General features: G+C 40.1%; 1 protein-coding gene and 2 pseudogenes across 2 annotated transcripts; all 3 read right to left on the reverse strand.

Moving 5' to 3' along the window:
- Window positions 1-27774: 27774 nt before the first annotated feature.
- Window positions 27775-46291, reverse strand: Mzf1-ps1 (myeloid zinc finger 1, pseudogene 1; annotated as a pseudogene).
- A 7446-nt stretch (window positions 46292-53737) lies between these two features.
- Window positions 53738-91818, reverse strand: Zfp534l2 (zinc finger protein 534 like 2). Of its 2 annotated transcripts, none has more exons than XM_063288300.1 (4): window positions 90348-90708; window positions 84308-84407; window positions 57736-57862; window positions 53738-56819 (listed from the first exon to the last, which is right to left on the reverse strand). In XM_063288300.1, exons 2-4 carry the CDS (start codon window positions 84335-84337, stop codon window positions 55195-55197), a joined length of 1782 nt encoding a protein of 593 aa, XP_063144370.1. In that variant the 5' UTR covers window positions 84338-84407; window positions 90348-90708; the 3' UTR covers window positions 53738-55194. The 2 variants fall into 2 exon arrangements, with proteins under 2 accessions (XP_063144370.1, NP_001389457.1); NM_001402528.1 differs by lacking the exon at window positions 90348-90708 and adding an exon at window positions 91660-91818 and having other exon boundaries at window positions 53776-56819.
- Window positions 66212-68666, reverse strand: LOC134487035 (malate dehydrogenase, mitochondrial-like; annotated as a pseudogene).
- Window positions 91819-144179: the final 52361 nt, after the last annotated feature.

Below are 144179 nucleotides of genomic sequence, written 5' to 3' on the forward strand. Positions count from 1 at the left end.
GGCGAGTTAAAATGGATTCAACCTAAGCATGGCAGAGAGAGCTCAGAAACACAACCACAGACTCAGGTGTCTGTCCTTAAATTACAGGGTTCTGAGCCCATGGACACATGTGAAAGGGCAGAGGTACATGTTTTCCATTGTGGTGAGTTTGATTCTTTCCCACATAAGGCTGGTACACAAAAAAATAACTTCCACAGCTAACTGATTCTGCATATGTGAATACATTAAACATAATAGTCATTAATAATTCATCTGAGATTAGTTAAGGAAAGAAATAAAAGCATTTCCTCAGATGCATTTATTTTTTATTTATTATTTTATTTACATTTCAAATATTATCCCCCTTCCCAGTTTTCCCTCCTGAAGCCCGATATACCTTACTCCCTTCTCCCATCCACATGACTTGCTCCCCCTCTCGTCCACTCACTCCTCCCTCAGTGGCCTAGCATTCTTCTATCATGTGTCATCAAACCACCAAAGGACAAAAGGGCTTCTTAGCATGTGATACCAAATAAGGCAATCCTCTGTTACATATCCAGCTGGAGCCATGGGTACCCCCTCTGTACACTTTAGTTGGTGGTTTAAGTCCTGAAAGATGTGGGGGCTCTGTGTGGTTGATATTCTTGTTCTTCCTTTGAGGTTGCAAAACCCATCAGCTCCTACAGTCCTTGTCCTAACTTCCACATTGGGGTCCCAATTCTTGTTCCAATATTTGGCTGTGTATATCCCCATCTGTATTTTTCCGGGACTGACAGAGCCTCTTAGAGCACAGCTATACTGGGCTCCTATCATTAAGCACAGGAAAATACATTCAAACAGATAGCCACATTAAAAGATGACACAAATAAATATAAAGATGCAAAGAAAAACAAAAACAGGAGAAGGCTATGATGAAACGGTCCAAGGCCTCAAAGGGAAATGGAAGCAACAAGAGAAACAAGACTAGAAAGAAATTAGGGAAACGACACCCTTCATAATAGACCCAAATAATATAAAGTACCTCGGTGTGACTTTAACCAAGCAAGTAAAAGATCTGTACAATAAGAACTTCAAGACACTGAGGAAAGAAAATCAGGAAGACCTCAGAAGATGGAAAGATCTCCCATGCTCATGGATTGGCAGGATTAATATAGTAAAAATGGCCATTTTACCAAAAGCAATCTACAGATTCAATGCAACCCCCATCAAAATTCCAATCCAATTCTTCAAAGAGTTAGACAGAACAATTTGCAAACTCATCTGGAATAACAAAAAACCCAGGATAGCTAAAGCTATCCTCAACAATAAAAGGACTTCAGGGGGAATCACTATCCCTGAACTCAAGCAGTATTACAGAGCAATAGTGATAAAAACTGCATGGTATTGGTACAGAGACAGACAGATAGACCAATGGAATAGAATTGAAGACCCAGAAATGAACTCACACACCTATGGTCACTTGATTTTTGACAAAGGAGCCAAAACCATCCAATGGAAAAAAGATAGCATTTTCAGCAAATGGTGCTGGTTCAACTGGAGGGCAACATGTAGAAGAATGCAGATCGATCAATCCTTATCACCCTGTACAAAGCTTAAGTCCAAGTGGATCAAGGACCTCCACATCAAACCAGACACACTCAAACTAATAGAAGAAAAACTAGGGAAGCATCTGGAACACATGGGCACTGGAAAAAATTTCCTGAACAAAACACCAATGGCTTATGCTCTAAGATCAAGAATCGACAAATGGGATCTCATAAAACTGCAAAGCTTCTGTAAGGCAAAGGACACTGTGGTTAGGACAAAACGGCAACCAACAGATTGGGAAAAGATCTTTACCAATCCTACAACAGATAGAGGCCTTATATCCAAATATACAAAGAACTGAAGAAGTTAGACCGCAGGGAGTCAAATAACCCTAATAAAAATGGGGTTCAGAGCTAAACAAAGAATTCACAGCTGAGGAATGCCAAATGGCTGAGAAACACCTAAAGAAATGTTCAACATCTTTAGTCATAAGGCAAATGCAAATCAAAACAACCCTGAGATTTCACCTCACACCAGTGAGAATGGCTAAGATCAAAAACTCAGGTGACAGCAGATGCTGGCAAGGATGTGGAGAAAGAGGAACACTCCTCCATTGTTGGTGGGATTGCAGACTGGTACAACCATTCTGGAAATCAGTCTGGAGGTTCCTCAGAAAATTGGACATTGAACTGCCTGAGGATCCAGCTATACCTCTCTTCGGCATATACCCAAAAGATTCCTCAACATACAAAAGAGACACGTGCTCCACTATGTTCATCGCAGCCTTATTTATAATAGCCAGAAACTGGAAAGAACCCAGATGCCCTTCAACAGAGGAATGGATACAGAAAATGTGGTACATCTACACAATGGAATATTACTCAGCTATCAAAAGAACGAGATTATGAAATTCGTAGGCAAATGGTTGGAACTGGAAAATATTATCCTGAGTGAGCTAACCCATTCACAGAAAGACATACATGGTATGCACTCATCGATAAGTGGCTATTAGCACAAATGCTTGAATTACCCTAGATCCCTAGAACAAACGAAATCCCTGATCAAAATGTGAATGCTTCACTCCTTCTTTAAATGAGGAAAAAGAATACCCTTGGCAGGGAAGGGAGAGGCAAAGATTAAAACAGAGACTGAAGGAACACCCATTCAGAGCCTGCCCCACATATGACCCATACATATACAGCCACCCAATTAGAGAAGATGGACGAAGCAAAGAAGTGCAGGCCTACAGGAACCGGATGTAGATCGCTCCTGAGAGACACAGCCAGAATACAGCAAATACAGAGGCGAATGCCAGCAGCAAACCACAGAACTGAGAATAGGTCCCCCGTTGAAGGAATCAGAGAAAGAACTGGAAGAGCTTGAAGGGGCTCGAGACCCCAAAAGTACAACAATGTCAAGCAACCAGAGCTTCCAGGGATTAAGCCACTACCTAAAGACTATACATGGACTGACCCTGGACTCTGACCCCATAGGTAGCAATGAATATCCTAGTAAGAGCACCAGTGGAAGGGGAAGCCCTGGGTCCTGCTAAGACTGAACCCCCAGTGAACTAGACTATAGGGGGAGGGCGGCAATGGGGGGAGGGTTGGGAGGGGAACACCCATAAGGAAAGGGAGTGGAGAGGGGGATGTTTGCCCGGAAACCGGGAAAGGGAATAACACTTGAAATGTATATAAGAAATACTCAAGTTAATAAAAAAAAAGAATAATAAAAAAAAAGAAATCTAACTGCAGCAATGCTAGAAATGCAAAACCTAGGAGAGAAAACAAGAGCTACCGTTGTAAGCATCACAAAGAGAATTCAGGAGATGGAAGAGAGAACCTCAGGTGATGACTGATTGGGTCAGGAAAGAAATAAAGATAGACATTGAAGACTTTCTAGAATTCAGTGAAAATGTGGGCATAGCACACCCAGACTTTTGAGGCACTAAGAAATCAGAGATAAAAGGAAAGTTCATAGCACTAAATGCCATCGTATAGAACTTGGGAGTTTTCACACTAACAAACTCAAAGTCTATCTGAAGTTTCTGTTAAAAAAGAGAAGCATTCCCATAACTGGCTGAAAGAAAACAGGAAAACAGGTCTAGAACACTCCTCTCACACAGGTTTATAGGACAGTCTAGCCACTATCAGAAATAGCAGAACAAAGTAACACCAGAGATAATCTGATGGCAAGGGGCAAGCGCAGGAACCCAAGCAACAGAAACCGAGACTACATGACATCATCGGAGCTCAATTCTCCCACCAAAGCAAACACTGAATATCCAAACACACCAGAAAAGCAAGATCTAGATTTAAAATCATATTTGAACATGATGCTGGAGGACTTCAAGAAAGACATGAAGAACTCCCTTAGAGAAACGCAGGAAAATATAAATAAACAAGTAGAAGCCTATAGACAGGAATCACAAAAATCCCTGATAGAATTCCAGGAAAACACAATCAAACAATTGAAGGAATTACAAATGGAAATAGAAGCAATCGAGAAAGAACACAGGGAAACAACTCTGGATATAGAAAACCAAAGGAAGAGACAAGGAAACGTAGATACAAGCATCACCAACAGAATACAAGAGATAGAAGAGAGAATCTCAGGAGCAGAAGAGTCCATAGAAATCATCAACACAACTGTCAAAGATAATGTAAAACAGAAAAAGCTACTGGTTCAAAACATACAGGAAATCCAAGACTCAATGAAAAGATCAAACCTAAGGATAATAGGTATAGAACATAGTGAAGACCCCCAGCTCAAAGGACCAGTAAATATCTTCAATAAAATCATAGAAAAAAACTTCACTAACCTAAAGAAAGAGATGCCCATAAGCATACAAGAAGCCTACAGAACTCCAAATAGATTGGACCAGAAAAGAAACTCCTCCCATAACATAATAGTCAAAACACCAAATGCACAAAAATAAAGAAAGAATATTAAAAGCAATAAGGGAAAAAGGTCAAGTAACATATAAAGGCTGACCTTACAGAATCACACCATACTTCTCACCAGAGACGATGAAAGCCAGAAGATCCTGGACAGATGTCATACAGACCCTAAAAGAACACAAATGCCAGCCCAGGTTACTGTATCCTGCAAAACTCTCAATGAACATAGATAGAGAAACCAAGATATTCCATGACAAAACCAAATCTACACAATATCTTTCTACAAATCCAGGGCTACAAAGGATAATAAATGGTAAAGCCCAACATAAGAAAGCAAGCTACACCCTAGAAGAAGCAAGAAACTAATCGTCTTGGCAACAAAACAAAGAGAACAAAAGCACACAAACATAGCCTCAAATCCAAATATGAATGTAACAGGAAGCAATAAACACTATTCCTTAATATCTCTCAACATCAATGGTCTCAACTCCCCAATAAAAAGACATAGATTAACAAACTGGATATGCAACGAGGACCCTGCATTCTGCTGCCTACAGGAAACACACCTCAGAGACAAAGACAGACACTACCTCAGAGTGAAAGGCTGGAAAACAACTTTCCAAGCAAATGGTCAGAAGAAGCAAGCTGGAGTAGCCATTCTAATATCAAATAAAATCAATTGTCAACGAAAAGTCATCAAAAAAGATAAGGAAGGACACTTCATATTCATCAAAGGAAAAATCCACCAAGATGAACTCTCAATCCTAAATATCTATGCTCCAAATACAAGGGCACCTACATACGTAAAAGAAACCTTACTAAAGCTCAAAGCACATATTGCTCCTCACACAATAATAGTAGGAGATTCCCACACCCCACTCTCATCAATGGACAGGTCATGCAAACAGAAATTAAACAGAGACGTAGACAGACTAAGAGAAGTCATGAACCAAATGGACTTAACAGATATTTATAGAACATTCTATCCTAAAGCAAAAGGATATACATTCTTCTCAGCTCCTCATGGTACTTTCTCCAAAATTGACCATATAATTGGTCAAAAAATGGGCCTCAACAGATATAGAAAGATAGAAATAATCCCATGCGTACTATCACACCACTACGGCCTAAAGCTGGTCTTCAATAACAATAAGGGAAGAACGCCCACATATATGTGGAAGTTGAACAATGCTCTACTCAATGATAACCTGGTCAAGGAAGAAATAAAGAAAGAAATTAAAGACTTCTTAGAATTTAATGAAAATGAAGGTACAACATATCCAAACTTATAGGACACAATGAAAGCTGTGCTAAGAGGAAAACTCATAGCTCTGATTGCCTGCAGAAAGAAACAGGAGAGAGCATATGTCACCAGCTTGACAGCACTCCTAAAAGCTCTAGAACAAAAAGAAGCCAATACACCCAGGAGGAGTAGAAGGCAGGAAATAATCAAACTCAGAGCTGAAATCAACCAAGTAGAAACAAAAAGGACCATAGAAAGAATCAACAGAACAAAAAGATGGTTCTTTGAGAAAATCAACAAGATAGATAAACCCTTAGCCAGACTACGAGAGGACACAGAGAGTGTGTCCAAATTAACAAAATCAGAAATGAAAAGGGAGACATAACTACAGAAACAGAGGAAATTAAAAAAATCATCAGATCCTACTACAAAAACCTATATTCAACAAAACTGGAAAATCTGGAGGAAATGGACAATTTCCTAGACAGATACCAGGTACCGAACCTAAATCAGGAACAGATAAACCATTTAAACAACTTCATAACTCCTAAAGAAATAGAAGCAGTCATTAAAGGTCTCCCAACCTAAAAGAGCCCAGGTCCAGACGGGCTTAGTGCAGAATTCTATCAGAACTTCATAGAAGACCTCATGACAATACTATCCAAACTAATCCACAAAATTGAAACAGATGGAGCACTACCGAATTCCTTCTATGAAGCCACAATTACTCTTATGCCTAAACCACACAAAGACCCACCAAAGAAAGAGAACTTCAGACCAATTTCCCTTATGAATATCGACACAAAAATAGTCAATAAAATTCTGGAAAACCGAATCCAAGAACACATCAAAACAATCATCCACCATGATCAAGTAGGCTTCATCCCAAGCATGCAGGGTTGGTTTAATATAAGGAAAACCATCAACGTAATCTATTATATAAACAAACTGAAAGAACAAAACCACATGATCACTTCATTAGATGCTGAGAAAGCATTTGACAAAATTCAACACCCCTTCATGATAAAAGTCCTGGAAAGAATAGGAATTCAAGGCCCATACATAAACATAGTAAAATCCATATACAGCAAACCACTCGCTAACATTAAACTAAATGGAGAAAAACTTGAAGCAATCCCACTAAAATCAGGGACTAGACAAGGCTGCCCACTCTCTCCCTACTTATTCAATATAGTTCTTGAAGTTCTAGCCAGAGCAATCAGACAACAAAAGGAGGTCAAGGGGATACAGATCAGAAAAGAAGAAGTCAAAATATCACTATTTGCAGATGATATAATAGTATATTTAAGTGATCCCAAAAGTTCCACCAGAGAACTACTAAAGCTGATAAACAACTTCAGCAAAGTGGCTGGGTATAAAATTAACTCAAATAAATCAGTTGCCTTCCTCTATACAAAAGAGAAACAAGCCGAGAAAGAAATTAGGGAAACGACACCCTTCATAATAGACCCAAATAATATAAAGTACCTCGGTGTGACTTTAACAAAGCAAGTAAAAGATCTGTACAATAAGAACTTCAAGACACTGAAGAAGGAAATTGAAGAAGACCTCAGAAGATGGAAAGATCTCCCATGCTCATGGATTGGCAGGATTAATATAGTAAAAATGGACATTTTACCAAAAGCAATCTACAGATTCAATGCAATCCCCATCAAAATACCAATCCAATTCTTCAAAGAGTTAGACAGAACAATTTGCAATTCATCTGGATTAACAAAAAACCCAGGATAGCTAAAACTATCCTGAACAATAAAAGGATTTCTGGGGGAAATCACTATCCCTGAACTCAAGCAGTATTACAGAGCAATAGTGATAAAAAACTGCATGGTATTGGTACAGAGACAGACAGATAGACCAATGGAATAGAATTGAAGACCCAGAAATGAACCCACACACCTATGGGCACTTGATTTTTGACAAAGGATCCAAATCATCCAATGGAAAAATGGTGCTGGTTCAACTGGAGGTCAACATGTAGAAGAATGCAGATTGATCCATGCTTATCACGCTGTACAAAGCTTAAGTCCAAGCGGATTAAGGACCTCCACATCAAACCTGATACACTCAAACTAATAGAAGATAAACTAGGGAAGCATCTGGAACACATGGGCACTGGAAAAAATTTCCTGAACAAAACACCAATGGCTTATGCTCTAAGATCAAGAATCGACACATGGGATCTCATAAAACTACAAAGCTTCTGTAAGGCAAAGGACACTGTGGTTAGGACAAATCAGCAACCAACAGATTGGGAAAAGATCTTTACCAATCCTACAACAGATAGAGGCCTTTTATCCAAAATATTCAAAGAACTCAAGAAGTTAGACCGCAGGGAGACAAATAACCCTATTAAAAAATGGGTTTCAGAGCTAAACAAACAATTCACAGCTGAGGAATGCCGAATGGCTGAGAAACACCTAAAGAAATGTTCAACATCTTTAGTCATAAGGCAAATGCAAATCAAAACAACCCTGAGATTTCACCTCACACCAGTAAGAATGGCTAAGATCAAAAACTCAGGTGAGAGCAGATGCTGTTGAGGATGTGGAGAAAGAGGAACACTCCTCCATTGTTGGTGGGATTGCAAACTGGTACAACCATTCTGGAAATCAGTCTGTGTAGAGTGCCGCAATAACATTCGCCACCACTAGATGGCGCTGGCTTCCACTGCGCCCCACGTGGAAGGCCAGGATAGACTCCATCATTGCAAGATGGCGCCAGCCTTCGCCGCGCCAGCCGGCCCCCTTTCAGGAAGTTAACTGTGCGCATGTGCAAGAGTGCCTTCGTGTCAGGTGTTTGCCCACTCCGGGGCGTGCCTTATGAGATCATGGGTAACAACCAATCAGGTGTGGGTGCGCCGCAGTAGGGTTTTATAAGCGCACCATGTTGGCCCGGCGTGGATTTTCCTCTTCTAAGATTAATAAAGTGGTCACAGTAAGGATTTCTAAATGTCCGCGTGCTTCTTGTCGGCGAGAGGTCACGCGCAGGACAATTGGTGCCGAGAACCCGGGACACAAAAAAGCTACATCATCGCTGGTGCCAAGAGGAAGCCTCCGTTTCACGGAAGAAATCCAGAAACTGTGGAATGCAGGTAAAAAACTCTGAGAGACCATGTTTAGCCTTGATCTGCTCCAGCTCAGTCCCCTGCCGGACGCTGCAGGTGCCGTTATGGTTGCTCTGGCAACCCTCGGGTTGTTTCTATTGACCTTTGAGTTTCTAGTTACCGCCAAACGGCGTCAGAGGTCGCATGGGAACTGCCCAGCTATAACAGCAAAGCAGAGAGTGTTGGGGGAAGGGCGAGGCGACAGAGGGTCAGAAACAGAGGGTAGTGAAAAGTTGCAATGAACTGATCGATCTCAAGCACCAGACCCTTCCAATTTGGAAGTGAAAGATTGGGGAAAGAACGCCCCGGGTGAAAAGGGAGGAGGTAAAAGGAACACAGTATTTTGGGAGAAAAATTTTGTCTTTGTGCCTGTTAGAAGCGTGCTTAAGGTCCGGTGCCGGCTCTGGGGACGCTGCGGCGTCCAGGCGCTGACGCGACAGCTTTACAGAGTCATACTGCTCAGATTTGATAGAGGCAGACCGCCTGAAAATTTATTCAGGAGTATCAAACAAAAGGACATTTCAGTGCCCGTGCACAGCCTGATGGAGTTAATGTAATTGGGTTGTGAGTAAATATACTCAGGGCTGTGTTTCACTTCCATACCATTGGCGAATGTCGGTCGTACTGCTCAGATAATATCTCTCAGTATCTTACAGGAATTGGGTTTCAACACGTTGGTGGACTAGTCCAGGAATTGAGACAATCCATCGCCCATATCAACTCCACCCGAGTGGATAGTCACCGTGAACACCATCTGGATTTTTCCCTCTTTGTCTATTGTTTGTCTCTGGTGCACCAGGATGTCCCCATGTCTGTCAGTGTATGTCTGTGGTTTTTGTTTCTCGTTGTCTAAATGTTTCATGTTTCATGTTCAAAAGAAAAAATGGTAAAAACTTTACCTGCTGGTCGTGCACACCTTGACTGGGTTTTAACTCGTTTCAAAAAGGAACAAATGAATAAAAAACAGTTTCAATCAGGTTTTTAGAGCCCTGTGCCTGGAGCCAGGTGTCTAGATTAGCTGGAGAAGCTGCCCAGAGGCTAAGCGTCTACAGGAGCTGATCTTAAAAGCACCAACAGCTTCTTCATACAAGGGTTGATAGCTGTTTCTCTTAGAAAAATCCCTGACTTATTATTTGACTCAACAGGTGACAAGGTGCTTCTCTTAAAATCATAGCTAAAAAGGTAAAAATGGTGTTTGGTCTAAATATTAAAGATAGGTGTAGCCACTTCAATTTTGTTTCTCATTGGTTTTAAATGTATAAATATGCTCTACTTGCCTTGGTTATGGACTATTGGCTTTCAAGTTATTGGATATGGTTAAAAAGGTATAATATTGGTAACAGAAAGTTGACATAAAGCTGGTAATCTGGATGGAGTCATTCTAGATAACATGTGACATGAGCCAACCTAGGGAAACAGGTCTAAATTGAGGTAATATTTTTATGGAACTCTTATCCTAGAAACCAGGCTTCTAAAAGAATTTAGGACATTGTCCCTTGTTGAGGTATTGGAGACCGCACAATGCGTCCAAATGTAAGAATTGACAGTCAAACTTTGTAACATAATAGATAGACCTGGGGTGCCTTGGAGACTAGATTGTTTGTTGGAGGTTGAGTTTTACTTTCCAAAGTTGTGGCTTGCCCTGAAGTTATCTGTATTTTAATGCTAATTTCCACTGCCCGGAGAACAGCTGCCTAGTCACATACTCAGAACTCAGGTGACCTCGTGGCTGTGTTCTGGTGTTACAAAGAGAACTTAAAGATTGTGATTTAGGATTGTCAGTGTTACATTGACTAACTCAAACTTATTTTTAATTACGGAAAAATCAAACAGGTAGAGATCGTTACAGGATTTATAAAGGATTGATGAGGTTTTAGAACTTGTGAGAGCATTACAGCCAGTTTCCTTACTCCAACTGCCATTTCAAGACAGATTTAGAGGATTGATTTTATACAATTTGTTTTCGTCATAGCAATTGTGAGTTTTCATTTCGTGAGCTTGCTTATAGTTTTAGAGAGCCCATAAAGTGATATCATTAAGAATGGCTAACAGCCTTATATTATATAATTTTGTTGCTTCTTCAGTGTAAGAAGTTAGAACTTAAATCTTTCAATGTATATAGAAATTTTTACTACAAACCTTTGCTCTTAAAATGAGCTTTAATATTTGGGGAGTAGCTGTTGAACTACTCCAGATAAGAATATTTGAAACTAATTTTAAGCTACTAAAGATATGTTAATTGGCTAAGTACCTCACCTTACCAGAGGACTTAGGTCTTTGTTATGCACATTGGAGATAAAGCTTCAGCTGTGTTAGTACAGAGTTGTGGACTGGAGTCATGGAAGTATTTTGAATAGAAACCTGGTAAAACATATCTTATTCCAAACAACAGTTAATTGGTTACTACTAAATACTGATATTTGGCCTATTACATATACAAATTTTTCAGGCAAAATTGATAATTTTACTCTTTACATGCTTTTGTACTTCCTGTATATTTGTGCATACTACCCATAGGAAATGCGCTTACTGTATTTATAGGTGGTTCATCTAATGAAAAGGCTACATGTATGATTGGATCACTTGTTTATTCTCTTGAGTTTCTGCTGCTTCAGCACAGATTATTACATTCCGGGCTTTAGCCACTGTTTTTAAATGTTAAAAAATCAAGCTTTCTATTCATATACTGATAGCCAACGTGTGGCTTGTGGTTTACAATTGATTTCAATTACTTAATTCTTTATTAGAGACAGGTTTTCTACTTAAAATCAGTGAATGATTTCAGTGTAAATGTCTGACAACTCACTGTCCCTTCAGTGCTCTGGCTCAGACAACTAAACAAAACCATAGACCCAGCTCTTTAAAAATGGTAATAGAGTTGATAACACACCCTCACGAAAAGAGGAAGACTCCATTTGCTTACTTTCAACTCCCAGCTTCACCTTGCCAGCTCAGGGACTGAATCTGGACAATATTTACAAGATTTGACATTTCTAATTAATGCTTATGTTTAGGTAATTAAAGTTTGTGAGGTGCTAGAGAAATGGCTTAGTGGTTAAGAGCACTAAATACTGTTCCTTTATAGGACATTTAAGAACTCAAACTGGATTGCCTGGGCTCTTTAGCAAGGGAGGACAAGATACCAGACAGATTATAGTCCTTACATAAGAACAATTAGTGAAAAAATCTCATTCTTTATATATCCAATACAATTATGCTGGAGACAATAATTTGGTACACAAGTCAATTTATAAATACAAGTGCTCAGTGTCCTCAACTTAATCCTTGAGGACTTACATTAATAAATAATATCTTTACTATATCTTAATATATTAAAGGGGGAGTTATCCCTGTATGCTAAAATATGCTCCTTTTATTTCAATTTTAAAATTTTGGATGCCAAAGTTTATGGCACCCTACAACTAGACATACTTCTGCCTAGGTGAAATAGAGAGATCCACTTATTGACATGTTCCTGTCCAGATATTTTATATGGGGAAGAGGGAATGTTTGTGTTTTTTCTACAGGATGCTACAAGAGTATGCCAGCTGCCAGAGGTGGTTGCTGAGACTTGCTGATCCTGGTTACATGAAGATTCAGCTCTCGTGATTCTGGTCCCTGGAGTCATTCCTCTGCCCTGAGAGGAAGATAGAAGATTCCCCTCCATCCTTTGTCATCATAGAGATTTTGCCATTGCTGCAGTCAGTGTTACCGATGCGTGTGTCCTGTCCCACTATGGCCTGCTCTCTGACCCTCTGCACACTGCTGCTTGCTGGGGAAGACTGGACTCCAGCCATTGCTGTCCCTTCATTTCCCTGGTGACTCTTGCTGCCTTAACTGGTAACTGGTGTTGTCATTTTACAGACCTTAGCTTCACAGAAAACTACCTGTGTAAAGCTACAGTGACTGGAGAACTCTGTCCTGGTTATACAGATCTCAGAAATGGTTCCATTATCTGCTGGTTGTCCCAGAGAAGAATGACTGATCCTGAACTGTCCTAGAAAAGACCTTGACACTTTCGCTGCTATTGTAGCAGCCATTACTGCTGCACACATTGTGTCTGCAGTATCTGGAGTTCCTCCCCCAATCTATTGTTAGACAAGTACAGTGGGTGAACTTTCTGGAGTAGTTACTAACAATTGGGAATTCAAAATTTTATTATAAGAGCAGCTTGACTATGGTCCTTGGTGGTAACAGCTGAGGAGGACAAAATGAGGTGCCCACTACTTACTCAGGAGTGGCTCTGTTGATGCAGCCCTATGCTGTGATCAGTGTTCATACTTGGTTGGTTTGCAAACTCAGATCTCAACAGTAACGTGACAAGGTCGTTATCACTCAAGCACTTGTGGCCATTGTACTAGGGGCCTCCCCTGGAATTTGGTTATCTTGCTCAGGACTCTCTCTGTATCTGAGTTCCCTGCTCCTGCACCCCATGGATCTGTGGGTCCATTGCACTGGGAGGAGAGGGACTCTCTCTGTATCTGACTTCTCTGCTCCTGCACCCCATGGATCTGTGGATCCATTGCACTGGGATTGAGAGAGACTCAGTGATCCTTTGATCAGCTCTTGCACATCGCTGAGGTTTCATCATTGCACGCGATAGGGTGATCATGACTGCTATAAATTATATAAATTATAAGGGTGAGATGTAGAGGGCCGCAATAACATTCACCACCACTAGATGGTGCTGGCTTCCACTGCGCCCCACCTGGAAGGCCAGGATAGACTCCGCCATTGCAAGATGGCGCCAGCCTTCGCTGCGCCAGCCGGCCCCCTTTCAGGAAGTTAACTGTGCGCATGTGCAAGAGTGCCTTCATGCCAGGTCTTTGCCCACTCCGGGGCGTGCCTTATGAGATCATGGGTAACAACCAATCAGGTGTGGGTGCGCCGAACTAGGGTTTTATAAGCGTGCCATGTTGGCGCAGCGTGGCTTTTCCTCTTCTAAGATTAATAAAGTGGTCACATTAAGGATTTCTAAATGTCCGCGTGCTTCTTGTCGGCGAGAGGTCGCGCGCGGGACAAGTCTGGAGGTTCCTCAGAAAATTGGATATTGAACTGCCTGAGGATCCAGCTATACCTCTCTTGGGCATATACCCAAAAGATGCCCCAACATATAAAAAAGGCACGTGCTCCACTATTTATAATAGCCAGAAGCTGGAAAGAACCCAGATGCCCTTCAACAGAGGAATGGATACAGAAAATGTGGTACATCTACACAATGGAATATTACTCAGCTATCAAAAACAACGGCTTTATGAAATTCGTAGGCAAATGGTTGGAACTGGAAAATATCATCCTGAGTGAGCTAACCCAATCACAGAAAGACATACATGGTATGCACTCACTGATAAGTGGCTTTTAGCCCAAATGCTTGAATTACCCTAGATGCCTAGAACAAATGAAACTCAAGACGGATGATCAAAATGTGAATGCTTCACTCCTTCTCTAAAAGGGGAACAAGAATACCCTTGGCAGGGAAGAGAGAGGCAAAGATTAAAACAGAGACTGAAGGAACACGCATTCAGAGCCTGCACCACATGTGGCCCATACATATACAGCCACCCAATTAGACAAAATGGATGAAGCAAAGAAGTGCAGACTGACAGGAGCCGGATGTAGATCGCTCCTGAGAGACACAGCCAGAATACAGCAAATACAGAGGCGAATGCCAGCAGCAAACCACTGAACTGAGAATAGGACCCCCGTTGAAGGAATCAGAGAAAGAACTGGAAGAGCTTGAAGGGGCTCGAGACCCCATATGTACAACAATGCCAAGCAACCAGAGCTTCCAGGGACTAAGCCACTACCTAAAGACTATACATGGACTGACCCTGGACTCTGACCTCATAGGTAGCAATGAATATCCTAGTAAGAGCACCAGTGGAAGGGGAAGCCCTGGGTCCTGCTAAGACTGAACCCCCAGTGAACTAGACTGTTGGGGGGAGGGCGGCAATAGGGGGAGGGTTGGGAGGGGAACACCCATAAGGAAGGGGAGGGGGGAGGGAGATGTTTGCCCGGAAACAAAAGAATTATTATTAAGTATTAAATGAATTTAAAAAAAAAAAAGAACCTTAAGTCAGATGGGAAACAGACTGGTGGACCCTGGAGAGGGGGCATTGAAGGGATGTGGTAGCTGGGTGAAAAAGATAAAAATACATTGTATGCATGTTTAAATTTTACAAAAAAAAAAAAGAAACTGTTTTGTTTCATGGAAGCTGTAAATAAGATTAGTCCTGAGTACCAAATGAAAAAAAAATCATGTAAACCACTAGGAAATTGCCACAGAAATCGATGGGAAATATATAAGTGTATGTTATGAGAAAGCAAATATTAAAAAGAAAAAGCATATGATTAAAAAAAAACAATAAAAGGACTTCAGGGGGAATCACTATCCCTGAACTCAAGCAGTATTACAGAGCAATAGTGATAAAAACTGCATGGTATTGGTACAGAGACAGACAGATAGACCAGTGGAATAGAATTGAAGACCCAGAAATGAACCCACATACCTATGGGCACTTGATTTTTGACAAAGGAGCCAAAACCATCCAATGGAAAAAAGATAGCATTTTCAGCAAATGGTGCTGGTTCAACTGGAGGGCAACATGTAGAAGAATGCAGATCGATCCATGCTTATCACCCTGTACAAAGCTTAAGTCCAAGTGGATCAAGGACCTCCACATCAAACCAGATACACCAAAACTAGTAGAAGAAAAACTGGGGAAGACTCTCAAACATATGGGCACTGGAGAAAATTTCCTGAACAAAACACCAATGGCTTATGCTCTAAGATCAAGAATCGACAAATGGGATCTCATAAAACTGCAAAGCTTCTGTAAGGCAAAGGACACTGTGGTTAGGACAAAACAGCAGCCAACAGATTGGGAAAAGATCTTTACCAATCCTACAACAGATAGAGGCCTTATATCCAAAATATACAAAAAACTCAAGAAGTTAGAACGCAGGGAGTCAAATAACCCTATTAAAAAATGGTGTTCAGAGCTAAACAAAGAATTCGCAGCTGAGGAATGTCGAATGGATGAGAAACACCTAAAGAAATGCTCAACATCTTTAGTCATAAGGGAAATGCAAATCAAAACAACCCTGAGATTTCACCTCACACCAGTGAGAATGGCTAAGTTCAAAAACTCAGTTGACAGCAAATGCTGGCGAGGATGTGGAGAAAGAGGAACACTCCTCCATTGTTGGTGGGATTGCAGACTGGTACAACCATTCTGGAAATCAGTCTGGAGGTTCCTCAGAAAATTGGACATTGAACTACCTGAGGATCCAGCTATACGTCTCTTTGGCATATACCCAAAAGATGCTCCAACATATAAAAAAGACACGTGCTCCACTATGTTCATCGCAGCCTTATGTATAATAGCCAGAAGCTGGAAAGAACCCAGATGCCCTTCAACAGAGGAATGGATACAGAAAATGTGGTACATCTACACAATGGAATATTACTCAGCTATCAAAAACAATGACTTTATGAAATTCATGGCAAATGGATGGATCTGGAAAATATCATCCTGAGTGAGGTAACCCAATCACAGAAAAACACACATGGTATGCACTCATTGATAAGTGGCTATTAGCCCAAATGCTTGAATTGCCCTATATGCACAGAACACATGAAACTCAAGACGGATGATCAAAATGCGAATGCTTCACTCCTTCTTTAGAAGGGGAACAAGAATACCCTTGGCAGGGAATAGGGAGGCAAAGATTAAAACAGAGGCAGAAGGAACACCCATTCAGGACCTGTCCCACATGTGGCCCATACATATACAGCCACCCAATTAGACAAGATGGATTGAGCAAAGAAGTGCAGGCCAACAGGAACCAGATGTAGATCTCTCCTGAGTGACACAGCAAGAATACAGCAAATACAGAGGCGAATGCCAGCAGCAAACCACTGAACTGAGAACGGGGCCCCCGTTGAAGGAATCAGAGAAAGGACTGAAAGAGCTTGAAGGGGTTCAAGACCCCATATGAACAACAATGCCAACCAACCAGAGCTTCTAGGGACTAAGCCACTACCCAAAGACTATACATGGACTGACCCTGGGCTCCAACCTCATAGGTAGCAATGAATGGCCTAGTAAGAGCACCTGTGGAAGGGGAAGCCCTTGGTCCTGCCAAGACTGAACCCCGAGTGAAAGTAATTGTTGGGGGAAGGACGGTAATGGGGGGAGGATGGGGAGGGGAACACCCATATAAAGGGGGAGGGGGAGGGGTTGGGGGGATGTTTGCCCGGAAACCAGGAAAGGGAATAACATTCGAAATGTAAATAAGAAATACTCAAGTTAATTTAAAAAAAAAACAGAAGCAAAAACAACTGGGAGGGATAAACAGCAGGAGATAAACAAACTCATGCTCAATAGTCCGAAGATGAAACCTGAAGAGACCATGCATGACAGAAAGAAAGGGACTCGATGTGGAGAGAATGTCAACGACCCAGCTTCAAGGAACTGTAGGGAATGGAAGCCCAAAACAAAGTCCAATGCTGTCAACTAACCCAGAATCCTGGGACTTCCCAGAGTCTACTCTGCCATCTAAAGATCTTACAAAGGTTGGATACAGGCCCACTGAACATGTGTAGCAGAGGACCTACGTTTTTGGTCTTAGTGAAAGAGGATGTGCATAATCATAGAGGAACTTGATGGAAAGAGAATGGGGACACCTGGAGGGTTGAGGGAAGAAGGAGGGAACCCTCTCTCAAGTCGCAGTGGGGGAGTAAGGAAATGAAGAAATCTGGGAAAGAGGACCAGGAGACAGGGCAACATTTTAAAGGGAATGATTAAAAATTAATTTGAAACTATTACTCAAATAAATATTAAAATATTGCTGAAAGGATAACCAAGGGTGTTAAAGTTTTCCTTTTTTATGTGGAATCGTCAGTTTTGTTGAGTTTCTGTGCGGCTTTCTCCTTGTGACAATAAGAGCAGTTTAACACTTCCAACTACTAGTGGTTAAGCATACAGATAGGATGGCAAACTATTCTGATAGCTTGTAGAACTGCAGCAAATTTAGGTAATTTCTTTGAGACCTTGTAGCTAATCGTGAGGCACAGTATGTGGTGGCAGAAGTCCATGGTGATATGTGGTCCTTGAAGCATGAATTGATCACCTTGTACATGTTGAATATTTCTTTAAATGTTCCTTGACTAATCAAGATTGCACTTTTAAGAAATCTATTTAACTCTGGATCCCATTTTTAAATTGTATTACATGGTTTTTTGGGTTTAACTTCTTGAATTCTTATTATATTTTGCTCTATTTTTTTATATTAGTGCCATATTGGATGTAGGCTTAGGAATGTCCTTTTCCCATTTCTATGGTTGCAAATTTCTCTTACTGAGAGATTATTTTGCCTTATAGAACATTTTCTGTTTCATTTGGTTTCATTTGCCCATTGTGGATCTTAGACCCTAACAAATTGGTGATGTGTTCAAGAAATGTTTTGCCCTGTGCCAATATATTAGAGGAACTTTCACACTTTTTTTCCTGTTAGATTCAGTGTGTCTTGTTATACATTAAGACCCTTGAACTATTTGAATATGAGCATTGCACTTGGTGATAAATATGGATCAATTTGGATTGTTAAACATGCAGATCACCAGTTAAACTGCCATGATTTGTTGAAGATGTTTTCTTTTTTTCCACTGTATCATTTTGGCTTCTTTTTTCAAATATCAAGTGTCCATAGTTTTATGGGGTTTTTTCTGGTTCTTTGATTCTATTCCACTGACCTAAGTGTCTGTCTCTGTACCAATACCATGAATTTTTAACCACTATTATTACTCTGTAGTAAGGTTGAGGTCAGATGGTGATTTACCCAGAAGTTCTTTTATTGCTGAAAATTTGTTTTTGCTATCCTAGGTTTTTTTGTTATTCCATATGAAGTTGAGAACTGCTCTTTCCATGTCTGTGAGGAAGTGAGTTGAGATTCTGATGGGGATTTCATTTAATCTGCAGATTGATTTTGGTAACATGGCTGCTTTTAATATGTGGAGTCTAATGATCTATGAGCATGGGAGATCTATCTCGAGGATTTCTTCCATTTCTTTCTTCGGGTACTTAATGCTCTTGTCATACATATCATTGACTTCCTAGGGTAGAGTTATACCAAGATATTTTACATTATTTGTGACTATTGTTAATGGTGTTGTTTTCCTAATTTCTATCATGGTCCATTTACCCCTTGATAATGTAAGGCTAATGAGTTGTTTGAGTTAATTTTATATCCAGTCACTCTGAAGAATTTATTTATTACTGAAAGAATAAAAAAATGCAGCTAAGAAGTCAGAAGTTTTAAAAAAGCCCTAAATACCTCAAATTCCAGACCCTGCCCTCTACCTGTACTAGCTGACCATAAAATTAGATTAAAATCTTAGAGAATAATCTTGAGAAGCAGGAAGCTTCTCCCAGGAACTGATGGGCCATAAAGTAAACAATCTTGAGAAACAGTAAGCTCCTCCTTGTGATTCACTGGTATTCTCGACATTTTCCAACGATGCCCTCCCTACCCGCTGGGCTTGAGGTATCTTCCTTTAAATTTCCCCTTGTCTTAGGTACTGGGGGTCCAACTCCACTGCCCCTGCGTGGGATATGAGTCTCAACCCCAGTGCACTGGTGCCTATCAATAAGCCTCATGTTTATTACAGCAAGGACGGTCTCACGTGAGTTCTTGGGGGGTCACATCATCCCGAGACTTGAGTGAGGGTCTCCCCGCTCCAGGGATCTTTCATTTGGGGGCTCGTCCGGGATCAGCAACCATCCTCGTCTCCGAAGACCCACTTGGAGGTGAGATAGCATCTGTGTCTTTGTCTGTGTCCTTGTGTTTTGTGCCGACTAAACTCTGGATCTGTAATTGCTACTCTGGGTCTGTATTTGCTACTCTGGGTCTGTATTTGCTTAAGAGTTCTGGAGTTCTGGTTTTGCAGTCGCTCCCATCTCGGGCTGAGAAGGGAGGCTCGTGTCTCAGGAGAGACGTGAGTGTGAGCGGTAGATGTGCCAGGGGCTCACCGATTGTGCTGCCCTGGGAGACATCCCAGGAGGTCTGGGGGCACCCCAGGGACACCTGGGAGATTCCCGTCTGGGTGCTGGTGAGGATTCGGTGATTCTCCTGGACTGGAGAAGAGACCTGTCCTCCCAGCTGTCTGTATTTCTAGAGTGGTCTTTGTCTGTGTGTTTTAGGTCTTTGTTTTGTGTTACTTGTGACTTTGCTGATGGGACTCCTCTGAGTTTTCTAGAGTGGTCTTTGTGCATTTTAGGTCTTTGTTTTGTGTTACTTGTGACTTTGACGATGGGACTACTCAGTTTGACTTTAGACCACTGGACTGCTAGAGCACACAATTTGCACCGTGGCAGACTTTTTGCTCCTTGGAGTGGCCTGCGTTTGATATTGGCTGGCCTCCAGAAAACACCTTTGACTTAACCATTACTTTTGATCTGCTGTCCTTCATCTGTCTTTGGTGTCCCCTTGGGAAGGAGGAGTGAAGTGGAATCCACTCCCCTTTCATCTGTCCTTGGTTGAGAAGGAAGAGTGATGTGGAAACTGCTCTCCTTCATCTGTCGTTGGTGAGCTCATGGAAGCTCCCTTCTAAATCAGTTCAGTTTTGTGGTGATCTTGCGGTGGCCGCTTGTTTTTTGTTTTTGTGCGCACTTCTATTTTTTGTCTGTTAATCTTTTGATTGTCTTTCTGTGTGACTGAATGCTATTTGTCCTGTTCGGCAGACCTCTATTTTCTGGACTCTTGTTTTCTTGCCATCCCACTTGAGATGCTTGTTAGTAGCTGTTACAGGAGATACAGAATCCTACTAGAGGCCAGAAAAAATGTTCCAGACACGGATGGAAGGCCCTCACTTCTGCCTGTTGACTTCAATATGCCTGAAGGTAGGGAGCGCCAGGTCTACCATCAGACTCCAATGGTGGGTCTCTGAGGGGCTGAAAAAACGCCCCAACAATTTGGCTAAAGTAAGGAAAAGATATGAAGAAAAAGTTGCAGAAACTTGAAGGGTTAAGCTAAGTCACTGAGAGAGTTATTGTAAGTTGCAGAGAAAATAAGGTTGATGTGTGGTTCAGGGTCTGTGCACAAAAGTGGACAGCACCTAATAGTTGTAGAAGAAGATGCAGACAGAGAGACTGAAAAAAGAAAGAAAGAGGACTAAAAGAGCAGAAAGCTAGGAAAGAAAAGAGACAAAAAAGAAGAGGAAGCTGGAGAGCTAAAGAGAGATAAAAGACAAGAGAGGAACATATACTGGCCACAGTAGTTAGGGAACCTAGGAAGACAGCACCTGGCAACAGAAGAGAATTCCTGGCTAAAGATCAGTGTGCCTAATGCAAAGAAAAAGGACACTGGGTCAGGGACTGCCCCAGAAAGAACAAGAGGGGCCACTGGAGAGCCTCTCGGTCCTAGAGTGTTGGCTATGCACAGAGATAGAAGGGAAGCCCGCCCAGTTGTTTTGTGGATACAGGGACCCAACACTCTGTGCTCCTATGCCCCAGTGGGCCAGTATCCAAAGACCTTGGGTACAAGGGGTACTGGCAACAAACAATACTTATGGACTGCCTGAAGAACAGTGGACCTTGGCATGGGCCGGGTAACCCACTAGTTCATGGTCATCCCTGACTGCCCCTATCCCTTGCTCATGAGAAATTTGCTCTCCAAAATGGCTTACATGGGCTGAAATGGCTGGGTGAGGCCATGTGTATGCATATCTGCAGACTGTGTATGTGGAGCTTAAGACCTGTCTCAGTGCACCAGTACCTGATGCTGGGAGATGTATGGCTTAGTGCCATTCTGCCTGGAACACACCGTTCCTGCCAGCCGGGCACTAACAATTATCACCCAATCCAGGACTTAAACTGTGATAGAGTGGCTGATGTTTTGCCTTTGAATAGAACGTCCCAAAAGATGGGACCACTGGTCAGCTGCCATGGACTAGATTCTCCACCGGTTGGGGGCAATCTGGTCACCTTGCTGCCCAATCCTGACCTGGAGCCACCATAGCATGAGTGTCAAGTACTGGCAGAAGCCAATGGGGGGAGGAAAGACCTCTATGACTGGCTGATTGACCCCTGCTGAAAGCCGAGGCTACCTTGTCTACAGACGGGAACAGTTCTCTTCATGAAGGTCAGAGATAAGTGGGTGCTGCCGTGGTGGACAACACAAATGTCATCTGGAATGGCTGAACCCCAACCCCCTAGAACATCAGCACCACAGATGCCTTTACCATCTCTTGGATGCCCTGGTGAAGCCAACATCTGTGAGTACTATTCATTGCTCAGGATATCAGGAGAGAAGAGATTCAGTGGCATGGGGCAGTAACAAAGCAGATAAATTGGCTCGGGAAATGACTATGCAGGAGCCTATCCTGGTTACAGGCCTGCAAGAGATAGCCACTGGGAACTGGGATTGGACTAAGGGATGGCCTCACTTAGAATGTACAATAGAAGAAAAGGCCCAAATTACTTAAACGAAAAAAAGACAATGGCACACTTGAGGGAAAACTATATTCCTCAGAGAACAAACAAAAGACTCACTTTGCCAAATACAGAAATGGACTCACTTAGATGAGAAGCTTGTCCAAGTAGTTAAGATTTATGTAATAGACTTTAAGATTTTAGCCAGAGGGGTTGGGGATTTAGCTCAGTGGTAGAGCGCTTGCCTAGCAAGCGCAAGGCCCTGGGTTCGGTCCCCAGCTCCAAAAAAAAGAAAAGAAAAAAAAAGATTTTAGCCAGAAAGGCAGTAAAAAAGTATAAGGTATGTCAGTAAGTGGCTTAGCAAACAAACAGGGCAAAGAGATCTAGAGAGTTTAGTGAAAAGTCGAAGTGTACTTCACTGAGATAAAACCAGGAAAATATGATCACAAGTATCTCCTAGTGCTTGTAGATACATTTCCAGGAATAGATAGAAGCTTTCCTCACCAAGCAAGAGACGGCCTCGGTAGTCATCAAGAAGATACTGGAAGAAATCTTCCCTAGGTCTGGAGTGCCCAAGGTAATCTGGTCAGACAATGGCCCTACTTTCGTTGCCAAGGTAAGCCAGGGTGTGGCCAAGTATTTAGAGGCCGATTGGAAATTACGTTGTATTTACAGACTTTTAGCCAGGCTAAAAGACCTACAGGTGATACAGAAAGAAATCTGCTCACAGCTGGCAGCAGCCTATGCCCCGGGGACCCCCGAGACATCGCATCAGTTCCAGGTCAGAGATGCAGCTACATACAATGACATGGAGCCCAGACACTTGAGCCTCGCTGGAAAGGACCATACCTGGTCCTGCTGACCACCCTGAGAGCCATCAAGTCTCAGCCCTCACCAGCCGCGTACTAGCTGTTGGGGCTGAGAGCTGGGACCTAGAGGGACACTCAGATCTTCAAAAAGCTCCATAGACTTGCACATCAGATAAGTAGATACATCAGAGACATGACTGGGAGGTTGCTATAATGCTCACTTGAGGAGTGTGCTTTAGAAACAAGAATTTCATGTTTGCCCTGGGTTCCATCGGGATAGGTGTGGGGATAGGCTTGATTTCTATTGCAAATGATGTACCATCCCCTTACTATGAAGGCATTATGTGTGTTAGTACTTCTAACACTTCTTGGGACTGTGCCTCAGGGATCATAAGTTTAGAAGTTCTAAGCTAGTCATGACCTTGGTGTGTAGGTTTAGATAGTGTCCAGATTGGAATCCTGATGCTAAAGACTTAGTTTAAAAAAAAGGAGTTGAGAATTACTTAAGGCTATCTAGATGCTGCAAGGGCAGCACAAGGACATCTGCTGTTGCCCTGCAATGCAATGCTTATAGAGAATTCAGTACTGCCAATGACTCAGATATAAAAAGAGTAAAAAAGACTTTTTAGCTGACCTCCAAGAATACCTAACCTCCCTCTCAGAGGTAGTCCTTCAGAATAGGAGAAGATTAGACCTGATGTTCCTTGAAGAAGGAGGTCTGTGTGCTACACTAAAAGAAAGAATGTTGCTTCTATGTAGACCATTCAGGAGTAATTAAAGACTCCATGAATAAACTTAGAGAAAGGTTAGAGAAAGACAGAGAGACAGAGAAGCGCATCAGGGATGGTTCGAGAGCTAGTTTAGTAGATCTCCTTGGATGACTACTCTGATATCTTCCCTTATGGGACCCTTCTTAGTTTTGCTTCTGCTTCTGATTATAGGTCCATGTGTGTTAAAGAAACTAGTTACCTTCATTACAGAAAGAGTGAGTACTGCTCAGATTTTGATGTTATGCCAACAGTATCATGCTTTAGGAGGACAAGAAAGCCAATATTATAAAGATACTAAAATTTAGTTCTATGATTAGAACTAGCCACTAGAAGAAGTAGGGAATGAAAGAATAAAAAATGCAGCTAAGAAGTCAGAAGTTTTTAAAAAGGCCTAAATACCTCAAATTCCAGACCCTGCCCTCGACCTGTACTAGCTGACCAAAAAGTTAGATTAAAATCTTAGAGAATAATCTTGAGAAGCAGGAAGCTTCTCCCAGGAACTGATGGGCCATAAAGTAAACAATCTTGAGAAACAGAAAACTCTTCCTAGTGATTCACTGGTATTCTCGACATTTTCCAATGATGCCCTCCCTACCCGCTGGGGTTGAGGTTTCTTCCTTTAAATTTCCCTTGTCTTAGGTACTGGGGGTCAAACTCCACTGTCCCTGCGTGGGATATGAGTCTCGACCCCAGTGCACTGGTTCCTATCAATAAACCTCATGTTTATTACAGCAAGGGCGATCTCACGTGAGTTCTTGGGGGGTCACATCATCCCAAGACTTGAGTGAGGGTCTCCCCGCTCCGGGAGTCTTTCATTACCTGTGGGGATTCTCTGGTAGAATTTTGGTGGTTGCTCCTATATACAAGGATAGCGACCACAGATAATGATACATTGACTGCTGCCTTACAAAATTGTATCCCATTAAACTCTTTTTGTTGTCTAAATGCTCTAGCTGGTGAGGCTATGGAAAAAGAGGAACATTCCTTCATTGCTGGTAGGATTGCAAACTGGCACAAACACTCTGGAAATTAATCTGGCAGTTCCTCAGAAAATTTGAAATAGTTGTACCTATAGACCTACCTATACCATTCCTCGGCGTATACATAAAAGATTCTCAAGATACCACAATGGCACATGTCAAATGTGTTCATAGCTGCCTTATTTGTAATAGTCAGATGATGGAAACATCCCAGAGGTCCCTTAGCAAAGGAATGGTTGCAGAAAATAGTATTTTTCAACACAATAGAGAACTATTCAGCTATTAAAAATTGGGACATCATGAAATTTGCATGCCAATAGATAAGACTAGAGAATATCTCAAGTGAGGAACCCAGGGACAAAAGAATGTATATCATATGCACTCACTGACAAGCAGATATTAGACAAAAACTTCACAATACACATAATATAACTCATAGATCATATGATATATAAGAAGAAAGGATCAACTATGGATATTTCAATCCCAGTTAAAAGGAGGAAAATAATCACAGGAGGCAAAAGAAAAGAGGGATAAAGCTGAAAGAGGGAGAAAGGAGAGAAATGGAGCAAAAATCAGGTATGGGGGAGAGAGGAGAGAAGCCCAGAGGGCCGTGCACTAAATAGATGTATGCAAAGGTGTTGGAGTGTGGGACAGGGCAAAACTCTAGAAAGTTCCAGATTGTAGGAGGATCCTAGGAACCAGTGGTGATGACCTTAGCCAAAATGTACAACAGCAGGAAGATGGGATATAAATAGAACACATTCAGTAGAAAGAGTTGGCCCCTTTGTGGAATGGGGGTACCTGATTATCTTCAAAAATCTTGACCAGAATTGTTCAAGTCAAAGGAAATGCAGTGTTAAAGGGGATCCGACACTGAAGAAAAGGCTATCCACTGACTGGCCCAACTTGGGACAAATTCCATGGGCTGGCATCAAACCATGACACTGTAATTGATGCCATGTTGCTTTTAGAAAGGAGCTTGGCATGACTGTCATCCAAGAGTCTTTACCAGCAGCAGATGGAGATAGATGCAGATATAGTCGTTCATTGAGCTGAAGTCAGGGTCCCACCTGGAATAGTTAGAAGAAGAACTGAAGGAGATGAATGGGATTGTAACACCATAGGAAGAAAAGCAGTATCAACTAACCCAGACCCTCAGAACTTCCAGAAATTAAGCCACAAACTAAAGAGAATATTTGGGCTGGTCCATTTTCCTCAATAAATATGTAAACTATGACTGCCTTTTTTGGCCTCTGTGGGAAGCAATTATCTTAATTCTGTAGAAACTTGATGCCCCAGCTATGTTGGATGCTAGCAGGGTGAGGGAGGAGTGGATGGGTGGATGAGCACTCTCATATGCAAAGGGAAGTGTATTATGCAGTGAAGAATTCATGGAAGGTAGACCAAGGAGCAAGACAACATTTAGAAAGTAAATAAATAAAATGATTAATATAAAATTAATAAAATGAATAAAAGCAAGAGAAGGAACACAACAGAAAGAATCAAAGAAACCATGAGCTTGTTTTTGAGAAAATCTACAAAGATAGACAAATGACCCAACTAGCAGGACAGTTGACCTGGGTCTGGGGTTCCCCTAGGAGAGAATGAGGGACAAGAGACTCAAAGAACAGACAGCAAGTCAAGTCTGATCAAGCTGACAATTTTCAATTTTTCTCAGGCAGAAGATATAATAGTAGAAGCAAAATGAAGGGAGGGGTTAAGTAACCACCAAAGAATGGGCCTGGCTCAATGACCAAGTTATTGTCTGGGTAAATCGGCCAATCAGGGATATAGTAAGGTAGGCTGCTTAGTGGCCTGACCACCAGTGCCTGACCATCAGTACTCAGTGACCTCACAACTAGATTTATTCTATCTATTAAATTCAAGCAGAACTCTAGGTGCAGGCGTAGATATGCCTGCTTTGATCTAACCTAAGGCTATTGCTTTTTTCTAACATAAGGCTAGAATACAATTGCTTTTTAACCTGAAGGCAGCTTCCACCATTTTGAGACTGCTTCCAACAGACAAACCATTAGCCAAATTAACTAAAAGACAGAGAGACAGAAACCAAATTATGAAAATTGTAAGTAGGAAAAGAGATGTGAACATGGATGCTCATGTAATTCAGAAAGCATTGTCTTTCATCAAAAACCTATATTCTACAAATTTGGAAAATATAAAGTAAATGGATGATTTTTCTAGACATAACTCTTACCAAAAATAAATCAAGAGCAGGTAAACTATCTGAGCAGTCTTATAACCCTGAAAGAAATAGAAGGAGTCATTAATAATCTCCCAACAACATCAACAATAAAAGTCCTTGGCCAGATGGTTTTAGTGCACAATTATAACTAGCTTTCAAAGAAGAGCTAATGGAAATATTTCCATGGATGCAGTGGTGGTTCACTATACAAAAATCCACCAACTAACCTAACAATGGAAAGCAGTTAATAGGAAAGCCAAGAATCTAAGTCAATCCTAGGAAACTAGTCGTCTCATCTGCTTTTCTGTATATACTGGATTCCTCAAGAAGTAGTTTCCAACAGGTGTATGGCAAGTAAGTGCAAGCAGGTGAAGAAAAGTGAGACTTCCTTCTATCATCATTATGCAGGCATACATCAGAAGGTATGCCCCACTTTAATGATGTGCACAACCATGCCTTGTTTTGAAATTTACTCTGTGCCAAACTGGCCTAGATCTCAGAATTCTGCTTACCTCAGATTCCTGTGATTTAATGTGTTTAGTACCTTGTCTAGGACTAAACATCACATGGCCACTATGCCTCATGATCTGGATTCAAAGTGTGTGTCATCCCATGTCAAAATGTGGATCAGAAGCCTGTTTCCTCCATACACAGGTCTACATAACAGGTATTCCCTCCATTATTGGATTGCAGTTTATTTCGAATGTAAATAAGTTGCCAACAAGGTATAGCCATCACAATAATGTACAATATAAAAAAACTGAAAGAAAAACCCCATATAAATATCTCACTAGACACCAAAATTGTGTTTGATGAAATCCAACGTGTCTTTATGATAAGTTTGGAGAGATAAGAGATACAAGGCACATATCTAAATAAAATACAGGCAATATACAGCAATTAATACCAAAAATCAAATTAGATGGAGAGAAACTTCAAGCATTTCCACTAAAATCATGGACAAGACAAGGCTGTCCACTCTCCACATATCTCGTCAATACAGTAACTGGAAGTTCTAGAAATAGCAATCAGGCAACTAAAGGAAATCAAGGGGATACAATGTCAAAAGGAAGAACTCAAAATATCACTTATTCAGATAATATGAGACCAAACGTGTGGAAAACTACAGTTGAAAATTATTTTGCCAAGTGACTGGATGCACAGTTGACTTGAAAATAGAAGTAGACACCCTCTACTCAAGGCAATAAACAGGATAAAAAGTAAGTTATGCAATAGCCACAAACCAAATAAAGTAAATTCATTTACATCTAATCAAGCAAGTGAAAGCATGTATGACAAGAACTTAGTTTCTGAAGAAGAAAAATTGAGGAAGATGCCAGAAGGTGGAAATATATTCATCTACGTATCCCAAGTGAAAATTGAAAACAACCAAGTCACACTTGTTGAATCATTCCTCTTAATTTACAGAACAATGGGGAAGGAGTTGTTGACCAGAGCACAAGGGACCCAGAATCAGGTGTTATTCCGGAACATGAAACCAGCATTTGATAATTATTGTTTCTGGATACTCAAAGCACGATTCATATCTGTCGGAATATATATAGGATAAATAACATGAAGACTTCTTGGCCTAGATTGTCAAATATACTTTGAAGTATAATTTGCCTAAATTTGTCCATTAGAATTGAATATACAGAATGCTGACAGTTTCATTGGAAATTTTGAGGGGTATAGTACACATCTTAATTAGTTTCCGTTTGCAATGGATTATTTCTGTCTCCCTGAAAGGATTACACATTATTACATTCTTCTGGCTTTCCCCACTTGTCTTCATCTTGTAATATTTGAGCATGAACCAATGAAAGATTAATGAAAACTTTCCTACATTGTCACATTTTCAGAGTTTCTCCCAGCACAAATAGTTGACACTATCTAAGATTTGAACACTGCATGGTTTTAACAAGTTTTTCATGATCAAACAAATTCTGTAGTGTAGAATCTCAGGTGTTGCATGTATACACCCTGAATAAAGCACATGCCACATTTTTCACAAAAGAAATACTTTTCACGGAAAAAAACTGTTCAGATGTTTCCGCTGACATGATATGAAGACAAAGATTAATGCATATATTATATTTGTTCAGATTCTTGCCTGTATATATTCTTGGTTAAATTCTAAGAAATAGGTCAAAACTAAAGTATTCACCTCTTCGATACATTCAAAAGCTTTTTCTCCTATATTTTCTAAATTAATTTACGATGATATTTCTTCATAAAGGATTGTCTCATTCACTTCACTTATAAAGATTCTCTAATGTATAACATCTCTGATGATATCGCAGACTGAGGTTGTGGTAATACATTTGTCACATACACAATATTTGTGAGTGTTGTCTCATGTATGAATTGTTTGATAACTTATGAGATGGTGCTTCCTAGTAAAGCATTTGTCACATTCACTGCTTTCGTAAGGATTCTCTGCTGTATGAATTCTCTCATGAGTACTAAGATTGGATTTATGGGAAAGAATTTGTCACATTCACTGCATTTGTAAGGTTTATCTCCTGTATGAATTCGCTGATGAAGGCTTAGATGGAATCATTTGGTAAAGCCTTTGTCACATTCACTACATTTGTAAAGTTTCTCTCTTATATGAATTGTCTTGTGATTATTAAGATTAAATTTTTAAGTAAGACATTTGTCACATTCACTGCATCTAAAGAGCTTCTCTCCTGTATTAATTCTCTGATGAATTTTAAGATAGGATTTTTGGGTGAAGCCTTTGTGACATTGACTACATGTATAAGGCTTCTTTTCTTGAGGAATTATCTGCAGACTTTGGAGATTGCATTTCTGAGTAAAGCATTTGTCGAATTCACTACATTTATAAGGGCTCCCTTCACTATTGTTTCTTTGAGCATGAGTTTTTGTATAGAGACAAAAACTGTATCAAATTCTGTATTTCTATTTTGTTCTTTCTGCCCTATATGGATTGCTTGATTGATATTAGTGATAGAACACACATTTTAAGAGTTTACACAGTCTTTATATCTACAACCTTTTTTAGTTTTCCCAGTTTTATATCCTTTTAGGTTTGAGGGTTGAAGAGAGGCATATCTCTGGTTAGTTTTACAAAATGTACTTTGGGTGGATTCATAAATGATATTACTAAACTTGTCACATAGAGAAGAGTTCTCTTGGATATTCACATGCTCTTGGACAATGTGCTCTTTGTCTTGATTAAAGACCTTCTCATACTTTCCACAAATAAATTGATTTTCTGAAAAAATGTAATTAGGAATAACAGGGATTACTTAAATGAGGACTAAGTGATTCAATAATCAAGTGTTTGCTGCAGTTTCAGGTAAACTATATATTCTCATGGATATGTGCTCTCAAGAGAAGTTTTTGAAGTTTTTTTTAGTGATTATATGGATCCTCAAAAGAACCTCAAATCTCATCTATATGAAATGGTATGAAATGATAATAACCTTTTAAATCTTATTTTCAAATTATACCATTTACCCTTCTCAAAAACATTAACCAAGATTAGCGGATGTCTAAACAAAATAGAGGGACTAATATTCTAATGGGGAATGAAGAAAATGCACTCTAGAGACTGCCCCAAATGGGGATCCATTTTATATATAGATACCAGCCAAGACAGTATTGTTGACACCATAAAGTATTTGCTGACAGGAGCCAGATATAGCTGTATTCTCAGAGGCTATTCTTGAGCCTCGCAAATACAGATGTGGAGGCATGCAGCCAATAATCAGACTAAGCACAGGGACCCCAATGGAAATGCTAGGAGAATGGCTGAAGGAGTTGAAGGGGTTTGCAACCCCATACAAAGGACAATAATATCAACCATTCAGAAACCACAGAGCTCCTGAGGATTAAGCCACTAACCAAAAAGTACATATGATGGGGCCCATGTTTTCAGCTGCATATGAAGCAGAGGATTATATTAAATGGCATCAATGGGAGGGAAGGCCCACAGTCCTGTGAACTCTTGATGCCCCAGTGTAGGGGAATCCTTGGGCAGAGAGACAGGATTAGGTTTTTGGGTAGATGGGGGAGTACCCTCATAGAATCAGGAAAAGAAGGGATAGGATATGAAGTTTGTGTAGGGGGAATGGGCAATTGGCATAACATTTGAAAGGTAAGTAAATAAAATAACCAATAAAAAGAAAACAAAATCTAATTGTACATTGCAGAAGCTAGGACAGATAAGTACTATATCTGTAATGAAATTTCAGAAAGTAAGTATCTGGACATTTCCAAAGCAAGCAGATAAATATAAAGGGAACATAAAGAAAAAGGTCAGATTTTAACCTGAATTTCCATCATTTGGGGTCCCTAGACATTTAAAAGAGTTACATGAACACATAGTAGGAAATTTCAAAGAAAGAATTAGAAATTCAACAAGAAGTACATTCTTACCCAAAAGTAATAGATTGTTGTATTTCTCCAACATCACATCTATATACAATGCTCTCTGCTCACATTTGAGACATTCCCATTCCTCCAGTGAAAAGTACACAGCCACGTCCTTGAAGGTTAACAGACCCTGCAATGGAAAATCACCTATTTTATCCTGAAAAAAAAAAGCATACATATGTTAAACCATAAGTAATTACTGCATTTTTCAACGAATGAGGTTGTTTCAACATTCAGTGTGCCTGTAGAAGAATGCAAATTGACCCATTCTTATCTACTTGTACAAAACTCAAGTCCAAGTAGATCACGGACCTTCACATCACACCAGATAAACTGAAACTAATAAAAGAGAAAGTGGACAAGAACCTTGAACAAGTGGTACAGGGGAAATTCTGTACAGAATCCTAATGGCTTATGCTCTTAGGTCAAAAATTGACAAATGAGACCTCATAATACTGACAACCTTCTGTAAGGCAAGGCTCACTGTAATAGGAAAAAAATGGCAATCCACAGTTTGAGAAAAGATGCCTACCAACCCTACTCTATATGTGATAGAGTACTCGCATCCAAAATATACAAAGAACTTAAGAAGTTAGATGCCAGAGGACTAACTAACCCTATTTAAAAATGGTGTACAGAACTAAACAGAGAATTCTCAACTGAACAATCTTGAAAGGCTGAGAAGTCCTTGAAGAAATGTTCAACATTCTTAGTCATCAGGGAAATGCAAATTGAAGCAACCCTGAGATTCTACCATACATAAGTCAGAATAGCTAAAATGAAAACTTGGGTGGCAGCAGATGTGGAGACAAAGGAACTCTCCTCCATTGCTGATGCGATTACAATCTGGTACAACCACTCTGGAAAATAGTCTAGAAGTTACTTAGAAAATTGCAAATAGTTCTACCTGAGAATGCAGCTATACTGCTCCTGGGCATACTCCCAAATGATGCTTCAACATATAACAAGGACACATGCTCAGCTGTGTTCATAGCAGCCTTATTTATAATAGCCAGAAGCTGGAAACAAGCCAGATACCCCTCATTAGAGGAATGCATACAGAAGATGTGGTACATTTACATAATGGATTACAACTCACCCACTAAAAACAATGACTTCAAGACACCACCCAGACCTGAAGGGACCCGGTCGAAAGGTCCCTGCACCCAAATCCTGAGGGCGGGACAGCTAAACCTTCAGAGGGGCAGACACGCCTGGGAAGCCAGAAGACACTACACTCTGCCCACATTTCTGACTCCAGAAGTAAACACTTAACGCCATATGGGACCCCAGTGGATGGGGGCCACAGGAAAAGGCAGCACAGGCACTTCTGGTTGCTGCCCTCACAGAGAGCTCAAAAAAGCCCCCACCCAGGAACAACTTCAGCCACAGGACCACAGGAAAGACCAACGTTTCTGCTCCAAGCAATCTGCCTGGTGGACTTAGGATACACCTTCACAGGAACAGCTGAAGACCAGTAGACAGGAAAAACTACGTGCCTGAAAGCAAAACACTCTGTTCACATAACTGGCTGAAAAAAAAAAACAGGAAAACAGGTCTACAGCACTCCCGAAACACAGGCCTATAGGACAATCTAGCCACTGTCAGAAATAGCAGAGCAAGGTAACACCAGAGACAACCTGATGGCAAGAGGCAAGCGCACGAACCCAAGCAACAGAAACCAAGACTACATGGCATCATCAGAGCCCAATTCTCCCAATAAAGCAAACACTGAATATCCAAACACACCAGAAAAGCAAGATCTAGATTTAAAATCACATTTGATCATGATGATGGAGGACTTAAGAAAGACATAAAGAACTCCCTTAGAGAAATGCAGGAAAACATAAATAAACAAGTAGAAGCCTATAGAGAGGAATCATAAAAATCCCTGAAAGAATTACAGAAAAGCACAGTCAAACAGGTGAAGGAATTAAAAATGGAAATAGAAGCAATAAAGAAAGCACAAAGGGAGACAACCCTGGATATAGAAAACCAAAGGAAGAGACAAGGAGCTGTAGATACAAGCATCACCAACAGAATACAAGAGTTAGAAGAGAGAATCTCAGGAGCAGAAGAGGCCATAGAAATCATAAACAAAACCATCAAAGATAATGTAAAACGGACAAAGCTACTGGCCCAAAACATACAGGAAATCCAGGACTCAATGAGAAGATCAAACCTAAGAACAATAGGTATAGAAGAGAGTGAAGACTCCCAGCTCAAGGGACCAGTAAATATCTTCAACATAATCATAGATGAAAACGTCCCTAACCTAAAGAAAGAGATGCCCATAAACATACAAGAAGCCTACAGAACTCCAAATAGATTGGACAAGAAAAGAAACTCCTCCCATCACATAATAGTCAAAACATCAAATGCACAAAATAAAGAAAGAATAAAGAAATAAAAGCAGTAAGGGAAAAAGGTCAAGTAACATATAAAGGCAGACCTATCAGAATCACACCAGACTTCTCGCCAGAGACTATGAAAGTGAGAAGATCCTGGACAGATGTCATACAGACCCTAAGAGAACACAAATGCCAGACCAGGTTACTGTATCCTGCAAAACTCTCAATGAACATAGATGGAGAAACCAAGATATACCAAATTTACACAATATCTTTCTACAAATCCAGCCCTACAAAGGATAATAAATGGTAAAGCCCAACATAAGGAGGCAAGATACACCAAAGAAAAAGCAAGAAACTAATCGTCTTGACAACAAAACAAAGAAAAGCACACAAATATAATCTCACATCCAAATACGAATATAACAGGAAGCAGCAATCACTATTCCTTACTATTTCTCAACATTAGTGGACTCAACTGGCCATTAAAAAGACATAGATTAACAAACTGGATACGCAATGAGGACCCTGCATTCTGCTGTCTACAGGAAACACATCTCAGTGACAAGGACAGAAACTACCTCAGAGTGAAAGGCTGGAAAACAACTTTCCAAACAAATGGTCTGAAGAAGCAAGCTGGAGTAGCCATTATAATATCGAATACAATTTATTTTCAACCAAAAGTCATCAAAAAAGATAAGGAAGGACACTTCATATTCATCAAAAGAAAAATCAATTAAGACGAACTCTCAATCCTAAACAACTATGCTCCAAATAAAAGGGCACCTACATACATAAAAGAAACCTTACTAAAGGTCAAAGCACACATTGCACCTCACACAATAATACTAGGAGTTTTCAACACCCCACTCTCATCAAAGGACAGATCATGGAAACAGAAATTAAACAGAGACATAGACAGACTAAGTGAAGTCATGAACCAAATGGACATAACATATTTATGGAACATTCTATCCTAAAACAAAATGATGTACCTTTTTCTCACCACCTCATGGTACTTTCTCCAAAATTGACCATATAATTGGGCACAAAACAGGCCTCAACAGATACAGAAAGATAGAAATAATCCCATGCGTCCTATCAGACCACCATGGGCTAAAGCTGGACTTCAACAACAATAAAGGAAGAACACCCACATATACATGGAAAGTGAACAATGCTCTACTCAATGATAACCTGGTCAAGGAAGAAAGAAAGAAAGAAATTAAAGACTTCTTAGAATTTAATGAAAATGAAGATACAACATACCAAACTTATGGGACAGAATGAAAGCTATGAGTGCCTGCAGAAAGAAACAGGAGAGAGCATATATCAGCAGCTTGACAGCACACCTAAAAGCTCTAGAACAAAAAGAATCAAATACACTGCAGAGGAGTAGAAGGCAGGAAATAATCAAACTCAGAGCTGAAATCAACCAGGTAGAAACAAAAAGGACCATAGAAAGAATCAACAGAACCAAAAGTTGGTTCTTTGAGAAAGTCAACAAGATAGATAAACCCTTAGCCAGACTAACCAGAGGACATAGAGAGTGTGTCAAAATTAACAATATCAGAAATGAAAAGGGAGACATGACTACAGAATCAGAGGAAATTCAAAAAAAATCAGATACTACTACAAAAGCCTATATTCAAAAAAATTGAAAATCTGCACGAAATGGACAATTTCTTAGACAGATACCAGGTACCAAAGTTAAATCACGACCAGATTGAACAACCCCATAACTCCTAAAGAAATAGAAGCAGTCGTTAAAGATCTCCCAACCAAAAAGAGCCCAGGTCCAGATGGATTCAGTGCAGAAATCTATCAGACCTTCATAGAAGACCTCATACCAATACTATCCAAACTATTCCACAAGATTGAAACAGATGGAGTGCTACCGAATTCCTTCTATCCACAATGATCTAGTAGGCTTCATCCCAAGCATGCAGGGATGGTTTAAAATATGGAAAACCATCAATGTAATCCACTATGAAACCAAACTGAAAGAACAAAACCACATGATCATTTCATTAGATGCTGAGAAAGCATTTGAAATTGCAACCCCACTTCATGACAAAAGTCCTGGAAAGAATAGAGAACAAGGCCCATACCTAAACATAGTAAAAGCCGTATGCAGCAAACCAGTAGCTAACATTACTCTAAATGGAGAGAAGCAATCCCACTAAAATCAGGGACTAGACAAGGCTGCCCACTCTCTCCCTACTTATTCAAAATAGTTCTTGAAGTTCTAGCCAGAGCAATCAGACAACAAAAGGAGATCAAAGGGATACAGATTGGAAAAGAAGAAGTCAAATTGTCACTATTTGCAGATGATATGATAGTATATTTAAGTGATCCCAAAAGTTCCACCAGAGAACTACTAAACATAACAAACACCTTCAGCAAAGTGGCTGTGTTTAAAATTAACTCAAATAAATCAGTAGCTTTCCTCTACACAAAAGACAAACAAGCCCAGAAAGAAATTAGGGAAACGACACCCTTCATAATAGTCCCAAATAATATAAAATACCTCGGTGTGACATTAACCAAGCAAATAAAAGATCTGTATGATAAGAACTTCAAACCTCTTAAGAAAGAAACTGAAGAAGACCTCAGAATATGGAAAGATTTCCCATGTTCATGAATTGGCAGGATTAATATAGTAAAAATGGCCATTTTACCAAAAGCGATCTACAGATTCAATGCAATCCCCATCAAAATACCAATCCAATTCCTCAGAGAGTTAGACAGAACAATTTGCAAATTCATCTGGAATAACAAAAAACCCAGGATAGCTAAAACTATCCTCAACAATAAAAGAACTTCAGGGGGAATCACTATCCCTGAACTCAAGCAGTATTACAGAGCAATAGTGATAAAAACTGCATGGAATTGGTACAGAGACAGACAGATAGACCAGTGGAATAGAATTGAAGACCCAGAAATGAACCCACACACCTAGGGTCACTTGATTTTTCACAAAGGAGCCAAAACCATCCAATGGAAAAAAGATAGCATTTTCAGCAAATGGTGCTGGTTCAACTGGAGGGCAACATGTAGAAGAATGCAGATCGATCTATGCTTATCACCCTGTACAAAGCTTAAGTCCAAGTGGATCAAGGACCTCCACATCAAACCAGATACACCAAAACTAGTAGAAGAAAAACTGGGGAAGACTCTCAAACATATGGGCACTGGAGAAAATTTCCTGAACAAAACACCAATGGCTTATGCTCTAAGATCAAGAATCGACAAATGGGACCTCATAAAACTACAAAACTTCTATAAGGCAAAGGACACTGTTGTTAGGACAAAACGGTATCCAACAGATTGGGAAAATATCTTTACCAATCCTACAACTGATAGAGGGCTTATATCCAAAATATACAAAGAACTCAAGAAGTTAGACTGCAGGGAGACAAATAACCCTATTAAAAATGGGGTTTAACATAGTGAAAGTGTTTGTTGGGGGGAGGGTGGTAATGGGGGGAGGTTGGGGAGCATAACTTCCAAATAAAAGGGGAGTGAGAGGGGCTAGGGAGATGTTTGCCCAGAAACCACTAAGGGGAATAACAATCGAAATGTAAATAAGAAATACTCAAGTTAATAAAGATAAAAAAAAATTTTAAACCAGACACACTCAAACTAATAGAAGAAAAACTAGGGAAGCATCTGGAACACATGGGCACTGGAAAAAATTTCCTGAACAAAACACCAATGGCTTATGCTCTAAGATCAAGAATCGACAAATGGGATCTCATAAAACTGCAAAGCTTCTGTAAGGCAAAGGACACTGTGGTTAGGACAAAACGGCAACCAACAGATTGGGAAAAGATCTTTACCAATCCTACAACAGATAGAGGCCTTATATCCAAAATATACAAAGAACTCAAGAAGTTAGACCGCAGGGAAACAAATAACCCTATTAAAAAATGGGGTTCAGAGCTAAACAAAGAATTCACAGCTGAGGAATGCCGAATGGCTGAGAAACACCTAAAGAAATGTTCAACATCTTTAGTCATAAGGGAAATGCAAACCAAAACAACCCTGAGATTTCACCTCACACCAGTGAGAATGGCTAAGATCAAAAACTCAGGTGACAGCAGATGCTGGCGAGGATGTGGAGAAAGAGGAACACTCCTCCATTGTTGGTGGGATTGCAGACTGGTAAAACCATTCTGGAAATCAGTCTGGAGGTTCCTCAGAAAATTGGACATTGAACTGCCTGAGGATCCAGCTATACCTCTCTTGGGCATATACCCAAAAGATGCCTCAACATATAAAAGAGACACGTGCTCCACTATGTTCATCGCAGCCTTATTTATAATAGCCAGAAGCTGGAAAGAACCCAGATGCCCTTCAACAGAGGAATGGATACAGAAAATGTGGTACATCTACACAATGGAATATTACTCAGCTATCAAAAACAATGAGTTTATGAAATTCGTAGGCAAATGGTTGGAACTGGAAAATATCATCCTGAGTGAGCTAACCCAATCACAGAAAGACATACATGGTATGCACTCATTGATAAGTGGCTATTAGCCCAAATGCTTGAATTACCCTAGATCCGTAGAACAAACGAAACTCAAGACGGATGATCAAAATGTGAATGCTTCACTCCTTCTTTAAATGAGGAAAAAGAATACCCTTGGCAGGGAAGGGAGAGGCAAAGATTAAAACAGAGACTGAAGGAACACCCATTCAGAGCCTGCCCCACATGTGGCCCATACATATACAGCCACCCAATTAGACAAGATGGATGAAGCAAAGAAGTGCAGACCGACAGGAGCCGGATGTAGATCGCTCCTGAGAGACACAGCCAGAATACAGCAAATATAGAGGCGAATGCCAGCAGCAAACCACTGAACTGAGAATAGGTCCCCTATTGAAGGAATCAGAGAAAGAACTGGAAGAGCTTGAAGGGGCTCGAGACCCCAAAAGTACAACAATGCCAAGCAACCAGAGCTTCCAGGGACTAAGCCACTACCTAAAGACTATACATGGACTGACCCTGGACTCTGACCCCATAGGTAGCAATGAATATCCTAGTAAGAGCACCAGTGGAAGGGGAAGCCCTGGGTCCTGCTAAGACTGAACCCCCAGTGAACTAGTCTATGGGGAGAGGGCGGCAATGGGGGGAGGGTTGGGAAGGGAACACCCATAAGGAAGGGGAGGGGGGAGGGGGATGTTTGCCCGGAAACCGGGAAAGGGAATAACACTCGAAATGTATATAAGAAATACTCAAGTTAATAAAAAAAAAATTTAAAAAAAAAAATTTAAAAAAAAATGATGGGGTTCAGAGCTAAACATAGAATTCACAGGAATTCTGAATGGCTGAGAAACACCTAAAGAAATGCTCAACATCTTTAGTCATAAGGGAAATGCAAATCAAACAACCCTGAGATTTCACCTCACACCAGTGAGAATGGCTAAGATCAAAAACTCAGGCAACAGCAGATGCTGGCAAGGATGTGGAGAAAGAGGAACACTCCTCCTTTGTTGGCGGGATTGCACTAGTGCAACAATTCCGGAAATCAGTCTGGAGTTTCCTCAGAACATTGGACATTGAACTACCTGAGGACCCAGCTATACCTCTCTTGTGCATATACCCAAAAGATGCCCCAACAAATAACAAAGACACATGCTCCACTATGTTCATACCAGCCTTATTTATAATAGCCACAATCTGGAAAGAACCGAGATGCCCTTCAACAGAGGAATGGATACAGAAAATGTGGTACATCTACACAATGTAATATTACTCAGCTATCAAAAACAATGACTTTATGAAATTCATAGGCAAATGGATGGAACTGGAAAATACCATCCTGAGTGAGGTTACCCAATCACAGAAAAACACACATGGTATGCACTCATTGATAAATGGCTATTAGCCCAAATGCTCAAAACACCCTACATGTACAGAACACATGAAACTCAAGAAGGATGACCAAAATGCAGATTCTTCACTCCTTCTTTAAAAGGGGAACAAGAATACCCTTGGGAGGGAATAGGGAGGCAAAGTTTGGAACAGAGGCTGAAGGAACACCCATTCAGAGCATGCCCCACATGTGGCCCATCCACATACAGCCACCAAACTAGATAAGATGGATGAAGCAAAGAAGTACAGGCTGACAGGAACCAGATGTAGATCTCTCCTGAGAGACACCGCCAGAATACAGCAAATACATAGGCGAATGCCATCATTAAACCACTGAATTGAGAACGGGAACCCCGTTGAAGGAATCTTAAAAAGAACTGAAAGACCTTGAAGGGGCTTGAGACCCCATATGACCACCAATGCTGATCAACCAAAGCTTCCAGGGACTAAGCCACTACCCAAAGACTTTACATGGACTGACCCTGGGCTCCAACCTCATAGGTAGCAATGAACAGCACAGTAACAGCACCAGTGGAAGTGGAAGCCCTTGGTCCTGCCAAGACTGAACCCCAGTGAACTTGATTGTTTGGGGGAGGGTGGTAATGGAGGGAGGATGGGGAGAGGAACACCCATATAGAAGGGGAGGGGGAAGGTTTAGTGGAATGTTGGCCCGGAAACCGGTAAAGGGAATAAAAATCAAAATGTAAATAAGAAATAACCAAGTTAATGAAGATGAAAAAAAACAATGACTTCATTAAATTCAAATTCAAATGGATGGAACTTGAAAATATCAACCTGTGTGAGATAACCCAGTCACAAAGTAACTCACATGGTATGTACTCACTAATAAGTGGATATTAGCCAAAAAGGAGCTTAGAATACTCACAATACAACTAAAAATACATATGGAACCCAAGAAGAAAGTAGATCATGCCAAAGTATAGGCGTTACAGTGCTACTCAGAAGGGTGGAGAAAATAATCTCTAAGAAGTGGAGAGAGGGATGTGCAAGGGAAAGAGGAGAAGAAGCAAAAAGGTGGGCCAGTTCAGATATGGGAAGAGATGAGAGAGAAGTACAGAGGGTCAGAAAATTGAAATGAGGTGTGTGGCAGTCAGGAGTGGGGCAGACTGGTGGTAGCCACTCAAAAGTCCCAAGAGGTTCCCAGGAACTAACACATCTGAAGATCTCAAACCCAGACACTATTACTGATGTCAAGAAGTGCTTCCTGCTTACAGCTGTTATAGATGTCCCCTGAGAAGCTCTGCCAGAGCCTGAGCAATACAGATGCTTACGTATGCAGTCAAACCTGAAACTGAGCACAGGAATGCCAATGGAGAAATTAGGGGAAGGACTGTAGGAGCTGAAGGGACCTGCAGCCCCATAGGAAGAACAACAATATCAACCAACCAGACCCACATATGCACCCACGGACTAAACCACCAATCAAGGTGTTCACATAGAGGGACCTGTCACTCCAGGTGGATATATTGCAGAGAATGCCTTATAGGGCATTATGGGAAGGGGGGCCTCTTGTGGAGGCTTGATGACCCAGGGTAGTGGAATGCTAGGACACTGAGGCAGGAGTGGGTTGCCATGTGGAGAACACCCTCATAAAGGCAGGGGGAAGAGGAAGTGGACAGGTGTTGTGGAGGAGAAACTGGGAAGGGGAATAACATTTGAAATGTGAATAAATAAAATAACCTATAAAAAAATAAAGAAATTACAAGAGAACAAAAAAAACCAAAGAATTAATTAAGGTCAATTTTGTGTTATAAGTGAGGCAAGAAAATGTTGAATGGCAAATATTTTCTTAGGGTTTTATGAAGATGTGCCTGAGGGTATGATCTGCTGCTCTTCTATAGACAATCTATAGAATAACTTAGCATAAATGTTCACATTTAGACTCACTTTTAGAAAGTCCCTCATCTTTATGAATTTTCTGTGGTTTACCAAAACCTTGGCAGCACATGAAAGATTTGCCACCATCACTACATTTGAAATTTTTGTATGCAGTTTTATTTGTATAATATCATTTAAAGTCCTTTGTTACAATATTTGTTTCTCTGTACACACAAGGCAATACACAACGAATGGTTAAAACCAGTCCTTTAAAATCCAATGATCTCTTCTGAACATTACTGGCAGGAGGAATACATAGCACATATGCATACATTCAGGCAAATGTAACCTACATATATTGAAAAAAATGAACCCTAACTTTAATAAGAGATATGTTCTAAAATACTCATTGACATCCTTGTATTTAGATCTCTCTGAGAAAACATCACATGATCATCTCAAAATGAGCAAATGTTTACAAAGTATAACATGTACCTTTGCTTTCAAACACTCCATGAATATTTAATAAATTATTTTTCAGGAGTTTTACTTAATTGAAGATTTCACCCTTCTAATTTTGTTTCTTTTCGTCAGAATTTTACCTCATTTGAGTATTAGAATAGTAGCTTGCATACATAAGCGTGATCTATACTTCTTCCTTTTTTATAATTTTAATACACTGGTTATATACTGTTTCTATTTCAAATGAGTATCAGTAACATGAATTGGGGCATGAAGAATGACTAAGAGGAAAAGGCACCTGATGTTTCTCCATAGAAACCTAATATAATTCTTTCTAAATATATTGCATGTCTGTACTATGTGTGACTTAAATCCTCAGGGTTTGGCACTGAACGCAGGGCTCTAGGGACAAAATGTATCATTTACTGTATACAAAAACATTCAGATAAACACTTATATACTTAAAGAAAACATTATTGTAATGAAAAGATAGAAACATTCCAACAACACTCTAATTTTCCCTATGTAATTCATAGTTTGGCTGAAGAAGAATAACACTGGTTGTATGAACCTGTCTTACTTCTAAAGAAACACAACAACAAATTGATTCTTGAAACAAGTCTATCCTCTCCTGAAAATTCGCAATAGTACATTTCATGTGATGAACTACAAAGGGTCAGAACACAGGATGTGTTCTAAATATTGAAAACAAAAAATAACCATTTGTAATTTGAGAATTTGCCCTAGGGTCAGTGTCTCTCTTGAGCCAAATAGACAGATTTCATAAACACACCAGTGATTACTATGTGACATGAAATATCAAAAAGGGTTGTCAGAGTACTGAAATCGGAGTCATTTCAAAAACACTCAATCACCTACCTTACTTCCACACTAATATAAAAAGACATGACCCCATCCAACAGAGAAAATAGTCACCAGTGTATTCTTTGAGCATCATTTACAATAGATGGTCTTTGTGGCCTGCAGGTCTTGAGTCCATAAATATTATATGTATAAAATCCAGTGAAAATATACAGATGTTATATACATGAAAGACCAATACATTAAATTTTCATTATCACAGGGACAAATGAAAATGCTAAAAAATAAGCCCTTTAGCTAATAACATAACACATACAGGTAATTAAACTTTTGTATGTTTTGAATGGAAAGAGGAATTTTAAAAAGAAACGTGGACAGTGCACTGACCCTTGGACTGCTTACCAGGAACTCACTCATTCTTCTTGTTGTTGTTCTCTCAGGTTCTGTGTGAGGAACAAAGATTGAAATTCTTCTTGAAATTTCACATGAAGAATTGAACAATTCTTGATCAAATAAATCCAAGTCCATTTTTAGACAATACTAGAACACATTAAAAAAAAACATTAGAAGCAAATTGACACCAGGGATTTTGATGTTTCTACAGGCTTGAGAGCATGAAATGGTATATTTAGACTATTAACAATGTGAGTATAACTTGAGGCATATTTCTAACTTCAGCAGTCACCAGGCACAAAACACAGAGCAGAGATATACCTTATGTTGAACACTAATGCTCAGAATTATTACTGAAAACTGATCTTTCTGGAGTAGAATCAAAGAAAAATGGCTATTAGGTACCAAGACTGATTTCTAGAATTAAACTGAATATCATTGGTAATCACACTAGAGTACAATATCTGAGCCTTTGATGAGATTCCAATTCATTCTACCCAGCAGATACAGTACACCTATTTTCCGTGTGTATCCTGTTGCCCTGAAATACAGACCAAAATTCCATCTGTTAACTATGTTGGAGTTCCACATGAAAGTATGAATGTATGGCATTATACAAATCTGCATATGCTGGGGGAAAGGAGACTCCAGAATTACCAGTCTGTGTAGAGAATGTAGCTAGGAAATCAACTCTTTATGTTTCTAATGAGTTCTAGGATTCTCAGGAGACTGCTGACATTCAAAAACAGTTGTGATGATTGTGACTGGTTTCCAACTGAGAAGCACAAGCCCATGTGTGGGGGTTCTGTCCTTAAATCACAGGGTTCTGAGCCCATGGACACATTTGAGATGGCAGAGCTACTTATTCTTTCCCACATTAGACTGATGCAAATGAATATAATGTCACCAGCTAACTGATTCTGCATGTGTGAATAGGTTAATGGTAATGGTGATTAATAATTAATCTGAGATTAAGGAACAAATAAAAAAACTTTCCATGAGTTCCATTTATTTTTATTGGTTATTTTATGAATATACATTTCACATGTTATCCCCCTTCCCCGTTTTTCCTCCATAAGCCCCCTATCCCATCCTCCCTACCCCTGTCTCTATGAGGGTGCTCCCCGACCCACTACTGCCTCATCAGCACAGAACCCCCAAAGGGGTCCTTTCCCAGTAATGCCAGATAAGGCAATCCTCTGCTACATATCCAGCTGGGAGTATCCCTTATATACTTCAGTTGGTTATTTAGGCCCTGGGAGCTTTGTAGGATCTGGTTGGAAGATAATGTTACTCTTCTTATGTGCTCGGAAACCCCTTCAGCTCTTACAGTCCTTGCTAACCTCTTCATTGGGCTTCCCAAGCTTAGTCCAATGTTTGGCTGTGTATATAAGTATCTGGATTGTTCAGGCTCCAGCAGAGCATCTCAGAGGGCAGCTATATGGACTTCTGCCATTAAGTACCCCTTGACATCAGCAATAGTATCTGGGTTTGATGTCAGCACATGAGAAGGATTCCTAGGTGGGGCAGTCTCTCAATGCCCTTTCCTTCAGGTTCCATTTCATTCTTTGTCCCTGAATTTCCTTTTGACAGGAGAAATTCTGAATTAACATTTTTGAGGTGGGTAGGTAGACACATCCCTTAACTAGGGGCTGATCCTATCCACTGAATATGGTCTTTCCATGTGCTATCTCCACTTTGTTGTGTAATTTGACGAAAGTTCTCTCTGTTGGGTCCTGGGAATCCCTGGGTCTCTGGCATCTGGGCTACCCCCAGTTCCCCTCCCCCATTTCTATGTACTTACTTTCAAATTCCTGATCCTCTGCCTTTCTCCCACATCTCCTCTTTATCTGAACTGGCCACCAGTTTTTTTCTCCCCCTCTTCCCTCTCTCTCAGATCTCTATCTCCATCTACCTCCCAGAGAATATTCTCTACCCCCTAATGAGTAGTACTGTAGCATTCACACTTTGGTGTAATCTTCTTTATTCTTGGGTTTCATATGGTCTGTGAGTTAAATCTTTGGTATTCCAAGCTCCTTTTTGGCTAATATCCACTTATCAGTGAATACATATCATGTGTGTCATTTTGTGACTGGTTTACCTCATTCAGGATATTTTCAAGTTTCATCCATTTGCCTGCTAATTTCATGAAATCATTGCTTTAAATAGCTGAGTAATACTCCATAGTGTAAAGGTACTATTTGTGTTGTATCCATTCCTCAGTTGAGAATTCTCTGTTTAGCCCTATTTTAGCCAAATAGGGTTATTTGGTTCTCTAGAGTCTAACTGTTCAAGTTCTTTGCATATTTTGGATATTAGCCCTCTATTGGATGTAGGATTGGTAAAGAACTTTTCCCAATCTTTTGGTTATCATTTTGTCCTGATGGACCATGAAAAATTCAGACCCCTTAGCAAACAGAATAGAGCCAAAAATGTAGGTTAGCCAGTTCAGTGACTCTGCTCCAGGAATTAACTGTCCATAAAGTTAGATTAAAATCTGAAAGAACAATCTTGAGAAACAGGATCTTTTCCTTGTGATTTTTCACTGGTATTCTCAACATTTTTCAATGACGCTATCCCCTACCTCTTGGGATGTGGCTTCTTCCTTTAACTAATCCTTCTCTTAGCTACTTGGGGTTGAACTCCTCTACCCCTGCGTGGGATATGAGTCTTGACCCCAGTGCACTGGTTCCTATCAATAAACCTTGTATGATTACAGCAAGGATGGTCTTACATGAGTTCTTGAGGGGTTGCGTCATCCCGAGACTTGTGTGAGGGTCTCCCCACTCTGGGTGTCTTTCATTTGGTAGCTTGTCTGGGATAGGTGACTACCCTTGTCTCCGAAGACTCACTTGGAGGTGAGATAGCTTCCTTGTCTTTGTGTTGTTTCTTTGTGTATCCGTGCCAGCTGAACTCTGAGTCTGTAGTTACTCACGAGTACTGGTATTTGCAGTCGCTCATGTGTTGGATAGAGATGGAGGTTCACGTCTGGGGAGGAGATGAGAGAGTGTGAGTATTGGTAGACCTGACAGGGGCTCACTGACTGTGCTGTCCTAAGAGACAACCCAGGAGCTGAGGAGGGACCACAGGGAGGCCTGGGAGATTACCGTCTGGGTGCCGGTAAGGATTCAGTGATACTCCTGGATTGGAGAAGATTCCCACCATCCCGGCCGTCTGGGTGCTGGTGAGGATTCGTTGATTCTCCTGGACTGGAGAAGAGACCCGCCCACCTGGCCATCTGTATTTCCAGAGTGGTCTTTTTCTGTGTGTCTTAGGTCTGTGTTTTGTGTTATTTGTGACTTTGACGATGTGACTCCTCTGAGTTTGACTTTAGACCACTGGATTGAAGTAAGGGCTAGAGCGCACAACTTGTCAGTTGAGATTAAGAAGGGCCCGCGGCAGACTTTTTGCTCCTCGAAGTGGCCGACATTCGGTGTCAGCTGGCCTCCAGAGGGCACCTTTGACTTAAACATCATTTTTGTAGAATCTGCTCTCACCCATCTGTCTTTGGTGTCCTGTTGGGAAGGAGGAGTGATGTGGAATCTGCTCCCCTTCATCTGTCTTTGGTGTCCTGTTGGGAAGGAGGAGTGATGTGGAATCTGCTCCCCTTCATCTGTCTTTGGTGAGCTCACGGAAGCTCCCGTCTGAATCAGTTCAGTTTTGTGGTGATCTCAGGGCAGCCGCTTGTTTTTTGTTCTTGTGCACACTTCTGTTTTTGTCTCTTAATCTTTTGATTGTCTTTCTGTGTGATTGAATGCTATTTGTCCTCTTTGGCCGACCTCTATTTTCTGGACTCTCTTCTTGTTTTCTCACCATCCCACTTGAGATGCTTGTTACAGGTCCTCTTTACCACCAAGGAAATACAGAATCCTACGAGAGGCCAGAAACAATGTTCCAGACACAGATGGAAGGCCCTCACCTCTGCCTGTTGACTTCAGTATGCCTGAAGGTAGGGAATGCTACAAGTCTTTCACGAGGCTCCAATGGTGGGTCTCTTAGGGGGAAAAATGCCCCATCAATTTGACTTAAGTAAGGAAAAGATAATTTTTAAAAGGTTGCAGAAAGTTAAAGGGTTAAGCTAAGTCGCTAAGAGAGTTAGTGTAAGTTGCAGAGAAAGTAAGGTTAAAGTGCGGTTCAGGGTAAAAGAAAGAAGACAAAAAGAGCAGAAAGTTAGGGAAAAATGATGAAAGAAGAAGCTAAAGACAGATAAAAGACAGTATAAAAAACTTATACTGGGAAGCGGCAGGTTCCCTGTGGTCCAGACACCGCCCAGATTTGAAGGGACCCGATCAAAAGCTCTTAGCACCCAAATCCTGTGGGAGGGAGAGCTAAATCTTCAGAGGGGTAGACACGCCTCGGAAGCCAGAAGAGACTACACTCTGCCCACATTTCTGACTCCAGAGGAAAATACCTAATGCCATCTGGAACCTTGGTCCACAGGGGGTGAGGGGGGGGCAGGAAAGGCGGCTCAGGCCCTCCTGGTTGCTGCACTCCCAGAGAGCTCAAAAACAGCCCTTCAGAGGCAGGACCACGGGGTTGGGGATTTGGCTCAGTGGTAGAGCGCTTACCTAGGAAGTGCAAGGTCTTGGGTTCGGTCCCCAGCCCCGAAGGAAAAAAAAAATCTCAGAGGCAGGACCACAGATAAGATCAACTTTTGTGCTCCAAGCGACCTGCCTGGTGGACTCAGGACACACAGAGGCTAAATTCCTCTGGGACCAGACACTTCCAATTTTTAGCTGGAACCCCATCCTCACTGATCCCGGCCCACAGTTCCCTGCTCCCAAACCCCTTGGGAGAGAGAGCTCACCTCCCAGACAGGTGGGCACTCCTGAGACTGCAGAGCGGGAGAGACCACCAATATAGCCCACTCCTGCCCACATCCCTGGCCCAAGAGGAAACTGGATAGGGCCTCTGGGAACATGAATTTAGGGGCACTCAAGCAGCAGGTCCCCTGTGATCCAGACACTGCCCGGATCTGAAGGGACCCAATCAAAAGCTCCCTACACCCAAATCCCATTGTAGGGAGAGCTAAACCTTCAGAGGTGCAGACATGCCTGGGAAGCCAGAAGAGACTACACTCTGCCCACATTTCTGACTCCAGAGGAAAACACCTAACGCCATCTGGGACCCTGGTCCACAGAGCCCCAGGAAAAGGTGGCGAGGCCCTCCTGGTTGCCACCCACACGGAGAGCTCAAAAGCAGCCGCCCACGAGCAACTACAGCCTGAGACCACAAGTAAGACCAACTTTTCTGCTCCAAGAGACCTGCCTGGTGGACTCAGGAAACAGGCCCACAGGAACAGCTGAAGACCAGTAGACAGGAAAGATGGCACACCCGAAAGCAGAACACTTTGTTCCAATAACTGGCTGAAAGGAAACAGGAAAACAGGTCTACAGCACTCCCGAAAAACAGGCCTATATGACGGTCTAGCCACTGTCAGAAATAGCAGAATAAGGTAACACCAGAGACAACCTGGTGAGAGGCAAGCACAAGAACCCAAACAACAGAAACTACATGGAATCATCAGAACCCAATTCTCCCACCAAAGCAAACACTGAATATCCAAACACACCAGAAAAGCAAGATCTAGATTTAAAATCACATTTGATCATGATGATGGAGGATTTCAAGAGAGACATAAAGAACTCCCTTAGAGAAATGCAGGAAAACACAAATAAACAAGTAGAAGCCTATAGAGAGGAATCATGAAAATCCCTGAAAGAATTACAGAAAAGCACAGTCAAACAGGTGAAGGAATTAAAAATGGAAATAGAAGCAATAAAGAAAGCACAAAGGGAGACAACCCTGGATATAGAAAACCAAAGGAAAAAACAAGGAGCCGTAGTTACAAGCATCACCAACAGAATACAAGAGATAGAAGAGACAATTGCAGGAGCAGAAGATTCCATAGAAATCATCGACACAACTGTCAAAGATGATGTAAAATGGAAAAAGCAACTGCTCCAAAACATATAGGAAATCCAGGAATCAATGAGAAGATCAAACCTAAGGATAATACATATAGAAGAGAGGGAAGGCTCCCAGCTCAAAGGACCAGTAAATAGCATTAACAAAATCATAGAAGAAAACTTCCCTAACCTAAAGAAAGAGATGCCCATAAGCATACAAGAAGCCTACAGAACTCCAAGTAGATTGGACCAGAAAAGAAGCTCCTCCCATCACATAACAGTCAAAACACCAAAGGCACAAAACAAAGAAAGAAAATTAAAAGTACTAAGGGAAAAAGGTCAAGTAACATATAAAGGCAGACCTATCAGAATCACACCAGACTTCTCGCCAGAGACTATGAAAGTGAGAAGATCCTGGACAGATGTCATACAGACCCTAAGAGAATACAAATGTCAGCCCAGGTTACTGTATCCAGCAAAACTCTCAATGAACATAGATGGAGAAACCAAGATATTCCATGACAAAACCAAATTTACACAATATCTTTCTTCAAATCCAGCCTTACAAAGGATAATAAATGGTAAAGCCCAACATAAGGAGGCAAGCTACACCCTAGAAAAAGCAAGAAACTAATCATCTTGGCCACAAAACAAAGAGAAGAAAAGCACACGAACATAAGCTCACATCCAAATACAAATAGAACAGGAAGCAACAATCACTATTCCTTAATATCTCTCAAAATCAATGGACTCAACTCCCCAATAAAAAGACATAGATTAACAAACTGGATATACAATGAGGACCCTGTATTCTGCTGCCTACAAGAAACACACCTGAGAGACAAAGACAGACACTACCTCAGAGTGAAAGACTGGAAAAAATTTTTCCAAGCAAATGGTCTGAAGAAGCAAGTTGGAGTAGCCATTCTAATATCGAATAAAATCAATTTTCAACTAAAAGTCATCAAGAAAGATAAGGAAGGACACTTCATATTCATCAAAGGAAAAATCAACCAAGATGAACTCTCAATCCTATATATCAATGCTCCAAATACAAGTGTAGCTACATACATACATAAAAGAAACCACACTAAAGCTCAAAGCAAACATTGCACCTCATACAATAATAGTAGGAGATTTCAACACCCCACTCTCATCAATGGACAGATCATGGAAACAGAAATTAAACAGAGACATAGACACACTAACAGAAGTCATGCACCAAATGGACTTAACAGATATTGATAGAACATTCTATCCTAAAACAAAAGGATATACATTCTTCTCACCACCTTATGGTACTTTCTCCAAAATTGACCATATAATCGGTCACAAAACAGGCCTCAACAGATACAGAAAGATAGAAATAATCCCATGCGTCCTATCAGAACACCACAGGCTAAAGCTGGTCTTCAATAACAATAAGGAAAGAACACCCACATATACATGGAAGATGAACAATGCTGTACTCAATGATAACCTGGTCAAGGAAAAAATAAAGAAAGAAAATAAAGACTTCTTAGAATATAATGAAAATGAAGGTACAACATACCCAAATTTAAGGGACATAATGAAAGCTGTGCTAAGAGGAAAACTCATAGCTCTGAGTGCCTGCAGAAAGAAACAGGAGACAGCATATATGAGCAGCTTCACAAAACCCTGAAAAGCTCTAGAACAAAAAGAAGCAAACACACCCAGGAGGAGTAAAAGGCAGGAAATAATCAAAGTCAAGGCTGAAATCAACCAAGTAGAAACAATAAAGACCATACAAAGAATCAACAGAACAAAAGGTTGGTTCTTTGAGAAAATCAACTAGATAAACCCTTAGCCAGAATAACAAGAGGACAGAGATTATGTTCAAATTAACCAACGCAAAAATGGCCGGTTGTGGTGGCGCACACCGGGAGGATTTGCTGAAGGAGGCAGAGGCAGGAGGATCACAAAAGCAAAAATGAAAAGGGAGACAGAACTAAAGAATCAGAGGAAATTCAAAAGATCATCAGATCCTGCTACAAAGCCTGTATTCAACAAAACTGGAAAATCTGGAGGAAATGGACAATTTCCTAGTCAGATGTCAGTTACCGAAGTTAAATCAGGAACACATAAACGATTTAAACCCCAAAACTCCTAAAGAAATAGAAGCAGTTATTAAAGGTCTCCCAACCAAAAAGAGTCCAGATGGGTTCAGTGCAGAATTCTATCAGACCTTCATAGAAGACCTCATACCAATACTATCCAAACTATTCCACAAAATTGAAACAGACAGAGCACTACCGAATTCCTTCTATGAAGCCACAATTACACTTCTACCTAAACCACACAAGGACCCAACAAAGAAAGAGAACTTCAGACCAATTTCCCTTATGACTATCAACGCAAAAATACTCAATAAAATTCTGGCAAAGCAAATCCAAGAGCACATCAAAACAATCATCCACCATGATCAAGTAGGCTTCATCCCAGGCATACAGGGATGGTTAAATATACAGAAAACTGTCAGTGTAATCCATTATATAAACAAACTGAAAGAACAAAACCACATGGTCATTTCGTTAGATGCTGAGAAAACATTTGACAAAATTCAACACCCCTTCATTATAAAAGTCATGGAAAGAATAGGAATTCAAGGCCCATACCTAAACATAGTAAAAGCCATATACAGCAAACCAGTTGCTAACATTAAAATAAATGGAGAGAAACTTGAAGTAATCCCACTAAAATCAGGGACTAGGAAAGGCTGCCCACTCTCTCCCTACTTATTCAATACAGTTCTTGAAGATCTAGCCAGATAAATCAGAAAACAAAAGGAGATCAAAGGGATACAGATTGGAAAAGAAGAAGTCAAAATATCACTGTTTGAAGATGATATGATAGTATATTTAAGTGATCCTAAAAGTTCCACCAGAGAATTACTAAACCTGATAATCACCTTCAGCGAAGTGGCTGGGTATAAAATTAACTCAAATAAATCAGTAGCTTTCCTCTACACAAAAGACAAACAAGCTGAGAAAGAAATTAGGGAAATGACATCTTTCATAATAGTCCCAAATAATATAAAATACCTCGGTGTGATTTTAACCAAGCAAATAAAAGATCTGTATGATAAGAACTTCAAGCCTCTTAAGAAAGAAATTGAAGAAGACCTCAGAAGATGGAAAGATCTGCCATGCTCATGGATTGGCAGGATTAATATAGTAAAAACGGCCATTTTACCAAAAGCGATCTACGTGGTACTGGTACAGAGACAGACAGATAGACCAGTGGAATAGAAATGAACCCACACACCTAGGGTCACTTGATTTTTCACAAAGGAGCCAAAACCATCCAATGGAAAAAAGATAGCATTTTCAGCAAATGGTGCTGGTTCAACTGGAGGTCAACATGTAGAAGAATGCAAATCGATCCATGCTTATCACCCTGTACAAAGCTTAAGTCCGAGTGGATCAAGGACCTCCACATCAAACCAGATACACCAAAACTAGTAGAAGAAAAACTGGGGAAGACTCTCAAACATATGGGCACTGGAGAAAATTTCCTGAACAAAACACCAATGGCTTATGCTCTAAGATCAAGAATCGACAAATGGGACCTCAGAAACTGCAAAGCTTCTGTAAGGCAAAGGACACTGTTGTTTTCTTTATGCATTACTGCTCCAATCTCTTACTCATTTCTATTCTCAATGTTTTCCAGTCATGAAGAATTTCATTCCTTTGCTCAACTGCTTTCATGTTTCTTTCTGTATACAGCAACATCTCTGGTATCTCAGGGAGACCTGCTCTGTAGGTAAGACTTGCTGCCTTAGTTAGGGTGTTACTGTTGTGAACAAACAAGTGAATAAGACAACTCTTATAAGGACAACAATTAAATGTTGAAGGCTAATAGGTTCAGAGATTCAGTCCATTATCGTCAAGGGGGGAGCATGGCAGCATGAAGGAAGCCTTTCACAAACAAGATTTATGGGACCTACTAGATGCTTCCCTATATCCTTCCAATACCCAGCTCCTCAGTTCCATGTTTCCATTGATTCTTCTGGCAATCTAGGCTCTCTATTCACTGACCCATAACTGATTATGCTCCCCTTTTCCCCTCTTCCTCCGATCTCCCACCTTCAGCTTCCATTGATAACTTAGTCAAGAGAAGAAATAAAAGAACTAGTTCAAATTTTAAGTTTATAATTAAATTGTTTCACTCTTTTAAATTCTCCTCACGGTTGCATTTTAAATCATGGGACAAAGGCAAATGTATCTAATTAAGAAATCAAAGGAGCCTTCTGGTTGCTGCCCTCACAGAGAGCTGAAACCCAGCCCCGAGGGGCGATGTCAAGCCAAAACAAGACCAACTTTTCTGTTCCAAGTGACCTGCCTGGTGGACTCAGGACACATGCCCACAGGAACAGCTGAAAGCCAGTAAACAGAAAAGACTACACGCCTGAAAGCAGAATACACTGTTCCTATAACTGGCTGAAAGAAAACAGGAAAACAGGTATGTTTTCTATGATCTTAAGCGACCCCTATGACAGGGCCATTCCTGCCCCCAAAGTGGTTGATACCCACCCACTGAAAATTACTACTATAATTTATGTTATAGGATTGTAGAAAATTCATGACTTCAGCATATGATACATGAGAGACACTTCCTGGGAAGATGTAACATACATTCATCTAAGGATCCCAAGTGTAAACTAAAAATAATCAAATCAAACTTGGTGAATTATTCACATTTATTTACAGGACAACGGGGAAGGAGTTGTTGACCACACAGCCCAAGGACACATAATCAGTTGTTATCCTCAAACATAAAACCAGCATTTAATAAGAATTATGAATACTGGACTGTCAAAGGAGATTTCACATCTGTAGACATATTTATAGGATCAAGAACAAGCAGTTTTGGTATCTCAGTTTGTCAAATAAAACAAAGTATAATTTGTCTGAATTTGATTCCTTGAATATACAGGATGCTGCCAGTTTTATTAGATATTTTGAGGGGTGAAGTCCATTTGAAATAGATAATTTCTGTTGCCATGAAAGTGTTACACAACACTATATTATTCTGGCTTCCCCACATGTCTTCATCTTGGAATATTTGAGGGTGGACACGTACAAGTTCAATGAAAACTTTCCTACACTGTCATATTTTCAGAGATTTTTCTCAGCATAAGTAGTTGACATTCACTAAGATTTGAACATCGAATGAAGGTTTCTGAAGTTTTCATAATTATACAAATTCGCTTGTGTGGAACCTCAATTGTTGCAAGATATACTTTCCCCACAAAAAAATTTAAAATGTTTTCTCTAACCTGAAATGAAGTCAAAGATATTTCCAAATACATTGTTATATCTTCAGATTGTAACATGTATTTTCTTAATTCTAAGAGATAGGCCAAAAGGTTCATACCTCTAATACATTTGAAAGTTTTTCTCCATTAAGTATTATCTAATCAATTTTAAGATGATATTTGTTGGTAAAGAATTGTCCCATTGGCTAAATTTATAATTTTTCTCTATGTAATCTGTCAGACATTGTAGTTAATGCATTTTTCATGTACATCACACTTGCAAGTATTATCTCATGTATGAAATCTCTGATGCCTTCACAGGCGAATATTTGGGTAAAGCATTTGTCACATTCACTGCTTTTGTAAGGTTTCTCTCCTCTATGAAGTCTCTAATGTACATGAAGACTGGATTTTTGAGTAATGCATTTGTCATATTAACCACATTTGTATGGTTTTTCCCCTGTATGAATTCTCAGATGAATTCTCAGACTCTGGGACCAAAGCATTTTTCATAATTACTGCATGTGAAAGGTTTATCTCCTGTATGAACTCTCTGATGAATACTAAGATGGGATTGTTCACCAAAGCATTTGTAAGGTTTCTCTACTATATGAATTCTCTGATAAATTCTTGGACTAACTTCTTAGTCAAATCATTTGTCACATTCACTGCATTTTTAAGGTTTATTTCCTGTATGAATTCTCATACGGTTTTTCAGAGTACCTGTTTCAGTAAAGCATTTGCAGATTCTCTGCATTTGTAAGGCTTCTCTCCAGTATAAATTCTCTGATAAATACTAATATTAAATTTGTACGTAAAGTATTTCTCACATTCACCACATTTGTAAGGTTTCTCTCCTTACAAATTCTCTAATGAATTCTCTAATGAATACTGAGATAGGATTCTCCGGCAAAGTATTTGGCACATTGATTACATTTGTAAGGTTTATCTCCTGTATGAATTCTCTGATGACGCCTACGACAGGATTCTCGGGCAAAACATTTGTCACATTGACTACATTTGTAAGGTTTCTCTCCTGTATGACTTCTCTGATGAACAGTAAGATGGGATTGTTGGACAAAGGATTTGTCACATTCACTGCATTTGTAAGGTTTCTCTCCTGTATGAAGTCTCATATGGTTTCTCAGAGTGCCTTTTTCAGTAAAGCATTTGTCACATTCACTGCATTTGTAAGGTTTCTCTCCTGTATGAATTCTCTGATGAATACTAAGATAGAATTCTTGGGAAAAGTATTTGTCACATTGACAACATTTGTAAGGTTTATCTCCCGTATGAATTCTCTGATGACGCCTAAGACAAGATTCTTGGGTAAAATGTTTGTCACATTGACTACATTTGTAAGGTTTCTCTCCAGTATGAATTCTCTGATGAATACTACGATGAGATTGTTGGCCAAAGCATTTGTCACATTCACCGCATTTGTAAGGTTTCTCTCCTGTATGAATCCTCTGATGAATTCTCAGACTACCTTTGCGGCCAAAGCATTTGTCACACTCACTACATTTGTAAGGTTTCTCTCCTGTATGAATTCTCATATGGTTTCTCAGAGTGCGTTTTTCAGTGAAGCATTTGTCACACTCGCTACATTTGTAAGGTTTCTCTCCTGTATGAATTCTCTGATGAATACTAAGATGGAATTTTTGGGAAAAGTATTTGTCACACTGACTACATTTATAAGGTTTTTCTCCTGTATGAATTCTCTGATGACGCCTAAGACAGGATTCTTGGGAAAAGTATTTGTCACATTGACTACATTTGTAACGTTTCTCTCCAGTATGAATTCTCTGATGAATACTAAGATAGTATTTTTGGGCAAAGTATTTGTCACATTGACTACATTTGTAAGGTTTCTCTCCTGAATGACTTCTCTGATGACGTCTAAGACAAGATTCTCGGGCAAAGTATTTGTCACACTGACTACATTTGTAAGGTTTCTCTCCTGTATGAATTCTCTGATGAATTATCAGACTAAGGTTGGAGACAAAGCATTTGTCACATTCACTGCATTTGTAAGGTTTCTCTCCTGTATGAATTCTCTGATAAAAATGAAGCTTCCTTGTTTTGGTAAAGCATTTCTCACATTCACCATCTTGGTGAAGGTTCTTACCATTAATGTCTTCTTTCAGCATCAGTTTATGTTTATAGACAAAATCGTTATCAAATTCTGTATTTTTGTGTTCTTTGTTCTCTATATGGATTCCAGAATTTACACCAATGATAGCACATTCATTTGAAAACTGTACACAGTCTTTATATTTGTAAACTTCTCTTGTTTTCCCAGCTTTATGTCTTTTCAGGTTTGAGGACCGAAGGGAGGGATCTCGGAGATGAGTTTTATAAGGTGTACTTTGGGTGGATTCAAGGGTCATTTTGCTAATTTCGTCCCATTTACAAAACTTCTCTTGAATATTCACAAGCTCATGGACAATGCACTCTGTGTCTTGTTCCAAGACCTCCCCATGTTTTCCATGTATCAGATGATTTTCTGAAAAATAAAAGTGCAATTAGGGACGACAGGGGTTACTGCACTGGGGAGAAAGAGATTCAATAATGGGTGTTTACTGAATTATCTGGTAAACTAGACCTTCTCAAGGATTTATGCCCTCAAAATTGGTTTTACTCTTTTCATAATCATTACTTGGATCCTCAGAAATCCCTCAATTCAGATCTATATCAACTGAAAGGAATGATAAAACACTTCAAAATATTACCTTAAAAATTGTACCTTGCAGAAGCTAAGAAAAATAAGTCATCAATCAATATTGAATATACATAAATTAGAACTCTGAATAACATACTTCTAATTTTTAATTATAATTTGATTCAAAGTGACATTGTATAGCTGTGTTCAGCTAGAAATTCATGATCATAAATGAATCTTATACATATACTTGTGTCAGCATCCAAAATACTGAAGATTAAGAACATGGTGTATGAGTACTAAACTCAGAGACCACATATAAAAATGCAAAGAAATAGGCAAAATTAAAATTCTCCAAACCAACAGCTCTATATCTACTTAAAACATTTTGCATTATTAAAAATCATACTTAAAGAGATTAATATAATAATGTAATAATAATGTAATAATAAAATGACGCCAAATATTATGTGTCCAGAAATATAATTGCTACTTCTGAAAATTATGTTTTTTTAACTCAGAAATTTCCATTTAAAGCTAGATAAGAGGTATTGGAAAGATCTTGGAGAATATAACACTGGTTACTCCTCCAAAGAAAGTGGAGAAATGTATAAAAAAAAAATACCATGGAAAAATTATCATGCAAAGAGGAACCTCCCTTATCCTAGTGCTTTCCAGATTATTTCAGAGAGTTTACATAAACACGATGTAGGAAAATTCAAAGTAAGATTCAGGAATTCTACAAAAAGTGCATCCTTACCCACAGACAATAGATTGTTGTACGTCTCCAAAATCACATCCATGTACAGTGCCCGCTGAGCATAAGTGAGACTTTCCCATTCCTCTAGTGTGAACTCTGGAACCACATCCTTGAAGGTTAAGAAACCCTGTAAAAGAAAAGTATGTATTTGTTACTTTACAAAATTCCTTTCCTACATTAAAAAGTAGCACTAATGAACTAGAGACACTTTGTAATACAGATAAGGACAGGAAAATATTGAGGGACAAACATTTTCTCAAAGGTACATGGATATGAGTCTAAAGTTATGAAATGCTGCTCTTCCACAGACAATCTATAGAATGACTTACAATAATGCTCTCATTTATGAAGGCCCTCACATTCATAAATTTATTGTGGTTTTCTGAGACCTTAGCAGCAAAAGAACGATTTTCCACCATCAACACATTTGAATTTTTTTGCGCAGTTTGGATTGTATAATATCTTTTAAAGTCCTCTATTACAAAATTGTTTGCCAGCAATCCTATGCTACTAGAAAATGGATTTTGACACTCATTTCTTTAAAATCCAATAATCTCTGCTGAAGACTTCAGGCAGGAGGAATATACAACACATATGCATAATTTCAGACAAATGTTACCAACATACATTATATAACAAAAGACATTAAATAGAAGTTGAAAATCTGTATCGTAAAATAGTCATATACTTCCTTGTATTTACATCTCTCTGAGAATGAATGTTATAATCATCTCAAAAGCTGTAATCTGTTATGAAATATAACATGTTCATTTGATTTCTGGATACAATAATGTACCTATATGCAGTAGAGTTTGATAAAAAAAAAATTTTAATGTCACATCACAGATAGTTGTTATGATGAGGAAAAATGTCCTATCAATTCTACAATGTCCACCTTACTCCATATGGACAATAGCTCAGTCCTGTGTACATCTGGCCCTCAGGTGACTGTACTATAACATATGTATTTGATGTTATAAGGTCTAGCTAAAGTGCTAGAAATGTTCAATAAGGAAGAAGTAGAATATCAAATGGAAAATTAATGGAAGAAGCAAATGTTAGAGTTTGTTCTTTCAACAGAAAAGGAGTGCAACATCAGGAAAAATATGAAACATTCCAAGTGACACATAGAATCAAATACTTAGGAAAATTATTTTATTTAAGTATATTCACAACCAAGGAAAAACACTAGTACAGGAAATTAAATTGTTAAAAATTATAAAACATCTGGCACAAAGCTCCCTGCTCCCAAACCCCATAGGAGAGAGAGCTGATCGCCCAGAAGTGTTGGCAATACTAAGATGGCAGGGCAGGGGAGACCGCCACTTCGGCCCACTTTTGCCCATATCCCTGGCTCTTGAAGAAACTATATAGGGCCTCTGGGAACAGGAAGATAGGGGCACTCAAGCTGCAGGAAACCTGTGATCGAGACACCAGCGGGATCTGAAGGAACACAGCCAAACAGCTCTCTGCACCCAAATCTTATGGGACAGAGAGGCAGACCTTTAGAGGGGCAGACACGCTTGGGAAACCAGAGAAGTCTACTGTCTGCCCACCTTTCTGACTCTAGAGGAAAAAACACCTACAGCCACCCTGTGCACAGGGACCCCAGAGAAGGAGGGGCAGACACTCCTGGTTACTGCCCTCATGAAGAGCTGGAAACCAGCCCTGAGGAGCGACGTCAGGCCCAAGAACAGAGGTAAGACCAACTTTTCTGCTCCAACTGACTGCCTGGTGGACTCAGGACAAATGCCCACAGAAACAGCTGAAAGCCAGTAGACAGGAACAACAACACGCTTGAAAGCAGAATACTCCATTCCCATAACTGGCTGGAAGAAAACAGGAAAACAGGTCACAACTCTCCTAACACACAGGCCTATAGTATGGTCTAGCCACTGTCAGAAATAGCAGAACAAGGTAACGCCAAGGACAACCTGATGACGAAAGGCAAGCTCAGGAACCCAAGCAACAGAAACCAAGACTACACGGCATCATCGGAGCCTAATTCTTCCACCAAAGCAAACACTTAATATCCAAACAAAAGCAAGACCTAGATTTAAAATCACATTTTATCCTGATAATGGAGGACCACAAGAAAGACATGAGGAAGTCCCTTGGAGAAATGCAGAAAAACACAAATAAACAAATAGAAGCCCTTAGAGAAAAAACACAAATATCACTGAAAGAATTAGAGGAAAACACAAACAGGTGAAGGAATTAAAAATGGAAATAGAAACAATAAAGAAAGCACAAAGTAGGATAACTCTGGATATAGAAAACCAAAGGAAGAGACAAGGAGCCGTAGATACAAGCATCACCAACAGAATACAAGAGATAGAAGAGAGAATCTCAAGAGGAGGAGATTCCATAGAAATCATCGACACAACTGTCTAAGGTAATGTAAAACTGAACAAGTTACTGGCCCAAAACATACAGGAAATCCAACACACAGTGAGAAGATCAACGGTAAGGATAATAGGTATTGAAGAGAGTGAAGACTCCCAACTCAAAGGACCAGTAAATATCTTCAAAAAAATCATAGAAGAAAACTTCAATAACCTAAGAAAGAGATGCCCATAAACATATAAGAAGCCTAGAGAACTCCAAATAGATTGGACAAGAAAAGTAAGTCCTCCCATCACATAATAGTCAAAACACCAAATGCACAAAACAAAGAAAGAATATTAAAAGCAGTAAGGGTAAAATGTCAAGTAACATATAAAGACAGACCTATCAGAATTACACCAGATTTCTCACCAGACACTTTGAAAGCCAGAAGATCCTGGACAGATATCATACAGACCCTAAGAGAACAAAAATGCCAGGCCAGGTTACTGTATCCAGCAAAACTCAATTAACATTGATGGAAAATCCAAGATATTCCATGACAAAACCAAATTTACACAATATCTTTCTACAAATCCAGCCCTACAAAAGATAATAAATGGTAAAGCCCAACACAAGGAGGTAAGCTATACCCTAAAAAAAGAAGAAATTGATCATTTTAAAACAAAACAAAGAAAAAACAAGCAAACAAAGATAATCTCACCTCCAAGTACAAACAGGAAGCAACAATCATTAATCCTTAATATCTCTCAACATCAATGGATTCAATTCCCCAATAAAAAGACACAGATTTACCAACTGGATACGAAATGAGGACCCAGCATTTTGCTGCCTACAGGAAACACACCTCAGAGACAAACACAAACAATACCTCAGAGTGAAAGGCTTTAAAACAACTTTCCAAACAAACGTTCTGAAGAAGCAACCTGGAGTAGCCATTCTATTATCAAATAAAATCGATTTTCAACCAAAAGTCATCAAAAAAGATAAGGAAGGACACTTCATATTCATCAAAGGAAAAATCCACCAATATGAACTCTCAATACTAAATATCTATGCTCCAAATACAGGGGCACCTACATACATAAAAGAAACCTTACTAAAGCTCAAAGCACACATTGAACCTCACACAATAATAGTAGGAGATTTCAACACCCCACTCTCATCAATGGACAGGTCATGGAAACAGGAATTAAACAAAGACATAGACAGACTAACAAAAGACATGAACCAAATGTGCTCAACAGATATTTATAAAACATTCTATCCTAAAACAAAAGGATACACTTTCTTCTCACCACCTCATGTTACTTTCTCCAAAATTGAACATATAATTGGTCATAAAACAGGCCTCAACAGATACAGAAAGATAGAAATAATCCCATGAGTCTTATCATACAACCACAGGCTAAAGCTGGTCTTCAATAACAATAAGGGAAGAACACCCACATATTCTTGGAAGTTGAAGAATGCTCTACTCAATGATAACCTAGTCAAGGAAGAAATAAAAAAAGAAATTAAAGAAATTAGAATTTAATGAAAATGAAGGAACAACATACCCAAACTTACGGGACACAATGAAAGCTGTGCTAAGAGGAAAAACTACTAGTTGTGATTGCCTGCAGAAAGAAACAGGACAGAGGATATCAGCAGCTTGACAACACACCTAAAAGCTCTAGAACAAAAAGAAGAAAATACATCCAGGAGGAGTAGAAGGCAGGAAATAATCAAACTCAGAGCTGAAATCAACCAAGTAGAAACAAAAAGGACTATACAAAGACTCAAAAGAACCGAAAGCTGGTTCTTTGAGAAAATCAACAAGTTAGATAAACCCTTAGCCAGATTAACCAGAGAGCACAGAGAGTGTGTCCAAATTAACAAAATCAGAAATGAAAAAGGAGATATAACTATAGAATCAGAGGAAATTCAAAAAAATCATCAGGTCCTGCTACATAGGCCTATATTCAACAAAACTCAAAATTCTGGAGGAAATACACAATTTCCTAGACTGATACCAGGTACCAAAGTTAAATCAGGAACAGATAAGCCATTTACACAACCCCATAACTGTTAAAGAAATAGAAATCGTCATTAAAAGTCTCTCAACCAAAGAGAGCCCAGGTCCAGATGGGTTCAGTGCAGAATTCTATCAGACCTTCATAGAAGACTTCATATTAATACTATGCAAACTATTCCACAAAATTGAAACAGACGGAGTGCTACTGAATTCTTTCTATGAAGCCACAATTACTCTTCTACCTAAACCACACAAAGACCCAAAAAAGAAAGAGATCTTCAGACCAATCTCCCTTATGAATATCAATGAAAAAATACTCAATAAAATTCTTGCAACGTGATCCAGTATATAAACAAACTTAAAGATAAAAACCACATGAACATTTCATTAGATGCTGAGAAAGCATTTGACAAAATTCAACACCCCTTCATGATAAAAGTCCTGGAAAGAATAGGAATTCAAGGCCCATACATAAACATAGTAAAAGCCATATGCAGCAAACCAGTTGTTAACATTAAACTAAATGGAGAGAAACTTGAAGCAATACAACTAAAATCAGGGACTAGGAAAGGCTGCCCACTCTCTCCCTACTTATTCAATATACTTCTTGAAGTTCTAGCCAGAGCAATCAGACAACAAAAGGAGATCAAGGGGATACAGATTGGAAAGGAAGAAGTCAAAATATCACTATTTGCAGATGATATGATAGTATATTTAAGTGATCCCAAAAGTTCCACCAGAGAAATACTAAATCTGATAAACAACTTCAGCAAAGTGGCTCGGTATAAAATTAACTAAAATAAATCACTAGCCTTCCTCTACCCAAAAGAGAAACAAGCCGAGAAAGAAATTAAGGAAAAAACACCCTTCATAATAGTCCCAAATGATATAAAGTACCTCGGTGTGACTTTAACCAAGCAAGTGAAAGATCTGATTGATAAGAACTTCAAGCCTCTGAAGAAAAAAATTGAAGAAGATTTCAGAAGATGGAAAGATCTCCCATGCTCATGGATTGGCAGGATTAATGAAGTAAAAATGGCCATTTTACCAAAAGCAACCTACAAATTCAATGCAATCACCATCAAAACTCCAATCCAATTGTGCAGAGAGTTAGACGGAACGATTTGCAAATTCATCTGAATAACAAAAAACCCAGAATAGCTGAAACTGTCCTCAACAATAAAAGGACTTCAGGGGGAATCACTATCCCAGAACTCAAGCAGTATTACAGAGCAATAGTGATAAAATCTGTATGGTATTGGTACAGAAAAAGGCAGATCAGTTCAACAGGATTGCAGATATAGAAATGAACCCACACACCTACGATCACTTGATTTTTGACAAAGGGGACAAAACCATCCAATGGAAAAAAGATATCATTTTCAGCATATGGTGCTGGTTCAACTGGCAGTCAGCATGTAGAAGAATGCAGATCGATCCATGCTTATCACCCTGTACAAAGCTTAAGTCCAAGTGAATCAAGGACCTCCACATCAAACCAGATACACTCAAACTAATAGAGGAAAACTTGGGGAAGAGTCTCGAACACATGAGCACTGGAGAAAATTTCCTGAACAAAACCCAATGGCTTATCCTCTAAGATCAAGAATCAAATGGGATCTCATAAAATTACCAAGCTTCAGTAAGGCAAAGGACACTGTTGTTAGGACAAAACGGCAACCAACAGATTGGGAAAAGATCTTTACCAATCCTACAACTGATAGAGGGCTCATATCCAAAATATACAAAGAACTCACAAAGTTAGACGACAGGGAGACAAATAACCCTATTGAAAAATGGGTTTCAGAGCTAACCAAAGAATTCACAGCTGAGGAATGCCATGTGACTGAGAAGCACCTAAAGAAATGTTCAAAATCTTTAGTCATAAGGGAAATGCAAATAAAAACAACCCTGAGATTCCACCTCACACCAGTCAGAATGGCTAAAATCAAAAACTCCAGCGACAGCAGATGCTGTTGAGGATGTGGAGAAAGAGGAACACTCCTCCATTGTTGGTGGGATTGCAGACTGGTACAACCATTCTGGAAATCAGTCTGGAGGTTCTTCAGAAAACTGAACATTGAACTACCAGAGGGGGAATCACTATCCCTGAACTCAAGCAGTATTACAGAGCAATAGTGATAAAATCTGTATGGTATTGGTAGAGAGACAGGCAGATAGATCAGTTCAACAGAATTGCAGACCCAGAAATGAACCCACACACCTATGATCACTTGATTTAGGACCCAGCTATCCCTCTCTTGGGCATATACCCAAAAGATGCCCCAACATATAACAAAGACACATGCTCCACTATGTTCATAGCTGCCTTATTTATAATAGCCAGAAGATAGAAAGAACCCAGATGCCCTTCAACAGAGGAATGAATACAGAAAATGTGGTACATCTACACAATGGAATACTACTCAGCTATCAAAAACAATGACTTTATGAAATTCATAGGCAAATGGATGGAACGGGAAAATATCATACTGAGTGAGGTTACCCAATCACAGAAAAACACACATGGTATGCACTCATTGATAAGTGGCTATTAGCCCAAATGCTTGAATTACCCTAGATGCACAGAACACATGAAACTCAAGAAGGATGACCAAAATGCAAATGCTTCACTCCTTCTTTAAAAGTGGAACAAGAATACCCTTGGCAGGGAATAGGGAGGCAAAGTTTAGAATAGAGGCTGAAGGAACGCCCATTCTGAGCCTGTCCTACATGTGGCCCATACATATACAGCCACCAAACTAGATAAGATGGATGAAGCAAAGAAGTGCAGGTCAACAGGAAACGAATGTAGATCTCTCCTGAGAGACACAGCCAGAATATGGGAAATACATAGGTGAATGCTAGCAGCAAACCACTGAACTGAGAATGGGACCCCCGTTGAAGGAATCAGAGAAAGGACTGAAAGACCTTGAAGGGGCTTGTGACCCCATATGAACAACAATGCCATCCAACCATAACTTCCAGGGACTAAGCAACTACCAAAAGACTATACATGGACTGACTGGGCTCCAACTGCATATGTAGCAGTGAATAGCCTAGTAAGAGCAGCAGTGGAAGGGGAAGCCCTTGTCCCTGCCAAGGCTTGACCCCCAGTGAACAGGTTTCTTGAGGGAGGGCAGTAACGTGGGCAGTTTTGGGAGGGGAACACCCATATAGAAGTGGAGGGGGAGGGGTTAGGGGGATGTTGGCCATGGAATCTGGGAAAGGGAATAACATGTGAAATGCAAATAAGAAGTACCCAATTTAATAAAGATGGAAGAAAGAAAGAAAGAAAGAAAGAAAGAAAGAAAGAAAGAAAGAAAGAAAGAAAGAAAGAAAGAAAGGAAAGAAAGCCAACCCACCCTATGTTGAATAGAGATCCAAGGGGCAACATCTTGTTATATATCTTATTCCTACATCCTCATGTTTTCAGATTTGAAAATCTGATTTAAAGGACAGGAATCTGCTTGTTTGTATTAAAATAGCCTAAAAAAAGAATAAAACACACACCCTGTTGGGGGTTTTTTGACCATACAATTAAAGGGTTTGGAAAATCATGGATTTCAGGTTGTGGGGTGCTGGTGACATTCATCTCAGTCCTGTACTCTAGAACCTTGATGTCACTTTATTTTAAAGTGTGAAGGTGTTTTGTGACCTTGTGGGTTTAATCCTAGTTTTTCCAAAGTACAGTTATGAACCTTATACATCTCATACAGAGCAGTCATGAGAAGACTCTCAATGGTGGCAAAGCAACTTACTAACTCGGGTATTGAACACAGATGAGTTCCTTGAGTTTTCTTTGTGCTCTATAGATCCCACATTTTGAGCGGAACATGTTAATGTACTCAGAACTGACAACGAATGGAGTCACAAAACCGAGGCAAAAATTGTCCATTGTCCCATAAAGCAGATGTGTGTAGCTTTTTGTTTTTTAAAGAAAAACCAGTGACTGTTTTACTGTCATTATCAACAGAGCAGCTAGAATTTGGAAGGGATGCTGATGCCGATACAATTCCTTCCATCAGAGCAAATTAGAGTCTGAAGTGTTTTCAATGACATGATGCTGGATAGGTTAGGATGCTCCTGCTGCTCTAGACTCAAGCCTCTCACTCACTTCATGCTCTTGACAAAGTCCTTGCCTTTCTTGACAGACGCTTTCAGTTCAGGGATGGCCTCAGCAATCATTTTCTCCTCAAAATGAGATTTTGTCAATGCCCAGGTTCATCTCCGGGCCCTTTCTTCCCAACAGCAAAGGTGTTGAGAAATCGGTGTACTCTGTCTCTTTAGACTAAACAGAAGATCACTCAGCAGCTCCTTCCTTCCTCATCATGGTGTCTACAAGAGAGAAGACAAAGCCGACTCCAGCTGAAGCCGTGGACAGAGTGCAAAACCTGCTCTAGCCTTGGCCTTCACAGCTACTGTGCCAGCCTCCTGGATCCTCCCGGATAGTGTGGCTGGTCTTTGGGAAAGTCAACCTTGGGGATACACTGAGAGATTGGGGAGATGATCGTCTTCCCAGTGTGGCCACAAATGAAAGATATGTTGACTCAAACTGGATCTAAACCCTTTACCTCTGCCACAAACATATTCACTCTGATGATATCAAAGGTTGTCATGATATTGTTGGGGTTGTACATGCCATAAACTTCTGCTGTGACAGTGATGGTGGAGTTGACTAGATTGGCAATGCTGCAAATCATGGCTTCAGGGAAATGCTGGGTCATCCTGCGTCCTCCCTGACTTCCTGGGCACTCCGGCTTGAATGACCACCACATCACAACCTTTTAGGCAATCTGGCAACAGCCCCGGTCTCAGGTAGGCTTCCGCATTTTCTCTGTTCTCAATATGACTCAGATCTGCTGCCACAGAAGGTCAGGCAGCTCATTACGGGCTGTTCTTCAGAAAAAGTGAAAGGGGTTGCTCAATGTCCCCAGAAGCTCTCGATACAGCTACTTTAGCATTGTTCTGGGCCGAAGTTCTGAAGCTGTGGAGGAGAGTCGCAGTGGTTGGATGAGTGAGAGCAGAGAGCATGGCTGGGGCCAGCAGAGCACAGACTTACAGGTACAGGAGCTAAGAGTTGTCAAGAAACTCCAAAGATTTCCATTTTGCCACATAACAGATCTTGCAACAAAAATACTCACAGGAGGAAATTCAGAGCAGAGACTGAAGGAAAGGCCATCCACAAACTGCCCGACCTGGGAATCCAGCCCATTTACAGCCACCAAACCCAGACAATATTGGTGATGCCAAGAAGTACAAGCTGACAGGAGCTTGATATAGTTATCTCCTGAGAGGCTCTGCCAGAGCATGACAAATACAGAGACAGGTGCTCACAGACAACCATTGAACTGAGAACAGGATCCCCAATAGAGGAGTTAAAGAAAGGATTAAAGGAACTGAAGGGGTCTGTAACCCCTTAAGAACAACAATACCAACCAACCAGAGCTCCCAGGGACTAAACCACCATCCAAAGAGTATACATGGACAGATCCACGACTCCGGCTGCATATATAGTAGAGGATGACCTTGTTGGGCATCAATGGGAGGAGAAGCCCTTGGTCTTACCAAGGTCCAATATCCCATTGTAGGGAAATGTCAGGGTGGAGAGGCGGGAACGGGAGGGTGGAAGAGGTAACATCCTCATAGAAGTAGGGGGAGGGGAGATGGGATAGGGATTATGAACAGGGAAACAGGGAAAGAGGATAACATTTGAAATATAAATTTAAAAAAATCCAAAAAAAGAGTCAGTTAAATACCTTTCAGGCTGAAAAGCCCAAGAAACTGTTTTGTGAAGAACCTAGAACATCTACTTGAAAGCTGATGCCCAGCTGAGATAACAACAATCATCATTTGCCTAATAGTTAAGAACTTTAATTTCCTAAGGATACTGACAAAACTATTTCCTTTGCAAAGCTGTGAGGTACTCAGTTCCTTATCACACTCGAAATTAGTAAACCCACAATGCCATATTGTCATCCTAATTATCAGGTGAATTCAGAGGGAATGTGGGAGAAAATTCAAGTCCTCTTCCAGGATAAGTCATCTGGAAAACTCGAAGCTAACGAAGATCGAGCTCTGTAAACGAGGGCAGGTTCTTTCTTTCACACTCTTTTCAGTAGACTGCTTGTGAATGGCAACACATTCTGGTTTACTGCTGATTCAATAATAAGACTGCTTCATTTATCCTCTACCCTTTGGCCACGGTTTTTAAAGTAGGCACACAATTTTTAATTATACTTCCCTAAGATAACATATAGAGTATAAGTCACATGATATCATGGAAAGTATAGTTCTGAATTAAGACTATCAAATCATAGAAATGTAAAAGAACACACCAAAAGAAATAGATATATTCCTGAAGAAGACACAATTATAAAAAAAATTCAGTGTGCATACATACCTCTACACAAATAAAGCCCGGCTTTGAAGGAATAGAAATATCTTTTAGCCTCTGACCTCTTCTCTATTGAGTAAAATAAATCTTATCATATATATATATATATATATACACACACACATATATATTAGATATATGTACACATATATACATATATATTAGATATATATACACACATATATATACATATATATATTAGATATATACACATATATATTAGATATATATATATACATATATATTAGATATATATATAATCTTAAATTATATGTATATATATATAATTATATAATGTCTACAGTAAGTTGAATATTTGGTGTTATACTCTATATGGAAATAAGGAAGGAAGGAATTTGGGGCCAGGAACTGTGAGATCTTGATTCTTGTCCACCTTGTCATATAATATCCCATGGTGGTGTCTGCTTTACCTATTCTGCACAGTGTCAGTTTCTCTATTATCTATGGGACGTGACATTGGGTAAATGAGTTATACACATCTTTATACTCTGGAATTTTCCACAGATATGTATCTATGCATGTATCAGAGACTATGCAACAATATCTCCGAAGTTGATAATATTCATAATGATTAAATTTATGATGATGTTGTAAAATAGAATATTTGTTACGAAATGCATTTTACGAGTTCTATAAAGATACTACATGAGAGCTCAAAAGCAACACCCCAACGAGCAAACTTGAGCCGCGGGACCAAGGGTAAGACCAACTTTGATGCTCCAAGCGACATGACTGGTGGTCTCAGGACACACAGAGGCAAAATTCCTCTGGGACCGGACACTTCCGGTTTTTATCTGGATTCCCAACCTCGCTGATCCCCACCCGCAGCTCACTGCTCCCAAATCCCGGGGGAGAGAGAGCTCACCGCCCGGACAGGTGGGCACTCCTGAGACTGCAGAGCAGAAGGGACCACCAATAATGCCCACCCCTGTCCACATCCCTGGCCCAAGAGGAAACTGTATACAGCCTCTGGAAACCGGAAGATAGGGGCACTGGAGCTACAGATCCCCTGCGCTCCATACACCAACAGAACCTGAAGGGACCGGATCAACAGTTCTCTGCACCCAAATCCTGTGGGAGGGAGAGCTAAACTTTCAGAGAGGCAGACACGCCTGGGAAGTCAGAAGAGACTACATTCTGCCTACATTTCTGACTCCAGAAGAAAACACCTAACACCATCTGGGACCCCGGTGCACGGGGGGGGGGCTTCCGGAAAAGGCGGTGCAGGCCCTCCTGGTTGCTGCCCTCACTGAGAGCTCAAAAGCAATACCACACGAGCAAACGAGCCTCGGGACCACAATAAGACCTACTACTGTTCTGCTCTAAGCGACCTGCCTGGTGAACTCAGGACCTGGGCCCACAGGAACACCTGAAGACCTGTAGACAGGAAAAACTACACGCCTGAAAGCAGAACACTCTGTTCCCATAACTGGCTGAAAGAAAACAGAAAAACAGGTCTAAAGCACTCCTGACACACAGGCCTACAGGACAGTCTAGCCACTGTCAGAAATTGCAGAACAAAGTAACACCAGAGATAATCTGATGGCGAGAGGCAAGCGCAGGAACCCAAGCAATAGAAACCAAGGCTACATGGCATCATCGGAGCCCAATTCTCCCACCAAAGCAAACACTGAATATCCAAACACACCAGAAAAGCAAGATCTAGATTTAAAATCATATTTGATCATGATGCTGGAAGAACTCGCTTAGAGAAACGCAAGAAAACATAAATAAACAAGTAGAAGCCTATAGAAAGGAATCACAGAAATCCCTGAAAGAATTCCAGGAAAACACAATCAAACAGTTGAAGGAATTAAGACTGGAAATAGAAGCAATCAAGAAAGAACACAGGGAAACAACTCTGGATATAGAAAACCAAAGGAAGAGACAAGGAACCGAAGATACAAGCATCACCAACAGAATACAAGAGATAGATGAGAGAATCTCAGAAGCAGAAGATTCCATAGAAATCATCAACACAACTGTCAAAGATAATGTAAAATGAAAAAGAAACTACTCCAAAACATACAGGAAATCCAGGACTCAATGAGAATATCAAACCTAAGGATAATAGGTATAGAAGAGAGTGAAGACTCCCAACTCAAAGGACTAGTAAATATAGTCAACAAAATCATAGAAGAAAACTTCCCTAACCTGAAGAAAGAGATGCACATAAACATACAAGAAGCCTACAGAACTCCAAATAGATTGGACCACAAAAGAAACTCCTCCCATCACATAATAGTCAAAATACCAAATGCACAAAATAAAGAAAGAATATTAAAAGCAGTAAGGGAAAAAGGTCAAGTAACATATAAAGGCAGACCTATCAGAATCATACCAGACTTCTCGCCAGAGACTATGAAAGCCAGAAGTTCCAGGACAGATGTCATACAGACCCTAAGAGAACACAAATGCCAGCCCAGGTTACTGTATCCTGAAAAACTCTCAATTAACATAGATGGAGAAACCAAGTTATTCCATGACAAAACCAAATTTACACAGTATCTTTCTACAAATCCAGCCCTACAAAGGATATTAAATGGTAAAGCCCAATTAAGGAAGCAATCTACACCCTAGAAAAATCAAGAAACAAATCATCTTGGCCACAAAACAAAGAGAAGAAAAGCACACAAACATAACCTCACATCTAAATGCGAATATAACAGGAAGCAATAATCACTATTCCTTAATATTTCTCAACAGCAATGGATTCAATTCCCTAATAAAAAGACATAGATTAACAAACTGGATATGCAACGAGGACCCTGCATTCTGCTGTCTACAGAAAACACACCTCAGAGACAAAGACAGACACTACCTCAGAGTGAAAGGCTGGAAAACAACATTCCAAGCAAATGGTGTGAAGAAGCAAGCTGGAGTAGCCATTCTAATATCAAATAAAATAGGTTTCCAACTAAAAGTCATCAAAAAAGATAAGGAAGGACACTTCATGTTCATCAAAGGAAAAGTCCACCAACATGAACTTTCAATCCTAAATATCTATTCTCCAAATACAAGGGCACCTACATACATAAAAGAAACCTTACTAAAGCTCAAAATACAAATTGCACCTCACACAATAATAGTAGGAGATTTCAACACCCCACTCTCATCAATGGACAGATCATGGAAACAGAAATTAAACAGAGACGTAGACAGACTAAGAGAAGTAATGAACCAAATGGACTTAACAGATATTTATAGAACATTCTATCCTAAAGCAAAAGGATATACATTCTTCTCAGCTCCTCATGGTACTTTTTTCAAATTTGACCATATAACTGATCAAAAAACAGGCCTCAACAGGTACAGAAAGATAGAAATAATCCCATGCGTGCTATCAGACCACCACGGGCTAAAGCTGGTCTTCAATAACAATAAGGGAAGAATGCCCACATATACGTGGAAGTTGAATAATGCTCTACTCAATGATAACCTGGTCAAGGAAGAAATAAAGAAATTAAAGACTTCTTAGAATTTAATGAAAATGAAGGTACAACATAACCAAACTTATGGGACACAATGAAAGCTGTGCTAAGAGGAAAACTCATAGAGCTGAGTGCCTGCAGAAAGAAACAGGAGAGAGCATATGTCAGCAGCTTGACAGCACACCTAAATGCTCTAGAACAAAAAGAAGCAAATACACCCAGGAGGAGTAGAAGGCAGGAAATAATCAAACTCAGAGCTGAAATCAACCAAGTAGAAACAAAAAGGACCATAGAAAGAATCAACAGAACCAAAAGTTGGTTCTTTGAGAAAATCAACAAGGTAGATAAACCCTTAGCCAGACTAACGAGAGGACACAGAGAGTGTGTCCAAATTAACAAAATCAGAAATGAAAAGGGAGACATAACTACAGAATCAGAGGAAATTAAAAAAAATCATCAGATCTTACTACAAAAGCCTATATTCAACAAAACTAGAAAATCTGCAGGAAATGGACAATTTCCTAGACAGATACCAGGTACTGAAGTTAAATCAGGAACAGATAACCCATTTAAACAACCCCATAACTCTTAAGGAAATAGAAGCAGTCATTAAAGGTCTCCCAAACACAAAGAGCCCAGGTCCAGACGGGTTTAGTGCAGAATTCTATCAGACCTTCATAGAAGACCTCAGGCCAACATCCCCCAACCGCTACCCCTCCCCTTCAATTAGGATGTTCCTCTCCCCATCCTCCCCCCATTACCGCCATATCCCCAACAATCACGTTCACTGGGGGTCCCGCCTTGACAGGACCAAGGGTTTCCCCTTCCAATAGTGCCCTTACTAGGCTATTCATGCTACCTATGCAGTTGGAGCCGAGGGTCAGACCATGTATAATTTTGGGGTAGTGGCTTAGTCCCTGGAAGATCTGGTTGGTTGGCATTGTTGCTCATATGGGGTCTCAAGCCCCTTCAAGGTCTTCCAGTCCTTTCTCTACTTCCTTCAACGGGGGTCCTGTTCTCAGTTCACTGGTTTGCTACTAATATTCGCATATGTATATGCCATATTCTGGCTGTGTCTCTCAGAAGAGATCTACATGGGTTGCTGTCAGCCTGCACTTTGATTAAGTCTTTTTCAATGGAGGGATAATTAAGATAATTTTTCATATAGATGGAAAACATTATTCCTCTTGGGATTGATTAATGAAAATTTCAATGTTGTACTTTTAGCTTTCTTTTCTTCTCTTAGGAATATAACCTCATTTGAGTATCTGTATGGCCATATACACAGATAAGTGTTATGTACAATTCTTTCTTGTTTTTCAAAACTATAATACTCAGGGCTTTTATCATTTCTATTAAAAATGGGCATCAGAAATATAAACCTGGTGTTGGGGATTTAGCTCAGTGGTAGAGTGCTTGCCTAGCAAGCGCAAGGCCCTGGGTTCGGGCCCCAGCTCCAAAAAAAGAAATATAAACCTGGAACAAGAAAAATGACAAACAGATGTTGTGGTTTGCCCTGAAGGTATCTGTATTTTGATGCTAAATCCACTTCTCCACGTTGGGCACCATCTGTTGTTGAAAAATAGAAAAGTAAAAAAGGTAGTGCTGTCTTTTCTGAACATAAATGATCCAAAAGGGCACATTTGTAAAAGAAATGCTACTGAAGCTGAAAGCACACATTGATCCCCACACAATAATAATAGCAGACTACAACACCCACTCTCACCAATAGACAGATCATAGAAACAGAAACTAAACAAAGAGAGTGAACCTAACAGAACTTATGAATCATAAAGATTTAATGGATATATATAGAATATTTTATTCTAAAACAAAAGAATATACCTTCTCAGCACCTCACAGCAACTTCACTAACACTTATCATATAATCAAACACAAAAGAAGCCTCAATCAAAACCAAAAGATTGAAATAATTCTATATGTCCTATCACATCACCATGGACTAAGGATGGTCTTCAATAAAAACAAGAAGAAGCTCGCATACACATGGAAGCTGAATAGTTCTCTACTCAATGATAATGTGGTCGGGGAAAAAAAGGAAATTAAAGACTTTGTAGAATTTCATGAAAATGAAAAAGCAACATACCCAAACTTATGGGACAGGATGAAAGCACTGGTAAGAGGAAAACCCTGAGCTGTGAGTGCCTCAATAAAGAAATTAGTGAGATCATACACTGGCAGCATAACAGCATATCTGAAAGTTCTAGAACAGAGAGAAGCAAATAAACCTAAGAGAAGTAGCCTGCAGGAAATAAACTCAGGGGAAAAAATTAACCAAGAAGAAATAAAGAGAACTATACCAAGAATCAACAGAACCAGGAGATGGTCTTTGAAAAAAACCAACAACATGGATACACCCATAGCCAGACTAACCAGAGGACACAGAGGCAGTATTCAAATTAAAATCACAATTGAAAACAGAGATATAACAATAGAAACGGAAGAAATTCAAAAGATTATGTCATCCTACAACACAAGCCTATACTCTAAAAAACTGGAAAATTTAGAATAAATGGGTGATTTTCTAGACAGATACCAAGTATCAAAGGTAATCAGGATCAGATAAACCACATAAACAGTTCCATAAAGCCTACAGAAATAGCATCAATCACTAAAACACTCCCCCAAAATATGACCAAGGACCACATGGTCATAGTGCAGAGTTCTATCAGACCTTCAAAGATTAGCTAATACCAATACACTTCAAACTATTCAACAAATAGAATCACAAGGAACACTATCTAATTCATTCTATGAAGGCACAGTTATATTCATAAACCACCAAAAGACCCAACAAAGAAAGCTGACTTCAGACTAATTTCCCCTATTAATATCAATGAAAAATATTCAATAAAATAATAGCAAACTGAATCCAGAAGCACATCAAAATAATCAATCACAATGATCAATTAGGCTTCATTCCAGGGATGCACAGTTGGTTCAATATACAGGAAACCATCCACATAATCCACTATATAAACAAACACAAAGAAAAAAAAAAAAACATGATCATCTCAGTGGACATTCAAGAAGCCTTTGACAAAATACAACCCTCCTTCATGCTAAAAATATTGGAAAGATGAGAATTCAATGCCCATGCCAAAATATAATAAAAGCAATAAATAGCAAACCAATAGCCAACATCAAACTAAATGGAGGGAACATGAAGCAACCCTACTAAAATCAAGGAATAGATAAGGGTGCCTACTTTCCCCTATCTATTCAACATAGTACTCAAAGTTCTATCCAGAATAATTAGACCAAAAAGGAGGTCGAAGTGATACAAATTAGAAAGGCAAAAGTCAAAAATATCACTATCTGTGATTTTTACGGTATTATACCTAAGTGACCCCAAAGTCAATCAGAGAACTTCTAAAGCTGGTAAATAACTTCAGCAAAATATCTGGATGTGAAATTAACTTCAACATACACTAGCAACATAACAGGATAGGAGTGTGGGAAAGGAATTTGAGAAATGACACCCTTCAAAATACTCACGAATAATCATAAATATCTTAGTGTGACTCTAACCCATAAGTGAAAGATATCTTTGACATATCTTTCAAATTTCAGAATGAATTCAGAACTTCAAATTTCTGAATAAAGAATTACAAGAAGTCTGTAGAAGATGGAAAGATATCCCAGGCTCAGGGATCAGCAGGATTAACAGAGGAAAAATGGCCGTATTATCAAAACCAGTCTACAGGCTCAGTGCAGTACTCATCAAAATCCCACCACAATATCTGAGATGGATAGAAAGAGCAATTCTCAAATTCATCTCAAATAACAAAAACCCCAGCATAGTGAAAATTATTCTTAACAATGGGAGGATTTCAGGGGTAATCACCATCCCTGACCACAAGCTCTACTACAGAGCAATAGTAGTAAAAAAGAAAGGTACACAGAGAAATGCATGTAGATTAATGAGATAGAACTGAAGAAGCAGAATTAAGCCCATACACTTACAGTCATCTGATCTTTAACCATCCAGTGGAAAACAAACAAGATATTCAACAAATGGCACTGGGTCAAGTGTCAGTCTCCATTTAGAATAATGCAAATTGATCCATTCTTTTTTTCCTTATACAAAGATCAAGTGCAAATGCATCTAGAACTTCCACATAAGACCAGATACATTGAACTTAATAGAAGAGGAAGTGAGAAAAATCCTCAAATACACTAGCAAATGGGAAAATTTCCTGAACAGAATACCAATGGCTCAGGCTTTGAGATCAACTATTGACAAATGGGACCTCATACAACTGAACATTTTCTGTAAGGAAAAGGATAATGTTAATAGGATGAAACAGTAACCTACAGACTGGGAAAGCTCTCTACCAAGCCTATATCTGACAGAGGGCTAATATCAAATATATACAAATAACTCAAAAAGTAAGGCCACAGACAATCAGATAACGTGATTAAACAATGGGATACAAAGCTAAAGAAAGAATTCTCAGCTGAGAGATCTGGAATAGCTGAGAAGCAACTAAAGACACATACTTAGTCATCAGGAAAACACAAATTAACGACCCTTAGATTCCACCACACAGGAGTCAGAATGGCTAGGATCAAAAACTCAGAAGAAGCATATGATTGCTAGGATGTGGACAGAGGGGAACAGTCCTCCATTGCTGGTGCAATTGAAAGCTGCTACAACCACTCTGGAAAAGTATGGTGGTTCTTCAGAAAAAAGGACATAATTATACCTGAGGACCCAGCTATACCACTCCTGGGCATATGCCTAAAAGATGGACCAACATAAAACAAAGAGAAATGCTCTACTATGTTCACAGCAGCCTTATTTATAATAGGCAGAAGCTGTAAACAATCTAGATGTCCCTCCGAGGTGGAATGCATACAGGAAATATGGTACATTTACACAATAGAATACGACTCAGCTATTAAAAAATAAGGACATAAAAAAAAAATGAGGACATCATGAGCTTAGAAGGTAAATGGATGAAATGAGAAAAATATCATACTGAGTGAGATAACCATGCACACAAGAACACACATGGTATGAACTCACTCATGATTGGATATTAGACCAAGAGTTGTGAATATCTATTTTAAAACTCACAGACCATATGAAGCTGAACAGGAAGCCCACACCATGGATGCCTCTCCCCAAACCATGGATGCTTCAGTCCTACTTGAAAGGAATAACAGAAAATCACATAAGGGAAAAAGAAGGAGGGACCTAGGAAGGAGAGAGGAGAATTAGGAAAAAAGGGAGGGTAGGATCAGGTGTGGGAGAGACAGGGAAGATGTACAGAGAGAGAGTAGGATATTTAACAAATGCTTACAGCAGTGGAGCATGTGAAACTGGAGGAAGCTAAATACAAAATCCCAGAGACCCAGGAAGCGAGAGGTTCCCAGGACAGAATAGGTATGATGTTAGGTGAAATAACCAAAATAGGAGAGAGAACCTATAGTAACAATATCCACTGGAGAGGCACAGATCGCAGGTCAAGGATGCGGTCAACTACCCATCTCAAAAATTTTAACACAGAATGATTCTTGTCTAAAAAAAAAGCAAGGACAAAGAGTGGAACAGAGACTCAAGAAAAGGTCATACCAAGACTATGCACCTAGGTATCCATTCCATCTCTAGACATCAAACCAAAACATGATTGCAGATAACAAGAAGCACTTGCTGTCAGGAACCTAGTACAGCTATCCACTGAGAGGCTCTGGCAGAGTCTGACCAATACAAATGTCAATCTGATGCTCACAGCTAACCATTGGACAGAGCAAAGAGACCCGAATGGAAGAGTGAGAAAAAGGACTGAAGTAGCTGAAGGGGATTCCAACCCCATAGGTAGGACAACACTATCAACTAAACAGACACCCCAGAGCTCTCAGGGATTAAACTAGCAACCAAATAGTACATGTGGAGGGGCCCAAGTCCCAGCAGAATATGTAGCATAAAATAAAGAAAGAATATTAAAAGCACTAAGGGAAAAAGGTCACGTAACATATAAAGGCAGACCTATCAGAATCACACCAGACTTTTCGCGAGAAACTATGAAAGCGAGAAGATCCTGGACAGATGACATACAGACCCTAAGAGAACAAAAATGCCAGCCCAGGTTACTGTATCCTGCAAAACTCTCAATTAACATAGATGGAGAAACCAAGATATTCCATGACAAAACCAAATTGACACAATATCTTCCTACAAATCCAGCACTACAAAGGATAATAAATGGTAAAGCCCAACATAAGGAGGCAAGCTATACCCTAGAAGAAGCAAGAAACTAATCGTCTTGGCAACAAAACAAAGAGAAGAAAAGCACACAAACATAACCTCATATCCAAATATGAATCTAACAGGAAGCAATAATCACTATTCCTTAATATCTCTCAACATCAATGGCCTCAACTCCCTAATAAAAGACATAGATTAACAAACTGGATACGCAACGAGGACCCTGCACTCTGCTGTCTACAGGAAACACACCTCAGAGACAAAGACAGACACTACCTCAGAGTGAAAGGCTGGAAAACAACTTTCCAAGCAAATGGTCGGAAGAAGCAAGCTGGAGTAGCCATTCTAATATCAAATAAAATGAATTGTCAACTAAAAGTCATCAAAAAAGATGAGGAAGGACACTTCATATTCATCAAAGGAAAATCACCAAGATGAACTCTCATTCCTAAATATCTATGCCCCAAATACAAGGGCACCTACATCCGTAAAAGAAACCTTACTAAAGCTCAAAACACACGTTGCACCTCACACAATAATAGTAGGAGATTTCAACACCCCACTCTCATCAATGGACAGATCATAGAAACAGAAATTAAACAGAGACATAGACAGACTAAGAGGAGTCATGAGCCAAATGGACTTAACGGATATTTATAGAACATTCTATCCTAAAGCAAAAGGATATACCATCTTCTCAGCTCCTCATGGTACTTTCTCCAAAATTGACCGTATACTTGGTCAAAAAACGGGCCTCAACAGGTACAGAAAGATAGAAATAATCCCATGCATCCTATGAGACCAATGGCCTAAAACTGGTCTGCAATAACAATAAGGGTAGAATGCCCACATATACGTGGAAATTGAACAATGCGCTACTCAATGATAACCTGGTCAAGGAAGAAATAAAGAAAGAAATTAAAGAATTCTTAGAATTTAATGAAAATGAAGGTACAACATACCCAAACTTATGGGACACAATGAAAGCTGTACTAAGAGGAAAACTCATAGTGCTGAGTGCCTGCAGAAAGAAACAGGAAAGAGCATATGTCAGCAGCTTGACAGCACACCTAAATGCTCTAGAACAAAAAGAAGCAAATACACCCAGGAGGAGTAGAAGGCAGGAAATAATCAAACTCAGAGCTGAAATCAACCAAGTAGAAACAAAAAGGACCATAGAAAGAATCAACAGAACCAAAAGTTGGTTCTTTGAGAAAATCAACAAGATAGATAAACCCTTACCCAGACTAACGAGAGGACACAGAGAGTGAGTCCAAATTAACAAAATCAGAAATGAAAAGGGAGACATAACTACAGATTCAGAGGAAATTCAAAAAATCATCAGATCTTACTATAAAAGCCTATATTCAACAAAACTTGAAAATCTGCAGGAAATGGACAATTTCCTAGACAGATACCAGGTACCGAAGTTAAATCAGGAACAGATAACCCATTTAAACAACCCCATAACTCCTAAGGAAATAGAAGCAGTCATTAAAGGTCTTCCAACCAAAAAGAGCCCAGGTTCAGACGGGTTTAGTGCAGAATTCTATCAGACCTTCATAGAAGACCTCATACCAATATTATCCAAACTATTCCACAAAATTAAAACAGATAGAGCACTACCGAATTCCTTCTATGAAGCCACAATTACTCTTATACCTAAACCACACAAAGACCCAACAAAGGAAGAGAACTTCAGACCAATTTCCCTTATGAATTATCGATGCAAAAATACTCAATAAAATTCTGGAAAACTGAATCCAAGAGCACATCAAAACAATCATCCACCATGATCAAGTAGGCTTCATCCCAGGCATGCAGGGATGGTTTAATATACGGAAAACCATCAACGTGATCCATTATGTAAATAAACTGAAAGAACAAAACCACATGATCATTTCATTAAATGCTGAGAAAGCATTTGACAAAATTCAACACCCCTTCACGATAAAAGTCCTGGAAAGAATAGGAATTCAAGGCCCATACCTAAACATAGTAAAAGCCATATACAGCAAACCAGTTGCTAACATTAAACTAAATGGAGAGGAACTTAAAGCAATCCCAATAAAATCAGGGACTAGACAAGGCTGCCCACTATCTCCCTACTTATTCAATATAGTTCTTGAAGTTCTAGCCAGAGCAACCAGACAACAAAAGGTGGTCAAGGGGACACAGAACGTAAAGAAGAAGTCAAAATATCACTATTTGCAGATGATATGATAATATATTTCAGTGATCCCAAAAGTTCCACCAGAGAACTACTAAAGCTGATAAACAACTTCAGTAAAGTGGCTGGGTATAAAATTAACTCAAATAAATCGGTAGCCTTCCTCTACACAAAAGAGAAACAAGCCGAGAAAGAAATTAGGGAAACGGCACCCTTCATAATAGAACCAAATAATATAAAGTACCTCGGTGTGACTTTAACCAAGTAAGTAAAAGATTTCTACAATAAAAACTTCAAGCCTCTGAAGAAAAACAATGAAGAAGACCTCAGAAGATGGAAAGATCTCCCATGCTCATGGATTGGCAGGATTAATATAGTAAAAATGGACATTTTACCAAAAGCGATCTACAGATTCAATGCAATCCCCATCAAAATACCAATCCAATTCTTCAAAGAGTTAAACAGAACAATTTGCAAATTCATCTGGAATAACAAAAAACCGAGGCTAGCTAAAACTATCCTCAACAATAAAAGGACTTCAGGGGGAATCACAATCCCTGAACTCAAGCAGTATTACAGAGCAATAGTGATAAAAACTGCATGGTATTGGTACAGAGACAGGCAGATAGACCAATGGAACAGAATTGAAGACCCAGAAATGAACCCACACACCTATTGGCACTTGATTTTTGACAAAGGAGCCAAAACCATCAAATGGAAAAAAGATAGCATTTTCAGCAAATGGTGCTGGTTCAACTGGAGGTCAACATGTAGAAGAATGCAGATCGATCCATGCTTATCACCCTGTACAAAGCTTAAGTCCAAGTGGATCAAGGACCTCCACATCAAACCAGATATACTCAAACTAATAGAAGAAAAACTAGGGAAGCATCTGGAACACATGGGCAGTGGAAAAAATTTCCTGAACAAAACACCAATGGCTTATGCTCTACGGTCAAGAATCGACAAATGGGATCTCATAAAACTGCAAAGCTTCTATAAGGCAAAGGACACTGTGGTTAGGACAAAATGGCAACCAAGAGATTGGAAAAAGATCTTTACCAATCCTACAACAGATAGAAGCCTTATATCCAAAATATGCAAAGAACTCAAGAAGTTAGACCGCAGGGAGACAAATAACCCTACTAAAAAATGGGGTTCAGAGCTAAACAAAGAATTCACAGCTGAGGAATGCCGAATGGCTGAGAAACACCTAAAGAAATGTTCAACATCTTTAGTCATTAGACAAGTGCAAATCAAAACAACCCTGTGATTTCACCTCACACCAGTGAGAATGGCTAAGATCAAAAACTCAGGTGACAGCAGATGCTGGAGAGGATGCGGAGAAAGAGGAACACTCCTCCATTGTTGGTGGGGTTGCAGACTGGTACAACCATTCTGGAAATCAGTCTGGAGGTTCCTCAGAAAATTGGACATTGAACTGCCTGAGGATCCAGCTATACCTCTCTTGGGCATATACCCAAAAGATGCCCCAACATATAAAAAAGACACGTGCTCCACTATGTTCATCGCAGCCTTATTTATAATAGCCAGAAGCTGGAAAGAAACCAGATGCCCTTCCAACAGAGGAACGGATACAGAAAATGTGGTACATCTACACAATGGAATATTACTCAGCTATCAAAAACAATGACTTTATGAAATTTGTAGGCAAATGGATGGAACTGGAAAATATCATGCTGAGTGAGGTAACCCAATCACAGAAAAACACACATGGTATGCACTCATTGATAAGTGGCTATTAGCCCAAATTCTTGAATTACCCTAGATGCTTAGAATAAATGAAACTCAAGACGGATGATCAAAATGTGAATGCTTCACTCCTTCTTTAAAAGGGGAACAAGAATACCCTTGGCAGGGAATAGAGAGGCAAAGATTAAAACAGACACAGAAGGAACACCCATTCAGAGCCTGCCCCACATGTGGCTCATACATATACAGCCATCCAATTAGACAAGATAGATGAAGCAAAGAAGTGCAGGCCGACAGGAGCCGGATGTAGATCGCTCCTGAGAGACATAGCCAGAATACAGCAAATACAGAGGCGAATGCCAGCAGCAAACCACTGAACTGAAAACAGGACCCCCGTTGAAGGAATCAGAGAAAGAACTGGAAGAGCTTGAAGGGGCTCGAGGCCCCATATGTACAACAATGCCAAGCAATCAGCGCTTCCAGGACTAAGCCACTACCTAAAGACTATACATGGACTGACCCTGGACTCTGATCTCATAGGTACCAATGAATATTCTAGTAAGAGCACCAGTGGAAGGGGAAGCCCTGGGTCCTGCTAAGACTTAACCCCCAGTGAACTAGATTGTTGGGGGGAGAGGGGCAATGGGGGAAGGATGGGGAGGGGAACACCCATAAAGAAGGGGAGGGGGAGAGATTAGGGGGATGTTTGCCCGGAAACCGGGAAAGAAAATAACACTCGAAATGTATATAAGAAATACTTAAGTTGGGGTTGGGGATTTAGCTCAGTGGTAGAGCGCTTGCCTAGGAAGCGCAAGGCCCTGGGTTCAGTCCCCAGCTCCGGAAAAAAAGAACCAAAAAAAAAAAAGAAATACTTAAGTTAATAAAAAAAAAAAAAAAAAAGAAAGAAAGTGTAGCAGAAGATTTTCCTATCTAGCATCAATAGGAGGGAAGGCTGATTAGAGGCTGGATGTCCAAGCACAGGAGGATGCTATGGCATTTAGCCAGGATTGGTTCTGAGAGTGGGGGAGCATCTTCAAAGAGGAAGGGTAGGAATCATGGGATAGGAGTTTTGATGAAAGGGAACGTGGAACAGGAAGAACATTTCGAATGTAAAAAATACAATAACCAATAAAAAAAGAAATGTAAGGGTTGGGGATTTAGCTCAGTGGTAGAGCGCTTGCCTAGCAAGCGCAAGGCCCTTGGTTCGGTCCCCAGCTCTGAAAAAAAAAAAAAAAGAAAAAAAGAAATGTAGAAAAATCATCAAAACCGTTCATTATGTCCCTATAACTCTGTGTAATGTAACACAGAGTTTGGTAGAACAGGAAACAAAGAGTAGATAAAGCATTCTTCCTTCTAAAGAAAAGAAGAAAACAAGTTAGGAAGGACGTTTATTTAAGATTGAAAATTTATAAATTATGCACAACACCAAGGCTATATGCCCCAGAAATTTTTTATTAATATATTCAATGTGAAGAAATAGAAAGGTAGAAAACACAGGACTTACACTCCTTATAAACGTGGAACAAAAGACAATGGAAAATAACAATTTCAACATTGAGAATTTACCTCACAGTAACACACTGGACAATATGTCTCTTGGAACAAAGAGAGTCAATGTCTAAACACACTCATAATTCTTATGAGACATAAAATGACAAGAGAATTTGAATACTGAATTCTGCATTTGCTCACAAAAAGAAAGACACATTCCTCCCATTACCTGTTCCTCTAAGGAGCTAATATATTTACTATTGGGATTCAAGACAGTGAATCCCTTATAATTTTATCCTTCTCCAAATTCCTCTCTTCCACATATTGCTCAGGGATATCAGACTCCAAAAATTCCATATCCACGTTCAAAAGCTTTTGTCTAGAACTGTGACCATCTCTGAAATGCAACATAGGTGACACATGGGACCTTCCTTCCACACTAATATAATAGCACACAAATCCAACAAATGTAAAAATTGGGCATCGATATAGTTTTTGAGAATCATTTACAATAGATTCTCTTTGAGATCTTCAGTCCCTGAAAATTATATGTCCTCACAGTAGAAAACTCTGTAAAAATTTAATGGTTAAATCTGAAAGACCTTAACATTAAATGTTCAATATCTCAGAAGAAAATGAAGATTATACAAAATAAGCCCTTAAGATAATATTACAACATATAGGTAATAAAACTATTAGACAGTTGGAATAAAAAGGGGATGTTTCAAAGAAACATGGACAACACACTGACCTGTAGAGTGTTTCCCAGAGCCATACTCATTCTTGTGTTGTTCTTCTCCCAGATTCAAATATTGGAAGTGTTCTTGAAATTTCACAAACGGGTTTGAAAACTACAAAGATGAAATTAATACAACTTAGTTATGGACAATGCTTACCCACACAAATGGACATCAAAAACAAAATATGAGGAATCTTGCCAACATTTCTACAGAATTGTGAGCATGGAGTCACATATTTAATGTGTAGGAAATATGAGTATAATCTGAGTCTACTTTAACATCAGCAGGCACCAAGAACAAATACAGAGCACATGAATACCTGCTGTAAAACACAATTACTCAGGGTTATTACTGAAAACTTATCTCCCTGGGTCTAGAGTCAAGGACAAATGGCTAGTGGCTACCATGATTGATGACCTAGATTGAATGGCATTTCATTAGCCATCACACTCAAGTACAATATCTGACACTTTGATGGCATTCCTGATCATTCTACCAGGCAGATACAGGATATCTATTTTCAATGTGTGTCCTGTTGTCTTGGAGTACAAAGATTCTATCTGCCAAATATGGTTTTTTGGTTTTGTTTTGTTTTTTTCCAAAATACTAAGTTGTCAATTTTTACCATCATCTAAGAAGAATTTTAAATTTTCATGAGATAAAACTAGAAGACCCGGGTCCCAAGCAAAGGCAGGACAGGCCCTTCTGGTTGCTGCACTCACGGAGAGCTGACACCCAACTCTGAGGAGCGACTCCAGGCCTGAGACCAGAGGTAAGACCAACTTTTCTGCCCCAAGTGACTGGCCTGGTGGACTCAAGAAACACAGAGGCAAAATTCCTCTGGGACCAGGCTCATCCGGTTTCTAACTGGGACCCGAGCCTCACTGATCACAGGCCACAGCTCCCTACTCCCAAACCCCTTGGGAGAGAGAGCTCAGTGCCCAGACAGGTGGGCACTCCTGAGACTGCAGGGCAGGAGAGACCGCCAGTACTGCCCACCCCTACCCACATCCCTGGCCCAAGAGGAAACTGTATACGGCCTCTGGGAACAGGAAGATAGGAGCACTCAACGCTGTGGCCCAGACACTGCACTGCGCTGTAAGAACAACTGCTCTGCTCCAAGTGACCTGCCTGGTGGACTCAGGACACATGCCCACGGGAACACCTAAAAACCAGTATACAGGAACGACTACACGGCTAAAAGCAGAACACTGTTCTCATAACTGGCTGAAAGAGAACAGGAAAACAGGTCTACTGCACTCCTGACACACAGGCCTATAGGACGGTCTAACCATTGTCAGAAATAGCAGAACAAGGCAACACCAGAGACAACCTGATGGCAAGAGGCAAGCGTGGGAACCCAAGCAATAGAAACCAAGACTACATGGCATCATCGGGGCCCAATTCTCCCACCAAAGCAAACACTGGATAACCAAACACAACAGAAAAGCATGATGTAGATTTAAAATCATATTTGATCATGATGATGGAGGAATTCAAGAAAGACATAAAAAACTCCCTTGGAGAAATGAAGGAAAAAACAATAAACAAGCAGAAGCCTATAGAAAGAAAATACAAAAATCCCTGAAAGAATTACAGGAAAACACAATCAAACAGGTGAAGCAATTAAAAATGGAAATAGAAGCAATAAAGAAAGCACAAAGGGAGACAACCCTGGATATAGAAAACCAAGGGAAGAGACAAGGGGCCGTAGATACAAGCATGGCCAATAGAATACAATACAGAGAAGAGAGAATCTCAGGAGCAGAAGATTCCATAGAAATCATCAACACAACTGTCAAAGGTAATGTAAAACGGAAAAAGACACTGCTCCAAAACATACAGGAAAAACAGGACACAATGAGAAGATCAAACCTAAGGATAATAGGTATAGAAGAGAGTGAAGACTCCCAACTCAAAGGACCAGTAAATATATTCAACAAAATCATAGAAGAAAACTTCTCGAACCTAAAGAAAGAAATGCCCATAAACATACAAGAAGCCTACAGAACTCCAAATACATTGGACCAGAAAAGAAACTCCTCCCGTCATATAATAGTCAAAACACTAAATGCACAAAACAAAGAAAGAATATTAAACAGCAGTAAGGAAAAAAGGTCAAGTAACATATGAATGCAGACCTATCAGAATCACACCAGACTTCTCACCAGAGACTATGAAAGCCAAAAGATCCTGGACAGATGTCATACAGACCCTAAGAGAACAAAAATGCCAGCCCAGGTTACTGTATCCTGCAAAACTCTCAATTAACATAGATGGAGAAACCAAGATATTCCATGACAAAACCAAATTTACACAATATCTTTCTACAAAGCCAGCACTACAAAGGATAACAAATGGTAAAGCCCAACACAATGAGGGAAGCTCCACCCTAGAAAAAGCAAGAAACTAATTGTTTTGCAACAAAACAAAGAGAAAACAAGCACACAAACATAAACTCACATCCAAACACGAATATAACAGGAAGTAACAATCACTATTCCTTAATATCTCTCAAAAGCAATGGACTCAATTCCCACATAAAAAAGACACAGATTAACAAACTGGATACGCAAGGAGGACCCAACAATTCACTCCCTACATGAAACACGCCTCAAAGACAAAGACAGACACTACCTCACAGTGCAAGGCTGGAAAACAAAGTTCACAGCAAATGATCTGAAGAAGCAAGCTGGAGTAGCCATTCTAATATCAAATAAAATTGATTTTCAACCAAAAGTCACCAAAAAAGATAAGGAAGGACACTTTTTATTCATCAAAAGAAAAACCCACCAAGATGAACTCTCAATCCTAAATATCTATGCTCCAAATACAAGGGCACCTGCATACATAAAAGAAACCTTACTAAAGCTCAAAGCACACATTGCACCTCACACAATAATATTAGGAGATTTCAACACCCCAAACTCATCAATGGACAGATCATGGAAACAGAAATTAAACAGAGACATAGACACACTAACAGAAGTCATGAACCAAATGGATTTAACAGATATTTATAGAACATTCTATCCTAAAACAAAAGGATATACCTTCTTTTCACCACCTCATGGTACTTTCTCCAAAACTGACCATATAATAGATCAAAAAACAGGCCTTAACAGATACAGAAACATAGAAATAATCCCATGGTCCAGATGGGTTCCGTGCAGAATTCTATCAGACCTTCATAGGAGATCTCATACCAATACTATCCAAACTATTCCAGGAAATTGAAACAGAGCGCTACCGAATTCCTTCTATGAAGCCACAATTACTCTTATACCTAAACCACACAAAGACCCAAAAAGAAAGAGAGCTTCAGACCAATTTCCCTTATGAATATCAACACAAAGATACTCAATAAAACTCTTGCAAATTGAATCCAAGAGCACATCAAAACAATCATCCACCATGATCAAGTAGGCTTCATCCCAGGCATGCAGGGATGGTTTAATATATGGAAAACCATCAATGTGATCCATTATATAAACAAACTGAAAGAACAAAACCACATGATCATTTCACTAGATGCTGAGAAAGCATTGGACAAAATTCAACACCCCTTCATGATAAAAGTCCTGGAAAGAACAGGAATTCAAGGTCCATACCTAAACATAGCAAAAGCCATATACAGCAAACCAGTAGCTAATATTAAACTAAAAGGAGAGAAACTTGAAGCAATCCCACTAAAATCAGGGACTAGACAAGGCTGCCCACTCTTTCCCTCCTTATTCAATATAGTTCTCGATGTCATAGCGAGAGCAATCAGACAACAAAAGGAGATCAAAGGGATACAGATTGGAAAGAAAGAAGTCAAAATATCACTATTTGCAGATGATATGATTATATACTTAAGTGATCCCAAAAGTTCCACCAGAGAACTACTAAACCTGATAAATACCTTCAGCCAAGTGGTACCTTCCTCTCCACAAAAGAGAAACAAGCCGAGAAAGAAATTAGAGAAACGACACCCTTCGTAATAGTCCCAAATAATATAAAATATCTTGGTGTGACTTTAACCAAGCAAGTGAAAGATCTGTATGATAAGAACTTCAAGCCTCTGAAGAAAGAAATTGAAGATCTCAGAAGATGGAAAGATCTCCCATGCTCATGAATTGGCAGGATTAATATAGTAAAAATGGCCATTTTACCAAAAGCAAATACAAATTCAATTCAATCCCCTTCAAAATTCCAATCCAATTCTTCACAGAGTTAGACAGAAATATTTGCAAATTCATCTGGAATAACAAAAAACCCAGGATAGCTAAAACTATCCTCAACAATAAAAGGACTTTCAGGGAAATCACTATCCCTGAACTCAAGCAGTATTACAGAGCAATAGTGATAAAAACTGCATGGTATTGGTACAGAGACAGACAGATAGACCAATGAAACAGAATTGAAGACCCAGAAATGAACCCACACACCTATGGGCACTTGATTTTTGACAAAGGAACCAAAACCATCAAATGGAAAAAAGATAGCATTTTCAGCAAATGGTGCTGGTTCAACTGGAGGTCAACATGTAGAAGAATGCAGATCGATCCATGCTTATCAGCAGAATGGCAGAAAATGTGAAATATCAAGGAAAGATCTGACAAAACAGGATATGCGCTACTGAAGAGAGTACAGGAAAAAGAGAAGAGTAAAGGAATACAGTAGAATGCATGGAGAGCAGTGCAGTACAGTTGGGAGATTAGCGCAACAGAGAGGGAGAAGGAAACAGTTTTACTTGGAGAGTTTTACAGAGTCAGACTGAAGAGAGAACATGCTAGGCACAGGTAAAGACAGATAAAGCAAGATGAGCAAGACAAGGAGAAGCCAGAAGATTTAAAGACGATCGCTACAGTTAATTGTAGGCCAAGCAGAGCAATACAGTGTCTGAGAGAAAAACCAGATTGAACAAGTCAGATGGGAGAGCAGTTTGAGCTGGGAGAACAGAGTTGAACCAGCCAGTTAAGAATTGAAAGGAAAGAAGAAAGGGGCAGCATGATCAGCAGGAAATCTCAGAAGATGAAAATACTCAAGGCCTGAATAAGATTGTATGGAGGCTAGAGGCTTCCAGGACGAGGCCAAGTAAACAGACAGAGGCAGTGAGCCTCCCAGACAACAATACAATAGGAGAATGAAAGTGTCTTTTACAGCCCTGTGGAAAATCTAACATTGCTCAGTAGAAAAGCTCTCTGGAACGTAAGAAGAGAAGAAAAATACCTCAGAATACTAAAGCAAAGAGACACAAAACTGAAGCAAACTGTACAGAAAAGGTCAACAGTAATTACTCCATTATACTAAGACCTAATTCAACACACTGCATCAGTGAGAACACAATTCTAGGACTGAATATCATTTAGACTGGACAGAATAAGTGATTCAGGAAGCAAGTGCACTGTGGAGAAAAACATTCAGATCAGACCACTCAGTCTGTCAACAATTATCTTGGATTCCTCAGTCTCCTTAGTGGTAGCATTCATAGTGTCAAAAACTGCTATGCAAACCGGGGCAGGGGGGCAGAGTTATCAAAGGCCACACCCAGATGTGTATCCTGTGTGCTACAACCTCTGCCAGGCAAGGCAAGGCCACTGGTATCGTCGTGGCAAGATTCTCTGTGGGTAAGAGAAGGGATTCTGCTTCGAGCTGAGGCTAATTCCACAGGGGAAATGATACATAAATTAAACTGAAAATCTGGCTAAAATGCAAGAAGGAAAGTCCCAGGTCCTTAGGAGGGAAACAACTACTGGCATTTGCTTCATGTGTAAATGGCCCTTGTCTCACCCATACCCTGAGGCTGCATTCAGTATGGGTAAAAGAAACTTTGTTTCCATGGGCAACAGCTATTTCAGAGCCTCGGAACTAATCCAATATTGACATCAACTGACTGTTGACTGCACACTGCAGACCATGGGAAATCCATATGATCCACTCTAGTATTATTCTCACTGAAAGTTTCCAGAATCATTAATGAAATACAGTCTGGCAAAACCAAACCCATGTCCTCTTCCTACTGACAGATGAGCCCCACCCCATCCCTTGTTCAATCCTCTAACAAACCTGGATCCTTTGTCAGAAGTCTCTTCAGCCTTTACCATCCAAGGCTCTTAGTTTTGATTTAGTTATGCAGATTTGCTGAGTATATGAAGACCTGAACATGGGGAAATACTGTTCGTGGCCATGTCTTACTCTGTCTTAATCTACAGTAAGTTTTCCACTAATAAAATATCTTGGCATGATATCATCCTCTCACACCATGCTGGGCTGCAACATGGAAGGATTCATAGAAATCAGGAAGAATGGCTAACTGTGGTGCCTATTAACATATCCACGCACACAATGTTCCCTAGGTGCTTTCTTGAATCCTGGTTCTCTCTTGGCCAACCCCCCTATCCTCCCTTCTCATCCTCAATTCCCTTCCCACCCTCCCAGTCTCATGGCCTGGTTCAGTCTGGACCCAACCACAGAACTCTGACTGCTTTCTCCCTCAATCTTGAAAAGGCAAAAATTGACCTCACCACTACCCAAGACTGAGGTATCTTCTTGCACTACTGTAGGCTGCATGTCTTGGGAAAATAATAAAGCTTCATGGGAAATTACAATGGTCTATACAACCCCCTGTATCATGTGACCAAAGTCCATCACTTGGTCAGGATGTAATATTTAATAAAACTTGCCCACACGGTGGTATGATTTTTTACTCTGGCAACACTCAGGGCTAACAGAACCTAAAATATATCTTCTCTTCAGCCACACCTTGCTGCAATCCTATCTTCCTTTCTTATACAAACATAAGGTTTAATATTAATAACTAAGTCGATGAATTCACACTTCTGAATGCTGTGTTTACATCACAGCCTGCATATACCTCAGTGTAAAATTCATGGAGAGTATAACTTAACTCAGGAAATGTTAATATTTACAGCCTTATGATGGGCTTTATAACAAATATTTTCTAATTCAATCAAATCTGCACTAGTTACTCATATGTCAAAGATCTACAAAGCTCTCTTGGAATGCGTATTTGGTCCGCTAGAGAAAGAGAAATGGAACGGCAAACGGAGGAACAGGGGAGTTAAGAAAACATGCATTAATTTGAACCCGAAGAACTTTACTAAAGCTTTTGAAAGAAAACCCTGCTGTACAAACTACAGATGCGGCCAAGGATCTACGAGGTTCTTTTAGAAAAATATTCTGGCGGCCACAAAATTAATTAAAACATCACCGTAAACCCCAGTTCACAGATCTCAAACTTCCTGACAACGCTAAGATATCCACGACAGAATTATAAGAGTGGAGGCAGAAAATGCACTCCCGCTCCACAGCGCTGCTCCGCTCCTGCCTGTATCCCGGTCGCAGCAGCTCCTCTGACCTGGCAGGGTGACAGGACGAGCTGATGAATGTTCTAGGAAGCCGCCACCGCAACTGCAGCTCCAGGAAGTTTTCAGGTACCTCTAGGTCTCCGGGACGAGTCTCCCACCAGGACTTCCTGAAAGGGAGGCAGCAAAGACACGGAGAAAGTTTGAAGGGCGGAACTTCCTGTCACTTCCGCGGGTTTCTCAGAGCAACTCCTTCTGGACCCGCCCAATATTCAGCAGCTTCCTGTTACGTAATTCTTCTAAGCCCACCTACTTCGGAACATTTTAGTTATTCCCCGTCCAAATTCTTCACACATTTTTTTTTTATCGGTTTCGATTTTTGCTTGCTTACTGCCTTGATTTTTCCTTTGTTTTTATTTTGTCTTTTTCTTAATCTCATCCGATCAGGCAGGTGTGTCCCCGCTCCCGATCGGAACCACTCCCCCAACTCTGTTGCAGGCTGCCTTCCACACAACTGCAGCTGTCAGGAGCGCAGGACCTACTCTGCACAGCTTCGCATCAAGCTTGCTGCCAGTCTAGACCAGAAGTGGATGTAGTAGGACACTGCGCCTGGGTTCTGACCTATTTACATCCAAGGTCGTCTGCCTAACTTCTCACATTGTGAGACTAGTGCTTTGGGCTAAAGATACACAAAAGATAGCAATCTCTCTGAATTCTGATGCTCAGAACAAGTACCCCCAAAAACTAAGACGAAATTAAAATGCCCTTGAGTAAAACCACAAACCTTATATGTACTTCCTAATGTGGGCGACTTACATGATATCCAAGATAGTGAATTGAATACCCAGAGTCAAAGCTTGTAAACCAGGAAAATCAACTCAAAGAGGCAGGAACAAAATGATTCATTGGCAAGAAAATAATAGCAGATGCCAAAAGGAAATGAGGACAGCAACATAGGATATGAAAATTAAGTTCAATAGGAGGTTAGAAACACCAAACATAAGACCATGAAAGGAAAATGCAGTAGAAAGAATAATAATAACGCATAGAGAAGCACTGGAGACAGATTATCAGACTTGAAGAAAAGTTTGAGGAGCTGGATGCCTCAGTCAGAGAAAATGAAGAAGTAAAATGACGGTACAATATTATTTACTGCTGGAAGGGTGAGGTGAAAAAGAGAAATTCCTTTTGAAAACTATCTAGATTTTTGTCAAAAAGGAAAGTAAGAAGAAGGAAGACAGAAATAGAACTATAAAACATATGGCATTCTTTAGCCATTTGGTCATAGATACTTTCTAGATTGGTCCCTACAATTCATTATGTACACCCATCCACATCTGCATATGCTGGGGAAAGGAGACTCCAGAATTACCCAAGTCTCTTTAGAGAATATAGCTAAGAAATCACTTTTCATGATTATAATGAGTTCTAGGATTCTCAGAAGACTCCTGTCATTCAAAAACTGTTGTGATGATATGGCAAGTTAAAATGGATTCCAGCTAAGCATAGGAGAGAGAGCTCAGAAACACAACCACAGACTCAGGTGTCTGTCCTTAAATTACAGGGTTCTGAGCCCGTGGACACATGTGAAAGGGCATAGCTACATGTTTTCCATTGTGGTGAGTTTTATTCTTTCCCACATAAGACTGGTACACAAAAAAATAACTTCCACAGCTAACTGATTCTGCATATGTGAATACACTAAACATAATTGTCATTAATAAGTCATCTGAGATTAGTTAAGGAGAGAAATAAAAGCCTTTCCTCAGATGCATTTATTTTTTATGATTTATTTTATTTACATTTCAAATATTATCCCCCTTCCCAGTTTTTCCTCCATAAGCCCCCTATACCTTACTACCTTCCCCATCCACATGACTTGCTCCCCCTCTCGTCCACTCACTCCTACCTCAGTGGCCTAGCATTCTTCTATCATGTGTCATCAAACCACCAAAGGACCAAAGGGCTCCTTAGCATGTGATACCAAATAAGGCAATCCTCTGTTACATATCCAGCTGGAGCCATGGGTACCCCCTCTGTACACTTTAGTTGGTGGTTTAAGTCCTGAAAGATTTGGGGGCTCTGTGTGGTTGATATTCTTGTTCTTCCTTTGAGGTTGCAAAACCCATCAGCTCCTACAGTCCTTGTCCTAACTTCCACATTGGAGTCCCAATTCTTGTTCCAATATTTGGCTGTGTATATCCCCATCTGTATTTTTCTGGGACTAACAGAGCCCCCCAGGGCACAGCTATACTGGGCTCCTATAATTAAGCACAGGAAAATACGTTCAAACAGATAGCCACATTAAAAGATGACACAAATAAATAGAAAGATGTAAAGAAAAACACAAACAGGAGAAGGCTATGATGAAACTATCCAAGGCCTCAAAGGGAAATGGAAGCAATAAAGAAATCTAACTGCAGCAATGCTAGAAATGGAAAACCTAGGAAAGAGAACAAGAGCTACAGTAGTAAGCATCACAAAGAGAATTCAGGAGATGGAAGAGAGAACCTCAGGTGATCACTGATTGGGTCAGGAAAGAAATAAAGATAGACATTGAAGACTTTCTAGAATTCAATGAAAATGTGGGCATATCACACCCAGACTTTTGAGGCACTAAGAAAGCAGAGCTAAGAAGAGAGTTCATAGCACTAAATGCCATCATATAGAACTTGGGAGTTTTCACACTAACAAATTCAAAGTCTATCTGAAGGCTCTATTTAAAAAAAGAAGCAAAAACAACTGGGAGGAATACACAGCAGGAGATAAACAAACTCATGCTCAACAGTCTGAAGATTAAACCTGGAGAGACCATGCATGACAGATAGAAATGGACTCGATGTGGAGAGATAGTGTCAAAGACCCAGCTTCAAGGAGCAGTAGGGAATGGAAGGCCAAAACAAAATCCAATGTTGTCAACTAATCCAGAATCCTAGGACTTCCCAGAGTCTACTCTTCCAACTAAAGATCTTACAAAGGTTGGATCCAGGCCCACTGAACATGTGTAGAAGAGGACCTACGTTTTTGGTCTTAGTGAAAGAAGATGTGCATGATCATAGAGGAACTTGATGGTAAGAGAATGGGGACACCTAGAGGGTTGAGGGAAGAAGGAGGGAGCCCTCTCTCAAAGCAAAGTGGAGGACTAAGGAAATGGAGAAATCTGGGAAAGAGGACAAGGAGGTACGAATGGAAAGATTAAAAGTAAATTTGAAATTATTACTGAAATAAATATTAAAATATTACTGAAAGGATGACTAAGGATGTTGATTGTTTCTCTTTTTTTTATGTGCAATCTTCAGTTTTATTGAGTTTCTGTGAGGTTTTCTCCTTGTGACAATAAGAGCAGTTTAATGCTTCCTACTACCAGTGGTCAAGCTTACATATAGGATGGCAAACTGTCCAGATATAGAACTGCAGCAAATTTAGAAACACTTTTTGAGACCTTGTAGCTAAATGTGAGGCATTGTATGTGGTGGCAGAAGTCCATGGTGATATGTAGTCCTTGAAGCATGAATTGCTCACCTTGTACATGTTGAATATTTCTTTAAATGCTTCCTGGCCAGTCAAGATTGCTCTTTTAAGAATTCTATTTAGCTCCCCATTTTTAAATTGTATTACATGGTTTTTTGCAGTTTAACTTTTGAATTCTTTTTAAATTTTGCAGTATTTTTGTATATTAGTCCCATATTGGATGTAGGCTTAGAGAATACCTTTTCCCAATTTTAAGATTGCAAATTTCTCTTATTGAGAGAGTATTTTGCCTTACAAAACGTTTTTAATTTCATGAGGCTTCATTTGCCCACTATACATCTTAAATCCTGACAAATTGGTGATCTGTTCTAGAAATTTTGCCCTGTGCCAAAATGTTTCATTACCACTTTTTTTTCTATTATATTCAGTGTATCTTGTTTTACATTAAGAACCTTGATCCAGTTGAATACGAGCTTTGCACATGGTGATAAATATGGATCAATTTGCATTGTTACACATGTGGAACACCAGTTAAACGGCCATGATTTGTTGAAGATGTTTTCTTTCTTTCCACTGTATCATTTTGGCTTCTTTTTTCAAATATCAAGTGTCCATAGTTACATGGGTTTATTTCTGGTTCTTTGATTCTACTCCACTGATCTAACTATCTGTCTCTGTACCAATACAGTGAATTTTTTATCACTATTACTCTGTAGCACAGGTTGAGGTCAGATGGTGATTTACCCAGCAGTTCTTTTATTGCTGAAAACTTGTTTTTGCTATCCTAGGTTATTTGGTTATTCCATATGAAGTTGAGAACTGCTCTTTCAATGTCTGTGAAGAATTGACTTGAAATTCTGATGGGGATTTCATTTAAACTGCAAATTCATTTTGGTAACATGGCTGTTTTTACTATGTGGAGTCTAATGATCCATGAGCAAGGGAGATCTTGCTTTCTCTGGAAGTCGTCCTTTTCTCTCTTCAAAAACTTAATGCTCTTGTCATACAGGTCTTTCACTTCCCATGGTAGAGTTATACCAAGATGTTTTACATTATTTGTTACTATTTTGAAAGGTGTTGTTTTCCTAATTTCTTTCATGGTCCATGTACCCCTCGTATAATGTAAGGCGATTAAAATCTTTGAGTTAATTTTATACCCAGCAACTTTGAAGAAGCTGATTAGCACCTGTAGGGATTCTCTGGTAGAATTTTAGTGATTGCTCATATATACAATCATAGCAACCACAGAGAGTGATACGTTGACTGCTGCCTTTCAAAACTGTATCCCTTTAAACACTTTTTGTTGTCTAAATACTCTAGATGGTGAGGCTGTGGAGAAAAAAGAACAGTTCTTCATTGCTGTTATGATCGGGAACTGGCACAACCACTCTAGAAATTAATCAGGCAGTTCCTCAGGAATTTTGAAATAGTTCTGCCTATAGACCTAGCTTTACCACTCCTGAGTATATACATAAAAGATGTTCACCATGCCACAATGGCACATGATCCATTGTGTACATAGCTGCCTTATTTGTAATAGTCAGATGATGGAAACAACCCAGATGTCCCTGGAATGGATGATGAAAATACTATTTTTTTAAAGTGATCATTTTATTTTTTACTGATTTTAGTTATCTTAGTATTATGCTTGGATTTTTACCTTTTAGATTATTGTTATTCCTTATTTTTTTTATTAACTTGAGTATTTCTTATATACATTTCGAGTATTATTCCCTTTCCCGGTTTCCGGGCAAACATCCCCCTAATCCCTCCCCCTCCCCTTCTTTATAGGTGTTCCCCTCCTCATCCTCCCCGCATTGCCACCCTCCCCCCAACAATCTAGTTCACTGGGGGTTCAGTCTTAGCAGGACCCAGGGCTTCCCCTTCCACTGATGCTCTTACTAGGATATTCATTGCTACCTATGAGGTCAGAGTCCAGGGTCAGTCCATGTATAGTCTTTAGGTAGTGGCTTAGTCCCTGGAAGCTCTGGTTTCTTGGCATTATTGTACATATGGGGTCTCGAGCCCCTTCAAGCTCTTCCAGTTCTTTCTCTGACTCCTTCAATGGGGGTCCTATTCTCAGTTCAGTAGTTTGCTGCTGGCATATGCCTCTGTATTTGCTGTATTCTGGCTGTGTCTCTCAGGAGAGATCTACATCCGGCTCCTGTGGGCCTGCACTTCTTTGCTTCATCCATCTTGTCTAATTGGATGGCTGTATATGTATGGGCCACATGTGGGGCAGGCTCTGAATGGGTGTTCCTTCTGTGTCTGTTTTAATCTTTGCCTCTCTATTCCCTGCCAAGGGTATTCTTGTTCCCCTTTTAAAGAAGGAGTGAAGCATTCACATTTTGATCATCCATCTTGAGGTTCATTTGTTCTAGGCATCTAGGGTAATTCAAGCATTTGGGCTAATAGCCACTTATCAATGAGTGGATACCATGTGTGTTTTTCTGTGATTGGGTTACCTCACTCAGGATGATATTTTTCAGTTCCAACCATTTGCCTACGAATTTCATAAAGTCATTGTTTTTGATAGCTGAGTAATATTCCATTGTGTAGATGTACCACATTTTCTGTATCCATTCCTCTGTTGAAGGGCATCTGGGTTCTTTCCAGCTTCAGGCTATTATAAATAAGTCTGCAATGAACATAGTGGAGCACGTGTCTCTTTTATATGTTGGGGCATCTTTTGGGTATATGTCCAAGAGAGGTATACCTGGATACTCAGGCAATTCAATGTCCAATTTTCTGAGGAACCTCCAGACTGATTTCCAGAATGGTTGTACCAGTCTGCAATCCCACCAAAAATGGAGGAGTGTTCCTCTTTCTCCGCATCCTCTCCAGCATCTGCTGTCACCTGAGTTTTTGATCTTAGCCATTCTCACTGGTGTGAGGTGAAATCTCAGGGTTGTTTTGATTTGCATTTCCCTTATGACTAAAGATATTGAGCATTTCTTTAGGTGTTTCTCAGCCATTCAGCATTCCTCAGCTGTGAATTCTTTGTTTAGCTCTGAACCCCATTTTTTAATAGGGTTATTTGTCTCCCTGCGGTCTAACTTCTTGAGTTCTTTATATATTTTGGATATAAGGCCTCTATCTATTGTATGATTGGTAAAGATCTTTTCCCAACCTGTTGGTTGCCGTTTTAGCTAACCACAGTGTCCTTTGCCTTATAGAAGCTTTGCAGTTTTATGAGATCCCATTTGTCGATTCTTGATCTTAGAGCATAAGCCATTGGTGTTTTGTTCAGGAAATTTTTTCCACTGCCCATGTGTTCCAGATGCTTCCCTAGTTTTTCTTCTATTAGTTTGAGTGTATCTGGTTTTATGTGGAGGTCCTTGATCCACTTAGACTTAAGCTTTGTACAGGGTGATAAGAATGGATCAATCTGCATTCTTCTACATGTTGACCTCCAGTTGAACCAGCACCATTTGCTGAAAATGCTATCTTTTTTCCATTGGATGGTTTTGGCTCCTTTGTCAAAAATCAAGTGCCCATAGGTGTGTGGGTTCATTTCTGGGTCTTCAATTCTGTTCCATTGGTCTATCTGTCTGTCTCTGTACCAATACCATGCAGTTTTTATCACTATTGCTCTGTAATACTGGTTGAGTTCAGGGATAGTGATTCCCCCTGAAGTCCTTTTATTGTAGAGGATAGTTTTAGCTATCCTGGGTTTTTTGTTATTCCAGATGAATTTGCAAATTGTTCTGTCTAACTCTTTGAAGAATTGGATTGGTATTTTGATGGGGATTGCATTGAATCTGTAGATCGCTTTTGGTAAAATGGCCATTTTTACTATATTAATCCTGCCAATCCATGAGCATGGGAGATCTTTCCATCTTCTGAGGTCTTCTTCAATTTCTTTCTTCAGAGTCTTGAAGTTCTTATTGTACAGATCTTTTACTTGCTTGGTTAAAGTCACACCAAGGTACTTTATATTATTTGGGTCTATTATAAAGGGTGTCGTTTCCCTAATTTCATTCTCGGCTTGTTTCTCTTTTGTGTAGAGGAAGGCTACTGATTTATTTGAGTTAATTTTATACCCAGCCACTTTGCTGAAGTTGTTTATCAGTTTTATTAGTTCTCTGGTGGAACTTTTGGGATCACTTAAATATACTATCATATCATCTGCAAATAGTGATATTTTGACTTCTTCTTTTCCGATCTGTATCCCCTTGATCTCCTTTTGTTGTCTGATTGTTCTGGCTAGAACTTCAAGAACTATATTGAATAAGTAGGGAGAGAGTGGGCAGCCTTGTCTAGTCCCTGATTTTAGTGGGATTGCTTCAAGTTTCTCTCCATTTAGTTTAATCTTAGCAACTGGTTTGCTGCATATGGCTTTTGCTATGTTTAGGTATGGGCCTTGAATTCCTATTCTTTCCAGGACTTTTATCATGAAGGGGTGTTGAATTTTGTGAAATGCTTTCTCAGCATCTAATGAAATGATCATGGGGTTTTGTTCTTTCAGTTTGTTTATATACTGGATCACGTTGATGGTTTTCCGTATATTAAACCATCCCTGCATGCCTGGGATGAAGCCTACTTGATCATGGTGGATGATTCTTTTGATGTGTTCTTGGATTCGGTTTGCCAGAATTTTACTGAGTATTTTTGTGTCGATATTCATAAGGGAACTTGGTCTGACGTTCTCTTTGTTTGTTGGGTCTTTCTGTGGTTTAGGTATAAGAGCAATTGTGGCTTCATAGAAGGAATTCGGTAGTGCTCCATCTGTTTCAATTTTGTGGAATAGTTTTGATAATATTGGTATGAGGTCTTCTATGAAGGTCTGATAGAATTCTGCACTAAACCCGTCTGGACCTGGGCTCTTTTTGGTTGGGAGACCTTTAATGACTGCTTCTATTACCTTAGGAGTTATGGGGTTGTTTAAATCCTTTATCTGTTCCTGATTTAACTTTTGTACCTGGTATCTGCCTAGGAAATTGTCCATTTCCTCTAGATTTTCAAGTTTTGTTGAATATAGGCTTTTATATTAAGATCTGATGATTTTTTGAATTTCCTCTGAATTTGTAGTTATATCTCCCTTTTCATTTCTGATTTTGTTAATTTGGACACACTCTCTGAGTCCTCTCGTTAGTCTGGGTAAGGGTTTATCTATCTTGTTGATTTTCTCAAAGAACCTACTTTTCGTTCTGTTGATTCTTTCTATGGTCCTTTTTGTTTCTACTTGGTTGATTTCAGCTCTGAGTTTATTTCCTGCCTTCTACTCCTCCTGGGTGTATTTGCTTCTTTTTGTTCTAGAGCTTTTAGGTGTGCTGTCAAGCTGCTGACATATGCTCTCTCCTGTTTCTTTCTGCAGGCACTCAGCACTATGAGTTTTCCTCTTAGCACAGCTTTCATTGTGTCCCATAAGTTTGGGTATGTTGTATCTTCATTGTCATTAAATTCTAAAAAGTCTTTAATTTCTTTCTTTATTTCTCCCTTGACCAGGTTATCATTGAGTAGAGTATTGTTCAATTTCCACGTACATGTGGGCATTCTTCCCTTTTTGTTATTGAAGACCAGTTTTAGGCAATTGGTCTGATAGCACGCATGGGATTATTTCTATCTTTCTGTGCCTGTTGAGACCCGTTTTTTGACCAATTATATGGTCAATTTTGGAGAAAGTACCATGAGGAGCTGAGAAGAAGGTATATCCTTCTGCTTTAGGATAGAATGTTCTATAAATATCTGTTAAGTCCATTTGGCTCATGACTTCTCTTAGTCTGTCTACATCTCTGTTTAATTTCTATTTCCATGATCTGTCCATTGATGAGAGTGGGGTGTTGAAATCTCCTAATATTATTGTGTGAGGTTCAATGTGTGTTTTGAGCTTTAGTAAGGTTTCTTTTACGTATGTAGCTGCCCTTGGATTTGGGGCATAGATATTTAGGATTGAGAGTTCATCTTGGTGGATTTTTCCTTTGATGAATATGAAGTGTCCTTCCTTATCTTTTTTGAGGACTTTTAGTTGAAAATTTACTTTATTTGATATTGGAATGACTACTCCAGCTTGCTTCTTCCGACCATTTGCTTGGAAAGTTGTTTTCCAGCCTTTCACTCTGAGGTAGTGTCTGTCTTTGTCTCTGAGGTGTGTTTCCTGTAGGCAGGAGAATGCAGGGTCCTCATTGCGTATCCAGTCTGTTAATCTATGTCTTTTTATTGGAGAGTTGAGGCCATTGATGTTGAGAGATATTAAGGAATAGTGATTATTGCTTCCTGTTATATTCATATTTGGATGTGAGGTTATGTTTGTGTGCTTCTATTCTCTTTGTTTTGTTGCCAAGACGATTAGTTTCTTGCTTCTTCTATGGTATAGCTTGCCTCCTTATGTTGGGCTTTACCATTTATTATCCTTTGTAGTGCTGGATTTGTAGCAAGATATTGTGTATATTTGGTTTTGTCATGGAATATCTTGGTTTCTCCATCTATGTTAATTGAGAGTTTTGCAGGATACAGTAACCTGGGCTGGCATTTGTGTTCTCTTAGGGTCTGTATGACATCTGTCCAGGATCTTCTGGCTTTCATAGTTTCTGGCGAAAAGTCTGGTGTGATTCTGATAGGTCTGCCTTTATATGTTACTTGACCATTATCCCTTACTGCTTTTAATATTCTTTCTTTATTTTGTGCGTTTGGTGTTTTGACTATTATGTGACAGGAGGTGTTTCTTTTCTGGTCCAATCTATTTGGAGAACTGTAGGCTTCTTGTATGCTTATGGGCATCTCTTTCTTTAGGTTAGGGAAGTTTTCTTCTATGATTTTTTTTTATTAACTTGAGTATTTCTTATATACATTTCGAGTGTTATTCCCTTTCCCGATTTCCGGGCAAACATCCCCCTCCCCCCTCCCCTTCCTTATGGGTGTTCCCCTCCCAACCCTCCCCCCATTGCCGCCCTCCCCCCATAGACTAGTTCACTGGGGGTTCAGTCTTAGCAGGACCCAGGGCTTCCCCTTCCACTGGTGCTCTTACTAGGATATTCATTGCTACCTATGGGGTCAGAGTCCAGGGTCAGTCCATGTATAGTCTTTAGGTAGTGGCTTAGTCCCTGGAAGCTCTGGTTGCTTGGCATTGTTGTACTTTTGGGGTCTCGAGCCCCTTCAAGCTCTTCCAGTTCTTTCTCTGATTCCTTCAACAGGGGACCTATTCTCAGTTCAGTGGTTTGCTGCTGGCATCCGCCTCTGTATTTGCTGTATTCTGGCTGTGTCTCTCAGGAGCGATCTACATCCGGCTCCTGTCGGTCTGCAGTTCTTTGCTTCATCCATCTTGTCTAATTGGGTGGCTGTATATGTATGGGCCACATGTGGGGCAGGCTCTGAATGGGTGTTCCTTCAGTCTCTGTTTTAATCTTTGCCTCTCTCTTCCCTGCCAAGGGTATTCTTGTTCCCCTTTTAAAGAAGGAGTGAAGCATTCACATTTTGATCATCCATCTTGATTTTCATTTGTTCTAGGCATCTAGGGTAATTCAAGCATTTGGGCTAATAGCCACTTATCAAGGAGTGCATACCATGTATGTCTTTCTGTGATTGGGTTAGCTCACTCAGGATGATATTTTCCAGTTCCAACCATTGGCCTACGAATTTCATAAACTCGTTGTTTTTGATAGCTGAGTAATATTCCATTGTGTAGATGTACCACATTTTCTGTATCCATTCCTCTGAGGAGGGCATCTGGGTTCTTTCCAGCTTCTGGCTATTATAAATAAGGCTGCGATGAACATAGTGGAGCACGTGTCTCTTTTATATGTTGAGGCATCTTTTGGGTATATGCCCAAGAGAGGTATAGCTGGATCCTCAGGCAGTTCAATGTCCAATTTTCTGAGGAACCTCCAGACTGATTTCCAGAATGGTTTTACCAGTCTGCAATCCCACCAACAATGGAGGAGTGTTCCTCTTTCTCCACATCCTCGCCAGCATCTACTGTCACCTGAGTTTTTGAACTTAGCCATTCTCACTGGTGTGAGGTGAAATCTCAGGGTTGTTTTGGTTTGCATTTCCCTTATGACTAAAGACGTTGAACATTTCTTTAGGTGTTTCTCAGCCATTCGGCATTCCTCAGCTGTGAATTCTTTGTTTAGCTCTGAACCCCATTTTTTAATAGGGTTATTTGTTTCCCTGCGGTCTAACTTCTTGAGTTCTTTGTATATTTTGGATATAAGGCCTCTATCTGTTGTAGGATTGGTAAAGATCTTTTCCCAATCTGTTGGTTGCCGTTTTGTCCTAACCACAGTGTCCTTTGCCTTACAGAAGCTTTGCAGTTTTATGAGATCCCATTTGTCGATTCTTGATCTTACAGCATAAGCCATTGGTGTTTTGTTCAAGAAATTTTTTCCAGTGCCTATGTGTTCCAGATGCTTCCCTAGTTTTTCTTCTATTAGTTTGAGTGTGTCTGCTTTGATGTGGAGGTCCTGGATCCTCTTGGACTTAAGCTTTGTACAGGGTGATAAGCATGGATCGATCTGCATTCTTCTACATGTTGCCCTCCAGTTGAACCAGCACCATTTGCTGAAAATGCTATCTTTTTTCCATTGGATGGTTTTGGCTCCTTTGTCAAAAATCAAGTGACCATAGGTGTGTGGGTTCATTTCTGGGTCTTCAATTCTATTCCATTGGTCTATCTGTCTGTCTCTGTACAAATACCATGCAGTTTTTATCACTATTGCTCTGTAATACTGCTTGAGTTCAGGGATAGTGATTCCCCCTGAAGTCCTTTTATTGTTGAGGATAGCTTTAGCTATCCTGGGTTTTTTGTTATTCCAGATGAATTTGAAATTGTTCTGTCTAACTCTTTGAAGAATTGGATTGGTATTTTAATGGGGATTGCATTGAATCTGTAGATCGCTTTTGGTAAAATGGCCATTTTTACTATATTAATCCTGCCAATCCATGAGCATGGGAGATCTTTCCATCTTCTGAGGTCTTCTTCAATTTCTTTCCTCAGTGTCTTGAAGTTCTTATTGTACAGATCTTTTACTTGCTTGGTTAAAGTACCGAGGTACTCTATATTATTTGGGTCTATTATGAAGGGTGTCGTTTCCCTAATTTCTTTCTCGGCTTGTTTCTCTTTTGTATAGAGGAAGGCAACTGATTTATTTGAGTTAATTTTATACCCAGCCACTTTGCTGAAGTTGTTTATCAGCTTTAGTAGTTCTCTGGTGGAACTTTTGGGATCACTTAAATATACTATCATGTCATCTGCAAATAGTGATATTTTGACCTCTTCTTTTCCGGTCTGTATCCCCTTGATCTCCTTTTGTTGTCTGATTGCTCTGGCTAGAACTTCAAGAAGTATATTGAATAAGTAGGGAGAGAGTGGGCAGCCTTGTCTAGTCCCTGATTTTAGTGGGATTGCTTCAAGTTTCTCTCCATTTAGTTTAATGTTAGCAACTGGTTTGCTGTATATGGCTTTTACTATGTTTAGGTATGGGCCTTGAATTCCTATTCTTTCCAGGACTTTTATCATGAAGGGGTGTTGAATTTTGTCAAATGCTTTCTCAGCATCTAATGAAATGATCATGTGGTTTTGTTCTTTCAGTTTGTTTATATAATGGATCACGTTGATGGTTTTCCGTATATTAAACCATCCCTGCATGCCTGGGATGAAGCCTACTTGATCATGGTGAATGATTGTTTTGATGTGCTCTTGAATTCGGTTTCCCAGAATTTTATTGAGTATTTTTACGTCGATATTCATAAGGGAAATTGGTCTGAAGTTCTCTTTCTTTGTTGTGTCTTTGTGTGGTTTAGGTATAAGAGTAATTGTGGCTTCGGAGAAGGAATTCGGTAGTGCTCCATCTGTTTCAATTTTGTGGAATAGTTTGGATAATATTGGTATGAGGTCTTCTATGAAGGTCTGATAGAATTCTGCACTAAACCCGTCTGGACCTGGGCTCTTTTTGGTTGGGAGACCTTTAATTACTGCTTCTATTTCCTTAGGAGTTATGGGGTTGTTTAACTGGTTTATCTGTTCCTGATTTAACTTCGATACCTTGTATCTGTCTAGGAAATTGTCCATTTCCTGAAGATTTTCAAATTTTGTTGAATATAGGTTTTTATAGTAAGATCTGATGATTTTTTGAATTTCCTCTGTATCTGTAGTTATGTCTCCCTTTTCATTTCTGATTTTGTTAATTTGGACGCTCTCTCTGTGTCCTCTCGTTAGTCTGGGTAAGGGTTTATCTATCTTGTTGATTTTCTCAAAGAACCAACTTTTGGTTCTGTTGATTCTTTCTATGGTCCTTTTTGTTCCTACTTGGTTTATTTCAGCTCTGAGTTTGATTATTTCCTGCCTTCTACTCCTCCTGGGTGTATTTGCTTCTTTTTGTTCTAGAGCTTTTAGGTGTGCTGTCAAGCTGGTGACATGCTCTTTCCTATTTCTTTCTGCAGGCACTCAGCGCTATGAGTTTTCCTCTTAGCACAGCTTTCATTGTGTCCCATAAGTTTGGGTATGTTGTATCTTCATTTTCATTAAATTCTAAAAAGTTTTTAATTTCTTTCTTTATTTCTTCCTTGACCAGGTTATCATTGAGTAGAGCATTGTTCAATTTCCACGTATATGTGGGCATTCATCCCTTATTGTTATTGAAGACCAGTTTTAGGCCGTGGTGGTCCGATAGCACGCATGGGATTATTTCTATCTTTCTGTACCTGTTGAGGCCCGTTTTTTGACCAATTATATGGTCAATTTTGGAGAAAGTACCATGAGGAGCTGAGAAGAAGGTATATCCTTTTGCTTTAGGATAGAATGTTCTATAAATATCCGTTAAGTCCATTTGGCTCATGACTTCTCTTAGTCTGTCGACATCACTGTTTAATTTCTGTTTCCATGATCTGTCCATTGATGAGAGTGGTGTGTTGAAATCTCCCACTATTATTGTGTGAGGTGCAATGTGTGTTTTGAGCTTTAGTAAGGTTTCTTTTACGTATGTAGGTGCCCTTGTATTTGGGGCATAGATATTTAAGATTGAGAGTTCATCTTGGTGGATTTTTCCTTTGATGAATATGAAGTGTCCTTCCTTATCTTTTTTTTTGATGACTTTTAGTTGGAAAATGATTTTATTTGATATTAGAATGGCTACTCCAGCTTGCTTCTTCTGACCATTTGCTTGGAAAGTTGTTTTCCAGCCTTTCACTCTGAGGTAGTGTCTGTCTTTGTCTCTGAGGTGTGTTTCCTGTAGGCAGCAGAATGCAGGGTCCTCGTTGCGTATCCAGTTTGTTAATCTATGTCTTTTTATTGGGGAGTTGAGGCCATTGATATTGAGAGATATTAAGGAATAGTGATTATTGCTTCCCTTTATATGCATATTTGGATGTGAGGTTATGTTTGTGTGCTTTCATTCTCTTTGTTTTGTTGCCAAGACGATTAGTTTCTTGCTTCTTCTTGGGTATAGCTTGCCTCCTTATGTTGGGCTTTACCATTTATTATCCTTTGTAGTGCTGGATTTGTAGAAAGATATTGTGTAAATTTCGTTTTGTCATGGAATATCTTGGTTTCTCCATCAATGTTAATTGAGAGTTTTGCTGGATACAGTAACCTGGGCTGGCATTTGTGTTCTCTTAGGGTCTGTATGACATCAGTCCAGGATCTTCTGGCCTTCATAGTTTCTGGCGAGAAGTCTGGTGTGATTCTGATAGGTCTCCCTTTATATGTTACTTGACCTTTTTCCCTTACTGCTTTTAATATTCTTTCTTTATTTTGTGCGTTTGGTGTTTTGACAATTATGTGACAGGAGGTGTTTCTTTTCTGGTCCAATCTATTTGGAGTTCTGTAGGCTTCTTGTATGTCTATGGGTATCTCTTTTTTTAGGTTAGGGAAGTTTTCTTCTATGATTTTGTTGAAGATATTTACTGGTCCTTTGAGCTGGGAGTCTTCACTCTCTTCTATACCTATTATCCTTAGGTTTGATCTTCTCATTGAGTCCTGGATTTCTTGTATGTTTTGGACCAGTAGCTTTTTCCGCTTTACATTATCTTTGACAGTTGAGTCAATGATTTCTATGGAATCTTCTGCTCCTGAGATTCTCTCTTCCATCTCTTGTATTCTGTTGGTGAAGCTTGTATCTACAGCTCCTTGTCTCTTCTTTTGGTTTTCTATATCCAGGGTTGTTTCCATGTGTTCTTTCTTGATTGCTTCTATTTCCATTTTTAATTCCTTCAACTGTTTGCTTGTGTTTTCCTGGAATTCTTTCAGGGATTTTTGTGTCTCCTCTCTATGGGCTTCTACTTGTTTATTTATGTTTTCCTGGAATTCTTTCACGGATTTTTGTGTCTCCTCTCTATGGGCTTCTACTTGTTTATTTATGTTTTCCTGGAATTCTTTCAGGGATTTTTGCGATTCTTTCAGGCATTTTTGCGATTCCTCTCTGTAGGCTTCTACTTGTTCTCTAAGGGAGTTCTTCATGTCTTTCTTGAAGTCCTCCAGCATCATGATCAAAAATGATTTTGAAACTAGATCTTGCTTTTCTGGTGTGTTTGGATATTCCATGTTTGTTTTGATGGGAGAATTGGGCTCCGATGGTGCCATGAGGTCTTGGTTTCTGTTGCTTGGGTTCCTGCGCTTGCCTCTCGCCATCAGATTATCTCTAGTGTTACTTTGTTCTGCTATTTCTGACAGTGGCTAGACTGTCCTATAAGCCTGTGTGTCAGGAGTGCTGTAGACCTGTTTTCCTCTCTTTCAGTCAGTTATGGGTACAGACTGTTCTGCTTTCGGGCGTGTAGTTTTTCCTCTCTACAGGTCTTCAGTTGTTCCTGTGGGCCTGTGTCTTGAGTTCACCAGGCAGCTTTCTTGCAGCAGAAAATTTGGTCTTACCTGTGGTCCTGAGGCTCAAGTTCGCTCGTGGGGTGCTGCCCAGGGGCTCTCTGCAGCGGCAGCAACCAGGAAGACCTGTGCCGCCCCTTCCGGGAGCTTCAGTGCACCAGGGTTCCAGATGGTCTTTGGCTTTTTCCTCTGGCGTCCGAGATGTGTGTGCAGGGAGCAGTCTCTTCTGGTTTCCCAGGCTTGTCTGCCTCTCTGAAGGTTTAGCTCTCCCTCCCACGGGATTTGGGTGCAGAGAACTGTTTATCCGGTCTGTTTCTTTCAGGTTCAGGTGGTGTCTCAGGCAGGGGTCCTGCCGCTCCTGGGCCCTCCCCCACGGGAGCCCAGAGGCCTTATACAGTTTCCTCTTGGGCCAGGGATGTGGGCAGGGGTGAGCAGTGTTGGTGGTCTCTTCTGCTCTGCAGCCTCAGGAGTGCCCACCTGACCAGGCGGTTGGGTCTCTCTCTCACCTGGTCTGGGAGCAGAGAGCTGCTGCGGGCCGGGATCCGCGGGTGTGGGACTTCCGGTAAACACAGAACGTGCCCGGTCCTAGAGAAATTCTGCTTCCGTGTGTCCCAAGCTCACCAGGCAGCTTTCTTGCAGCAGAAAATTTGGTCTTACCTGTGGTCCCGAGGCTCAGGTTCGCTCGTGGGGTGCTGCCCACGGGCTCTCTGCAGCGGCAGCAACCAGGAAGACCTGTGTCTTCTTCTATGATTTTGTTGAAGATATTTACTGGTCCTTTGAGCTGGGAGTCTTCACTCTCTTCTATACCTATTATCCTTAGGTTTGATCTTCTCATTGAGTCCTGGATTTCCTGTATGTTTTGGACCAGTAGCTTTTTCCACTTTACATCATCTTTGTCAGTTGTGTCGATGATTTCTGTGGAATCTTCTGCTCCTGAGATTCTCTCTTCCATCTCTTGTATTCTGTTGGTGAAGCTCGTATCTACAGCTCCTTGTCTCTTCTTTTGATTTTCTATATCCAGGGTTGTTTCCATGTGTTCTTTCTTGATTGCTTCTATTTCCATTTTTAATTCCTTCACCTGTTTGATTGTGTTTTCCTGGAATTCTTTCAGGGATTTTTGTGATTCCTCTCTGTAGGCTTCTACTTGTTTATTTATGTTTTCCTGGAATTCTTTTAGGGATTTTTGCGATTCCTCTCTGTAGGCTTCTACTTCTTCTCTAAGGGAGTTCTTCACGTCTTTCTTGAAGTCCTCCAGCATCATGATCAAATATGATTTTGAAACTAGATCTTGCTTTTCTGGTGTGTTTGCATATTCTGTGTTTGCTTTGGTGGGAGAATTGGGCTCCGATGATGCCATGTAGTCTTCGTTTCTGTTGCTTGGGTTCCTGCACTTGCCTCTCGCCATCAGATTATCTCTAGTGTTACTTTGTTCTGCTATTTCTGACAGTGGCTAGACTGTACTATAAGCCTGTGTGTCAGGAGTGCTGTAGACCTGTTTTCCTGTTTTCTTTCAGCCAGTTATGGAGACAGAGTGTTCTGCTTTCCAGCGTGTAGTTTTTCCTATCTACAGGTCTTCAGCTGCTCCTGTGGGCCTGTGTCTTGAGTTCACCAGGCAGGTCACTTGCAGCATAAAAGTTGGTTTTACCTGTGGTTCTGAGGCCTAAGTTTGCTCGTGGGGTGTTGCTTATGAGCTCTCCGCGGCAGCAGCAACCAGGAAGATCTGCGCCGCCCTTTCCAGGAGCTTCCGTGCACCAGGGTTCCAGATGGCGTTTGGTGTTTTCCTCTGGCGTCCGAGATGTGTGCAGAGTGCAGTCTCTTCTGGTTTCCCAGGCGTGTCTGCCTCTCTGAAGGTTTAGCTCTCTCTCCCACGGGATTTGGGTGAGAGAACTGTTTATCTGGTCAGTCTCTTCAGGCTCTGGTGGTGTCTCAGACTCAGCGGACCAGCTGCTCCTGGGCCCTCCTCTATGGGAACCCAGAGGCCGTATACAGTTTCCTCTTGGGCCAGGGATGTGAGCAGGGGTGGGCAGTGTTGGTGGTCTCTTCTGCTCTGCAGCCTCAGGAGTTCCCACCTGACCAGGCAGTGAGGTCTCTCTCCCACGGGGTTTGGGAGCAGAGAGCTGCTGCGGGCAGGGATCCGCCGGTTTGGGACTCCCTTCCCCCCCACCCCCCCGCTAAATACCAGAAGTGCCCGGTCCTAGAGGAATTTTGCCTCCATGTGTCCTGAGTTCACCAGGCAGGTCGCTTCAGCAGAAAAGTTGGTCTTACCTGTGGTCCCGAGGCTCAAGTTTGCTCGTGGGGTGCTGCCTACGAGCTCTCCGCGGCAGCAGCAACCAGGAAGATGAAAATAGTATTTTTAACACATGGATACTACTCAGCGACTAAAAATGGGGACATCATGAAATTTGCATGCAAATGGATTAAAAACAGAAAATATCCTGAATGAGGAACCCAGGATCAAAAGAATGCATATCATATCCACTCACTGATAAGTAGATATTAAACAAAAACTTCAAAATACACATTATATAACTCACATGTTATATGAAGTGTAAGAAAGGATCAAGTATGGATACTTAAATTCCAGTTAAAAGGGAGAAAAATAATCACAGGAGGCAGAGGAAGAGAGGGACCAAGTTGAAAGAGGAGGAAGGAAGGGGAAATCGGGTATGGGAGAAACAGAAGAGAAGCCCAGAGGGCCAAGACAGTGAATAGAAATATGTAACAGTATTGGAGTGGGGACAGGGCAAAACTCTAGAAAGTACCAGACACGATGGATGTAGGAGGATCCCAGGAACCAGAGGTGATAACGTTAGCCAAAATGTCCACAATAGTTAGAAGGGATGTAAACAGAACATGTCCAGTAGTCTGAGTGGCCCCCTTTGTGGAATGGGGGTACTTGATCATCTTCAAAAATTTTGATCAGGAATTTTCAAGTCAAAAGACATGCAGTGTCAAAGGGGATGCAATCCCTATCAAAATAAAAACCCAATTCTTCAAAGAGTTAGAAAGAACAATTTGGAAATTCATCTGGAATAACAAAAAACCCAGGATAGCTAAAACTATCCTCAACAATAAAAGGACTTCTGGGGGAATCACTATCCCTGAACTCAAGCAGTATTACAGAGCAATAGTGATAAAAACGGAATGGTATTGGTACAGAAACAGACAGATACACCAGCGGAATAGAATTGAAGCCCCAGAAATGAACCTACACACCTAGGGTCACTTGATTTTTGACAAAGGAGCCAAAACCATCCAATGGAAAAAAGATAGCATTTTCAGCAAATGGTGCTGGTTCAACTGGAAGTCAACATGTAGAAGAATGCAGATCGATCCATGCTTATCACCCTGTACAAAGATTAAGTTCAAGTGGATCAAGGACCTCCACATGAAACCAGATACACTCAAACTAATAGAAGAATAAGTGGGGAAGCATTTCTAACACATGGGCACTGGAGAAAATTACCTGAACAAAACACCAATGGCTCATGCTCTCAGATCAAGAATCGACAAATGGGATCTCATAAAACTGCAAAGCTTCTGTAAGGCAAATGACAATATGGTTAGGACAAAATGGCAACCAACAGATTGGGAAAAGATCTTTACCAATCCTACAACAGATAGAGGCCTTATATCCAAAATGTACAAAGAACTCAAAAAGTTAGACCTCAGGGAGACAAATAACCCTATTAAAACAAGGAGTTCAGCTCTGTCCCCAGACCCGGTGAGAGAGAGACCCAACCGCCTGGTCAGGTGGGCACTCCTGAGGCTGCAGAGCAGAAGAGACCACCAACACTGCTCACCCCTGCCCACATCCCTGGCCCAAGAGGAAACTGTATAAGGCCTCTGGGCTCCCGTGGGGGAGGGCCCAGGAGCGGCAGGACCCCTGCCTGAGACACCGCCTGAACCTGAAAGAAACAGACCGGATAAACAGTTCTCTGCACCCAAATCCCGTGGGAGGGAGAGCTAAACCTTCAGAGAGGCAGACAGGCCTGGGAAACCAGAAGAGACTGCTCCCTGCACACACATCTCGGACGCCAGAGGAAAAAGCCAAAGACCATCTGGAACCCTGGTGCACTGAAGCTCCCGGAAGGGGCGGCACAGGTCTTCCTGGTTGCTGCCGCTGCAGAGAGCCCCTGGGCAGCACCCCACGAGCGAACTTGAGCCTCAGGACCACAGGTAAGACCAAATTTTCTGCTGCAAGAAAGCTGCCTGGTGAACTCAAGACACGGGCCCGCAGGAACAACTGAAGACCTGTAGAGAGGAAAAACTACACGCCCGAAAGCAGAACAGTCTGTACCCATAACTGACTGAAAGAGAGGAAAACAGGTCTACAGCACTCCTGACACACAGGCTTATAGGACAGTCTAGCCACTGTCAGAAATAGCAGAACAAAGTAACACTAGAGATAATCTGATGGCGAGAGGCAAGCACAGGAACCCAAGCAACAGAAACCAAGACTACATGGCACCATCGGAGCCCAATTCTCCCATCAAAACAAACATGGAATATCCAAACACACCAGAAAAGCAAGATCTAGTTTCAAAATCATTTTTGATCATGATGCTGGAGGACTGCAAGAAAGACATGAAGAACTCCCTTGGAGAACAAGTAGAAGCCTACAGAGAGGAATCGCAAAAATGCCTGAAAGAATTCCAGGAAAACATAAATAAACAAGTAGAAGCCCATAGAGAGGAGACACAAAAATCCCTGAAAGAATTCCAGGAAAACACAAGCAAACAGTTGAAGGAATTAAAAATGGAAATAGAAGCAATCAAGAAAGAACACATGGAAACAACCCTGGATATAGAAAACCAAAAGAAGAGACAAGGAGCTGTAGATACAAGCTTCACCAACAGAATACAAGAGATGGAAGAGAGAATCTCAGGAGCAGAAGATTCCATAGAAATCATTGACTCAACTGTCAAAGATAATGTAAAGCGGAAAAAGCTACTGGTCCAAAACATACAAGAAATCCAGGACTCAATGAGAAGATCAAACCTAAGGATAATAGGTATAGAAGAGAGTGAAGACTCCCAGCTCAAAGGACCAGTAAATATCTTCAACAAAATCATAGAAGAAAACTTCCCTAACCTAAAAAAAGAGATACCCATAGACATACAAGAAGCCTACAGAACTCCAAATAGATTGGACCAGAAAAGAAACACCTCCCGTCACATAATTGTCAAAACACCAAACGCACAAAATAAAGAAAGAATATTAAAAGCAGTAAGGGAAAAAGGTCAAGTAACATATAAAGGGAGACCTATCAGAATCACACCAGACTTCTCGCCAGAAACTATGAAGGCCAGAAGATCCTGGACTGATGTCATACAGACCCTAAGAGAACACAAATGCCAGCCCAGGTTACTGTATCCAGCAAAACTCTCAATTAACATTGATGGAGAAACCAAGATATTCCATGACAAAACGAAATTTACACAATATCTTTCTACAAATCCAGCACTACAAAGGATAATAAATGGTAAAGCCCAACATAAGGAGGCAAGCTATACCCTAGAAGAAGCAAGAAACTAATCGTCTTGGCAACAAAACAAAGAGAATGAAAGCACACAAACATAACCTCACATCCAAATATGAATATAAAGGGAAACAATAATCACTATTCCTTAATATCTCTCAATATCAATGGCCTCAACTCCCCAACAAAAAGACATAGATTAACAAACTGGATACGCAACGAGGACCCTGCATTCTGCTGCCTACAGGAAACACACCTCAGAGACAAAGACAGACACTACCTCAGAGTGAAAGGCTGGAAAACAACTTTCCAAGCAAATGGTCAGAAGAAGCAAGCTGGAGTAGCCATTCTAATATCAAATAAAATCAATTTCCAACTAAAAGTCATCAAAAAAAAAGATAAGGAAGGACACTTCATATTCATCAAAGGAAAAATCCACCAAGATGAACTCTCAATCCTAAATATCTATGCCCCAAATACAAGGGCACCTACATACGTAAAAGAAACCTTACTAAAGCTCAAAACACACATTGCACCTCACACAATAATAGTGGGAGATTTCAACACACCACTCTCATCAACGGACAGATCATGGAAACAGAAATTAAACAGTGATGTCGACAGACTAAGAGAAGTCATGAGCCAAATGGACTTAACGGATATTTATAGAACATTCTATCCTAAAGCAAAAGGATATACCTTCTTCTCAGCTCCTCATGGTACTTTCTCCAAAATTGACCATATAATTGGTCAAAAAACGGGCCTCAACAGGTACAGAAAGATAGAAATAATCCCATGCGTGCTATCGGACCACCACGGCCTAAAACTGGTCTTCAATAACAATAAGGGAAGAATGCCCACATATACGTGGAAATTGAACAATGCTCTACTCAATGATAACCTGGTCAAGGAAGAAATAAAGAAAGAAATTAAAAACTTTTTAGAATTTAATGAAAATGAAGGTACAACATACCCAAACTTATGGGACACAATGAGAGCTGTGCTAAGAGGAAAACTCACAGCACTGAGTGCCTGCAGAAAGAAACAGGAAAGAGCATATGTCAGCAGCTTGACAGCACACCTAAAAGCTCTAGAACAAAAAGAAGCAAATACACCCAGGAGGAGTAGAAGGCAGGAAATAATCAAACTCAGAGCTGAAATCAACCAAGTAGAAACAAAAAGGACCATAGAAAGAATCAACAGAACCAAAAGTTGGTTCTTTGAGAAAATCAACAAGATAGATAAACCCTTAGCCAGACTAACGAGAGGACACAGAGAGTGCATCCAAATTAACAAAATCAGAAATGAAAAGGAAGACATAACTACAGACTCAGCGGAAATTCAAAAAATCATCAGATCTTACTATAAAAACCTATATTCAACAAAACTTGAAAATCTTCAGGAAATGGACAATTTCCTAGACAGATACCAGGTATCGAAGTTAAATCAGGAACAGATAAACCAGTTAAACAACCCCATAACTCCTAAGGAAACAGAAGCAGTCATTAAAGGTCTCCCAACCAAAAAGAGCCCAGGTCCAGACAAGTTTAGTGCAGAATTCTATCACACCTTCATAGAAGACCTCATACCAATATTATCCAAACTATTCCACAAAATTGAAACAGGTGGAGCCCTACCGAATTCCTTCTATGAAGCCACAATTACTCTTATACCTAAACCACACAAAGACACAACAAAGAAAGAGAACTTCAGACCAATTTCCCTTATGAATATCGACGCAAAAATACTCAATAAAATTCTGGCAAACCGAATCCAAGAGCACATCAAAACAATCATCCACCATGATCGAGTAGGCTTCATCCCAGGCATGCAGGGATGGTTTAATATACGGAAAACCATCAACGTGATCCATTATAAAAACAAACTGAAAGAACAAAACCACATGATCATTTCATTAGATGCTGAGAAAGCATTTGACAAAATTCAACACCCCTTCATGATAAAAGTCCTGGAAAGAATAGGAATTCAAGGCCCATACCTAAACATAGTAAAAGCCATATACAGCAAACCAGTTGCTAACATTAAACTAAATGGAGAGAAACTTGAAGCAATCCCACTAAAATCAGGGACTAGACAAGGCTGCCCACTCTCTCCCTACTTATTCAATATAGTTCTTGAAGTTCTAGCCAGAACAATCAGACAACAAAAGGAGATCAAGGGGATACAGATAGGAAAAGAAGAAGTCAAAATATCACTATTTGCAGATGATATGATAGTATATTTAAGTGATCCCAAAAGTTCCACCAGAGAACTACTAAAGCTGATAAACAACTTCAGCAAAGTGGCTGGGTATAAAATTAACTCAAATAAATCAGTTGCCTTCCTCTATACAAAAGAGAAACAAGCCGAGAAAGAAATTAGGGAAACGACACCCTTCATAATAGACCCAAATAATATAAAGTACCTCGGTGTGACTTTAACCAAGCAAGTAAAAGATCTGTACAATAAGAACTTCAAGACACTGAGGAAAGAAATTGAAGAAGACCTCAGAAGATGGAAAGATCTCCCATGCTCATGGATTGGCAGGATTAATATAGTAAAAATGGCCATTTTAAAAAAAAGCGATCTACAGATTCAATGCAATCCCCATCAAAATACCAATCCAATTCTTCAAAGAGTTAGACAGAACAATTTGCAAATTCATCTGGAATAACAAAAAACCCAGGATAGCTAAAGCTATCCTCAACAATAAAAGGACTTCAGGGGGAATCACTATCCCTGAACTCAAGCAGTATTACAGAGCAATAGTGATAAAAACTGCATGGTATTGGTACAGAGACAGACAGATAGACCAATGGAATAGAATTGAAGACCCAGAAATGAACCCACACACCTATGGTCACTTGATTTTTGACAAAGGAGCCAAAACCATCCAATGGAAAAAAGATAGCATTTTCAGCAAATGGTGCTGGTTCAACTGGAGGGCAACATGTAGAAGAATGCAGATCGATCCATGCTTATCACCCTGTACAAAGCTTAAGTCCAAGTGGATCAAGGACCTCCACATCAAACCAGACACACTCAAACTAATAGAAGAAAAACTAGGGAAGCATCTGGAACACATGGGCACTGGAAAAAATTTCCTGAACAAAACACCAATGGCTTATGCTCTAAGATCAAGAATCGACAAATGGGATCTCATAAAACTGCAAAGCTTCTGTAAGGCAAAGGACACTGTGGTTAGGACAAAACGGCAACCAACAGATTGGGAAAAGATCTTTACCAATCCTACAACAGATAGAGGCCTTATATCCAAAATATACAAAGAACTCAAGAAGTTAGACCGCAGGGAAACAAATAACCCTATTAAAAAATGGGGTTCAGAGCTAAACAAAGAATTCACAGCTGAGGAATGCCGAATGGCTGAGAAACACCTAAAGAAATGTTCAACATCTTTAGTCATAAGGGAAATGCAAACCAAAACAACCCTGAGATTTCACCTCACACCAGTGAGAATGGCTAAGATCAAAAACTCAGGTGACAGCAGATGCTGGCGAGGATGTGGAGAAAGAGGAACACTCCTCCGTTGTTGGTGGGATTGCAGACTGGTACAACCATTCTGGAAATCAGTCTGGAGGTTCCTCAGAAAATTGGACATTTAACTGCCTGAGGAGCCAGCTATACCTCTCTTGGGCATATACCCAAAAGATGCCTCAACATATAAAAGAGACACGTGCTCCACTATGTTCATCGCAGCCTTATTTATAATAGCCAGAAGCTGGAAAGAACCCAGATGCCCTTCAACAGAGGAATGGATACAGAAAATGTGGTACATCTACACAATGGAATATTACTCAGCTATCAAAAACAACGAGTTTATGAAATTCGTAGGCCAATGGTTGGAACTGGAAAATATCATCCTGAGTGAGCTAACCCAATCACAGAAAGACATACATGGTATGCACTCCTTGATAAGTGGCTATTAGCCCAAATGCTTGAATTACCCTAGATCCCTAGAACAAACGAAACTCAAGACGGATGATCAAAATGTGAATGCTTCACCTCTTCTTTAAATGAGGAAAAGGAATACCCCTGGCAGGGAAGGGAGAGGCAAAGATTAAAACAGAGACTGAAGGAACACCCATTCAGAGCCTGCCCCACATGTGGCCCATACATATTCAGCCACCCAATTAGACAAGATGGATGAAGCAAAGAAGTGCAGACCGACAGGAGCCGGATGTAGATCGCTCCTGAGAGACACAGCCAGAATACAGCAAATACAGAGGCGAATGCCAGCAGCAAACCACTGAACTGAGAATAGGTCCCCTACTGAAGGAATCAGAGAAAGAACTGGAAGAGCTTGAAGGGGCTCGAGACCCCAAAAGTACAACAATGCCAAGCAACCAGAGCTTCCAGGGACTAAGCCACTACCTAAAGACTATACATGGACTGACCCTGGACTCTGACCCCATAGGTAGCAATGAATATCCTAGTAAGAGCACCAGTGGAAGGGGAAGCCCTGGGTCCTGCTAAGACTGAACCCCCAGTGAACTAGTCTATGGGGGGAGGGCGACAATGGGGGGAGGGTTGGGAGGGGAACACCCATAAGGAAGGGGTGGGGGGAGGGGGATGTTTGCCCGGAAACCGGGAAAGGGAATAACACTCGAAATGTATATAAGAAATACTCAAGTTAATAAAAAAAAAAAAAAAACATGGAGTTCAGAGCTAAACAAAGAATTCACAGCTGAGGAATGCCAAATGGCTGAGAAACACCTAAAAAATGTTCAACATCTTTAGTCATAAGGGAAATGCAAATCAAAGCAACCCTGAGATTTCACCTCACACCAGTGAGAATAACTAAGATCAAAAACTCTGGTGACAGGAGATGCTGTTGAGGATGTGGAGAAAGAGGAACACTCCTCCATTGTTGGTGGGATTGCAGACTGGTACAACCATTCTGGAAATCAGTCTGGAGGTTCCTCAGAAAATTGGACATTGAACTGCCTGAGGATCCAGCTATACCTCTCTTGGGCATATACCCAAAAGATGCCCCAACATATAACAAAGACACATGCTCCACTATGTTCATAGAAGCCTTATTTATAATAGCCAGAAGCTGGAAAGAACCCAGATGTCCTTCAACAGAGGAATGGATACAGAAAATGTGGTACATCTACACAATGGAATACTACTCAGCTATCAAAACAATGACTTTATGAAATTCATAGGCAAATGGATGGAACTGGAAAATATCATCCTGAGTGAGATAACCCAATCACAGAAAAACACACATGGTATGCACTCATTGACAAGTGGGTATTAGTCCAAATGCTCGAATTGCTCTAGATGCACAGAACACATGAATCAAGAAGGATGACCAAAATGTGAATGCTTCATTACTTCTTTAAGTGGGGAACAAGAATACCCTTGAGATGGAATAGGGAGGCAAAATTTAGAACAGTGACAGAAGGAACACCCATTCAGAGCCTGCCCCACATGTGGCCCATACATATACAGCCTCCAAACTAGATGAGATGGATGAAGCAAAGAAGTGCAGGCTGACAGGAACAGGATGTAGATCTCACCTCTGAGACACAGCCAGAATACAGCAAATACCTAGGTAAATGCCATCATTAAACCACTGAATTGAGAACGGGACCCCCGTTGAAGGAATCTTAGAAAGGACTGGAAGAGCTTGAAGGAGCTTGAGACCCCATATGACCAACAATGCTGACCAACCAGAGCTTCCAGGGACTAAGCCACTACCCAAAGACTTTACATGGACTGACCCTGGGCTCCAAACTCATAGGTAGCAATGAATAGCCTAGTAAGAGCACCAGTGGAAGTGGAAGCCCTTGGTCCTGCCTAGACTGAACCCCCCGTGAACGTGTTTGTTTGGGGGATGGCGGTAATGGGGGGAGGATGGGGAGCGGAACACCTGTAGAAAAGGGGAGGGGAAGGGGATAGGGGGATGTTGGCCTGGAAATCAGGAAAGGGAATAACAATCAAAATGTAAATAATAAACACCCAAGTTAATAAAGATGAAAAAAAAACGACTTCATTAAATTCAAGTTCAAATAGATGGAACTTGAAAATATCAACCTGTGTGAGATAACCCAGTAACAAAGGAACTCACATGGTATGTACTCACTAATAAGTGGATATTAGCCAAAAAGAAGCTTGTAATACTCACGATACAACTAAAAATACATATGGAACCCAAGAAGAAAGTAGATCATGCCAAAGTGTAGACGTTACAGTGCTACTTAGAAGGGTGGAGAAAATAAACTCTGGGAAGTGCAGAGAGGGATGTGTAAGGGTGAGAGGAGAGGAAGCAAAAAGGTGGGCCAGTTCAGATATGGGAAGAGATAAGAGAGAAGTACAGAGGGTCAGGAAATTGAAATGAGGTGTGTGGCAGGAGTGGGGCAGACTGGTGGTAGCCACTCAAAAGTCCCAAGAGGTTCCCAGGAACTAACACATCTGAAGATCTCAAACCCAGACACTATCACTGATGTCAAGAAGTGCTTCCTGCTTACAGCTCTTATAGCTGTCCCCTGAGAACCTCTGCCGGAGCCTGACCAATACAGATGCATATGTATGCAGTGAAACCTGAGACTGAGCACAGGAATGCCAAAGGAGAAATTAGGGGAAGGACTGTAGGAGCAGAAGGGGTTTACAACCCCATAGGAAGTACAACAATATCAACCAATGAGACCCACAAATGTTACCAGGGGCTAAACCACCAATGAAAGTGTTCACATAAGGAGACCTGTCACTCCAGGTGGATATATTGCAGAGAATGCCTTATAGGGCATTATGGGAAGGGGGGCCTCTTGTGGAGGCTTGATCACCCAGGGTAGTGGAATGCTAGGACACTAAGGCAGGAGTGGGTGGCCATGTGGAGAACACCCTCATAAAGGCGGTGGGGGGAGTGGACAGGTGTTGTGGAGGTGAAACTGGGAAGGGGAATAACATTTGAAATGTAAATAAATAAAATAACCTATAAAAAATAAAGAAATTACAAGAGAACAAAAAAACCCAAAGAATTAATTAAGGTCAATTTGTGATATAAGTGAGGCATGGAAATGTTGAACGGCAAATATTTTCTTAGGGTTTTATGGAGATGTGCCTGAGGGTATGAACTGCTGCTCTTCTATAGACAATCTATAGAATAACTTAGCATAAATGTTCACATTTAGACTCACATTTAGAAAGTCCCTCATCTTATGAATTCTCTGTGGTTTACCAAAACCTTGGCAGCACATGAATAATTTGCCATCATCACTATATTTGAAATTTTTGTGTGCAGTTTTATTTGTGTAATATCATTTAAAGTCCTTTGTTACAATATTTGTTTCTCTGTACACACAAGGCAATACACAACGAATGGTTAAAAGCAGTCCTTTAAAATCCAATGACCTCTTCTGAACATTACTGGCAGGAGGAATACATAGCACATATGCATACATTCAGGCAAATGTAACCAACATATATTGAAGAAAAATGAACCTTAACTTTAGTAAGAGATGTGTTCTAAAATACTCATCGACTTCCTTGTATTTAGATCTTTCTGAAAATCATTATATAATCATCTCAAAATCAGCAAATGTTTACAAAGTATAACATGTACCTTTGCTTTCAAACTGAGGGAAAATTGTACTAACACTCCATGAATATTTAATAAATTATTTTTCGGGAGTTTTATTTAATTGAAGATTTCACCCTTCTAATTTTGTTTCTTTTCTTCAGAATTTTACCTCATTTGAGTATTAGAATAGTAGCTTGCATACAGAAGCATGATCTATACTTCTTCCTTTTTTATAATTTTAATACACTGGTTATATACTGTTTCTATTTCAAATGAGTATCAGTAATGTAAATTGGGGCATGAAGAATGACTAAGAGGAAAAGGCACCTGATGTTTCTCCATAGAAACCTAATATAATTCTTTCTAAACATATTGCATGTCTGTACTATGTGTGACTTAAATCCTCAGGGTTTGGCACTGAACGCAGGGCTCTAAGGACACAATGTATCATTTACTGTATATAAACACATTCAGATAAACACTTATATACTTAAAGAAAACATTATTGTAATGAAAAAATAGAAACATTCCAACAACACACTAATTTTCCCTATGTAATTCATAGTTTGGCTGAAGAAGAATAACACTGGTTGTATGAACCTGTCTTACTTCTAAAGAAACACAACAACAAATTGATTCTTGAAACAAGTCTATCCTCTCCTGAAAATTCGCAATAGTACATTTCATGTGATGAAGTACAAAGGGTAGAACACAGGATGTGTTCTAAATATTGAAAACAAAAAATAACCATTTGTAATTTGAGAATTTGCCCTAGGGTCAGTGTCTCTCTTGAGCCAAATAGACAGATTTCATAAACACACCAGTGATTACTGTGTGACATGAAATATCAAAAAGGGTTGTCAGAGTACTGAAATCGGAGTCATTTCAAAAACACATCAATCACCTACCTTACTTCCACACTAATATAAAAAGACATGAGATTCCAATTCATTCTACCCAGCAGATACAGTACATCTATTTTCCATGTGTATCCTGTTGCCTTGAAATACAGACAAAAATTTGATCCGTTAACTATGTTGGAGTTCCACATGAAAGTTTGAATGTATGACAATATACAAATCTGCATATGCTGGGGAAAGGAGACTCCAGAATTACTGAAGTCTCGTTAGAGAATGTAGGTAGGAAATCAACTCTTCATGTTTATAATGAGTTCTTGAATTCTGAGGAGACTGCTGATATTCAAAATCAGTTGTGATGACTGTGACAGGATTCCAACTGAGAAGCACAAGCCCATGTGTGGGGGTTCTGTCCTGAAATCACAGGGTTCTGAGCCCATGGACACATTTGAGATGGCAGAGCTACTTATTCTTTCCCACATTAGACTGATGCAAAAGAATATAATGTCACCAACTAACTGATTCTGCATGTGTGAATAAATTAATGGTAATGGTGATTAATAATTAATCTGAGATTAAGGAACAAATAAAAAAACTTTATATAAGTTCCATTTATTTTTATTGCTTATTTTATGAATATACATTTCAAATGTTATCCCCCTTCCCTGTTTTTCCTCCATAATCCCCTATCCCATCCTCCCTACCCCTGTCTCTATAAGGTTGCTCCTCGTCCCACTCTTGCCTCATCAGCAAAGAACCCCCAAAGGGGTCCTTTCCCAGTAATGCCAGATAAGGCAATCCTCTGCTACATATACAGCTGGGAGTATCCCTTATATACTTCAGTTGTAGAAGAACCCTTTAGGCCCTGGGAGCTTTGTAGGATCTGGTTGGAAGATAATGTTACTCTTCTTATGTGCTCGGAAACCCCTTCAGCTCTTACAGTCCATGCCTAACCTCTTCATTGGGCTTCCCAAGCTTAGTCCAATGTTTGGCTGTGTATATAAGTGTCTGGGTTGTTCAGGCTCCAGCAGAGCATCTCAGAGGGCAGCTATATGGACTTCTGCCCTTAAGTACCCCTTGACATCAGCAATAATGTCTGGGTTTGTTGTCAGCACATGAGAAGGATTCCTAGGTGGGGCAGTCTCTCAGTGGCCTTTTCTTCAGGTTCTATTTCATTCTTTGTCCCTGAATTTCCTTTTGACAGGAGGAATTCTGAATTAACATTTTTGAGGTGGGTAGGTAGACACATCCCTTAACTAGGGGCTGATCCTATCCACTGAATATGGTCTTTTCAGGTGGTATCTCCACTTTGTTGTATAATTTGACTAAAGTTCTCTCTGTTGGGTCCTGGGAATCCCTGGGTCCCTGGCATCTGGGCTGCCCCCGAAGCCCCTCCCCCACTGCTATGTACTTACATTCAAATTCCTGACCCTCTGCCTTTCTCCCACATCTCATCTTTATCTGAACTGGCCGCCAGTTTTTCTCTCCACCTCTTCTCTCCCTCTCAGATCTCTATCTCCCTCTACCTCCCAGAGAATATTCTCTACCCCCTAATGAGTAGTACTGTAGCATTCACATTTTGGTGTAATCTTTATTCTTCGGTTTCATATGGTCTGTGAGTTAAACCTTTGGTATTCCAAGCTCCTTTTTGGCTAATATCCACTTAACAGTGAATACATATCATGTGTGTCATTTTGTGACTGGTTTACTTCACTCAGGATATTTTCAAGTTCCATCCATTTGCCTGCTAATTTCATGAAATCGTTGCTTTAAATGGCTGAGTAGGGGAAGTCCCACACCCTCGGATCCCGGCCCGCAGCAGCTCTCTGCTCCCAAACCCCGTGGGAGAGAGACCTCACCACCTGGTCAGGTGGGCACTCCTGAGGCTGCAGAGCGGAGGAGTCCACCAACACTGTCCACCCCTGCCCACATCCCTGGCCCAAGAGGAAACTGTATAAGGCCTCTGGGTTCCCGTAGGGGAGGGTCCAGGAGCGGCAGGACTCCTGCGCCTGAGACACCGCAGGAACCTGAAGGAAACAGACTGGATAAACAGTTCTCTGCACCCAAATCCCGTGGGAGGGAGAGCTAAACCATCAGAGAGGCAGACACGCCTGGGAAACCAGAAGAGACTCTACTCTGCACACACATCGTGGACGCCAGAGGAAAACACCAAACGCCATCTGGAACCCTAGTGCACTGAAGCTCCCGGAAAGGGCGGCGCAGACCTTCTTCGTTGCTGCCGCAGCAGAGAACTCATGGGCAGCACCCCACGAGCAAACTTGAGTCTCAGGACCACAGGTAAGACCAACTTTTCTGCTGCAAGTGACCTGCCTGGTGAACTCAAGACACAGGCCCACAGGAACAGCTGAAGACCTGTAGACAGAAAAAACTACACGCTGGAAAGCAGAACACTCTGTCTCCATAACTGGCTGAACGAAAACAGGAAAACAGGTCTACAGCACTCCTGACACACAGGCTTATAGGACAGTCTAGCCACTGTCAGAAATAGCAGAACAAAGTAACACTAGAGATAATCTGATGGCGAGAGGCAAGCGCAGGAATCCAAGCAACAGAAACCAAGACTACATGGCATCATCGGAGCCCAATTCTCCCACCAAAATAAATATGGAATATCCAAACACACGAGAAAAGCAAGATCTAGTTTCAAAATCATATTTGATCATGATGCTGGAGGACTTCAAGAAAGACGTGAAGAACTCCCTTAGAGAAACACAGGAAAACATTAATAAACAAGTAGAAGCCTACAGAGAGGAATCGCAAAAATCTCTAAAAGAATTCCAGGAAAACACAATCAAACGGTTGAAGGAATTAAAAATGGAAATAGAAGCAATCAAGAAAGAACACATGGAAACAACCCTGGATATAGAAAACCAAAAGAAGAGACGAGGAGCTGTAGATACAAGCTTCACCAACAGAATACAAGAGATAGAAGAGACAATTGCAGGAGCAGAGGATTCCATAGAAATCATTGACTCAACTGTCAAAGATAATGTAAAGCAGAAAAAGCTACTGGACCAAAACATACAGGAAATCCAGGACTCAATGAGAAGATCAAACCAAGGATAATAGGTATAGAAGAGAGTGAAGACTCCCAGCTCAAAGGACCAGTAAATATCTTCAACAAAATCATAGAAGAAAACTTCCCTAACCTAAAAAAAGAGATACCCATAGGCATACAAGAAGCCTACAGAACTCCAAATAGATTGGACCAGAAAAGAAACACCTCCCGTCACATAATAGTCAAAACACCAAACGCACAAAATAAAGAAAGAATATTAAAAGCAGTAAGGGAAAAAAGTCAAGTAACATATAAAGGCAGACCTATCAGAATCACACCAGACTTTTCGCCAGAAACTATGAAGGCCAGGAGATCCTGGACAGATGTCATACAGACCCTAAGAGAACACAAATGCCAGCCAAGGTTACTGTATCCTGCAAAACTCTCATTTAACATAGATGGAGAAACCAAGATATTCCATGACAAAACCAAATTTACACAATATCTTTCTACAAATCCAGCACTACAAAGGATAATAAATGGTAAAACCCAACATAAGGAGGCAAGCTATACCCAAGAAGAAGCAAGAAACTAATCATCTTGGCAACAAAACAAAGAGAAGAAAAGCACACAAACATAACCTCACATCCAAATATGAATATAACAGGAAGCAATAATCACTATTCCTTAATATCTCTCAACATCAATGGCCTCAACTCCCCAATAAAAAGACATAGATTAACAAACTGGACACGCAACGAGGACCCTGCATTCTGCTGCCGACAGGAAACACACCTCAGAGACAAAGACAGACACTACCTCAAAGTTAAAGGCTGGAAAACAACTTTCCAAGCAAATGGACAGAGAAGCAAGCTGGAGTAGCCATTCTAATATCAAATAAAATCAATTTTCAATTAAAAGTCATCAAAAAAGATAAGGAAGGACACTTCATATTCATCAAAGGAAAAATCCACCAAGATGAACTCTCAATCCTAAATATCTATGCCCCAAATACAAGGACACCTACATACGTAAAAGAAACCTTACTAAAGCTCAAAACACACATTGCACCTCACACAATAATAGTGGGAGATTTCAACACCCCACTATCATCAATGGACAGATCATGGAAACAGAAATTAAACAGAGACGTAGACAGACTAAGAGAAATCATGAGCCAAATGGACTTAACGGATATTTATAGAACATTCTATCCTAAAGCAAAAGGATATACCTTCTTCTCAGCTTCTCATGGTACTTTCTCCAAAATTGACCATATAGTTGCTCAAAAAACGGGCCTCAACAGGTACAGAAAGATAGAAATAATCCCATGCGTGCTATCAGACCACCACGGCCTAAAACTGGTCTTTAATAACAATAAGGGAAGAATGCCCACATATACGTGGAAATTGAACAATGCTCTACTCAATGATAACCTAGTCAAGGAAGAAATAAAGAAAAAAATTAAAAACATTTTAGAATTTAATGAAAATGAAGGTACAACATACCCAAACTTATGGGACACAATGAAAGCTGTGCTAAGAGGAAAACTCATAGTGCTCAGTGCCTGCAGAAAGAAACAGGAAAGAGCATATGTCAGCAGCTTGACAGCACACCTAAAAGCTCTAGAGCAAAAAGAAGCAAATACACCCAGGAGTAGTAGAAGGCAGAAAATAATCAAACTCAGAGCTGAAATCAACCAAGTAGAAACAAAAAGGACCATAGAAAGAATCAACAGAACCAAAAGTTGGTTCTTTGAGAAAATCAACAAGATAGATAAACCCTTAGCCAGACTAACGAGAGGACACAGAGAGTGTGTCCAAATTAACAAAATCAGAAATGAAAAGGGAGACATAACTACAGATTCAGAGGAAATTCAAAAAATCATCAGATCTTACTATAAAAGCCTATATTCAACAAAACTTGAAAATCTACAGGAAATGGACAATTTCCTAGACAAATACCAGGTACTGAAGTTAAATCAGGAACAGATAAACCAGTTAAACAACCCCATAACTCCTAAGGAAACAGAAGCAGTCATTAAAGGTCTCCCAACCAAAAAGAGCCCAGGTCCAGACGGGTTTAGTGCAGAATTCTGTCAAACCTTCATAGAAGACCTCATACCAATATTATCCAAACTATTCCACAAAATTGAAACAGATGGATCACTACCGAATTCCTTCTATGAAGCCACAATTACTCTTACACATAAACCACACAAAGACACAACAAAGAAAGAGAACTTCAGACCAATTTCCCTTATGAATATCGACGCAAAAATACTCAATGAAATTCTGGCAAACCGAATCCAAGAGCACATCAAAACAATCATCCACCATGATCAAGTAGGCTTCATCCCAGGCATGCAGGGATGGTTTAATATACGGAAAACCATCAACGTGATCCAGTATATAAACAAACTGAAAGAACAAAACCACATGATCATTTCATTAGATGCTGAGAAAGCATTTGACAAAATTCAACACCCCTTCATGATAAAAGTCCTGGAAAGAATAGGAATTCAAGGCCCATAACTAAACATAGTAAAAGCCATATACAGCAAACCAGTTGCTAACATTAAACTAAATGGAGAGAAACTTGAAGCAATCCCACTAAAATCAGGGACTAGACAAGGCTGCCCACTCTCTCCCTACTTATTCAATATACTTTTTGAAGTTCTAGCCAGAGCAATCAGACAACAAAAGGAGGTCAAAGGGATACAGATCAGAAAAGAAGAAGTCAAAATATCACTATTTGCAGATGATATGATAGTTTATTTAAGTGATCCCAAAAGTTCCACCAGAGAACTACTAAAGCTGATAAACAACTTCAGCAAAGTGGCTGGGTATAAAATTAACTCAAATAAATCAGTAGCCTTCCTCTACACAAAAGAGAAACAAGCCAAGAAAGAAATTAGGGAAACGACACCCTTCATAATAGACCCAAATAATATAAAGTACCTCGGTGTGAATTTAACCAAGCAAGTAAAAGATCTGTACAATAAGAACTTCAAGACACTGAGGAAAGAAATTGAAGAAGACCTCAGAAGATGGAAAGATCTCCCATGCTCATGGATTGGCAAGATTAATATAGTAAAAATGGCCATTTTACCAAAAGCGATCTACAGATTCAATGCAATCCCCATCAAAATACCAATCCAATTCTTCAAAGAGTTAGACAGAACAATTTGCAAATTCATCTGGAATAACAAAAAACCCAGGATAGCTAAAGCTATCCTCAACAATAAAAGGACTTCAGGGGGAATCACTATCCCTGAACTCAAGCAGTATTACAGAGCAATAGTGATAAAAACTGCATGGTACTGGTACAGAGACAGACAGATAGACCAATGGAATAGAATTGAAGACCCAGAAATGAACTCACACACCTATGGTCACTTGATTTTTGACAAAGGAGCCAAAACCATCCAATGGAAAAAAGATAGCATTTTCAGCAAATGGTGCTGGTTCAACTGGAGGTCAACATGTAGAAGAATGCAGATTGATCCATGCTTATCACCCTGTACAAAGCTTAAGTCCAAGTGGATCAAGGACCTCCACATCAAACCAGACACACTCAAACTAATAGAAAAACTAGGGAAGCATCTGGAATACATGGGCACTGGAAAAAATTTCCTGAACAAAACACCAATGGCTTATGCTCTAAGATCAAGAATCGACAAATGGGATCTCATAAAACTGCAAAGCTTCTGTAAGGTAAAGGACACTGTGGTTAGGACAAATCGGCAGCCAACAGATTGGGAAAAGATCTTTACCAATCCTACAACAGATAGAGGCCTTATATCCAAAATATACAAAGAACTCAAGAAGTTAGACGGCAGGGAGACAAATAACCCTATTAAAAAATGGGGTTCAGAGCTAAACAAAGAATTCATAGCTGAGGAATGCCAAATGGCTGAGAAACACCTAAAGAAATGTTCAACATCTTTAGTCATAAGGGAAATGCAAACCAAAACAACCCTGAGATTTCACCTCACATCAGTGAGAATGGCTACGATCAAAAACTCAGGTGACAGCAAATGCTGGCGAGGATGCGGAGAAAGAGGAACACTCCTCCATTGTTGGTGGGATTGCAGACTGGTACAACCATTCTGGAAATCAGTCTGGAGGTTCCTCAGAAAATTGGACATTGAACTGCCTGAGGATCCAGCTATACCTCTCTTGGGCATATACCCAAAAGATGCCCCAACATATAAAAAAGACACGTGCTCCACTATGTTCATCACAGCCTTACTTATAATAGCCAGAAGCTGGAAAGAACCCAGATGCCCTTCAACAGAGGAATGGATACAGAAAATGTGGTACATCTACATAATGGAATATTACTCAGCTATCAAAAACAACGAGTTTATGAAATTCGTAGGCAAATGGTTGGAACTGGAAAATATCATCCTGAGTGAGCTAACCCAATCACAGAAAGACATACATGGTATGAACTCACTGATAAGTGGCTATTAGCCCAAATGCTTGAATTACCCTAGATGCCTAGAACAAATGAAACTCAAGACGGATGATCAAAATGTGAATGCTTCACTCCTTCTCTAAAAGGGGAACAAGAATACCCTTGGCAGGGAAGAGAGAGGCAAAGATTAAAACAGAGACTGAAGGAACACCCATTCAGAGCCTGCCCCACATGTGGCCCATACATATACAGCCACCCAATTAGACAAGATGGATGAAGCAAAGAAGTGCAGACCAACAGGAGCCGGATGTAGATCGCTCCTGAGAGACACAGCCAGAATACAGCAAATACAGAGGCGAATGCCAGCAGCAAACCACTGAACTGAGAATAGGACCCCCATTGAAGGAATCCGAGAAAGAACTGGAAGAGCTTGAAGGGGATCGAGACCCCATATTTACAACAATGCCAAGCAACCAGAGCTTCCAGGGACTAAGCCACTACCTAAAGACTACACATGGACTGACCCTGGACTCTGACCTCATAGGTAGCAATGAATATCCTAGTAAGAGCACCAGTGGAAGGGGAAGACCTGGGTCCTGCTAAGACTGAACCCCCAGTGAACTAGACTGTTGGGGGGAGGGTGGCAATGGGGGGAGGGTTGGGAGGGGAACACCCATAAGGAAGGGGAGGTGGGAGGGGGATGTTTGCCTGGAAACCAAAGAACTATTATTAAGTATTAAATAAATTTAAAAAAAATAGCTGAGTATTACTCCATAGTGTAAAGGTACCATCTGTGTTATATCCATTCCTCAGTTGAGAATTCTCTGTTTAGCCCTATAACTCATTTTCCAATAGGGTTATTTTGTTCTCTAGAGTCTAACTTTTCAAGTTCTTTGCATTTTTTGGATATTAGCCCTCTATTGGATGTAGGATTGGTAAAGAACTTTTCCCAATCTTTTGGTTACCATTTTGTCCTGATGGACCAGGAAAAATTCAGACCCCCTAGCAAACAAAATAGAGCCAAAAATGTAGGTTAGCCAGTTCAGGGACTCTGCTCCAGGAATTAGCTGACCATAAAGTTAGATTAAAATCTGAAAGAACAATCTTGAGAAACAGGAGCTTCTCCTTGTGATTTTTCACTGGTATTCTCGACATTTTTCAATGACGCCATCCCTACCTCTTGGGTTGTGGCTTCTTCCTTTAAATACCCCTTCTCTTAGCTACTTGGGGTCGAACTACTCTCATACCCCTGTGTGGGATATGAGTCTTGACCCCAGTGCACTGGTTCCTATCAATAAACCTCATATGATTACAGCAAGGACGGTCTTCCATGAGTTCTTGAGGGGTTGTGTCATCCTGAGACTTATGTGAGGGTCTCCCCGCTCTGGGGCTCTTTCATTTAATGGCTTGTCCAGGATTGGCAACCACCGTTGTATCAGAAGACTCACTTGGAGGTGAGATAGCATCTGTGCATTTGTGTGGTTTCTTTGTGTATCTGTGCCAGCTGAACTTTGGGTCTGTAGTTACCCACGAGTACTGGTATTTGCATTCTCTCATGTGTTGGATAGAGATGGAGGCTCACATCTCAGGAGGAGACAGGAGAGTGTGAGTATTGGTAGACCTGACAGGGGCTTACCAACTGTGCTGTCCTGGGAAAAGTCCCAGGAGCTGAGGAGGAACCTCAGGGATGCCTGGGAGATTCCCATCTGGGTGCCAATGAGTATTTGGAGATACTCCTGGATTGGAGAAGATACCCACCATCCCAGCCATCTGGAGGCCGATGAGGATTCGGTGATTCTCCTGGATTGGAGAACAGACCCGCGCACCCGGCCATCTGTATTTCCAGAGTGGTCTTTGTCTGTGTGTCTTAGCTCTTTGTTTTGTGTTACTTGTGACTTTGATGATAGGACTGCTCTGAATTTGACTTTAGACCACTAGACTGAAGTTAGGGCTACAGCACACAACTTGTCAGTTGAGATTAAGAAGGGACCATGGCAGACTTTTTGCTCCTCGAAGTGGCCGACTTTTGATGTCAGCTGGCCTCCAGAGGGCACCTTTGACTTAAACATCACTTTTGTAGAATCTGCTCTCATCCATCTGTCTTTGGTGACCCGTTGGGAAGAGGAGTGATGTGGAATCCACTCCCCTTCATCTGTCTTTGGTGAGCTCATGGAAGCACCCGTCTGAATCAGTTCAGTTTTGTGGTGATCTCAGGGCAGCCACTTGTTTTGTGATCTTGTGCACACTTCTGTTTTTGTCTCTTAATCTTTTGATTGTCTTTCTGTGCGATTGAATGCTATTTGTCCTCTTTGGCTGACCTCTATTTTCTGGACTCTTTCCCTATTTTCTCACCATCCCGATTGAGATGCTTGTTAGTAGCGGTTACAGGTCCTCTTTAGCAACGAGGAAATACAGAATCCTACTAAAGGCCAGAAACAATGTTCCAGACATGGGTGGAAGGCCCTCACCTCTGCCTGTTGACTTCAATATGCCTGAAGGTAGGGAATGCTACAAGTCTTTCACCAGGCTCCAATGGTGGGTCTCTTATGGGGAAAAAATGCCCCACCAATTTGAATTAAGTAAGGAAAAGATACTTTTTAAAAAGTTGCAGAAACTTAAAGGGTTAAACTAAGTCACTGAGAGAGTTAGTGTAATTTGCAGAGAAAGTAAGGTTAAAGTGTGGTTTAGGGTAAAAGAAAGAAAACAAAAAGAGTAGAAACCTAGGGAAAAAAGAGACAAAAGAAGAAGCTAAATAGAGATAAAGGACAGTATGAAAAATCTTATACTGGGAAGCAGCAGGTTCCCTGCAGTCCAGACACCGCCCAGATCTGAAGGGACCTGATCAAAAGCTCGCTGCACCCAAATCCCATCGGAGGGAGAGCTAAACCTTCAGATGGGCAGACACACCTGAGAAGCCAGAAGAGACTACACTCTGACTCCAGAGGAAAACACCTAACACCATCTGGGACCCTGGTCCATGGGGACACCGGGAAAATGTGGTGCAGGCCCTCCTGGTTGCTGCCCTCACAGAGAGCTCAAAAGCAGCTGCCCACGAGCAACTACAGCCACCGGACCACAGGTAAGACCAACTTTCCTGCTGCAAGCGACCTGCATGGTGGAGTCAGGACACAGGCCCACAGGAACAGCTGAAGACCAGTAGACAGGAAAGACTATACGTCTGAAAACAGAAGACTCTGTTCCCATAAGTGGCTGAAAGAAAACAGGAAAACAGGTCTAAAGCACTCACAAAACACAGGCCTATAGGACAGTCTAGCCACTGTCAGAAATAGCAGAACAAGGTAACACTAGAGACAACCTAATGGTGAGAGGCATGCGCAGGAACCCAAACAACAGAAACCACGACTACATGGCATCATCAGAAGCCAATTCTCATACCAAAGCAAACACGGAATATCCAAACACACCAAAAAAGCAAGATCTAGATTTAAAATCACATTTGATCATGATGATGGAGGACTTCAAGAGAGACAAAAAGAACTCCCTTAGAGAAATGGAAGAAAATATAAATTAAAAAGTAAAAGCCTATAGAGAGGAATCACAAAAATCACTGAAGAATTACAGGAAAGCACAATCAAACAGGTGAAGGAATTAAAAATGGAATTAGAAGCAATAAAGAAAGCACAAAGGGAGACAAACCTGGATATGTAAAACCAAAGGAAGAGACAAGGAGCCATAGTTACAAGCATCACCAACAGAATACAAGCGATAGAAGAAAGAACCTCAGGAGCAGAAGATTCCATAGAAATCATTGACACAACTGTCAAAGATAATGGAAAATGGAAAAAGCAACTGGTCCAAAACATATAGGAAATACAGGAATCAATGAGAAGATCAAAACTCAGGATAATAGCTATAGAAGAGAGTGAAGACTCCCAGCTCAAAGGACCAGTAAATAACATTAACATAATCATAGAAGAAAACTTCCCTAACCTACAGAAAGAGATGCCCATAAACATACAAGAAGCCTACAGAACTCCAAATAGATTGGACCAGAAAAGGAGCTCCTCCCATCACATAACAGTCAAAACACCAAATGCACAAAATAAAGAAAGAATATTAAAAGTACTAAGGGAAAAAGGTCAAGTAACATATAAAGGCAGACCTATCAGAATCACACCAGACTTCTCGCCAGAGACTATGAAAGCCAGAAGATCCTGGACAGATGCCATACAGACCCTAAGAGACCACAGATGCCAGCACAGGTTACTGTATCCAGCAAAACTCTCAATGAACATAGATGGAGAAACCAAGATAATCCATGACAAAACCAAATTTACACAATATCTTTCTACAAATCAAGCCTTACAAAGGATAATAAATGGTAAAGCCCAACATAATGAGGCAAGCGACACCCTAGAAAAAGCAAGAAACTAATAATCTTGGCCACAAAACAAAGAGAAGAAAAGCACACAAACATAATCTCACATTCAAATACGAATATAACAGGAAGCAACAATCACTATTCCTTAACATCTCTCAAAATCAATGGACTTAACTCCCCAATAAAAAGACATAGATTAACAAACTGGATATGCAATGAAGACCCTGCATTCTGCTGCCTACAGGAAACACACCTCAGAGACAAGGACAGACACAATCTCAGAGTGAAAGACTGGAAAAAACATTCCAAGAAAATGTTGGAAGAAGCAAGCGGGAGTAGCCATTGTAATATCGAATAAAATCAATTTTCAACCAAAAGTCATCAAAAAAGATAAGGACACTTCATATTCATCAAAGGAAAAATCCACCAAGATGAACTCTCAATCCTAAATATCTATGCTCCAAATACAAGGGCACCTACACACATAAAAGAAACCTTACTAAAGCTCAAAACACACATTGCACCTCACACAAGAATAATGGGAGATTTCAACACACCACTCTCATCAATGGACAGGTCATGGAAGCAGAAATTAAACAGAGACTTAGACAGACTAAGAGAAGTCATGAGCCAAATGGACTTAACAGATATTGATAGAACATTCTATGCTAAAACAAAAGGAAATACCTTCTTCTCACCAGCTCATGGTACTTTCTCCAAAATGGACGATATAATTAGTCATAAAACAGGCCTCAATGGATACAAAAAGATAGAAATAATCCCATGCATCCTATCAGACCACCACGGGCTAAAGCTGGTCTTCAATAACAATAAGGGAAGAATGCCCACATATACATGGAAGTGGAACAATGCTCTACTCAATGATAACCTGGTCAAGGGAGAAATAAAGAAAGAAATTAAAGACTTCTTAGAATTTAATGAAAATGAAGGTACAACATACCCAAACTTATGGGACACAATGAAAGCTGTGCTGAGAGGCAAACTCATAGCTCTGAGTGCCTGCAGAAAGAAGCAGGAGAGAGCATATATCAGTGGCTTAACAGCACACCTAAAAGCTCTAGAACAAAAAGAAGCAAATACACCCTAGAGGAGCAGAAGGCAGGAAATAATCAAACTCAGGGCTGAAATCAACGAAGAAGAAACACAAAGGACTATACAAAGAATCAACAGAACAAAAACCTGGTTCTCTGAGAAAATCAACAAGATAGATAAACCCTTAGCCAGACTAACCAGGGGACACAGAGAGTGTGTCCAAATTAACAAAATCAGAAATGAAAAGAAAGACATAACAACAGAGCCAGAGTAAATTCAAAAAATCATCAGATCCTACTACAAAACTCTATATTTAACACAACTGGAAAATCTGGAGAAAATGGACAATTTCCTAGTCAGATATCAGGAACCAAAGTTAAATCCAGAACAAATAAACCATTTAAAAAACCCCATAACACCTAAAGAAATAGAAGCAGTCATTAAAATTATCCTATCCAAAAAAGAGCCCAGGTCCAGATGGGTTCAGTGCAGAATTCTATTAGACCTTCATAGAAGACCTCATACCAATACTATCCAAACTATTCCACAAAATGAAACCGATGGAGCGCTACCAAATTCCTTCTATGAAGCCACAATTACTTTTACACCTAAACCACACGAAGACCCAATAAAGAGAGAGAACTTCAGGCCAATTTCCCTTATGAATATCGACGCAAAAATACTCAATAAAATTCTGGAAAACCGAATCCAAGAACACATCAAAACAATCATCCACCATGATCAAGTAGGCTTCATCCCAGGCATGCAGGGATGGTTTACTATACAGAAAACCATCAAAGTAATCCATTATATAAAAAAACTGAAAGAACAAAACCACATGATCATTTCATTAGATGCTGAGAAAGCATTTGACAAAATTCAACACCCCTTCATGATAAAAGTCCTGGAAAGAACAGAAATTCAAGGCCCATACCTAAACATAGTAAAAGCCATATACAGCAAACCACTCGCTAACATTAAACTAAATGGAGAGAAACTTGAAGAAATCCCACTAAGGACTAGGAAAGGCTGCCCACCCTCTCCCTACTTATTCAGTATAGTTCTTGAAGTTCTAGTCAGAGCAATCAGACAACAAAAGGAGATCAAGGGGATACAGATTGGAAAAGAAGAAGTCAAAATTTCACTATTTGCAGAAGATATGATAGTATACTTAAGTGATCCCAAAAGTTCCACCAGAGAACTACTAAACCTGATAAACACCTTCAGCAAAGTGGCTGGGTATACAATTAACTCAAATAAATCAGTAGCCTTCCTCTACACAAAAGACAAAGAAGCCTAGAAAGAAATTAGGGAAACGACGCCCTTCATAATAGTCCCAAATAATATAAAATACTTCGGTCTGACTTTAACCAAGCAACTAAAAGATCTGTATGATAAGAACGTCAAGGCTCTGAAGAAAGAAAATGAAGAAGACCTCAGAAGATGGAAAGATCTCCCATGCTCATGGATTGGCAGGATTAATATAGTAAAAATGGCCATTTTACCAAAAGCAATCTACAGAATCAATGCAATCCCCATCAAAATACCAATCCAATTCTTCAGAGAGTTAGACAGAACGATTTGCAAATTCATCTAGAATAACAAAAAACCCAGGATAGCTAAAACTATCCTCAACAATAAAAGGACTTCTGGGGGGAATCTCTATCCCTGAACTCAAGCAGTATTGCAGAGCAATAGTGATAAAAACTGCATGGTATTGGTACAGAAACAGATAGATACACCAGTGGAATAGAATTGAAGACCCAGAAATGAAACCACACACCTATGATCACTTGATTTTTCACAAAGGAGCCAAAACCATCCAATGGAAAAAAGATAGCATTTTCAGCAAATGGTGCTAGTTCAACTGGAGGTTGGCATGTAGAAGAATGCAGATCGATCCATGCTTATCACCCTGTACAAAGCTTAAGTCCAAGTGGATCAAGGACCTCCACATCAAACGAGACACACTCAAACTAATAGAAGAAAAAGTGGGGAAGCATCTCGAACACATGCGCACTGGAGAAAATTTCCTGAACAAAACACCAATGGCTTATGCTCTAAGATCAAGAATCGACAAATGGGATCTCATAAAACCGCAAAGCTTCTGTAAGGCAAAGGACACTATTGTTAGGACAAAACAGCAACCAACAGATTGGGAAAAGATCTTTACCAATCCTACAACAGATAGAGGGCTTATATCCAAATATACAAAGAACTCAAAAAGTTAGACAAATAACCCTATTTAAAAATGGGGTTCAGAGCTAAACAAAGAATTCACAGCTGAGGAATGCCGAATGGCTGAGAAACACCTAAAGAAATGTTCTACATCTTTAGTCATAAGGGAAATGCAAATCAAAACAACCCTGAGATTTCACCTCACACCAGTGAGAATGGCTAACATCAAAAATTCAGGTGACAGCAAATGCTGGCGAGGATGAGGAGAAAGAGGAACACTCCTCCATTTGGTGGGATTGCAGACTGGTACAACCATTCTGGAAATCAGTCTGGAGGTTCCTCAGAAAATTTAACATTGAACTACCTGAAGACCCAGCTATACCTCGCCTGGGCATATACCCAAAAGATGCCCCAACATATGACAAAGACACATTCTCCACTCTGTTCATAGCAGCCTTATTTATAATAGCCAGAAGCTGGAAAGAACCCAGATGCCCTTCAACAGAGGAATGGATACAGAAAAGGTGGTACATCTACACAATGGAATTCTACTCAGCTATCAAAAACAATGACTTTATGAAATTCATAGGCAAATGGATGGAACTGGAAAATATCATCCTGAGTGAGGTAACCCAATCACAGAAAAACACACATGGTGTGCACTCATTGATATGTGGATATTAGCCCAAATGCTCAAATTACCCTAGATGCACAGAACACATGAAACTCAAGAAGGATGACCAAAATGTGAATGCTTCACTCCTTCTTTAAAGGGGAACAAAAATACCCTTGGCAGGGAATAGGGGGGCAAAGTTTAGAACAGAGGCAGAAGGAACATCCATTCAGAGCCTGCCCCACATGTGGCCCATCCATATACAGCCTCCAAACTAGGTAAGATGGATGAAGCAAAGAAGTGCAGGCCGACAGGAACAGAGAGACACAGCCAGAATACAGCAAATACATAGGCGAATGCCAGCAGCAAACCACTGAACTGAGAACAGGACCCCCATTGAAGGAATCAGAGAAAGGACTGGAAGAGCTTGAAGGGGCTCGAGACCCCATATGTACAACAATGCCAGCCAACCAGAGCTTCCAGGGACTAAGCCACTACCCAAAAACTATACATGAACTGACCCTGGACTCCAACCTCATAGATAGCAATGAATAGCCTAATAAGAGCACCAGTAGAAGGGGAAGCCCTTGGTCCTGCCTAGACTGAACCCCCAGTGAACGTGATTGTTGGGGGGAGGGTGGTAATGGGGGGAGCATGGGGAGGGGAAGCCTATATAGAAGGGGAGGGGGAAGGTTTAGGGAGATGTTGGCCTGGAAAGTGGGAAGGGGAATAACATTCGAAATGTAAATAAGAAATACTCAAGTTAATAAAGATTAAAAAATAAAATGGAAAGATTAAAAGAAATTTTGAAATTATTACTGAAATAAATATTAAAATATTACTGAAAGGATGACTAAGGATGTTGAACATTTCTTTTTGTTTTATGTGCAATCTTCAGTTTTATTGAGTTTCTGTGAGGTTTTCTCTTTGTGCAATGAGAGCAGTTTAATGCTTCCAGCTACTAGTGGTTAAGCTTACATATAAGATGGCAAACTATCAAGATAGCTTGTAGAACATCAGCGAGTTTAGGTAGATTCTTTGAGACCTTGTAGCTAAATGTGAGGCATGGTATGTGGTGGCAGAAGTCCATGGTGATATGTAGTCCTTGAAGCATGAATTGCTCACCTTGTACATGTTGAATATTTTTTTAAATGCTTCCTGGCCAGTCAAAATTGCTCTTCTAAGAATTCTATTTAACTCTGGACCTCATTTTTAAATTGTATTACATGGTTTTTGGAGTTTAACTTCTTGAATTCTTTTTATATTTTGCTCTATTTTGTATATTGGTGCCATATAGGATGTAGCCTTAAGGAAGACCTTTTCCCAATTTTAAGGTTGCAAATTTCTCTTATTGAAAGAGGATTTTGCCTTATAGAACATTTTCTCTTTCATGAGGTTTCATTTGCCCATTGTGGATCTTAGTTCCTGACAAACTGGTGATCTGTTCAAGAAATTTTTTGCCCTGTGCCACTATGTTGAAGACCTTTCCCACTTTTTTTTTCCTGTTACCTTCAGTGTATCTTGTTTTACATTAAGAACTTTGAACCATTTGAATATGAGCTCTGCACGTGGTGATAAATATAGATCAATTAGCATTGTTAAACATGCAGACAATCAATTAAACTGCCATGATTTGTTGAATATGCTTTCTTTTTTTTCCACTCTATGGTTTTGGCTCCTTTTTTCAAATATCAAGTGTCCATAGTTGTATGGGTTTATTTCTGGATTTTTTATTCTATTCCACTGATCTAACTATCTGTTTCTGTACAAATACCAGGAATTTTTATCACTATTACTCTGTAGTACAGGTTGAAGTCAGATGATGATTTACCCAGAAGTTCTTTTATTGATGAAAAATTGTTTTCACTACCCTAGGATTTTTGGTTATTCCATATGAAGTTGAGAACTGCTCTTTCCATGTCTGTGAAGAATTGAGTTGAAATTCTAATGGGGATTACATTTAATGTGCAGATTAATTTTGGCAACATGCCAGATTTTACTATGTGGATTCTAATGATCCGTGAGTATGGGAGATCTTTCTATCTCTGGAGGTCTTCTTCCTTTTCTTTCTTCAGGAACTTAACGCTCTTGTCATACATGTCTTTCACTTCCTAGGGTAGAGTTATATCAAGATATTTTACATCGATTGTGACTATTTTGAATGGTGTTGGTTTCCTAATTTCGTTCATGGTCCATTTACCTCTTGTATAATGTAAGGCTACTGATTCATTTGAGTTAATTTTATATCCAGCCACTTTGAAGAAATTATTTAGGTAGGGATTCTCTGGCAGAATTTTAGTGATTGCTCATGTATACAATCATAGTGACCACAGATAATGATACGTTGACTGCTGCCTTTCAAAATTGTATCCCCTTAAACTCTTTTTGTTGTCTAAATGCTCTAGCTGGTGAGGCTGTGGAGAAAAAAGAACACTTCTTCATGGCTGTTAGGGTTGCAAACTGGCACAACCACAATGGAAATTAATCTGGCTGTTCCTCAGAAAATATAAAATAGTTCCAGCTATACCATCCCTTGGGCACATACATAAAAGATGCTCACCATACCACAATGGCACATGCTCCACTGTGTTCATAGCTACCTTATTTATAATAGTCAGATGATGGAAGAAACCCACATGTCCCTTAGCAAGGAATGGATAGACAAAATAGTATGTTATAACACAATGGAATGTTAATCAGCTATTAAAAATGGGAACATCATGAAATTTGCATACAAATGGACAAAACCAGAAAATATTCTGAGTGAAGAACCCAGGGCCAAAAGAATGTATATCTTATGCACTCTCAAATAAGTGGATATTAGGCAAAAATTTCAGAATACACAGTGATACAACTCACAGATCTTATGAAGTGTAAGTAGAAAAGATCAAATGTGGATACTTCAATCCCAGTTAAAAGGGGAAAAATAATCACAGGACGCCAAGGAAGAGAGGGACCAAACTGAAAGAGGGGAAGGGAAGAAAAATGGGGGTGATCAGGTATGGGGGAGACAGGAGAGAAGCCCAGAGGGCCATGACAATAAATAGATGTATGCAACAGTGTTGGAGTGGGATGACAGAGAAAAACTCTAGAAAGTTCCAGACATGATGGATGTAGGAGGATCCCAGAAACAAGAGGTGAAGACCTTAGTCAAAATGTCCAACAGTAAGTAGATGGAATGTAAATAGAACACGTCCAGTAAACAGAGTTGGCCCCCTTTGTGGAATCAGGGTACCTGATCATCTTCAAAAATTTTGACCAGAATTGTTCAAGTCAAAGGACATGCAGTGTCAAAAGGAATCCAAGAGTGAAGAAAAGGCTATCCACTTACTGGCCCAACTTGGGATTCATCCTATGGGCTGGCACCAAACCATGACACTATTATTGATGCCATGTTATGCTTTCAGAAAGGAGACTAGCATGACTATCATCCGAGAGGTTTTACCAGCAGCAGAAAGAGAAAGATGCAGATACAGCCAAACATTGAGTTGAGGTATAGGTCCTACATGGAAGAGTTGGGAGAAGAACTGAAGGAGATGAAGGGAATTCTAACACCACAGGAAGAAAAGCAGTATCAAGTAACCCAGAGCCTCAGAGTTCCCAGAAATTAAGCCACAAACTAAAGAGAATATTTGGGCTGGTCCATCTTCCTCAATAAATATGTAACATACAACTCTCTTATTTGGCCTCTGTCAGAAACAATTATCTTAATTCTGTAGAAACTTGATGCCCCAGCTATGTGGGATGCTAGCAGGGTGAGGTAGGAGTGGGTAGGAAGGTAAGCACTCTCAGATGCAAAGGGAAAAAGTTCTGCAGTGAAGAATTCATGGAAGGTAGACCAAAGAGGAAGACAACATTTGGAAAGTAAATAAATAAAATGATTAATTTAAAAAATTAATAAAATGAATAAAAGCAAAAAAGTAGAAAAAAAGAAACAATCAACAGAAGGAAACCATGAGCTGGTTCTTTGAGAAAATCAACAAAGATAGACAAAACTTTAGCTAAATTAACTAAAAGCCAGGGAGATAGTAACCAAATTATGACACCTGGAAATGAGAAAAGAGACTTGAATATGGATGCTTGTGTAGTTCAAAAATCATTAAGTCTTTCTTTAAAAACCTATATTCCACAAATTTGGAAGATATAAAGTAGATGGATGATTTTTCTAGACAGAAAACAATTGCCAAAAACTAAATCAAGAACAGGTAAAGTATCTGAGTAGTCTTATAATCCTGAAAGAAATAGAAGTAGTTATTTTTTTTTCATTTTCTTTTTTTCAGAGCTGGGGACCGAACCCAGGGCCTTGTGTTTGCTAGGCAAGTGCTCTACCACAGAGCTAAATCTCCAACCCCTAGAAGTAGTTATTAATATTCTCCCAACAACAACAACAACAAAAATTTTTGGCCAGATGGTTTTAGTGCACAATTCTAACAGGCTTTCAAAGAAGAGATAATGGCAATATTTCCAGGGATGCAGTGGTGGTTCACTATACCTAAAAATGAAACCCAGTGAATGGGAAAGCCAAGTATCTAGTTCAGTCCCAGGAGGTTAGTTATCTTGTCTGCTTTACTGTATAATGCAGATTCCACAAGAAGTGGTTTCCAACAGATGTGTGGCAAGAAAGTGCAAGCAGGTGAAGAAAAGTGAGGCTTCTTTCTTCTATCATCATTATAAACCTTACATCAGAAGGTATGCCCCAGCAGTCAGGGTTTGGGGTAGAATGGGGGTACCCACTCAAAATTCCCAAGAGGTTCCCAGGACCCAAAAGGGAGAACATTAGCCGAAATACCCAACAAAGGGAAAATAGAAACTGCAGATACAATATCCAGTGGAAATGCATGGCCCCCAGTTGAGCGATGGGGTCACGCTAATGCGTTCTTAAAAATAATAATCCAGAATTCCTCCTGTCATAAGCATATGCAGTGACAAAGAGTAGAGACTAAAAGAAATGCTATCCAGAGAGTGTCCCACTTAGGGATCCATCACATCTGCAGATATCAATAACAGACACTATTGCTGATGTCAAGAAGTGCTTCCTGCTAGCAGCTGTTATAGCTGTCCCCTGAGAAGCTCTGCCAGATCCTGACCAATACAGATGCAGATGTATGCAGTGAAACCTGAGACTGAGCACAGGAATGCCAGTGGAGAAATTAGGGGGAGGACTGTAGGAGCTGAAGGGGTTTGCAGCCCCATAGGAAGAACAAGAATATCAACCAATGATACCCACATATGCACCCACGGACTAAACCACCAATCAAAGTGTTCACATAGAGGGACCTGTCACTCCAGGTGGATATGTTTCAGAGGATTGCCTTATAGGGCTTTACTGGAAGGGGGGCCTCTTGTGGAGGCTTGATGACCCAGGGTAGTGGAATGCTAGGATGCTGAGGCAGGAGTGGGTGGCCATGTGGAAAGCACCATCATAAAGGCAAGGGGAAGACAGGAATGGATAGGCTTTGTGGAGAAGAAACCTGGAAGGGGAATAACATTTGAAATGTGAATAAATAAAATAACCAATAAAAAAATTACAAAAGAACAAAAAAACCCAAAGAATTAATTAAGATCAATTTTGTGATATAAATGAGGCAAGAAAATGTTTAACGGCAAATATTTTCTTAGGGTTTTATGAAGATGTGTCTAAGGATATGAACTGCTGCTCTTCCATAGACAATCTATAGAATAACTTAGCATAAATGTTCACATTTAGACTCACATTTAGAAAGTCCCTCATCTTATGAATTTTCCGTGGTTTACCAAAATCTTAGCAGCAATTGAAAGATTTGCCACCATCACTACATTTGAAATTTTTGTGTGCAGGTTTATTTGTATAATATCATTTAAAGTCCCTTATTATAATATTTGTTTCTCTGTACCCACAAGGCAATACACAATGAATGGTTAAAACCAGTCCTTTAAAATCCAATGATCTCTTCTGAACATTACTGGGAGTAGGAATGCATAGCACATATGCATACATTCAGGCAAATGTAACCAACATATATTGAAGAAAAATGAACCTTAACTTTAGTAAGAGATATGTTCTAAAATACTCATAGACTTCCTTGTATTTAGATCACTCCAAAAAAACATGATATAATCATCTCAAAATCAGCAAATGTTTACAAACTATAACATGTACTTTTGATGTCTAGATGCAGTAGTGCACCTTAATGAAGTATGGGTTGATATCAAATACAATCCCAGTGTCCCATCACAGGCAGTAAAGTTATGATGAGGGAAAATATGCTTTCAAATTCTACAATGTCCACCTTGTACACTGAAAAATATATTTATACTGATTTAAAAAAAAAACGTGAGTATAACCTGAGGCATATTTGTAACCTCAGCAGTCCCCAGGCACAAATAACAGAGCTCATGTATACCTGATGTAGAAAACTAATACTCAGGGTTATTACTGAAAATTTATCTTCCTGGACTAAAATCAAAGAAAATGGCTACTGGGTACCGAGACTGATAGCTAGTATTGAATGAAGTTTCATTAGTAATCACAATAGAATATAATATCTGAGCTTTTGATGAGATTCCCGTTCATCCTACCCAGTAGATGCAGTATATCTATTTTCCATGTGTGTCCTGTTGTCTTGAAATAGAGACAAAAATTCTATCTGTTAACTATGTTGGAGTTCCACATGAAAGTATGAGTGTATGGCATGGGTCTCTGGGAATAAATACCAAAATATACACGTATATACACACAACATACATATACATACATATCTTCATGTATGAATAAAAACATAAAACCTCGGGTTGCTTCCCTCATGGAGAGCTGAAACCCACCTGAGAGGAGCGACTTCAAACCCGAGACCACAAGT

Source organism: Rattus norvegicus, chromosome 5 (genome assembly GCF_036323735.1).
Source record: "Rattus norvegicus strain BN/NHsdMcwi chromosome 5, GRCr8, whole genome shotgun sequence".
NCBI classification, from domain to species: Eukaryota; Metazoa; Chordata; class Mammalia; order Rodentia; family Muridae; genus Rattus; species Rattus norvegicus.

Excerpts from the sequence above, each read along its gene's own strand:
- Zfp534l2 (XM_063288300.1), bottom strand. The coding sequence starts at position 84,337 with ATGAGTATGGCTCTGGGAAACACTCTACAG. Across the intron at positions 57,863-84,307 it reads CTCTGGGAAACACTCTACAG|GGTTTCTTAACCTTCAAGGA; the intron begins GTCAGTGTGTTG and ends TTTCTTTTACAG. Across the intron at positions 56,820-57,735 it reads CAACAATCTATTGTCTGTGG|AAAATCATCTGATACATGGA; the intron begins GTAAGGATGCAC and ends TTTATTTTTCAG.